At 42.1% G+C, this 144,179-nt stretch overlaps 1 protein-coding gene and 1 long non-coding RNA gene across 12 annotated transcripts; both read right to left on the bottom strand.

The window, feature by feature from the left end:
- Positions 1–24,761: 24,761 nt before the first annotated feature.
- Positions 24,762–33,874, bottom strand: LOC141742834 (uncharacterized). Its single transcript, XR_012586891.1, has 3 exons — positions 33,715–33,874; positions 27,833–27,905; positions 24,762–24,932 (listed from the first exon to the last, which is right to left on the bottom strand). It is a non-coding gene; the product is annotated as an uncharacterized LOC141742834 (long non-coding RNA).
- Positions 33,875–54,735: 20,861 nt separating this feature from the next.
- WT1 (WT1 transcription factor) lies at positions 54,736–125,291 on the bottom strand. Of its 11 annotated transcripts, none has more exons than XM_074586207.1 (10): positions 125,099–125,291; positions 91,608–92,390; positions 85,634–85,756; positions 85,328–85,430; positions 79,866–79,943; positions 70,180–70,282; positions 68,649–68,799; positions 61,906–61,995; positions 60,439–60,531; positions 55,674–57,036 (listed from the first exon to the last, which is right to left on the bottom strand). In XM_074586207.1, exons 2-10 carry the CDS (start codon positions 91,720–91,722, stop codon positions 56,915–56,917), a joined length of 978 nt encoding a protein of 325 aa, XP_074442308.1. In that variant the 5' UTR covers positions 91,723–92,390; positions 125,099–125,291; the 3' UTR covers positions 55,674–56,914. The 11 variants fall into 11 exon arrangements, with proteins under 11 accessions (XP_074442304.1, XP_074442306.1, XP_074442308.1 ...); XM_074586212.1 differs by having other exon boundaries at positions 92,254–92,390; positions 125,099–125,285; XM_074586208.1 differs by lacking the exon at positions 125,099–125,291 and adding an exon at positions 121,769–121,934.
- Between the last annotated feature and the right edge of the window lie 18,888 nt (positions 125,292–144,179).

Here is a 144,179-nt window from a genome sequence, read left to right as displayed (position 1 = left end):
TTAAAAGGCTGAGGAAAGTCCTTTGAGGACATGCTCAAGCAACCAGACATCTAAGGCTGACTTGCAACTCACTCACTTGGAGATCTGCTAAGCAGCAGCGGACACTTAATTACATATTCTGAAGGGAACATAATGTTACCTTAATTGCCTTAACCATATAACAAGTGTGAGCAAAGAAGCCAGTAAGAGCAATACTACTTTTCCCAGACATTGTTGACCCCAGTTGTTGTTGGCCTCTGGGATTCACTTCAGATTAGAGCTGCTAATACACAGAAGAAAGAAAAGGTGGGAAAGAAGAAAAATCAATCCCACGTTCCAAAAGCTCCACACAGAGGCTGTAACTAGAAGTGGATAACTTGGAGCTTCTACAATAGTTATTGACAGTTAATTTCTAGAACAGATGACAAGGAAAACTCTTACTGAGGTCTAGTGAGTGGGCATTATACTACCTGGGAAATGAATCATCATTTACAGAACTCAAGTGCATTTAATAAGGATGAGCTCGTTCTAATAATGCGATCTGACAGGCTGACATTCCCTATTACTGACTTTTGAGGTCACTCAATGAATTTTTACATAGTCCACTAGTATATCGAGTGCTAAACCTCTACCACAAACTGACTTCTACTACTAGTGTACCTGAATTACACCACTGACTATAAGCAATCAAAAACTGTAGAAGAAAATTCAGAAAGTAGATGATGCAAGAGATATTTTTGTGTGAAAGCATCCTACTTCACAATTTTTGTGAAGACAAGGTAGTGTCATAAATTGCCACTGCCCAATTAGGATGCAAGGTTTCCAAATTCTGTTGTATGTGTCACACTTACAACCAGAAACAATCATATAACATTAACAATAGCTAAATATGATTGTCTAGTATTATCTTCATTAATCCATCCATCTGCGGGTTATTCAAGCAGTTCTACTTTCAGAAGGCCTTAAATTAAACATCTAAAGAAGAAAAAAATTGCCATCATGATGACAAGCAAAATAATGCTCCACATTTTAGACTTGAACACGACATTTGAATCCAATCCCAACAGTAGCGCAATTCAAGTATTTGGAAATCCAATTGCACTACAGCTAAGCCTAAATTTTATTGAAGTATCTATCTAAAAGAAGTTAAAAAAATGTTGATGTGTAGCTAGCTGCAGCTCGCTGTAGCATGACACTGCTGCTGAAAGCAAAAAAGTAAACATACATACTTCAATGAATCAATCAAAGCGGAACGGAGGAACCATCCTTCATATGTGTATGGGATGTGTATTACACATATGGGAGAGAAAGTAAACAGAAGGTCTAAAACACTACCAGAGCAAAAACTTGGTTTGGAAGTTTTGTTGGGTAACTTATTCCACAACGTATGGTATTTTTGGCCAAACAGCAACCCAAAACTCAATCTGTCAACTTAAATGTTGTTGTCTCTAGAAACAAAACAATAGGGGGAAAAAGCAGCCAAAAACCTTTAAAAAACAGAATAAACCTTTCTGCAACAAAACAAATAACATCAGCCTTGTATTATTTGTAAATGACACAGCATCAGGTAAACTGTTTCACACTGTTCAAAATTATAAAATCATAGAATTGTCAGGGTTGGAAGGGACCTTAAAGATCACCTAGTTCCAGCCCCCCTGCCGTGGGCAGGGACACCTCCCACTAGATGAGGTTGCTGGCCTTAAAAACTTCCAGGGATGGGGCTTCCACCACCTCTCTGGGCAACCTGTTCCAGTGTCTCACCACCCTCATGGTGAAGAACTTCTTCCTATCATCCAGTCTGAATCGTCCCATCTCTAGTTTTAATCCATTCCCTCTAGTCCTACCATTACCCGACACCCTAGAAAGTCCCTCACCAGCTTTCTTGTAGGCCCCCTTAAGATACTGGTAGGCCACTGTAAGGTCTCCTCGGAGCCTTCTTTTCTCCAGACCAAACAACCCCAACTATCTCAAGTCTGTCCTCATACGAGAGGTGCTCCAGCCCTCTGATCATCCTCGTGGCCCTTCTCTGGACACGTTCCAGCATGTCCATATCTCTCTTGTAGTAGGGGCTCCAGAATCGGACGCAGTACTCCAGGTGGGGTCTCACGACAGTGGGGTAGAGGGGGAGAATCACCTCCCTCGACCTGCTGGCCACGCTTCTCCTGATGCAGCCCAGGATACGATTGGCTTTCTGGGCACTACTTAATTTCACGCTGAATAACCTGACTAAATGTTTCATGTCAAAAACTAATCTTTGCAAAAGATACTATCTGATCTACACCACTTTATTCAAACTTACAATAAAAAAAAAATTATCCTGCCCTGAGACACAGGTTTTTACATTTGAAGTACTTACATGTCATTACTGGGTGAGAACAAAGTAGCTAGATATCTTCTAAATATTGGATGAAAATTAAACAGTGGATTCCACTAATCTGAGTGGAACAGCTGGCACAGATGAGCAAAGTTATCTTAAAATCACTCTTACTCTCCACTTTTACCGTTTGGCACTCACATCACCATCCTCCATATACCATTATCCCAGCTCCAACTCAAAACACTTTCATTCCAGAGAAACAACCTGTAGTTTTATGCAAAGTTAAACAGATATCGTGTATATTTGATAACATACTAGCATCATCAGACAATATCTCCCTAAACTTGGACTACAACAAACGGCCATTAACAAAATACACAAGCCTTCATAAATTCAGCCTGGTTTTGTACAATCTTTTCTGTTTGTGAAGTGCCACAAACAATGGAGTGAGTTTACTCTTTTAAGAAATTTCTACCTTCGCATTGAACCAGAGCAGTTTCCCGATTTTACTTGGTGGATTTCTCCACTTCCGTTCAACTACTCCTTCCTCAAAGTCCCATCTTCCTTACCACCCTAGGACATCAAACACATTAGCATAGGCTTTGCTGTACTGTATAAGTCAGACCAGAAAAATTACCTCAATGCACATCTCCAATAAGCAAAAATCAGTCAAAGAAATCCTGAGGCTGCTGACAAAACCGTATTGGGACAGGCTGGTATCTTCCCTCCACAGACTTGTCCATTCTTGACATTACATCTTTTTGAATATATTTGCGATGTTTTTCTCCCTGGAACTCTTCATCTTGTAGATTTGGGACAGAAGAATTTAGAAGTAACTTGAAAGTATTCTAATAATTTAATACGCAAACTTCACTTAAAGAGCAGGTCAAGCAGCCTTCTTAGGTCCTTGCAAAATACAAAAAACCCCATGTTTTCTTCAACTTCCTTAGAAAACACTAGAGAAATATGGTATTTCTAAATCAAAGCTTTTCTAACGGTCTCACATAAGTTAACTTTGTTTCCAAGCATAGGATAAGATTTGCACTTTTATAAGAAATGGCTTACAGGATGACCCTTGCTTTAACAAGACTCTTCCACATTATAAACACTGTGAGTGTATGACAAAAGCTCTAAAACCTGCATGAGCTGCTTATTGGTAGAACTTAAGATACTCATTATAAATATTACTTAAAGTGAAGGACAGCTTTTCTTGTAATTTACTAACATTTCTACACTTACTGGAGTGCATTTAAGGGACTCATCCTTAAGAACTGAGGATCCTAAATACGCCTAGGACTCTGAACTTTCACATCCTCTTGGCCTGAAATTGTCAAAGTAGTAAAACCCCTTTGAACACTGCAAGAGTCACTCAGTTTGCAAGGTTTCAAGTACAATTTGAGACCCAATCAGCTTTTGCAGATTGTCTCCTGATAAATTACCACCTCTCTCTGAATAGCAAAGGCTGCTAAGCTTGTGAAGTTTATTTTTAACTGATAGTTAACTTTAACGTACAGTTATATTTTAATTTATAGTTATTTAAAATTTAATTACAGTCATGTCACTCAAAGCTTTGTATGGGCTTTCTTTTTTGATGGTAGACATAAATCAGTAAAATAAATTAAGTGCTACTGACTGCTACATAGTTATACGGCAAATTAATGAAATTACTCAGGAATACACAGGTAATATAGGCATAAACAATACTGAATCCAACAAGTGGGGCAAATGCACTATCAAGCCTTTCATGCAGCCATGAGAGAAGCTAGGGGGTATACCATGAAAGACAGCTATCTGCTTATTTTAAGTAGCAGCACACACACAAACCTCAGTTATTAACCCACATCTTAGTAACTCTGCTGCCCTTGCTCGGGCAGTTTTCTCCTAGTTTTTCAAGCAGTTCTTTTGACAGCTTGCCAGGCTTGTTCTATGCTATCTCTTTTTATGACCTATTTTGATAAATTAAAAATCATCATCTTCGTACCTATTGGACAGACGCAGCTCTTGTGCAATGATGAAGATTACCATACTTCAAGCTTGTGTTTTGGAAACAGCATGTTACTGTCTGAGCCCTTCTAGATAGCTTTTACTGTAGCTTACTCTTCCTTTGTGGCTGCCATTCACAGCCCAAATCTGTGTAAAATAACCTTTCTTTACAGGCACTCATTCAACTCCGCAACACTACTATTTACATGGTAAGATAGCCAAACTATATCTTAACCAAGAAGTCTTGAAGTAACCCTGAAAGTAGCAGTATACTGAGATTGTGACTCTAAACAAAATTCCTCCAAGTCTCCACAAGCTATTTGAAAATATACTGAATTTCAAGTGTAATATATTCCTGGAGATGCTGGTTTCTGAATAAAATGTAATGCAGCCATTCTGTCTTCTTGTTGTGACCAAGGATCTCTTTTCTGAAGACCAGGAATATTAACCCCAATGTCCTAACCCAATCTTGAAATGGATATTGCAGCTAATCTCTGACTATGTAAATAGCCTACCCATTTTCAGTTTGATGGGCTATTTATGATATTTTTTTTCCTTCCTAAAAATGTTATATAGCGCTACTGCTCACTGTTAAACAGCTTCTGAGTTTCACTACAGAGGTGCTACATGTCAGGGGTGGATGAAGTGATCCTTTTATATCAATTAGCAATTACTGTAAAGTGCTTTGGGGTGAAATGCCACAAAGGATTAGAACTTCAAGGGAAGAATAAGCAGCAGGAGCACATGAACTCATAAATGGCATAGATCCTATTTTATGTAAATTGCCCTAGTAATAAAGAATGAGCAAAAGGTCAGATAAATACAGAAAGTGACATATAAGCAGAGTAGTCTCCGAATAGAATGTTTTTTCTAGTTTTCTCAGGCACTACTGCGTCTCTAGGCCAATAGCTCCCTCATCTGAGCATCTGTAATATTCAGTAATACAATATTCTTGGGTTTTACTAGCCTATGAGTTAATTTCATTCCAGGCTAACATAGTGTGGGCTCATAAAATCCATCAGGAGAATCAAAACCTTTCCAAAATTTGGTAACAAAATGCCAAACAAAACAAAAAGCCTCTCTTCTCTTCCCAAGAGATGTACACATACTCCCCACACATCTAGTCTCAGGAAGATCACTATTCCTGTAACAATTTTACATAGGATTGATGAATCTAGACAGTATAAAGACAAAAATCTAAACTACTCGTAAAGGACGGAACACATCAATAAAGTAACACAATCAAACATACTTTAGCAGCCTTGCAATTTGAGATATTACAGTTCCATTCTAAAGACTCATTTCTTATTTGTGCATTTCCATATCACAATAAACAATCTTGCATTAGCTTAAAAGATACATTACGGTGCTTTCTCCAAAACATGTAAAAGGAAAACAAGAAAATTAATCACTGGTGAAAGTAATACATTTCTTTTACTACCAATACATCAGATCTACATTTCGTTAAATATCAGCCAAAAGCTGAAGTGAAAAAACTTTCACTGTTTACATCCGGAATTTAAAAGCTATGGAAATGAAGAATCATTTACCTAATACTTTACTAGGGGAAGAAAAAACAAAATATAACTAGCAAGAACACAGCAAGTCACATTTGATTCTAAATTCTTCTTTTAGTAGTGCATTCCATATTCCAAATAAAAGTAAAGTATCCTATATAATTAACAATGTGGCTTTTTAAGCACCAACAGTTCATGTACTAGCTCTTTTAGTTTGTCTTTACCCTTATACAACTTCTCACTTAATACTGAAAAATGACATACGAAGAGCAAATTATGCAGAGTGCTTACTGCAACATTTAAAAAATATCCCCCAAGCATGCAACAAAACGCTTCATTAATAGCATGAAAAAGACTTTTATTATATCTAATTCTTTACTAATATTTTCTGAGATGTAAACACTGCAGTAAACAAAATACCTTAAAAATACCTCAAACTCTGTAAAATAAACCAATTTTCTTTCCATTTCAATTAAAAAAAATGACCCAATGCCATGTATCCCATTTAACATGATTTTCAGACAGTGCATATATACAATTTCTACATCATTAACTCATCTCCCTGTGTTTCCAAATGTCTCACAGTTCTGCTGGGTAAGCATTAGTTCATTCATGGTGTTAAATGCTACCTTTTATATGTCGGATACTTTACTTGTTCAGTTATTTAATGCACAGCTACTGTGGCTGAAAGAAAAAAAAAAACAGCATACAAAAGAGACCTCAAAACTATTTCTCCTGTGGATTGAATTTTACTCTTTTTAGATGGGTAGGTTGAAATTGATACCTAAAAAAATACAATTATCTACTCATTTTTATAATAAAATTTTTATACATATGGTATATGCTATATAATTCAACATGACTATGCAATTGCAATACAGTCTTATAATGTTCTGTATGCACATGATGAAAAAGCAGAAGGAAAAAAAAAAATCACAAATGAAAAAGAGCAACTTCTCACTAAAGCAGAGAACTGCAAGTCAGCAGATAAAAATTTCCCAATTCTGTCACAGACTATGTTACTGCAAATAAAAACTGGTCTTTCTATGCCTTTTCTTCCCTATAAAGCAGGTAATACTTCTCCCTGACCTCACAGAGGTGTTACGATGCTTCATTTTTATAAAGCACTCCTGTCTGCACACACCTGTGTAGATGGGACCATCACTGGATCCAATGATACATGAAACACTGCAGAAGCTTTCTACAGGCAGTAACTCTCATTTAAAAAAAAATAAATCTAGAGACTAGAAATTTCAAACATAGACCTATAATTTTTTATTCAGTGGTTAACATTGACTTGAGCTGAAACTTGTTGAACACCAAAGGAATGTTAAAGAAAGCATTACAACTACATTGGATATTGGAAAACATTTATGCTAAGCACCTATCAAAATTGGAAGTTAGGCATGAAACACCATTCCCTGTCACCAGCGCTGCTGCCCAGCTCTGCCCTCTACACTGTCACCCAGCTTCTCTCTTCTGCAAGTCTACTCAAAACAAATGGCAATATACTTTCCTGAGACAGAAGCCCAGGAAAGCCCTTCTGACAGCCAGTCTGTGGATAGGTTTCAATCACTGTCCTCTTTCACCATTTATTCTTAGGGTTTGAAAGGCTCATGCATTTTACAAGATCCTCAACAAAATGGCCAGACAAATCTCAAAATGAGTCATTTATTAAGAAGATTGATGTATCAAATGAAAGAAAAATAGATTTTAAAAAGTGTTCATAATGTCTCCAGTCTGCATTCCCTGCTCAATTACAGCTGCATCAAAAAAAATTTAGATATTTTACAACACAAAGCTCACACATACACAGAAGGATTTTAACAGATCATCAGCATCACACAGTTTCTCCCACATCTCCCTCTATAGGTCCACCTTAAAACAAATTATTAGAAGTATTTACATTTCTTAGTCTTTGATTTAGATTATATGTGAACAAATGACCTGTATTAAGTTATGAAGTCTTCAGACATGAAGACACACTTGAGGTTGAAAAAGCTTATTTAGCTGAAATTGCTTTTGCTCACTTCCTCAATTTCTGCTTTTGATAAGTGGAGCTGCTGAAATACATGAAAGCAAATGCTGCCCAAAATATCAGTGCATTTTATGAAAAAAGCTGATTTATGATGTGGTTTCTATTAATTTCTGCAACTCTTAATAACAGATCCAACCTTTCAGTTGCATGTTTCCCATTCAATCTTTAGGTGCTCATTAGCATCAGAACACCCCAAATCCTGACTGGTTCCCTAACTGGCTGATTAAGAGTAACGTACATGGCAAACCCAAGCAAAGCAAGAGTTATAGAAGATAAAAATTAAGAAGTTAAAGAAAAATCAACATACCATTTTGCAGGAAAACAATATAAAAAGAAGACAATAATTTTATTTACAGGAATTTTTCTCCATTATCTGAAGGGCAAAGAGACTCTTAAGTTTTCATATCACAGTTAAATAATTGACCTTTTGAATACCAAAAACCTGCATCATGTACCACATAGTTGCTATGGCAATTTTTCAGTTACAATGGACAAAATAAAAAGTGAACCACTAACGTGGTCTCTGTGTTAAATAAACAGCACACCTGTAGACTTGATAATTGGAGTTAGCATAACACATCAGGTAACCAAAAACAGAGCCTGGCATTTCTCAAGTCTGCACAGATACAGATGCTCTTACCTCTACTCCCAGACCCTCTGTTTAATCCTTGTAAATCATTCCTAATAACCTACCCTAGGTGTGATCCCACTACATGCAGCATTTTGCAGCATTAACATTCAAGTGATGCACTGAGATTTGTCTCTCCAAACTAAACCTTGTCCTTTCTGTTACAACATTGCATTCCCCAACTACTGTGCTGTCAAAGGCAGGCCAAAACCTAGTATGTGAGATCACCAGATTGCTTTTGTTACTTCTTGTACAGCATCCTGCCCAAAAGACCTACCACGTTGCCTTTATACAAAATAGCAGTGCATTTCATTACAACTGCACCAAAGGCTGGTTAACAGAAATCACTTAACGCTTGTGGGTGTAATGCTGCTGGTGTCCCATATTCCACACACAAGATCAAGTTAAAGAATGAAAAGGGTACGCAGTAAAAAAGTCCATCCTAAACCGAGAAAGATGCTACCCTGCTACCAGCAAACTCCCTTTTAGTGGTATTGCTCAAGAGTGTTCTGCCTTGTATACTCATAGTTGAATATGTAAACTGATGTATACTTAGAAATATCCCCACTTGTGAGTAGGGATACTAATTTAATGGGATTTCTCAGGGTATTATGGCTTAGTGCAGATATTTGTGCTGGCAATCATAGGCGATAAAGTTCTGGCACAGCAGTTTCCTACTTGTATGTCTAGAAACCATTATACCAGGTGCAGGTAGCAGCCTGCACCAGGCAACCCCCTCTGTCTATTGAGCAAGAAACTGCAGGAGCACTGACAAGGCATAAGTATCCTTGCCATGGCTGACAGTTTTAGGCCAACACCCCAACCATATCACACCAACAATGATTCATTCAGGGAAGAACGACAGCATCGTGCAGGGCTTGCAAGGTTAGGAAGACTCCAAAGTGGGGTAGCTGAAGAAGGAAGTTCCTCAAGAAGTCGGAATTGCAAACAAAGTGGAACTGGGGAGGTGCTGGGACTAGGAAGAGCAGTAGAATTAGCCACGGAGCAGGAGGCAAGACAGGGCTGACATGTTCGTTTTCATAAGCTTAGGCTCATCTTTTAATCTAAGACACACAGGGAAAGCCCATGCAGCAGGAAGAAGTGAAATCCAAAACAACAATAGAAAGAGAGTTGTTTTCATTATTTCAGACCAGTCTAATGATTTTGTTTAAAAATTTATTTACAATATTCAAATATTCAAGACTGGCAGTACTACCCCACTCACACGCAGCATTCCCCTCCTCATGACTGCCCAACTTGTGTAGCTCAGCAGAAAGTCCAGATCACAGAGAACATCAGACTGACTATCTTGCATGGGGCGCTTCACCTAGGAACTCACTGTGAGCCTGAACAGCCTCCACTGATGCTTGCAAAACTAGCAGCACCACTTTACCCAGCAGTCTGTCAGTAAGTTTTGGGGACTGGGCTAAACCCTGATACAATTTGTTAAACAGAAGTTCAACAGCTAAATCATGCTTTAATGAATACATTGATTTAATGTATATACAACATGCCACACAAAATCCTTCATTCCACCTCTTTCTTAGGAAATTACACTATGCCCTCAAGAAACAAAGCTACGGATAGGTACAAAACGTATCATATAACAAGAGAGTTTTATGGTTTGCTTTGCTATTAGCAGAGGGAATTGCTACATCTTCCCTTGTCTGTGCAGGTGGGCTTCAACTTTTGCTAGCTATGCTGATATGATGCTTTGCATAGTCAAGAACCTCACACACAGGAAAGTCTGGTAGAGCATACAACCCATAAAACTTAAGCAAGCAATAGTATATGTCCAAAGTTATCAATGTACACATCACCTACATTGCTCTAAACTAGGCTGGATGCAGCAAAGCAAATGTGCATCCCCTTTTTTTTAGTCTTCCATCCGTTCAATCCATTCTTCCCACCCCACATAAATTCACAAAGCTGTCCTCGGAAGGAGGGTGGCTCGTCTGATTACTGTGGTGCAACTTTGTTCCAGCTTCAGCTTTACTTCTGCCACAGAGTTCTTGTATAACTGCCTAAAATTAACCACTGCACTTCCCCCCGCATCAGTTCTTCAGCAATTATAGCCCCAATTAATTCAACATATTATGCAGTGAACACATAAACCTGCATGAAATCAGTATAGAAAATACTTTCCTTCTTGCAGTGCACATCTCATCTTTTGAATTCTTTCTGCCAAGAACCCACTTAAATGCTTGTATTGCATCCAATAGAGTCTAGATGCTATTGGAATAGCTACTCTGTCAGTTGTTACACATACCAACTATGAAGAGGCAAAGTCCATAGTAATACTGTCTGAAACACCTTCACTTTGGAGCCAGGGAAACCAGCAGAAGCCAGTAGTTCCCCAGACACCTTCACTAAGAGGAGAGGCTGCTCATAGTGTATTAAGTATATATTCTAAACATAACCTGTGTGTGATTACTTCTCTGATCACGGCTTCAGGTCTGCAAGGATCACACAGGTCCCTAGGCTTTGCTTGAACTCTGCTCTTCCTCTGTCCCGACTGGAAAAGTGAGCTGCATCACCCCTCATAGCAGCAGAAAAGGTGAGAGTCCAGAACATTGGGATTCTACTCTGCTTTCACAAGGAAAAAAAAATAATAATAGTATTTTAATACCAGCGTGAAAAACAATGCAGCTAAGAAGAAACGTCTCTGCAAACACCGCCTTTCTTCAGTTATTCTCAGTTCACTTTTCTTTTTTCCCCCTCTACAAGTTAACAAATGAAGAAGTTTTTAAAAGAGTTATTGAAGAACTAGTTGGTACAATACATTGATTGATAGTAGATTTTTCCCTTGAACAGGATTTGCTACCTGAAATTAATTTTCAAATAATAGTTTAGGAAAAAAAGGTCCCAATTTATGCAGTCAGCATAACTGCACACATATTAACATTTTAACCATGTTAACAATGCATAGAAGAGAATCATACTTGTAATCTCCAAAGCAGTTCAGAGATGTGAGGAGAGAAAGAAACACCTTTCAGTCTGCTCCAATCTATCTCCCAGAGAACACCCTAGCAATGTTTTTCAATTACAACATTTTAAAATTATTTAACTGTTTCTTAAATTACCTGCCTACATATAGAAATGCATAACACTGAATAAATGCACACATGGCATTCCTATAGATGTATTTTTTTTTATAAACAGAAGTCTGGCCTCAAAAGCTATTTATTTTTCTAGATATTTTCCCTCAGGATCCCTGTTGTCAGCTATTCCATGTATGATTTTTTCTTCCCCTGTTTCCTAGTCTGGTAAAGTTTGAAGGCAGGGTAACACTAAAAACATTAAAGATTCATTAGGAACATTTTATACATTTTTAAAATCCATCCTTATTTAAAAAAAAAAAAAAAAGAAAGAAAAAAAGAGAAAAAACAGTCTAGTTGATCTAGGGGAAAAGGCAGTGTAGGAATTTAGTCTGCTTTGCCAACGTGGGTACCTGAAGGCATAGAAAGGTATAGGCAGCACTGAGCAGGGACATGGGCCTCAACAGGGCTAGTCAACATGGCGAGACCGGCGTACTAACATGACTGCTCCGCCTGAGGGATCCAAACTGATTTCTTTTAAAGACAGTCAAACTACATCTGTGTGGCACTAAGCCCAGGCCCAATCAAGATGACCTGGTTTCCTTTATTTTGGTTTGCTTGATTACTGTCTGACATTCAGACAACGGCTGTCAGACGTACATTCAGGTTTTCTCTCAACCTGCCGAGACATTTGTCTGTTCCACTAATAATTTGAGGGAGGTCCACTACCTGCTGCATAGATTTCTCATGTTTGTAGCTGATGTTTTGCATCTCATACTTGAAAGTTATTGTTATTTTAAAGCAGGAATTCATTCTTTATTATGATTGTCCCTCTTCCCTCTTTCCCAATATATTGCTTCAGATCCTAAATATCAAGAATATCAAGAAATGGCAATTCTTAGTTTTTAAAAGCTTAAGACAAGAATGACTCAGACTGGTTTGTTGTTGGGTTTGGATATTTGGGTGGTTTGGGTTTTTTTGGTTTTGGGGTGGTTTGGGGTTTTTTGCAGGGGGTGTGGGGATGCGTTTAGTTTGGGGTTTGTTGTTTTGGGTTTTGTTTTGTTTAAGTTCTTGGATGTATATACCTAAATTCTGCATGCCATAGGGACTAACAAGGTAAAGGAAAACTGCCATAGACAACATCTAGTCAGATCTAGGTATTACAGAGCACCCAATTTTTCTTTTTCCTTTTACCAGCTATTCTCAATTCACATTATTAAAAAGGTAAAATTTCAATTTATATAGTAAACATTAAAAATAAGACAAAACACTACCTGAGAAAAATAATGTTAATTTCAGAGAAGACACGGTAACAATTCAGGAGTCTGGGGAATGAGAGACTAGACTGAATCAGGAACATAAGGAATGGAAGAATCCCTCAGAAAATGGGAAAATTGATGGAAGGCCTGGGGTGGAAAGATCTGAGCAGCACATTCTCTTTAAATTATGTATAATATACATAAGGGGGAACTGAGATCTCCCACAGCAATACTCACGTAGGCTGCAAAGACGCATGGAGGATCTTGTTCATCACCTGCTATGACTGCTGAAATGTTGCTACATTTTATGAAGATATATTTTGATGATGGGTAAATTAATTCTATCACATACTGTGTATTAATTGCTCCCAAGGGACAGCCCTCTCCTTATTTATATAAATTCTCCATTCTTCCATAATCCTATCAAAAGGTTACTTGTTCCAAAACCTTCCACCTTACAAATCAATCAAACCAAAAACTGAAACCTTCAAGTTTGCGGCTATGTACCTTTTGTCATAATTCACAGCTGAAAATTTGTCTTACAGATTCATAGAGTAATTTAGGTTGAAAGGGATCTCAAGAAGTTACCTGGTCCAGTCCTCCGCTCAAAGTGTGGTTAATTTCCACATTAAATGAGGTTCCTCGTGGCCTTGTCCAGTCTAATTTTGAGTCTCTCTAAGGACAGAAGTCTCACACATTGTGTTGCATTATGTTCCAGTGAAAAGTCTTCCATCTTTTCAGGCATACTGTTCAGAGAAAATAATTTCTAAAATTCTTTAGGATCCTTCAGAATTTAATAAAACCCTATGCAGTAAGAATAAAAGATTATTTTACACTACTATTGCACTACTTTATCTAGAAATACTTTACAAACTTGGAACTTCTGGGGTTTTTTTTAAATATGTATGTATAACTATATCCACATTCACAGAGTATTAATTTTGAACTTGTGAATATAATATACACATCAGTACCTATTATAGCTATTATTCCACCCTGTTTTCAAAAGATTAAAATTAATCATATCAAGGAATTTTCAAGTAACATAATCATACCTTGTAAAAAACATCATTGTTTGATCCAAGAATCAAGTGAAAGGGAATACTAAACACCTGAAATTTACTCTTCATTTAATTTTCTGAAATTAATTTTGTTTCATTACAGTGGAGAAGTTACTAAGTCTGAATCACAAATATTTAGAATTTTATATATTAAAAATTCAATCATAAAGCTCCACCAAGTGGAAATCCTTAAAACTACACTAAGCAAATTCATGAACAAAAATTCATGTTATAATTATAACCAATACTCACAATTCAAATAATATATAGTGAAGAGCAAAGCTGGCTATCTGTACCTATAACCCATCATTTTTACCAGTGAACACTAATCACATCATTGATTGGGGTGTGGAGGAAAGTAATTCTTAAATCATTAACATACTTAGTTTCCCCTCTGTTTAGATCTGCTCCTTTTAAAACATTAATTTTGCTGTATCCAGCATGGACTATAATGATTTCTAGACACTGATTTGCTACTTCAGAAAAGTCACCCTTCTGACTTGCTGAAATTGCTATGGGCAACCTTAAGTTCCCTTTCTTAATATGCAGCTTTGGTTATTTACACAAATTAAAAGGCATTGCCATTTTAGCTAGCATAAGATTCTCAAACAAATGTAGTTTGTTAAATGGTTTGCTCTTTCTCACTATTGAAATATTCATCATCTGTGTAATTTTAACAACCTGATAAAAACTGTTAAAAGCATAGCTGTGCTGCCCAGTAGGTAGTGCCATTTTTAATGAAACCATAACTATCATAAATAAATAATCAACTCATGAAGTATTGATGGTCTACCTCAACTTCCATAAGAAAATTTGGTTTGGTATGGGACTGCAAAACATGCCACAACTATTCTCATCCAGTGAAAGAAGTAACGGAGAGATATTCTAAGCTAAAGTTTCTTCTCAGAACATTTGAACTTGATTTAACTGCACAGAATAAGTAACGTTTTACACATAGAATTCAGAGGGATCTAAACTCACTTGGTACATTTGGTAACACAATGCCTCTCACACAGTACCACAGAAGCGTGAACAAGTACTTCCCTTTTGAAGTGACTCCTTTCACTCTGTATGGATGCATCATCCCAACATATCTGTGGCGACATTTGATACATGCCAGGGAACTGTTCTTCCAATGCAATGTGGGTCACTGCCTGCATTCAGAGAACACTACAGAAAACGATCAGCATGGTAACTTGATCCTGTTTTATACAGCAGAGAATCCAGGAGAGGCAGCCTAGCTTGTAAAGCCCCAACACCAGCAACCTGGAGCGTGTCTATATTAACATTTAGTTCAGATCACATGTGGGCTTTTGAAGTGGATTTCAGCCACCACTCTTACATGCTGTGCTTGCATTTGCAACATGGAGCAGTCTTGGAGCATATCAATGGCATTTCTTGAAGATGAAACGAAACCAGATGCACTCCAAATGCTAACAGACATCTAGTCTGCAGGACAGGCTAGAGCTAGTTCAAAGTATCTGAAAATGTGTTGCATAGGCATCAGATATTTGGCACCAACTGCTCTAATCTATAGATATGTTTATATCATACCACCATATTTGCTAACATAAACATAGCCTTGATTGCCTCAATCCTGCAGCTCCTGTTTGGTTTTGCATTTCCTTGTTTTTGTTTTGTTTTTCAGCTCTTAGGTTCCCACAATCATACACAGAGAGTCTCAGCCTTCATTTAAAACAGCTGTTGAGAAAAAATTGAAAACTCTTTACAAATCTATTAAGAAATACAAGAACTGCTTTCCAAAATAAGGATGGGTCCAACTGCTTGAGTTTTTGCTATTATTTAAGTATTACAATCATTTCGACACAGTACAAGTGTACTGGAAAGAGGTAGAAAGAAATACCGCTCTCTCACTGTGAAAAGGAAATACTTTCTATACTACCACTCACTAGGCAACACAGGAAACATTAACGACTAGAAGGAAAGATCCTTAAATTTCAAGGACCAGACAGGCAGCTCTTTGAAAGATTTAACTTTTTCTCCATAGAACAGAGTGTTTCTTCTTAGAAGAAATTATAGAGCTGGAAAAATCCTAACGCTTTATCATTACTTAAAAAGGTTAGTAGTAGATGACCCAATTAACTACAGGTTAGGTCAGATTAACATCAACACAAAGCTAAATCATGGCAAGATAATGTATGCAAACAGGACTAAAGGATAGTAGCATAATTAACAATAATTAACATAGTTATGTGGGAAGTAGAGCTTGACAAACTTTTTTTAATATATTACAAAACCAACTGGTACGGTAATTGGGTTAACACTAACCATGGTCTATAACAGATGTGATCGTGTGACATTTTCTTTAAAAGCATGACATTTCTATAGCGACATTTGTCACTATATAAAAATTAGTGAGGTTCACCACAATAACTGAAAACCAGTGAAGAGATATCACAAAAAATATATAAGTGTGTAATCATTTAAGAGGGATGTTTTTAGTGGTTGTATAGAATTTGGGACAGTGCTGCTATCTTTATCAATGACAGGAACAAAAATGGATAAATATAAAATCACTGGTAGCAAACTGTATAACAGAAAACAGTGAATCAAGCAACATCAGTTACATGAGTCAGCTAATCTCACTTAAATTCGAATATAGTCAAATACAAGTTCATGCTTAAGAACAAAAGACGCAGATCATGTTCAAGATGGCCTAAAAAGCAGGAATAATTACATTATTTGGATGCAATGATTAGTAAAAAATAGAAAATAAATTCCTAAAGTAAAACCTTGGTTTATGTGAATAGCAAGAATACTGAGGAGATACAACGAAGAGAGTGAATCAATGCAAAGCACTGAAACTACACCTTGTACGGTGCTGCCCTAACAACTATTTCTAAGTTTCAAAACGTCCAGAAGAAGCTCATAATGAGTTAGCCACTGTGGGAAAGATGACTTCAGCCCGTAAGTCTAAGAAGGCTCTAATCAATGTGCTTTTTCAACAGGCTGTGAGGAAGAGAGTTCGTCAGAAACCAGCAGGTACTTGCACGTGGAAGAGGCTTCTAATAAGCAATGGATCTTTAATCCAGAAACAAAAGACCTCATCAGATGCAGTCACTGAAAGCCAAAGCTAGAAAAACTCAGATGCAAAGAGAAGTATAATTTAACAGCAGCAGTGATTAATTGTTGGAACAATATACCCAGCATTCTCCATCACCAGAAATATTTCTTTCAGAATCAGACTTTCTTTCCAAATATAGCTGCTACAGCTCAAACAGGAATTACAAGTTCCATGATGATTTAATAACCAAAAATGCCTGTTCCAAGTGACACAGGACAAGCCATTTGAACAGAAGGGTCCCGTTGGTATTTAAAAATCCAAGCATCTATGACAACACCCTAGTCAAGAACTGAATTTCTCACTCCTTAAACATACCTTTGTGCTGTAAGCAGTAGCAATACAGCACCTCTGATACATTTCACTAGGCTGATAATTGAAATGCCAGAAAAATATAGTTTATTCATGCTCATTGATGCACTCAAAATAATTTGCAAAGAGCAAAAGCATCAGGCTGAGTGATGAGAATAACGGCTGTGCATCTGTAGTGTTCATACAGGTTTCTGTTATTCTTTTCACTCATTTGAATCAATCGGAATCATTTCTGCTTACCTGCAAGGAATACTTTTTCAAGCATTATACCTTGTTCTGTGGGAACATCCTCTCTTTATTTTGTTTCATGGGAATAGAGTGTTATGATCATGAATTAGCACTACAGTGAAACAATAGCCTTCAAAGAAACTGCAGTCGCTACATTCAAAATAAAAATTCTTCATGGAGTGCTAGGTTTTAAAGCAAGCCTTTGTCACTGCTCTGTCACTTGGTTTCAGCCTAATAAAAGTAATTTCTGACCATTAACAGTTCGTGCAGTTGACTTATGCCAGTAAGTGGAAAAAAAACAACTACTACGCAGAGGCTTACTAGTCAGCCGCATTTCACCAATACTCCTTGAGATGCTATCAACCGCATCACAGTGAAACATTTGTGAAGGCCAAGCTGTTATCACAAAATACACCGTTAGTCACAGTAATGGCTGTTTGGAAGGCAGTATTACTTCTGTGGAATTCCTGAACAGCATTAATGTGCGTAAGCCCTGTGTAATATATGAATTACTATTCTTTACAGCACTTAAAACACCTAATTGCAGAATTCCCAATTTATCTATTCCTCAGTTGTGCTTTTGTTTTGAACTGTTTATCCTAGCAACTATAAGGTGACCTGTACTTGCTGGACACATGGCATCCGACTGCCAGTATTTTCTCTTTAACTGCATTAAGTGAGCCAAAACACAAGTTAAATACTCTTTTTTCCATATAATCAGTTACAGTAACTGCAACAGAAAGTTATGCAACTGTCTCATCATATGTGCCATATCGTCTCTCCTTTACCCTCTCAAACTGTCACCTACGCTATGTTTATCCAGATGGTTTAGGAACATCAGAAGCGTTTCAGGTAAGTGAGGTTGTGGGTTGGACTCCAATTCCACAGCAGCTGTTTTGTTGTTTCATGTAAATTCACAGGTGATTTTTCCAATCAGACAGAATGAAGGGCAGTGGCCGGTTTATTATTACTGTGCTCAAACACTGCAAAAGGTATTGTTGATAGCTTTGCCAACCCCCTGTGGTTTTTGATTTGGCAGAGTTAGGAAATGGCTAAGCATGACGAAACCTCGAGCACTGAGACATGCTGAGCACTTATTAGACATTGTGGAATTAAAATAATATAATAAAAATACCCCCAAAAATGTAACACTATGAAAGTTTAACACAAAGGAACATTTGGAATGAAAAAAAAATAGTCTATAGCGACAAAGGCAGTACCTCACAAACAACTCACCATTTTTTCCACACAATTCAGCTTCTGCAGAAAATACTGATTTTATTTTTTTCCTACCCTACTACATAGTATTTGGACATTTTAAAATAAAACTCTCAAAAATTAAGAAGTGTAGAACATCTAAAAATCACGTTTAAAATCCAACCCAAGTTTCCTAAGTTGGCTTACTTTGCAGACCTATTGTAAACAAAGTCATTGAATCTATGAAAAGAGAAATGACTTTAAGTGTGCTCCAGTTGCACCTACCGAACTGTGTTTAATCTTAGTAGTTGACTACAGGATTCCTGGTTCTGTGCTGCCCTCCTCACAGATGGCTAATCCTGTCTCCTCTGGCCTGTCCCCTTGCCCCATTATTCCATGATATCTGTGTGGAACAACACCCCCTGCCCTGGCAATCGTCTCTAAGAGTTTACAAGAGGGCAAAACCCCTTCGATTCTCTTCCATGGGCCTTGAGGAGACAGGGATAGGCAGCGGTTTCTTAATGCATTTCATTACATTCTTCATTAGACAAGAAAGTAATTCCATGGTTTTAAAATCAAATAATGTATTTCTATATATCTTTCACTTCCTCTCCCACTATCTCACATATAGCCTCTCTCCTCAATAATAAATCTGTCACTAAAAAAAAAAAAATAAAATTGTAGTACGTGAAGGAGAGATTCCTGAACTCACCCCACATAAAGGCAAAATATCCCAAGAAAAACTGACCAGAAGTTTGCTTTTGTCAGATTTACGCAACGTGGTAAATAAATTCTCTTATGCCAGCTACCAGCAAAGGTTGTGATTTTAGCTTATGGATGCAGATCCCAGAAGACAAAAGCAAACAACAACAGCAAACTGAGATTCCTCAGGAGAATAATCTAGTGAATAACTTTACTCCAAGCATGAAACTGTCCCTTCAAGCCTAGATTTCTGAAAGCTTTGTTCATTTCACTTCAGATGTTAGTCTTACCTAAACTATTCCTGATTTAATCTGATGAAAACATGAAACAGGCAAGAAGTTCTCTCTGTATTCCATTCAGTGAATTTTATAGACGTTGCAGTTCAAAAACATCTAAAAGTCCCAAACAACTTGCTGTTTCTACATGCACGAAAGAGTTTAAGGAGCTGCGTACTCTGTATATATGAGGCACGAATGCCATATTGCATACAGCTATCCAGCACACAAGTCACCTACAAACAATGCTACAGACATTTGGCTAAATGTGAAACAAATTTTTCAGGTTTTCTTTATCTGTAAAGTCAAAACTGGTTCATATAACACAGATTTTCTCCAGCAGAAAAAGCTGCATTATTGGAGCACTCTTGGACTCTTGGTTCAAATAAGAGAAGGCTGATGGGAATTCAGGAGCAATCCTGGCTTTTAAATGTCACCCCTGCCAAGAACACATGCATGAACTTGCTGTCCTTCTGCACAAGCCTCAACACAATCTTGTGTGCTTTACACAGGCATGTTTAAGTTTCGCACAAAATTAAGAGCATTTGCTTTCCCAGGAACTTTGAGGCATATGATCTGAAGAAAGCTGTTCATCTGTTTTTTCAGACATAATATCAAAGACAAATATGTATTTTAAGCCTTTCCATCCCCCCCTCAAAACAGCTGCTAATCAGTTTGCACTTTTGAAAGCCATACGGAAACACAAAGGCTACTTACAGAAACATGCAGCATCCATAGAAAGTTAGGGAAATCATTATTGGTGCAAGGAATTCCAGTCACAAAAATACTGGGGTTTGTGTGTTGTTTTTTAAAGCAAAATGTCTGCCATTTCACATTCAAAAGTCAACACTTATTAAAAAAAAAACAAAAACAAACAACAAGTTGATCAGTCTCTGAAGAAACAGAAACAGTATAAACACAATAAAGGATTGAACGTATCTCCTTTACTAACATCTACTTCAGTCTGAGTACATATACTTAGGGCCGACTTTCAAGACCCAATCCAAGTTCTCAAAGTCTGACTTTTTTTTTATTTAAATGTAAAGTGGATCAGGTTCTCAACTGTTTCTTTTATAATACTAGTAAAACCAAAACAGTTAGTTGGAATCACAACCTAAAGTTTTGCTTACCTCTGTAGACGTGTGCCAGGTTATATCTATATCTGTACAGAATTTCATTTCACTTTTCCTTTTTTCTTAAATGCCACTCAACAGCACTCAGATTCCAAACAGACCTTTATCTTTACACTAATAGCTTTCCTTATCAGCAGCAAAATCACTACATCTTCCACACAGTTGATCTGTCACTGTGTTTGGAATAATCCTTTACCCTAACATTTGGTGCTGACTATTAATAAATAAAGAACTAACAGCAAAATAATTACCCTTTCACCTAGGAAAACACTGGTGGCCATCACAGAACGCTCCCTCAGTGACACAGTGTTTTGCCCTGTATAATTGATGCAAATGTGTAACAGAATACTGTTACGTTCTCTGCACTAGCTGTCACTTTCACACACATACTGCCATACTATGGCAGATGCAATAGTCTACTGCAAGGTGGTTGGTTGTTTTGTTTATTAGAAACAACTCTACTTTTAATGTCAAACTATTTCTTTATTGTGACAAGAAAGATAAACTTTTTCAAAAGGCTACAGATACTCGTGGTGTATAAGACTATCTTACATTTCACTTCCAGATAAATTTGAACCTTCCAACAAAAGCCAAAAATATTTATTTCCAGCTTGTATATATAATGTGTATGACTGAAAATTGGCAAATCTTTCTTATCTGTTAGCAGCAAATGCATCATAAATTACAGTGCATAGAAAAAATCAGCATTTCACCTTGCATAAGCATATAATTCATAGAATACTGCAGATGAAGGAGCAGAGATCTCTTTTCTCCACTACCAATAAATTAACCTCCAACTTTGTTTTATACATCTGCCAGCACAGTGGTGAACTGAGGTGTTGCAGGCGCCATTGTGATGGACTAAGGAAATGCTAAGGTCTGTTGCTTTACCTCATCAATCTGGAACCCGAATGGAGCTTTCCCTGAAGGTTGCCTCCAAACACATTCCTGAGGAGCACTGACTGGTGACCAGCGCGGCCGGCTGGAAAAAAAACAAGTTGTGCAGCATAGTAACAGTGTTAACAGCTCTTCACCAAGACATGCTACCTCTTTAAGGAAGACTTTTCACCACTAATGAGTAAGGGGCTGACCCGTCCTTGCAGCAGATAAAATACACTGAAAGCAAGGCTTGGGATATATATATTTTATTTTTTTTTTTTAAATTGACAATGTAGTATCTTCACATGGTAGGTTTTCCCCCCGCCCCTTAAATTAGTGTATATTCCGTCCCGTCCCCCCCCACCTTAGAGTATTGTTCATACACTAATCAAAGTAAATAATCAGATTATACATAGGGTAATGCAACGACTGAAGCTGCTTGCTCACTTTCTTAATACATGCAGTAGAAAATGCCATGAAAGTATATTCCTTTCACAGCATTTAAGGCACCAGACAGAGCTAGGTAGCAGTCATGGATTTTATTCTCAGCCTGTTCAGTGACCCTAGGGAGTACCTTGCTTCAGTTTCTTTTTCCACAGCCTAGAAATGGCAGCACTTGCTTTTCTGTAAAACTGTAAGATTTCTAGTAAGAAAATAAAAGAATGACGTTAAAGAGGACAGTATAAATGTCACTATAAGGATTTTTTTTACCAACAAAAAGATTTAGCTGAGTTCTATCTACAACAGAGGCTAACAACAACAAACATTATTTACAAAGGATAAATTGAACTGTATAAACTGTCACTGAATTATCTAATTGGCATTTTCTCTCTCCCAAATGCACTCCAGATTAAGCATATATTCACAATGGCTCTTAAGTCTTCAAACTATTTATAACTCTCCTAAACATTGAAATAATGTATTTACATCAGGATTAATCATCACTATAATTTAATTAGCATTTGACAAGAATTGATTTGGCAGAACTTTTTCCCTTAAAAATAGGAAATGGCCATAAACCAGGGGAATGGCTATAAACTAAACACACTGTTTTTTCTCTCCATCTGCTTCTGGTAAGATGCATTCTTCAACTGCTAATTCAGTCAAGATCTCAGCTTCATTTATCCAGTTAATTAGAGTCAGATGCTGACAACATCAAGATTATAAATCAAATCTGGGTATGCAGGCAAAAAGAAAGCTGCTGCTAACACCAATGTACATGTTTTGATTTCTTACAGACCTACATATGAAAGAAGAGGATAAACTAGTAGCACACTGGGAGCAGAATTAACATTAGATCCCATAAAAGATGTGCCTAGAAGTTATGTACTAAAGCACTAACTTTGTAAACACTTGGACTCAAAAGCCGGGTCTAGAACCTTATGTTACCGCCAAGCTGCAGAGGAAACCGAAGTTGGGTCTCCTACTTTTAGGGCACTGGCTCCAAGTAGTAGGATTGACATAAGAAGTTGTTTTCCATGTCTTTGGGTTTTGTTTCAAAAGACAGTGGTATTGAGCCTGTATGTTGTGGAGAGCCTGATCACCCAACCACTCACCAGGAGCTTCAGAGCATACCTGTCAGGTCATCCACCTGGGATACAGTCAGTCCTAAATGCCCCAGACAAGTGAAGGAGGGGGAAGTTTGGGGCATGCAGAAATAAGCAATTCTAGTATCTGCAAAACTTCAAAAATCAAATAGAATCTGCAGTCTATACATAACTGGAATAAAGCATTACATGTGCTAGCATTTTTAATATCAGTTTTGTTCTTGAGAACCCATGCATTTACACATTTTTAGAGGGCAACAAGGAGATTTACACGATCCCTTCTAATCTCCTTTTTGTGCATTTTTTTTTCTGTTTACTGTAAGGGATCACATCTGTGTCACCAATAAAGAAAGCCAATCATAATTAATGATGACTTAGAAATTACAGAAGTAGAATATTGTACTAATGTAGCTCCTTCAACTTCCTATGGTAGAATAGCACCCATCTTGTGCTTAGATGGACCAAGAACTCTGAACAGATTGAGAATATGTCACAATACCAAGAAAGCCTCAAAACTAAAAGAAAAAAAATGTTGTAGTATATAATTTTCTCCCTACAACACAGAAAGTAAACAAACCAACCCTTAATTCTAAAGCACAGAAGAAGTTATTTCACAGGGTAAGGAATAGAAACCCCAAGGGTCCTTTTAATGAAACCATATAACAACATTGAGTATCAGTTCTAAAATGATCTATATGCACAAAGCATACACATTTTTTAAGGATATATAGACTCCTGGGTCACTCAGTCCAGCCTCAAACTACCAAAGTGTTTTCCCATATCTTTGATAATACTCCATAAGTAAGACTGTATTCCTTTTCACCCTACTTTAGAAATAGTCAGTTCTACTCAAATTAACTGACCAACTACAATCCATAGGCAACCAAAAGTGATTTTTCAGAAGTTTTTTTCAGGTAGCAGGGGGCTTATTCAGTTACTCCTAAACTTGACAAAAACTCCCCTGCTCATGAAAATCTGCACTATACAATGGCATTCCTCAACTTGCATTCTCAATGTATCCTTTCTCAAGGTCTTGCAACTTTGCCACATTTCAAGTCATACAGTTCGGCCTCGACAATATTAACTTACCACAGCATCAGTGATTTTCATTTTACTAACAGCCGTTCAGCAGAAGTACAGGAACTGGACACCAGTTCTGGGACTCAGCATCAACTTTTTGTCTTGTGAGCATCAAGCCCAGATATTTTAGATACTCATCTAACTACTGAGCAATTCCAAGCGCTGTAATTTACAGGATCAGGAAGATCGCAGCAAAGGGTTATAAGACCATTTAAACTACATGTGGTTAACTCAAAGAGATTACATTGGATACCTGAAGAGAAATAGTAAGTTTATCCAGAGCTAACATGCCTTGAAACAGCCAAAGAAATAAAAAGCAGATTTATACAGGAAATTACAGTTTCTTTCTAAGTGCCCCAATTCCATACTGATACCACGTGGCACTCCTATCCCCTCTTTCTCTGGATTCCTGTTGACAGAAATTAACTGCCTTTACTGAAAGAAACTTTAACAATCTCAGTCAGAAACATCTTGGCAGTAACGATGAAAAACTCACCATTCATTCTGGCAGGTACCACAGCCATCTGTTGTTCACGTGCAGGACTTGAACAGCTCAAGCAAGAGAATGAAAACAGCAGTCAAGGTGAGGAACACAGTCAAGAGCAGTCCAGACAGGCATGATTTCCCTGGGAGGTGGCCACACTGGGTCCGGCACAGCAAGACAATCAAAGACCAGTCTGCCCAAAGGAAAAAACCAATAAAAATGCAATGGACTACAAATCTTGATTTATCAGTAAGCCGATGCCTCCACAGAATCATAGAATCATTTAGGTTGGAAAAGACCCTTAAGATCATTGAGTATTAAAAAATAGTAAGCTTGGAAAGAGTGGACATAAACTCAGATCCTCACGCACCAGTCTTCCTCTCCTGTAAAACTTGTCTCTGAGGACTGTAGAAGGTGGATGTCATCCCACATTGTGAGCTAATAGGGATGTCTTGAACCCTCAGATGAGATGCAGCTTACGAACAGGTCACACAAATAACTGCAAATCTAAATTGAGGCCTGTCATCACCTCAGTCTCCAAGGCAATATGTCACAAAACTATAGAATAATCTGGTGGTGTAAACAGATAGCCTAGACCAGTCCTTAGAATATTGCTTAATTTCACTCCATTGGTTATGCACAGAGCTGAAACAAAGCCTTATACTTAACTCACATTTCTAGGCTCTGGGTTGGAAACAAACACCTCAAACTAGCTCTTGCTTTCAGTTACAAAAGCAAAGCTCACAAATGATTTATCCTCAGCATATTGTTAGCATTAAAGCACAGTGGATGTTTTCATCAATAACTTCAGGTACTGGGGGGTTTTGGTGGTTTTGCTACAGTTTGTGTGATCTACAAGTATCATCAGTAAGGATTTGGTCTGCACAGTATTCTACTAAACACAGTGATTTTCTCAGAGCTGGAGTCTCACTTTAATAAGATACAGGAAAGCTGTCCCACAATTAAAAAAATAAACATGGAGCAAATAGCTTTGTTTTGACCTGACTACATATGTTACACCAGCCAAGATGAGGGAAGAGGAGTAACCCTATTAAAAACTCTTATCTTCGTGCTGCAGCTATTTAATTTGTCTTGGGTATTGTTAGTAAAGTGAATTATCAGATTTATGCAATCTGGGTTTCTATTCTTATTCTTCAATAAGGATTTTTACACATTAAGCCATCAGTTATACTCTAAACCAGAAAACGTTTTCATATAAACACTGCTCAAATATACACATTATCAATCTGGACATGATTTTTGAACCTTTCAGATATACATATTTTACCTTTTTATAAAAGCATCTAAAAAGTTCTACATGTTTACTTCAAAAGCCTCACTCTTCCTTAAATAAAAAAAATCTAATCCCCCATAGTATTTGACAATTCGATCAGACTTCAAGATTTATCTGTTCTTTACATAATCTACATCTCAGTTTTTACCAAAAGTACCAACCTAAACTACGAAACAATATTCATTTCAAGCCAGCAAGTGATCTTATTTCATACACACATTCTCTATTTGGGCCCAAGTCCCCAGAAGGCAAGTATACAATGTGATTTCCTGCAAAGAAAACCTCCAAAATTAGTCAGGCTGAAAAGAAACTCAGATTAGACTTGGCAAAAGCTTCACAGAGACCTAGCCAAATTGGCTGTTTCTGATTTCTAATGACACTTAAAATCATGTTTGAGCCACTCCAGTTTTACAGATCATAATCCAAATGAAGCAAACGCCCGTTTCTTTTCCAGACTGGTTCCCTCCCACAGTACCATGAAACAGCAAGGCAACAACTGATCTGCAATAAACAAGTCCTTATTGAGGTGTTATAAGTATTGCATATAAAATGACACTCTCATATAGATATTCAGCAATGTCACAAGATCCACGAAATAAACCACATTGTAATTATAATTCTCACAAAAAAATCACAAGTGAATAACTTCATGCCTAAAACGTAACAATACTGTTTCAAAAATTATACTTCATGCAAACCAAAATATATTCTCCCTGTAAAAGTGGTCAACTTAAGACATGACTTACGTATATTACAGTTCTCTACAGGAAATAAACCTAAAAACCATGGAAGGGGATGCACAGGAGACACATCAATTTAAAGCAGTGTTTAAAAATGCATGGGGAAAATCGATACATAAGTATGTTCCCCCACAAAGGTGAATAAACTAGATTGTTTTTATGTTCATCAAAATTCCAATCTAGTTACTGTTATTATGTTGCTGATTTAAGCCTAATGAAGACAAGATAAAAATAACTAAAGCCCCACTGAAACCAAGCTGAATTCATAATTCACTGCATTTTTTGTTTATATCAATCTTTTTTAACTTGCAGTACAACAAGGATGTGATAACAGAATACTTTCATATTATTAAATAATTTCACTGGACGAGCACAAAGCATACCAAATCACATTCTAAAACATACTGATAGAACTTGATTAGGAAGGATTAGTTTGCAAAACTTTTGTTACTGCATGTTACTTTTTTGGGGTCGGAAATTGATCCAATTCTGATTTTGCACGTATTTACTCTTTTTACTTATTATTGTACTCTATTCTTTTGTGCTCTTACACTTTGCCTTCTTCTCCTTTAAAATTAAAGCAATCTAATTTGTACTGCCCAGGACAGAGAATAAGAGAAATCATCAAATTCTGGAATTCTAGAATGTGTTGTTTCCATAGTTTGAGACTCTTGCAGGGATCTGAGACAGAGGATGCATGATATATCAACTTCTGCCAATTTAAATTCAGTAGGCTTTCTTTATTTTCTTATACTTTGGTTGCTTTTCCAAGTGAACACAAGAGGGCACAGCGCTTATTCAATCTCAGGCTGTATTTGTATTCAGCGTATGCCAAATTAAAATCACTTCTTCCTAAATGCAAAGCATCCCCTTTGGAAAGCTCGCATGCCAAAATAAGGCAAAAGCGGCTGACTAGAAATCTTACATACAGACAGTTTCAGCGAGTATATGAAAACTAAAACTCTATAAGTGAAATAACATAAGATTATCACATGATAAAGGTAAACAAGGACCTCAAAAAGAAATGTACAAGTTAAATGTACATGTTAAAATACGTACAAGTTAAAATATCTATTTCAGGAAATCTGACGCTGATTCAACCAACATCTGAAGATCCTGAATATAAAGCATCCTGGAAAAGGAAATACGGAATGAATCAGGAAAAGGATCAGACTGATAATAGGAGGGAGCCTAAGTGAGAATATAGGATTATTCCCTCATTACTCCCTAGAGGCCAAGCTTATCAGTCTATTTTTAACACATTGATTAAAAAACGCTGAGGTTGGAAGACTTACCAATTTCTGCAGTCTGCAATAGTAAACCAGGTATTCCACTTAAATATAACATTATGTGCTCCAACATAATGCAAAGCAATTTTTCAAATTTTAACTATAAAAAATAGGTAATAGTAAATAACAGAACAAGACTTTTCTAAGTTAAAAAACCAACCCAACAACCGCGTGGTGCGGGTAAGCAATACCTGCATTCAGAAGCCATGAACAAGCACCAGGAAGCTAATTAAAAGTCAGGTGAGAAACAGGTGAGAAACACCATTCAGAGTTGACTCTTAACCCTGCAGTGTCCACTCACAGCTCAACCTTCTACAAACATTTTCTCCCAATGCAGAAGCAGGCAGGCAAAACACACTAAGTCTTTGGCCATTCCCTCACCCCTCTCCAGTAAAACGCTGCACTAGTCCAAAGCTCTGCCTTCAGCTGTGCAGCACCTCTCTAAACCAGCAAAACACCTTGTTCCTAAAAGCAATACTCTCAGCAGGCAGACTCTACCATTTTACGGAGTTTGCCCGCACACCTCTCACTGTATCAGTTGCATTATTTACAGTATTACGCCTGCCTTCAGAGGAACCAAGCCCATGAATTCACCTGCCCAAAGAATGGTGCTCTTGCAACACACGGTAACGTTATCAGTAAAAGCAAGCAACTTCTACTTTTTGCATATATTGACAATTCATATAAGCAACAAACTCCTGTCTTCTTGGTTTAAAAGCACCTGTCTTCACAGGGAAGGTAAAGCCTAAGGAAATCTGCTGTGAGGTCTGGATGAGAAAGATGCAGTCTGAAAAGCAGCTCACAAGAAACATGCAAATGAAAATAGAGGCTGACAACAACTCTGCAGTGGAAATATCTAAAAATGACTATAGTATACAGGCATGATTAGAGCATAGATTCAATACACATTCCATAGCTTCTAGGATATATCACAAATCCTATAAATCTTTTGGCTATAAGATTTTAAAAGGTTTTTTAAATTGTTGATCTTAGCACATTGTTTTTTCCCAAATAAATACTTTGCTTTTGCTACTAAAATTTTAAAGAGCAGGAATCGGATCAGAAAGACACTCCTGTCATGGAGCTACTACCAATGAGACCTCAGACAGAATGGTTCAGTTTGCGACAGGACTGAAACACGGCAATGCTCAGCAGCAAGATGCTTGGCTGTAGGTGCTCAGACACATCTGAAACTCCACCATCCTCCTAGGTGAGGCTCTTCCTCACATCCCAGAAGCCCATCCTGCACTTCAGATGCCTATGTCATCTAGCTGGATGTAGATAACTGGCTCACTTTGAAAGTAAGCCCAGTGAAAACTGCACTTTTTATCTAACAGTTATCAGAGTGTCGAAAACACAGAAAGAAACCCGAGAGTAAAACCTGCTTGGTGAAAAAAGTTCAAAACACATCCCAGCTTCCACAAAACTGCCCTAACCGCTAGGCTGCAGGCAGTAGCACAGATAATGCATCTCCCACCTCTCCCGTGATGGCACACCACTGAACACACACAGGTTCTGATCACCAAAAACCCGTAATCAGGTTCCTGCCTTACGCACATCTTCTACCTGGCCTTCTTTTATAGCAGGAGAAAACAAGAGTAATTACAGTAAAATAAAGAATGAAAAGAAAACAAAGACTTTTACACAAAGCATGAATGAAAGAAAGAGTCTATGCAGTTCACGGCATGAATATCCCTAGTCATTATCTATCAGTACAAACACAGCCTTGCTGTGTCCTTTACTGAGGACTTTAAGGCCAAATCTTTTTTTAGTGTAACAGACTATTGTACTAGGAAGCCACATTTTAGTTTGCGTTTTTGCTCCTGGGATCTGAATAACACACGCTTTGCTGTGACTGAGATAAGTTACACTAAGCAAGTAACTATGAGTAGCAAAAAATAACATTTTCCTCCTCCTTTCTTAGTATTATTTATATTAGCAAGTGCACTATGTCTGTTTGTCCTCACTATAAAGACATAATGAAAAATAAAATGGTTCTCCAGCTCCAGTAAAAATTATGAAAAGCAGTTGTAATATGTCCAGAATTGAGAGGAAAAAGACAGCAAGCTCAGAAAAAGAGAGCAGAATATAGAGAGAAAGGAGCAAGCATGTCATCACAACAAAAGACTAGACTGCTTCTTCTGATTAAGTTCTCAACAACAGTGTATAATTTTAGGCAAAATTATCTTCAAGATCAAAACCAGTTTCCAAAAATTAGAGGCCAACAAAATGAGGCAAATCTTACCACTTGCTTTTGCCCACTTCAGTAGTATGAAGTAAGTTTGTCATAAAAGCAGAATTAATTTTCAATTCTTTTCAGAAGCAACCATTTCAAAACTAGTAACAGGCTTTAAAAGAAAGCAAAGATCACATCAGTCTACCTTAGTTTCTGGCTCCATTCTCTGAAATGCTATATGTTATCGCGCACATGTTTGTTTTTATCTGTCAGTGTGGTTTATTGTTAGGGAAGTGTAGTATCAGCTGTCTCTTCCCTGCCATCAAAGCTACTTCATTAAAGTTAATAGTGTTTGACTTCCAGAGGATCTTTTACCAAGGTAACACAAAAAGACTTCTGCTCGTCATTATTTTTCCAGCAACAAAGACACCAACTGGATGCAGTATCCCCTTTACCTTAAAAAAAAAAAAAATAATCCATTCTATCAATCCATTGAAAGCATTTAAGAATTCTATTTGTCATTTACTAAATCACTTTAGATGTGAGCAGCCAAAACATTAACTGCATGCCATCAGATGGCAGACCACACTGTATTAATGAATATCGGCCTTGGTTTGCAGAACACTACTGTATAAAGGTTCCTATGCACCTGTGTTAACCTGCACTGCCTCTGTCTAACATTTACCCCTTAACGGTTGGAACTACTGTCATCAACTGACATGAAACATTTAGCAACACCCTGCCTCCAGCCCAGATGAACACATTAAAACAGTCTTAACTAAAGAACATGTAGAGAATATCATACTGATTTCATTAATAACTTCTGCTTGGTTTTAACTTAACAAATTACAAGTTGAAAAGTTTTGATAAAGCTGTATAATTTTAAAAGCTTTTTCTATGCTTCTAAAAAACTTATTCCTTTTTATAATACCGTCACTGACTTCTAGCCTCCTTAGGTTTATATCCCTTTTCATCTCTATTTTCTGCAAGATTCTGTAACTACAGCTGGTTTCAAGAATTTGGGTCTTTCCAAATAACTGGCATTATTAGGGAGTGGGGTGGGTGCAGTAGGAGGGGAAGGGGGGCAGGAAGGGAACTGGCAATACGTTTTATTACTTTTAATCAGAAAACACCAATTCTGTGAATATCTATTATATTAATAAAAATAATAATTTTTAGAACTGCAGGAATATAACCAAACATCAAAGTTTATGCTGAAAAATATTTATATTTAAGAACTGCTTACATAAATAAAATGCTGCTGCTTTAAATAAAAACCTGTTAATTTTCATAAAACCACTTAGACTGAGCATGTGGGTTTTAGTATGATACACATGTATCCTACTAACAGTAAAAATGCAAAGACATGACACAATCATCAGGAACTTGTTTCTGTGTAACACTAGTTATCTTAAAAATAAGAAAGCCCAGTAATCTTTAAAAAGATCAACAGTTTCAGATATGTTAGAACAGTCTGGCCTATTCACAAACATTTGTTAATTCATCAGCTCAAATATAAGAGGACCCAAGTTCAAATCAATTTTACTCTAAGTGTGTGAGATGTGCTATAAAAACCTGTGAAACTGTCAATAACCTGCAGTAAAAGAAAAAATAAAAAGAAGTATTTTGTATAGTATTAAGAAACATCCAATCTCCTGAAAGACATTACAATGAAATATTGTAAAAGAGATTCACCTAATGCTTACAATAGTAAAATTAGTGCTTTATAACAGATAGTTTTTCCATGCACACATCCCTTTAAATATGAGGAAGAATTTTTTGTCAGGCATTTTTACCCAAATAATCTCAATACCATCTTTTCAACATATACAAGTGCATCAAGACTATTCATGGTATCTAGGAATACATAAGATCATTTAACTGCTAAATTGGCATTGCTGATGAATGAGACACTAAGGTAGGTATGTACATCTTCGGGGCATTTTACTAAATTTTTAAAGATAGTTTATTTCTTATGATGTGTTTCATCTTAATAATTATGTACATATAGGTGTATATAAAACTATTTTCTTTATCAGAAAATCACACCAGTTGAAGTGTACAAAACCAAAGTCCATCAAACAATGTTTCATTACGTAAAATCTGAGGTATATTTACTTAATTATGCCCTCCATGGGAAATTACTGAAGGCAACAAGGTTGAAAGTAAACCATCTACGTATATTGCATGAATCTACTATTAAGACTTACAAAAAGAGTCCAAAAGAATATACCTCTAGACTATGTCTAGAAACATGAAGGTGTGTGACAAAGCCCTCGGCAGCTAGCACAAGGGGGAGCAGTTGGGTAATATTCACAAGGCTTGTGACCCGGCTGGGGAAGGGTCAAGATGCAGGCTTACAGAACCTGCTCTCAGGCTGCCCCAGCCTGCTGCAGGCACAGCTGCGTCTCAGAAACTCCCTGACATGCCCTCAAACGAGCACCCACCAGAAAATGAAAGCTCCCTTCACCAAAACCACCCTCTCCACATGCACACGCCAAAACACAGCTTTGGCAATTTCACTGTGCTGTCTGATGCAGTGTTCGGAGCTGTTTTTTAAAAAGCAGAAGAAGTAATTACAGCTGCAATCTGGTGGTTGTTTCTCCTTCAGTGGCAATGCCCAAACGTTTGTGGGGAGGACAGAACTTCTACACAATTATTTCATTTTTGTAATATAGCAGCACTGCAAATCAACTGAATTACAAGACATCAGAAAGCATGGAATTCTCTATATGCTCATTTCAAATATTACAAGAAAATACTAAGTGTCATCTTTTCCTCCATCCTGAGGGAACTAGTAAATTGCAGTGCACATTGAAAGATGCCAAAACAAATTTGTAATTCAGTGGCCCTTGTGAACTTACTGACAAAAGTGATCCTTCTGCAGAAAGCTGGAAGGAGATCCTCAACACAAGTTCATTGCCACAGTTTACTGTGGTGTTCTTCCAGATTAAAACAGCTGTAGTGCTTCCTGTGCTTGCTGTCTGGAAACCACCCTCTCCAATACCCAGGACCGTACACTCTTTAGGACTCAGAATCCTTCTATTTTCACATTTGCAAAACACAAAGTTAAACACAACCACCTTCTGTCTGTGACTAGCCATCTTTGCCGCTACAGCTAAACACTATTTCAAACAAAAGCTTAAAAAAAATAGTTATCAAGATAAGGGAGGTAACCTTTCACATTGAAGTGACAAATGAAAACCAATTTAAAAAAAAAAAAATAAAAATCACCGAACAAATAGATGCGAAGCAGGCAATCAAACAAAGTTCCCTTCTAATGCAGAGCTTCTACCAATAACTGCTTTCTACGTAACAGATATATTGAATAAATTTATACTATTATCATATATAAGCCTTCCTAACAACTCTTAGAAAGAAAATTGTAAAATACCAGACAGAAAAATCCTCCATCCAGCAATTACTCTAACTAGTACTTATTACACTTTTCAGATAACTTTATAAAAGAAACTCACATGCACAAAACCCCACCCAAATTCCACAGAAGCCTGTGAGAACTTCACTGAGTTCATACTGCTCGCTACACCACAAACCATCCATCGGCATTTAGAAAGCCACTAAAATACTAAAGCTTCACACTCAGATAGTATACAATAAATAATTAAAAAAAACCCAAAACACACACCTTTTTAATTCTTACAATCACTTGTATAAGCTGTTTCATAACTTGAAAGGATTATCACCTGAGTCAAACTTTAAAACTCTGAAACACCTGCAAAGCAACTTTTATCTCCCTAGAATTGCTGAAGCTAAGTTTCACCACCTGAGAAAATCGTGATCATCGTTAAAAGAAATGCAAGAAAATCCCTTCAGTGCAGCAGAATCTGAACAGCAGGTCCAATAAATCAACTAGTTAGTTTAATTATAAAGAGCGTATTTATAGTGGAATCACTCCAAAAACATTACAGATAGGCCAATTAGTCACAGTCTTCCCTCAGAATAAAGTGAACGTAAACTGTATTCCTTACTTCTGTAGGTTACATGAAGATTTTCATCTGGAAGAAAAACTTTTCTCATTTAAATCCACATTGTCTTTTTTCTTGCTGCACACTGTTGTTAACCGAAGGAAAGATTTAAGGGTTTTTAACCAAAGTATCTGTTGGAAGTTCCAAGTAAAGCCTTGACAGGGCCCAGCTTGCCAAGAACTGCGCTTTCTACCAGTAAGCAAGGAAATCTATCCAGCTTTTTTTTTTTTTAAAGAAAAAAGATGTTTCCTTTGGAATTTATTTTCTCTTCTAACAATTCTGTGTGCTCACTGCCCAACACAAACACACACCTTTCCCCAAGGACAGGGAAAAGTTCTGGGGACTGTGGTGGTGGCGGCAAGGCGTGGGCAGGCCTCTGGGCAGCCATTTTCCCCTCAGGAGACATCCCCAGGCAAGGAGGCTCAGCCAGCCGGGTGTTCCCAGGCTGTGGCTGTACCTCCACCTGTGGCACGGCTTCCCCATTGCCCACAGGTTGTTTCTCAACATTTTCCTGAGGAAGACCCCACATTTTGTTCAGAAAAACCATCATTCCCCAATGGGTATGGAGCTGGGGCCCAAGGCAGGAGGGGGAGCGCAGGCACCGCTGCCAGAGAGGGCTGAGAAATGGTTGAGGGTAGGGAAAAGGTCTTAACCTTTGAGTCTGCATTTTAAGGAAAAAGGCAGTCTTTTTAGGCCTTGCATTTCACCTCCTTACATCAGGAAAATGCTATAATATGAAGGACTGCCTTTTTATTTTAAAGGATTATTTGTTCTAAATACATGCATTATCAGTGTGATGGACTGACAGATAAATAAAATAAGCGTGTTCCAAACTGTTCATAATACACTTTTATGACACAGTACCCCGTATGTTATACTGCAACACTAGCTGTTTGCTGAAGCCAGTTCATACAATGGTGCTGACATCCCTGATGCGCCTATGAAAAGACAATAGTTTTATCTAGCCTAGGTGATAAAAAGGTAGATAGTCTCCATGCTGTCCCCTGTAGCCATTCGTGTCCCCCACAAGGCCAATCTGTAGTACATGGTTATCTGAGGTCTTCTTCTCTATAAACTATGTTGTATCACAGTGAAGGATTTGTACAATCTAATGAGAAAGCAGAGAGTTTATCAGAGCAAGCCCAGCTTTCATGGAGTCATTAGCCCTGGGCAGGCTATTAAAAGGGCCTCTGGAGTGTAGTCATAAGAAGAGCAATGAATTTCAAAGGTAACTCAGCACAACAAATAGCCGAGCAGGAACAACTTCATGCAACTGCCAAGAAGAACATGGCTGACGCTCAAAAATTCAAAAAAAGCAGAAACATGATAAGAATAGAAAGGATGTTCATTTTCAAGCAGAAGATAAGATATGGATTAAAGTTCATTCTCAGAATAGTGCAGAGAAAGACTTTATGGCTACACTAACACCAAACCAGAAGATTCCTTACCGAGTTATTTAAGTAATAGAATAAATCGAACCAACGTGTGCTGCTGTGGGATGTAAATCCTGGCACGCTTACCCTGCTGTGGATTCTGGCAGCCTTTATTCTAGAGTTGTGGTAGAATTCAGTTTTTACATTCTTTATGTTTCCATCTCTGATTTTATCTACATGGATGTTAAATTTATTCATTTCTTTATGTTCTTTACCTCTGTCATTTGGTTTTTAGCGCTCTCTCAAGAAGAGGAAATAACCACAAAAAGGGTGGTAGCTGCGTAACTAATCTCTTAGGTACAAATGATGTTAACTTCTTTCCTTTTTTCATTACATACATATGATTTCCCCCCATGTCCATCTTGGCCTAACAATCATCATTAGTTGATAAGTTGGAGAAGGAGAGCTTGGGAAGGGAGAGGGGCTGGACAACAGGGGTCAGCTCAAGGAAGGGATTCCTCACTTTCTGTTCAGCATGGCACACCCTACAAAATTAACTGGAGAAGCAGCAAACAAATAGATTGATAAGGCTTGTATCGCCCGCAAAACAAGGCAGAGAAGAAGAACTGGGGACAGTGTTAGTTAGAAAGGGCCAGGTGAAGCTGTACATGGTTTTTAAGCTAAGGAAAGAAAGTTGAAGAAAAATCTACTAGAGATATTTGTGAAACTACGTTAAGTTTCTTATAGACCCGGCAATGGAGCAGACTGCAAATATACATTTAGCCTTCAAAAGTGATCTGGGACACTCCTAAGGTGTATAATGTGAGTATACTGAGTCCATTATTCAAAACAGGAATGAATATGAATGATGCCTCTCTGGTAGGAACCTGGTGCTGCAATTATAACTTGACTGAAGCATTGCTGGTTCACATACTGAGTCTCAGTTTGACCACCATTTTAGCTTCCTTCATGTCCTTGCACAAATAACTTGATCTTGGCAGGTCTCTTTCTTCTGTAACAGATGTGTTAGTAATATTTCCCTTTGTCCATTCTTTGTTGAAGAGGCCAATAAATGCTTGAGAGCAAGGAGAGCCTCTTGCACAAAAGTGCTACAGTAATAAAAATAATTATTTTTGAGTCTTTTCAGACTGTAGATTTTTTATTTACTAAGGAGAAATATCCTGATATTTGGATTGAAAACCAATATATGGTTTGAAGGACTTGATGACATTTCCTGAAATGTTATTAATTATTATTTATGGGGATAAACCAAAATTCACCAGAAGTTCATTAGTCACCTTTTCAGGCTATGAAGATGTATTTGGTTAGTTATATGTGGAAAGGAACAGCAGACTTCTCCGGTGCCCCTCTCGTCCTACTGTTCCTTTTATATTTTAATCCCACTCTCAGCTTCACTTCTTTTTCCATGTTGCCTCTTAGAGTCTGAATAACTTCCCATCTGCCACATGCCAAATCTCCTTTAGATCCTTCCTTAAAACCTACTTCCTTCACATAGCCTACTTATGCTGATATTTTCACCAAGACATCTACATTCATTCCCATCTGAACTATTGTCCCATAAATCATATTTGTCTTGCTTAGATTGTCAGTGCTAAACATAAAGCATGTCCCGGACATTCTAGCAGTCATTCCTAGTCTGCTGCCACATGAATGATAGCAGGGTCTTGTATCAATTTCTGTACATTTCCCAGCAGGACAGAGGAGAAAAAATAATTCAAAGAAGTTCACAACAGCCCTCAAGGCTTGTCTGTATTACACAGCTGGGAACAAACATTTCTTCCTCCTATGAACTACAACTCACAACATTATTAGTTAACCAAAGGTTAAATGTAAGTAACAAATGTTTGTTCCTATTACACCCGACAGTTCCTTACACATACGCAGACATCTCAGTAGATATTTAAACATGCCTTTCTCCTTGGTTCTGGAAGTGAATGTTTCAAATGACACAGTAACTGAACCTGAATAGAAAGCATAATTATTAGTCCTTAACAGTCAATAACAAAATATGAATTGCTGAAAATTTGATGAGAAAGATCTGTGAACAGTTTTGAAAATGAATTTTGTCAGGTCATATTTAGTCAACAGCTCTCTATTTCAATTGTGAAGATTAATGTTTTTTCCATGAAACTAATGCCAAAACTTTGACTCACTGGAAATAAAACATTAGTTTAAAGAGCTACTCATTATCATTTGTTTTACAGTAAAAAATAAATTTCATGAATTAAGATATAAACCATTTTGTCACATAACAGTACGTCGGAGAAGACATGGAAGGTGACCTGTGTACAAATAGTTCATCCATCGTTGCCAAGTTCCCAACTACTGTAACACTTGCACAGTTTACATGGAAAGAGAGAAGCTTCACTTACTCAGACTCTTGACTTAGGTTGGCTTTCCTCTGTAAAATAGAAATTACAATGCATACCTTACAGGAGTATGGTGATGATTGACTGTCATTTTCATTATCCACAGTGTGAGGAACGCTGCCCTGTATGTTAACGCCTGCTGGCCTAATATCGGCACCAGCCTGGATGCACACTCAGTGAGATCTTCTGAGCCATGACACCTGTATGCATGTGAGTAGACACTTCTCATATGCAGAGAAGATCTCAGAAAAAATCCTGGCATAGGGCAAAGAGGTTGTACAGGTTGTAACTACAAAGTAATGAGCATTTCTTGGAAGTACCTCTGTACCTTCAGCACGTATTGCTGCTTATATAAGAGACACCAGCAGTAGATCCCAAGGTCATGTTCTTACCTGCAAAGACTTTATTCCCACAAGACAGCAGCAAAACTCAGTAGGTTCCAAGCAATTCTGGGAAATAATGAATGGAAATGGATGGTGTCCAGCATCTTGCAGGATAAATTCATGTTTGTTTGAAATCAAAATAAAAATCTTACTTTAGCATTGAAAATCTATATTGAAAATCTATAAACATATAAACGAGACAAGAGAAAGATAGATAGGAATGATATTTTTTTTAATATATAATGATATTAACTGTCAGTGCTGGAGTATCAAAAAATCATACCAGGAATTCTTGCAAATTTTTCAAATCCTTAACTTGAAATTCTCCTTTATTTCACAGAAAATGCCATGGACAGCAGTTGTTATGCTGTCATATATTCAGTAGGATATATCTCATTTAAGGTTTTAGTCTCTTTTTCAGTTTGTGACACAGTGTTTTGGTCAGTTTTGCCCTCAGACCAGATTATTTTTGCAGATGTTTTTTCTCTACAAAATATTTAGACTTATTCTTAACTTACTGAGATCTGGAACTGGTATTCTTGGCTTTAGGGATGCTCTAAAATGACAAAGCTGAGAAAGCACTGGCAGATAGTGCCTTTGCAAGTGGGGACAGATGTTTTGCAAAGGCTGAGAAGCTGAGGAATCTGCAGAATTCCTAAACCCCAGCGGGTTTAGTGCTCCTTGCTCTCTCTAAAATATGGATACTTTGATGTGTGTCCCATTTCTTGGATTCACTAGCACTGTGAATTTTTGGATCTTTGCAGACTGTTTAAGTTTTCACTTCTGAATATATATCCTAAACATTTATAAATACTGTATTTTCTGAATAAACTACCAGTGAAAAAGTTGTTAAAGTAAAGTAATTCAGAGCATGTGTAAATAATCTGAAATGTACTTCCTCTGTAAATGCTGACTTCTCCAAAGTTCCTAATGCTGTTCGTGATTTTGGGAACCTTGATTTTGGTTCCACAATATGAAATACTTTGAAAAGGTCGTAAATTTTCAGAGGACAGAGGAGCAGTTTCAGAAAATACATATTCCTTTTAGAAAACAATACATTTTCAAGGTGCCCCCACTTGGCTACTTGAAGACAGAAGCATTCAAAGTTTCTAGTTACCACAGATAAATTGGGCACACATAAACCATTTTGGATTCTTATGCTGTCTGCCTCTTGTTCCATGTCCAAAAGTGCCCAGTTTGCAAACAGGAACCTCATCTTTCTCTACTGCCAGCTTTCCAAGCTCAGTTAGATCGTAATATTTACAAGAGTGACTTTTCATGCTTTTCACACTATCGCAGACAGTAATTGTTCAGGTACATCTGTGAGAGCTCACCACCTTCATTTCAACCTCTCCGGTTCTAATTCAGGAATGCACTTCAGCAAATCCATCATTTCTAAGCCATGTGTAGACTACACACACATTCAACAGTTTTCTGAATGGGAATGTTTTCTTATAGATCAGAGTTGGAACCTACTGAATACTTATTGTCATGCAGCACAAGAAAGAATGATATCCAGTCTTCTCAGGGTTAACTGTTGTAGGAATAAAATTTTAAAAATAAATAAATAAAACCAAAGGAAATACAGTGTTTAGAAATAAAGTTGCTAGATACAAATGAAAGAACACGTTCCTTGAATAAGCAATTTTACATCGCCATTTTTGAAAATCAGGCTAGACTTGAACAGTTGACTAAGAAACAGTAGTTACCCGAATGCAGACATTACAAAACTGGGAGTTAAGAATTAATTTTAAAGAGGCTGCCTCAAGGAGACAGTAAGGTTTTGTTAAATTACATTTAATGTTCTAATACCCTGAGCAGTAGTGAGTGACACTGTTGTTAGGAAACTGGCACTGCTGGACACAGTGCACAGATAAATCCCATCTGTGCTGTGTGTGAAGGAGAGATCTGATGCCTGGCCCATAGAGAGGATGGTTACAATCAAGGAAGATACTGTTTACATTTCAGAAGTTTCAGAAATAACCATCATCATCATCTGATGCCAGCTCCACAGCATATGTAGTGATTCACCTCCTGATTACAGCAAAGATTTTTAGGGTCCATACTTCCATCGCTTTAAAAAGTGCCAATACTCAGATTTCAAAAAGCCAAAGTATTGTGTGCCCATGAGATATTGTACTGAGCACGTTGCTCATTTCTTCTTTCAATAAAATCTCCTGTGTTGAAGCTACACAACATTGCCACAGGATTTCCAGTCTAGTAGTAAAGTTCAGAGCTGTTATCCCAGCAGCCCGTTCTGGCTTGCTACATGACATAGAAAATATTTCTTGTGACTGATTAGCAATAGATTGTTTTTATAACAGTGTGTTTCTGTACACATGCCCTCCTCTAATATCCCTTCCCTGTTCCCAGGACAGACACCAACTCAGTAGTCACAGACTACTATATTACATCAGAGAGCCTCATTAAATCACTGTAGACACAATTATCTTCTGTATCCATCAAACCATGAAAGGTTACCTGAGTTACTAAAAAATTCCAGGCGTGTCTTCCTAATAAACAACAGTATAGTGATTAATTGCCGAAGGAATCTGGTGCTTTAGGATTAGCTTTTATTTGGAAAGTTTAACATACTCGTTCACCAGACAACTGAACTCTCCACTTCTCACTTTCTCAGGTCACCTGCAAGTACTAAAGATTTATGTGAGCAAGAAATATTGTTACTTTTTAACATGGCGATGTTTTTTTAAGCAACATATCTCAGATAGAAATTTAGCCCCATGATGCATACAAAGAAAGAGACTTTGCCTTGAGAGGATTTGGTATGAACTGGGTCACAAAGGCAATTAAAAGTCGTAAACCAGATGTATTATGTCTGTTCTATCCTTTTCATTTGTGTCAACGGGTGAAATCGTAGCATGGTACGCCCTGGTTCATTTTGTCATTCTAAAGCTAGAAATGATGTAAACAAAAAAGCAGCTCTCTTATATTTTTAGTACTGTGAAAGATAGTAATTTTATTCCACTTAAATCAATGATAAATTCAAAGCTGAAAATGCATGTGTATTTTTTGAAGATTATGATGCTATAAAGTGCATTCCATAGTCTGGATTCACTTTAATTGTGATTAATTTGTTTTCTTCTATGTCCTATAGTACCTTTACAGAGGATGAAACATACATAAATAAATCACACCATTATCACTGTGTTTTCATTCACCTGTGGAATCCTTCATAAGAATTACTAGTTCATTTAAAATACACACTTTAACCTTCATGCGGCTGAGCTGGGCTGAATATGCTTTCTGCTTCCATGGAAGATCAGTTTAAACACAGTGAAATAAGTAAATCATGTATGTGGTTGCTCAGTAAGGAGTTACTCAAGTTAATTATATTTCTGTTGGTTTTGGCAAATAACTAATGCTACAATATTTACTTTAATAAGCTGAAGTAAGCTCTGAGCCTCTTTAAAATCACACTCTCCAGAGTGCAAAAACTGTAAACACTACAGAATGAGGATAACACTTGAAAATAGATTCATTACTTATTTGCCAAACGTCCTGCAAACGGGGGAGGATTTGCTCTTCTCAGTAAGGTATCTTTACAGGAAACTGTTGCAATATCCTGGTGGCACTGGGCGTCTGGTGCTATGGCGTTGTTCCTAAATAAACACTGTCTTTGAGAGCCCACCCATCAGAGGAGAGGGAGTAAGAGTCTCTTTGCTCCGATTAGGTACAGATCATGGTGGACATCAGTACCTAGGAAGTGCATAAAACAACTAGTTTACGTGTCCCCTTCTTTGCTCTAGTCCCAAGGAGCCCATGTCCGGCTGTCCAGGAGATCTCCTGAAATGCAGGACGTTGTGGCATAGAGGGGTTACCCCTGTTCCCTCAGGTTTCCTATATTCCCCGTGATGCCAATCCCTGAGGCAGAACTAATCAAAATGGGTAGCGATTTCCATGACTGCACCTCAAAAAGTTCACCTCCATTAACCATCCAGTTCTTTCTCCAAATGCATTGTTTGGGTCATATTTGTGCTCTCATCTTCACCTGTGGGACTTTCAGATTCATGCCTGATACAGTTATCTGCATTTTGTGGGAGGGAAAAAAGGCCATATGTTGTCCCTAAATAGCTTAATTTCCATAGCCAGACAGAAATGTGCCTGTAATTTGCTTTATACTGCCAATACTTTTTGTGAGAGGAAATTGTTGGGGCACTGGAAGTTATTTGTTTTCCACTATATTTTATTAGGTTATTTCCTGTTTTGCTTCCTGTTCCTTTGCTCTGTCTAATTTGGCAGATTGATTTTCTTCTTGCACTTTCCTTCCTCTTCGTTTGTTCTCCCAGTCCTACTCACCATGTACTTGTCCAAATCTTCTGGACATCAGTTGAATCTTAGAAAGTAGAGCTGGCCAAGGATTTCAACATTGAAAATGTGGATAATGCTTTTCAGCTAATTTAAACCTTCAGGCTTGCCATCAGAGTTACGTCCAAATCTAGAAAACAGTCATTTCCTCTGTGCTTTTAATTTTTTTCATATTTATTTTTCCTTTTAATTTATTTTCCTCAAACTTATTCTAGCCCCTGCTTTATCTTGTTCCTGTTCCCACTATAGTCAGAGTTTGACTGGCCCAATTATTCTACTTTCAGGTATTAGCATGCTCCCAAAAATCCAGGCACCTCAGTAGTTTTTCAACGTTTAGACTGGGACTGGTAGAGGGCAAAAGAACTGGGAAATAACACAACATTCCTGATACCACCTGATGAGTGCTGGGCAAAATGGGACATTTGTTTGGTGTTACAAAAGCTTACCTGGTCTAAGACCTTTATTGCTCGATACATTCTCCTTCCTTCTCTGTTAATCTCAGTGAAGTACAATTATGTTAAAAACATTTACTTACAGGTGAGTACAATATTGAACTTTGGCTTCCAGCTCCATCTCTGCTCTGTACTGCATATTTTGTTGTTGTGTTAGGAAGTAAAAATTGCTCACTGCATGATGAAAATTAACCAGGTTTCTCTGAAGGTGAATTTTCTAATCTACTAGCTCACAAATTCCTAGTGAAATGCACTATGCTTCAGGAAACGAGCCCCTCTAAAGTTATGTGCCCCTCTAGACTGAGATAAATTGAAAAACATTAGATGCATCCATACCTTGGGAAAAGAGATCATTAAGTTCAATTCACAGAGAAGCAGCCCCAAGGGATCTTGGGCTTATTCAGGCTAGCCAAAGGCCATAGCCAGCACAGCAAAAGTTCCAAAATTTGACATATTTAAGCTATTAATTTGAATTGCCAAATAGTCTTTAGACATACTGTTACAGAGCCCTGAAGTGGAATTGCTCAGTGGTTAATTTTACTCATCAGCTGCATCAACACATGTTCAAGGAACGTAGAAGTGTTGTATTATTCCTGCAGCAATTTATGATTTCTCTCTTAAGAAAAAACAATTGAATTTTATTTCTTTTAAACTAAAGCATTACTTCTGTCATAACTCTTGTCAAACAAACCTATTACAGAACACTATTGATTCAGTTCAATAGCACACATAACAATTGAAGAAAAGAGACTTACCAAAAAGTTATCATTACAAGACCCAAATGAGGAAAAGTCATTTATTTTAATTATGTATTTTGTAGTAACTGTGCACAAGCCATCAAAACTGGAGAGGGAAACTGCTAACATTGCTTTCCTAATCAGTTTCTAAAATGTTATCTAAGTTTCAGCATTTGTTAGCTAAGCACAAATTTGATAGCATTGAGGGGAAGCAATACACTCAAAAGAGATTACACAGACAAGAATATGCTGATACTAAAGGCAGTGAAAAAATATTTTTTATGCCAAAAAAGAAAAAAACTTGGTGTATGACCTGGAAATTTGAACACTTGAAGAACAAGGGTTCAGCTTTTTTTTATTTTTCTTTTTTGGCACACTCTGTTCACTCCAATTTACTGCTCATGCATTTGGACACAGATTCAACTGTCTCCTGTATCCAAGGATAATGACCTACCGCTCCAGTGATTTAGTAAACCTCAACTCTGTGCAGCCACTCAATCAGTGATGGGCTAATCCCTTAATGGCCATTTGTGTCTTTCCAATGCATCCTAAAGAGTACTGCAACACTCCGATTCTGCTGAACAGAATTATGTGCACTTCTTCCACCCTCGTTATCTTATCAGGTAGCTAATTCCCACAAATGATCATGCAGTTTCAAGTTTAAGATGAAATTGCAATTGAATCGTAAATTTGTCACTCTCCAGACAGCTGCTAAGTCAGTAAAATCTTGATCAAGTGGGGATTAGTCACTGGATTGAACAATTAAGACCTGTGAGTGCATCTGGCCCTCTGTCAGAGACATGTTTATTGATAAAAAAAATAGTTTATGTAGAGGTTTAAAATGTTATTAATTCTTAAGTGGGGCATAATCCTTTATCTAGTATATTGTGACACATAGCTAACTATCCCACTAACGTCTTGTTCTGCTCAATTGACTATTTAAACAGAATTAATCTTTTGAAATAATGATGACTGTGAGCCTTTATAAATTACCAGAGCAGAGTGCAGTGAGAGATGCTGTTTACAAAAATTGTTTGCTTCCGTGGCTTTTTTTTAGTCTGTAAGGGGAAACAGCCTTTCAGATCATCACCTAGTTATGCTTTTATTAAAATGTTAATATACATTAAGCAATGTATTTCCCACACAAGGAAAATATGTTTCCTGAAGAGAACTGACATATACGCACATCTCTCAGCCCTATTTTGAAAAAATGAAGGCACAGTGAGATACTGGAATGCTATTTTGCACTGCTTGTTACATAATGGAAACAAATAAAGGAGATAAGCACTTCCCTCAAGTTTGTGACCCCTATCCAAAGTTTTCCTTAGTAGAGATTTTTTCCCATTGTATCACGTATCCATGTTTTACCACAATCTATTTTTGTTAGTTTATTGTAGGAAACAGTAGATCTCTGAAATGTGAAATGTTACTGTTCCATGGGTGTAAATTTTACACCTTTCATACTTAGAACATGGAGGTAGTTTCTTAACAACAGATATAGGTGGAGAGGTGATCTGGCTACTTCTATAGTTCTTCAGTTATGGAGTTTTCATTGTGTTGAAAACCAGCTGTGAAGAACTCAGCACAGACTAAAAGCCTCATTTCAGGCGTACTACTAAGAGCAGCAATTTTTGTTCATCTTTTTTCTGACTGAGACTTCAACTAGTAAATTAAAAATAAGTGATTTAAGGTATAATTCACTAATGATACCATGAGTGTGTGCAGTCTTGTTACCTGAGAGATTCAGTGCCCGCTAGGTCTGTAGTACGTAATTGTTGACCAAGCTTTTCCAGCACCACCAGTGTCAGTTTTTCTGATTTATCTGGTGTAATGAAAAAAACGAGCATTCCTGAATCTGCAGATAAAAATGTGATTTTCTTGCCTGATGGAAATCTCCATGTTGTACTTGCTTGTTATGAGAGTGATTCACTGGAATTAAATCGGACAAAGGAGAAAATTGAACTTGCATTTTCTGCAGCCCAAATGTTCTCATTCCATAGTGCTGAGTACAAGAAAAGATCTATCCCTTTGCTTTTCTCACAAGATACTGAAATAAAACATTCCGTTTGGGATTTGAGAGAAATATTTTGTTCAACTTGGCATAGCAGTTTTCAGCATTTTATTTCCACAAAAAAGACACAAAGCATTAAATATAAATTCATCCAAATGAAATTGAAATTTGGGACAGATACCTAAGTTTCGCTGCCCATCTGAAAAATCAGTTCATGTTCTTAATTAACTTAGCAATGTGCTTTATACTGCAATGATTCAGAGTTCAAAGCCACATCAATATAATAACAATGCATTAACTCCACACAAGAAACCAAGATGAATTAATGTTATGGAGGAAATTAGTATCTCCTTATAGTGACATAGCAGTGATATTTTTCCTTGTACAGTTACCCTGAGCAGCACCACATGCAATATCATATGCAATAAACAATCATCACAATGTTTAGCTATGTTAAGTGTTCACAGAGCTCAGCTGGAAATAAAAGTATATGTAATTTCAGCACTGCATAATTACATTCTGTATCTTTAAAACACTCTTTATCCACCACTTGTTACCAACTGCGTGGCTGGTGCAGACTCTAAGTAAGTAAAGTGTAGAAATGAAACCAAGTATGGTTGAAAAAGTTCTCAAGGAACAGTTTAGCCAGACAGGTACTTATACCTGTGGTATAAATATTGGCAGGATTTAGCACTGGGATATGGTGGAAAACTTCAAGTCTAAATTAACCATCTTCTGGTTTTTGAGCAGAAAAGCTCAAGAGAGTCCCAGCCATTTCACAGGCATAACATTTCTGCAGCCCATCTCGCACAAGGAGGCCTCAAACTCTGATTTCAATAGCTCGCTCATGCAAGCGAAAATTACACCCTCAACGATACCTTTTGCAGAATCCTCGAGATGCTTAATTCACACCCAACTGCAGGCTACAACAGACAGGAGAGGAAGTTTTAGTCACTGTTTAGTCAAAGGTAACAACTGCCACGGGCAACAGCGTGCAGAGATGGCCAAGTCCTTTGGAACTGCTCCTCCGAGGGACTGCTCCTCGTTTGGGCTGATGGTTGGTTAGGTAGGTGTTTGGGGCTGGGCCCCAAACACCTGCTGAAGCTGGAATGTTTTCATTTGTATTCACTCTGGCAAATTCTCCCTCAGTATCACACCCTATGTTCTTTGTCAAATCACAGCTGAAGGGCCTCTTGCTCAAGGAACGCAGCCCGAATTCTTCTGACAACCAGGTTGGATTAGGGTGATTCACTTCATGAATCAGACAGAACATGCCCTACGCTAGCCATTGCTTTTCCATGCTGCTCAGAAGCATAATTTTGTAAATACTCTAAAATCCTTCTCTCATGCATCACAGTCATTTCATTTTGCCCTTGCCTGTGGCTGATTAATGCAAATCAGATTTCATGCCAGTCAGCTGAAGCAATCTGCACAGTGCACAGAAATCCAGACTTTCCACTAGAAGGCAAAATTGTTTTCACCAGTTACTAATGTTTTCAGAAAAGGTCAGAATTCAAAATGCACTGATATCAAACAGAAGAATTAAAAAATTCAATCACAATAATCTTTGGTTTAAAAGTACAATTGAAAAATCTAGCTGGGTTACTTAGGATTTTTTTTCAGAGTTTATTATATGTCTGAATTAAAACAGTTAAAATGTAAAACAACAACCCTGCCATTAAAGACGGATCTTTGCAAAAAGAGCCAGGAATGTACTAAGCTATTTCCAGAAAATGGCCAAGTTAAACAACACACAATGACAAAATCTCCCCTGACTGAAAACAATGGTATACATTTCATGACTAGTCACTACACTGCTCCTAAAGTGAGTTAATGTTTTGGGCCAGGATTTCAACTGGGTGTCAAGATTAGCTCACCCCTATCTTCTAACATTAAATACTCATTCCATGCAGAGACGGGAAGCTAAAAAAAAGAAAAGAAACAAAAAAAAACCAAAAAACAAAAACAAACCCAACCCTCCTCTAGATTTCTTTGTCACCTGAAATTTTATTCTACTTAAATAATATCCAAATCTTATAGCAATACATGCAGAATTGCATATTGGAGGTACTAGAATCCAGCTGAACCACATGATATACAGAATATAACCCAGTACATTGACCTTCCTGTAGTCTGGACATCAATGTGACAGAACATCCTCTAACTGGATACTCATGTGGAATAACTGGGATACTAAATTTGGAAGAATCAGTGGGTTTTGAACCTAATCCAGCAGTTTTTAGGCAAGTAGAAGTCTTACCCATATTAACTTCAGGAACGTGGGGCTTTTCTAAGTAAGAGTCTAAGATTGCAGATTCAGCAGAGGCTCATACTATCAGAAGTACATCACATTATATTACATTTATTAACAAGGGAGATTAATGTTTTAACTGGCTGGTCTCAAAATTCATAGTCAATTGTGAAATTCAGAGTCTTTAGTGCTTTTGGTTCCCTATAGTACCCAGTTACAATAAATACTCCAGTGCCATTAGAAATTACATTGCGTAAGTCTCTATTAAACAAAAGGTTTCAAGATATAAACCTTTAAAAAGAGCAGTATATGTTTTGCTGAAGCCATTCCCCCAAAATTGGTTTGGGTCAATCAATTTTTTTATATGATTTGGATATCCAGAGTGTGCAAAACTTTTTGTAATCTGATTACATGGAACAAAATAGCACATCAAAGGAAAAAAGGTGAACTCTAGAGGCTCTTCACTAAGAAAAATTCACTTTCTTTTTTTTCTTTGACATTCTTTAATGAAGAATTTTAGCGCTCTCTGAAATGCTCAAGAAAACATTTATTCTCTAGGCAAACATCACCTATCTATCTCTGAGGTTTTAAATGTTGTGGCTTTAAAGCAAGTATCACTGAATAACCACATAACATTACCAAGGTATCAGCTGCTTCATGTTTGTCATTGTGGATATGGAATATTCTCCTGTTAGCTGACTGTCGTTAATTTAGCCCAAGCTCATAACAAAATGTTTGGCTGGATGATCATTGATTGATGTGAAGGGAGCCCGGGGACTTCGGTCCAGCTTCTAGTGGCTGCGTTCTCTGGATGTGCAGCCACAAAGCACGAAAGCCAAAGACTGGGAGGGGAGGAAGAGCAACCTGTTACCTCCTCGCACGGTGCAAGCGTAGGACTCTCCAGTTTGGATCTGAAGTACAACGGTAAAGGCCTGGAGTGAAAAGTACACGGCTACTGCCCTGTCTGTCTGTGTTGTGTAGCTAAAAGCAAGGCTCTGGCACTTGGGGTGGGAATATTTCCCCATCAGTGCACTTATTCATTTTTTGCCTTTCATAGTTAATGATTTGTTAAGGAGACAACAGAAATGTCTTCAGTGTTTGATTCAGCTTTAGAAAAAAAGTGAGATTCTGAAAGACTTAACTATTAGACCTGCGTGTGGTAGATGAGAACTAAAGGGTTAAAAAAACTAATCGTGGGCAGCCATCAAGCAGCAGAGAGTAGCAAACATACTGGACACAAACAGGTGATAAAAGGCGGTAAGAGAGATGACAAAATTAAGAAAATAAAGAACACTGTTATAAAGATTTATAGATCAGCTAAAGCAGAGCAAAATAAATGATAACAAACACTGATAAAAAAGAAATGGGGCATCAGCCATATAAACACGCAGGAAACTTCAATGCTTCTGTATAGTACTATGACACTGCTTTGTTTACACCAGCATTGACCTTTTGCTCCCAAAGAAGTTTATTAACCATCTTGGTCTTTCTTTGTGTTGCTTTACTCATCAAGAGAAAGTTGTACAGGGTTGATTCTGATGAATGGCTTTTTCAGAAAGTCAAGTTATCCTTGACTAGATGCAGATGGCCTAGTAAAAAATGAATGCTGCCAGCAGACATTGTCTTTATCAGTAGTAAAAGTTCAGCAGGGACTAGACTTCCTCATCTCTGGCCAGAGAAACCCAGCCTTCTGTTTCAGCACCGTATCACATATTGTCCTAATGAATTCTTGTAACACACTGCAGCCCAGATAAATATGCTTATATTAATGTTTTTTGGCAGTCTGGGGCATGGTACAGAATTGACACAAGTGTTTGGATCCTGCCTGCAGCAGACACTAGGAATTTATACAGCTTAGAAATATTAGACTGTTGTGAGGTTGTTTGTCCTGTGTGATGACCTTCAGAATCGCAAACTGCAGTTCATCCTCCCAGCCTGGCTTCACAAAGGGGAAGCCCGTAGCAAGCCACGCTGAAGTCCCGTAGCTCAGAGCGGGGTGAGGAAGTAGTTCAGTCACCAGAGGGTTTCATTCATTCCACAACAGTGCAAAAACTAATTAGAGATTTATATTGCAGATGGTCCAGTGGACTTTCACCAGGGCAATACCCAGTGCAGGCAATTCAAATCCTGCTGCCATGTGTCCTTTCCTTTCTTTGATTGGCTATTAATTCTTCCTTCTAATAACAGAAACATGCAGCTCCACACTTCTGATGTAACAAGCAGTGAGTGATTTACAGCTCACCTCTCTTCGGAGCATGAAGCACCGTCCTAGGCAGCCTCAAGGACAGTCAGAGCTTGGCCTTTGAAGAACACTCCAGGCAACCAGATTTTTAGAACTCTCTAATTCTGAGTAGCTACCCAGACCCACTTGGAAAAATGCTGTAATTACAATAACAGCACAATACAGTACTCAGGCTACTGAACTACATTCTGAGCTGTATTACATTATAGTCTTCAGCTCTGACTGCTGCTTTGTAAGTCCTGTAACTTTCTGTTGCAAGTTAGGAAATTCCTCCAGCTGCAGCAGGGGGCTTGCCTGCGTCGCCTTCTCAGAACCGTGGTGAGTAAAGCGAGTAAACCCTCCAGGCTGAGCCGTCTAGTGGCTGAGAGTGAAATAGCTCTCCTGCTCTAAATACAGGCCTTTGTTGGGCTGGAGCGCTTGCCATACAGCAGATAAAAACTTCTTTATTTGCCTTTACAATGTACCTTTACTGTGCAGCTAGACCGATAACTTAACCTAAAAAACTCAGCGACACGGCTAAAAATGTCAGAGACTTTCCTTGGAGGAAACATTAAGCAGATGTGATTATTCTATGAGTAGAGCACATGTACCAGGACATGCCATTTCCCAAGAAACTCTGGGGCAGGATTTTTTCCGGGCAGTGAGGTTACTTTTTTTTTTGTAGTTATGTTTTTCAACATTTCATTCAAATGAATGGGAGTTCTGGGGCATGACTCAGATGAGAATGAGCCATAAAAAGAAACAGCCTGAGAATAAATACAGTTGTATTTCTCTCCTGCGCCTCCATACTAAAGTGTCTCCGTGCCCTGTGTGTTTTTATAATCCCCCTTGCACCAAAGGGGCTTTTTTGATGCCAGGGAAGGGCAACTAGTTTTATATTAGATTTATCTAGTAATTCAAGCCAGGATGACGAGCCAGGTCTTTCCATGACTGCTCAGCTTATTTTTGCAGATTAAGATCTTGGTTCTGCCAGAGTTCATCAGAACATAACTAGCCTGTTTCACATAAAAAAGTGATGCTATTAAATTATATTTATACCTATGGGATAGGCATTCAGGCACCAGGAATAGAAAAGCCCTGCCTGGGACTATACTTTCTCATTCAAGATTTTCAGTGCCTTTAAGCACTTGTCTTTTAAAGCCTTATCTGTGGCTTGCAACCTCTTTGGGGTAGAGTCTTCTTGCTACTCACCTAGCACAAGATCTGCCCACGTTATGCATGTCTTCTAGAACAGATCATCCTCGCTGCTCAGAGCCCTTTGAGGTCTCAAAGCTAACATTTTTAACAGCATAAACTGACATTTCTGTTTGGATTACAATCTATATAGAAAACTGTACTTTATTTATTTGATGCTCTGGCTTACTTTCTGTGGCCATGCTGGCCTTAGTTCCCCCACCGCCATCATTTTAGAACCTTACTGTGCTGGTGGAGCCACATCTGCTCGTCAGTGCAGACATGGCCAAACTGAGCACTTTAAACTAGGCTACATCATGCTGCTATTTGAAGTCGCAGAAGTTCTGCCAGCTTTTTTTATGGGAATCGACACAGGCTGTGCTGACAACAGGAAAGTATGCAAACCTTCGTACAAGCAGAGAAGAGCATAACCTTTGTATATTTTGTCTTTGTCTCATTTGAATCATATTCTAACCAACCCTGTTTTTTCCTGTATTACAAGTAGTCTTTCATGAAAAATGAAAAAAAAAATTTTTTTTTCATTTGTGGTTTTTCTTTTGGTGTCTCTTTCTGTGCTTTGCATTGGTAGCTTGCAAGAAGACAAGCTGCTTGAGTAGAAGTTCTTCAAAAAAATGTTTATCAGCAAGTCTGTCAGGGCATCTCACTAGTGAAGCCAAGGGCAGCGCTTAGGACCAGTGCATGGAGAGCACACCTATTTCTGTCTGACAGGCTCATCTTCCTTTCAAACTGTTCTGGCAGTTTCCCTTCGTCCCTCAAAGGATGCTGCCGACAGCCCTGGTGAGTCTTCCCCAGCCGCCGAGAGCCACTCTGCTCCTCTACTGAGCAAGTGGGGCTCAGAGCACTCTCCGAGGCTATTGGCCCACCACTGTCCTCTGGGTTTATCTCAACTCTACCCCCGGTTTTGTCACTGTATCCTTCAATCCCCTCTCTCCCCATAAAAGTGTCTAGCTGTCTCTTAAACTCACTTTACCATTTGCTTCTTTGACCTCACTTGGCAACTTATCCTTGTGTTTATTATTTGAGGTGGAATAGTTCTGGCTACATTCCTGGTTTTACTCTTAATTGTCTAATTTTTAGAATGGTGTCAGTGGGGTTGGGATTTTGGTTTGGGCTTTTTTTAACTCATCGCTCTTATGACCAGATCTTCTGTTTCATTAGGCTCCTTTGTGTCATCAGGACTTCCAATAACTAAAAGAATCCTAATGATTTTTTTATTGGATCTTCCCAAATACTGCAGCTGGGTTTTCTTGTCCATTAGTGCCTTTCTGAACTGCATACACTGCCTTTAATTACTTTTTTGTTAATTGGAGAGGAGGAAGGAGGGAGGAGGATTTTGCCCAAGCAAGGAAGAGCTCCCCAGCTGAAAAGCTGAGTGATTCTCCCTGCACGTACTTGCCCCAGGGGGACGGCACAAGCAGGACTGAGCAGTAGAACTTCTTCACGTCTTCTGGCAGCACACCTCTGCCTGCTGGTTGCCTTCGTGTACCCACCTCTGAGGTGTGGGCCTGCAAGCACCTTCTCAGAGCCCCTCCATCCACTTCAGAGCCTTGCTGGACTTTTGGACAAGGTGCTGGGAACAGCTCGCTTACCATATTGGATTTGCTGCTGGGTCACATTGATGACGGGAAAAGTCTGTCTGGGGACAGGGAAGGAGGAAGAAACACTGGTTTAAGACATCTACCTGCATCTTCAGGAACTGTTGCCAGTTGCTGTAAGGTTGGTTGGTGGAGCAGTGAAATGACTCCTACTGACATCCTGAAACAGATGGGCCTGGTTGCAGTGGCTTCTAAAATGAACAACTCGTCTAACCCACTACGGAAAGAGAAGCAAAGAGTAACTTCTTTGCAAGTCCCCCCTCCCCTTACAGGAATCAGCACATGTCTGAAGGATGGACGGCCTTCAGAGTGGCTGCCTAAATGCAGCAAGATAACACCTTCGTACCTCCTCTTCGGTCAGCACAGTCCATACCCTTAAAGAATATGACATGCACCAGAAGCAGATCATGTGGTTACAATTCAGGTTACAATTAGCTCTCATGTTTTCCTAAAGCAGAAGGGACACTTTGTTGGATTCACCTACCTTGAAAAAATTGGTGCAAGTGGACCCTTGAGTCCCAGCTGGCACCATCAGAAAGAGAAGAGATCACATTCCCTTTCCTGCCCAAAATGTCTTGCACATCATGAAGTGACAAGAAAAAAGTAGAAGTGTTATCTATATAATTAACATTCTCCATTCTGAGGGGCTATGGGAGCTACAGGAATAGTGTGCCAATCACAGCAAGACATTAACCATCAGCCGAAATAGCATCGGTCACTACTTTCAGTTTAAGAGAGGGCAGAGGCATAAAAGATTTGCTCAATTAATCGTGGGATTGAAAATTTTCCAGAGAGCTAAGGATACTTGTAAGATATAATAGAGTGCAGCCCCCTCATCCTTCATACGGAGGTCAAGCTCACAGAAACTCGGCCTGCTGAGCAGTTTCTGCTTGCCACAAAATGAGGAATTGCACGCTGCAGGAACCAGCATCTGGGGGCTGCTTCTGAGAAATTCATGTAGTAAAGCACTTCAGTAAAGGTGGCTTACCTTGCTGATAGAATCCTGAACACAGGGAAATGAAAGGGAGAGACATAAAATGCCTCTCATGACAAAGACTGTAAAATAACTAGGAATAAAAATAATCTTGTAAACATTTACCATTGTCTTCACTGTACTCGGCGGGCTGGGGGACATAATGATCACCAACCATCAGAGTAGCAATAAGTACTTTCATTGAAAAAGTGGCAACAGCAAAACCAAAAGGACATGCTCTGTCACTCATCAACCCAGGCTTCAGGCTCTGTAGCCATCTACCATTATTATTTGGCACACAATTCACTAGGCAGCAAAAGCATGGCTGTCGTTATTTACAGGTCACTGGAAGTCTGGCCTGTGCTGCAGTGGAGTTTTGGTTGTATTTCACAAAAGAGAGTTTTATTTATGTTTGACTAATGCAGGCACAACTAGAGGCTGATTTTTCTTTTTTTGGCTTTTAGTATAAACACTCGTGGCAGCTCTCTATTTTGGGTGCAGACTGAAAAACAGATTGTTTTGTAGTTGCAGAAGGCTGCTGGGTAAATCAGAGGACGTTGTTATTGCGACTGAACTTTTCTCTCAAGGAAGCAGGAGGAGTTGCTTTATTTTTTAATTCTGTACAGTTTTATGTACACCATTCGCTCCAAATATTTGATGTTTGCCACACTTGTTATGAGTTTCTCCAGAGAGATGCTGTCTTTTGGCAGCAAAAGATAAAGTTGACTGATACAAATGAGTCACAGTACCCCAACAGTAATTAACAGTGATGCAATACCCATGCGAAAAAGAGGACTTGAAGAATTAACTGTTGAGTTTTCTTGACGATGCAGCTGCACTTTAAGAGAGAAAGCTCAACCCATCATAGAACTCCATTGTGTACATTAGTGAAAAAAGCTTGGCAAGATACATTAAAGATTTTTGCTAAAGAGATACAAATATTTTGCAAGGTCAAAGGGCGCTGAGGCAGGCTGTACTTACTTCCAAAGAAAAGTAGGCAGTATGACAAAGAAACAGTAATATTTTTTTATCTTCATTTTCACACTTCATCATCTAAGAAAGACTGTCTTTTTCAACCTGCTGAACTGATTTAAGCCACCCCAACTCTAAGTTAACTTTTACTTAAAAGTCAGTCTGTGACATCCTAATCTAAGAAGTTATCTGTGCTTATGGCTTCAGCGCAGTTCTACAGAAGGCCAGTGCTGCTATTTATACACTGAATTTTCCTCTTCTAAAACGTTCTTATACAAATCTTACAGGTCGAAAGAAAAGGAATAGTTTGGTAAGAAGACGAACGATGGAAGCAACTGTTTTATAGCACAATATGAAACTTGACACTGTTTGCTGCTGCCAGTATGATTCCCAAGTGAGATGGATAAATTGTGGTCAAGACCTGGACAGGTTAACTAGTGGTCATCAGTGCTGGTGGTACCTTTATATACAAAAAAAAAAATGGATACTATTGGACAGGGCATTTGAAATTTAATACCAGACATGAAACAAGACATCTGTTGGACTCTCATTTGTTTCTCTTTGAATGGGCTTTAATTGAAAGCTCAGTGAAAAATGCAGGTTACATTCTTAGTGTTATCAATAGTTTGTAACAGCAACAACATCAGAACAGTGATGCATCTAATATTTATACACTTTCTAATTTTAGATGTCTAAGAGCAATACATTATCAGATATATATATACACACAATTTCAAGCAATTAAAAGTAAATAATAAACCCCTCCTCCCAAAACCCTGAAACAATATATTTCCTTACACTAATAATGTCTTTTTCACATATACTTGACAAAGAGTCTTTTTAAGTTACTTATCTTAAGAGTAATCTATTAATGGAGAACCTGGACCAGCCCCATTAAAAGTTCAGTTTTAAGTTTATACAGCTTGCTAGCCACATAACCAGTGTGGCTTTACATTGTAAACAAATCCCAAATGTCTACAATGATTGGAATTAGTTTTGTGTAAAGGAGATCTATGCATCTCATGATAGAATAAATTTAAAACAATACATTAAAAAGTGAGAGAGAAAAGGAGAGAGTTATTTGACAAACAAAACAGTTTTAGGGGATCAATTATGTGATTATTTAAAAAAACAAGTTAACTTAATGGTAAGATTCTTGTTTTCTGTACAGAGAGGCTCTGGTTCATCTATCTTTAACTGCTCTAGAAATACGTTCTTTAAAAAAAGGTTTGACTTGTGAAATTCAAAAGCAGAGCTTCGAACTTTAAAAGCTTGCCCTGTGGCAGTACAAGTACAAAGTTTACCAAAAGTATCTTCAGTGATTGTTGTGTCTCATTTTGTGAGGATGCTGTACTAGCATTTGGAAACCTCAGCATGTGCACAGATGCAGTAAGCGTAAAGCTTACCTTCAACAGGGAGGAATCACCCTACCCACTGCAGGACTTTAAAAGGTACAACAACGTGTACCTACAAAAGTCCAGGTGAAAATAAAACCAGAAAACTGGAGACACAGATGGAAGGTAAGCATAGCTTATAATGATCTTGAAACTGTGGCAATCTTGCTTACTTTTTTACAGAATTACAAATAAAAATCTTTTGAACTTATTGAATAGGAACTTGTGTAAGTCCAAAGGGAAGACAAGGCTGAGCAGAATCCTACGGTTTAGTTAACTTGTGTCAAATGGGATACGAAGACAGCCGCAGCTTTCTGACAGAGGTGATCGAAGATGGCTGATAAAGTTTGCAGTAGCTCATAATGTCCCATCTGGTTTATTCACTTGTTTGAACTGTCTAAAGGGCCAACTGCAGTTTAGTCATGTTCCTCTGGTGCATGTTGTGGTGACGAACTAATTCATCAGACCTGGCAAATTTTTTTTGACAGCTGGGCCACCGGCAACTGAAAGGCTTTTCACCTGTTAACAAAACACCCTGTTATTAACTGGGCATACAGCTCGCCTGAGACACTGCTATTTGTTTTCTTTCTGCAGGGTTGTGAGGAGCCAGGCAGAGCCCCTGTCGGGAGGAAAGGCATCCCGGGCTGTCCGGAGAGGGTGCGGGAGCGCCCTCAATTCCTGCTCACATCAGCACTCGCTGCTTTCTTACATCGCCCGCAGCTGATGTTTAACAACAGCCTTTTCCGATGACGTAGAACACTTTGCAGTGGTTCACTCCTGAAGACAGGCCCTTACTGAACACCGTGTTGCCATGCCTGTGCTGCTCTCAGCTCTCGAACGAACTAGTTTAAAAGTCACTCTGGCATTCGCACAAGCTTCAGTCACACCTTGGGCTGTGGTGCAGACATACTGTTAGTCACTGTGAAAATTGTCAGTGACTATTTAGAGCTTGACCTCAAGTCAGGGAGAGTTTTTCCAGCCAGTTCAATGAGTTTTGGCTGAAGCTCTTTGAAACTGGTGAGTGTAAGTGCACATGGTAGAAGCAACAGAGTTCAGCATGAAGTCTGCTGAGCCAGACTGAAAGTTTCCCACTACTGTCTAAATAAAGTAGATTCACATCTATGGGAGATCTTAAAGGCTCAAAATACTCAGTATTTTTCTAACATTCCCATAAGCATAATATTCACTAAAAATGACCCCAAGCAAAGCACATTCAATTTTAACAAGAAATGCCATCACCTTTTTACAGTTCAATCTGGTCTCTCGATTTTCTACAATGTTTAAGTGGAATTTCAGGCTGTGTTTCTGATGCCGCTGGAATGCTGATGGAATGCTTTCATTAGCTCAGAGCAGTGCCTGGTGACTCATGTTTCTTTTAGAATTGCATTTCCCTTTTTTTCCCCAAAAATAAATGCACTATTTTAAAGTACGTTCAGCTCTGGTGCTGGGCTTTTCAGTACTGTCTACACACCTCGTACTCTCCAATTCTAGACACGCTGGGGTGGTACAAGCTCACCCAGACATCTCCTCTTCTTTGCCTCACACTTTGTACACTTCACAAACATCTAAATTCAGGCAAAAGGGGATCTGGGATTGGCATAAATGTGTATTTCTGTTTGAAAAATCCCGTACAATATATTTAAGTGGGGTGGTGCTGTGGTTAAAATCTACTTTATCCACTTAACATATATGCTGGCAAAAGCATCAACTCTCTCACATGAGTGCATAAAACAGCATGGGACAAAACTAATCTGGTCAGAGCTACTGATAAAAATCACAGATTGTGATCTCAGCTGAAAATCTCAGCAGCATTAGCAAAACCATCTTGTGAACTGATGCGAGTTATCTTTTACTGGCCAGTTTTTCACAGTTTTGCTGTTTCACAAGCAATTCTGTTTGTCCTCTTGCAACAGGGGGCAGCAATCTCTATTAGTCCTGTGCTGGGCACAAATTACTTTGTACAGCTTCACTGTACAGATATGAGAAATCACATTTCCATTGCTAAAAATGTATATAGAAATATGAAGTTTTCCTTTGATTTTTTTTTTGCTTTCTACAGCAAAGATTGCCATAACAGTAAAATTGCTTGTGGAGACAAAAACCTCTGAATTTGTAGCTTAACAAATAGTTTGGCAGTTGACTTAAAATTAGGATGGAATTAGACAGAAGTCACTTTGCTTCGCTTCATCAAGATTTAACAGGGAGCAAGTTAACTTGAGCTAGGTGTTTTGTTGCAAAATTTAGGGGGAAAGGAAAGAAAGAGGAATGAAGCTACAGGGCAAGATGGAGATGAAAAATCCCCACCCACCACTCAGGATATGTGGATTTTACAGTCAAAGAGCATGACACATCCAAAACCACCGACAGGAGCATCATCCCAGCAGCACACAGCTGGGCTGCAGAGCTCGCACAGGACCTGAGCCAGTGGCAGGCCAGTAGCCCACACAAAGCTCTGTGCTATGAGGTTATCAGTGCTCCAGTGAGGCTGCTCTCGGCAATGAGCACAGTGAGGCCTTGGATCACGTGGAGCAAGGAAGAACTAGAACCGGGAGATGAGTTTCACTAGAGAAAAGAGAGCAAGCTCTTCACTGATTTAGCTAATCTGGGATAAAAAATTGCTGGAGTCGTGAAAGTCTTGAATTGGCAGATCAGTTAGCAATGAAATGGGGAATGTAGTTTATCCTGACTTGCTGACATGTGACAACCACTTGCCATTTTGTCTCTACCAGAATGTTACCTCTTGCCAATTAAGAAAATACCTTTCTTCATGCAAATGCAGACAGACCCAGGCCCTGCAGCTCAGCATGAGACTATGGGGAGAACCCAGGAACGCAGCCATGGCCTTTAGCATTTGCCGATTGCAAGTGCAGAGATGGCCATTACTTGAAGCATTTATTTGGCCGGTACCACAGAAAATGCCATTGTTCTCAGGTGAATTATTTCCTTTATTAAAATATCTCTTTTTTTCTTATATAGTCTTAAATATGTGTTTTTAGGGTCCAGAAGAGAAAAAAGAATCCTTAGCAGGGAGAAAAAGATTTTCAGGCTCCTTGTCCATCTGTACAGAGACTAAATTTAAAAGGTTAACGCCAGTACAGAAAACACTGTGACATCTAATAACACGCCAACGTGCTCGGTAAACAATCACTTGGTAAAAATATTGCATGCATTGTGGAAGGGAACAGAAAATGTCAGTTCATAGGAATAATTCTAAAACTTAAAACTAAAATACAGAGGTTGCCGCAGTTGGTCCTTAATGGTGTTTACATTTACGTGAAGGCAGAGTAGACTAAAATGGCCTCCTATTTTTCCCCCTGTATTTATATGAAATACTACGGTTTCTACAAAAAGGTCCTTGAATATTTGAGTAAGCTTTTACTTTCGTGTCTGTCTGTGTGAGTTTGCAAAAGGCACTCCTTTTATCTTCAGGAGAGATTACAGTACAAGCAGCAACAGCAAGAGCTTTGCCGTGCTATCCTGCATTAGGCTCAACTGACACTTAGGAGAAGCATGAGTAGGCATGAATACTTTAGATTACAGACCTTCGGCTGAAGCTAGAATTAAAATTTCTATCTTGCAGGGTTTTTTCAGTAAAGGCAGTAGATCAACTTGACGTTTGTGGGCTGAGACCATGATGTTCATTTCACAAGAGCTGACAAAATATATTTTGCCCAGCTGAAATTTCTTTAAACATGAAGAAAGAAAACGTAGTTTCCAAAATCACCTAAAGCCCTTTGTGAAAAGTGACTGTGGCACTTGGGGAATGTAGTCACACTGAAAAATCAGCACACTCTGAAATTCCTTCTGTTGTTTTGAATATTTAACTGCTGGTTAAGAGACTTTCTAATCATGTAATTTACAACAACATTGATTTAGACTTAAAAAATAATGAAATATAAATGTGAAGAAAAGTTTACGCACTTGTTTTACCTGTATGAGTCCTGGTATGAGTCTTCAGATGATCAGATCTGGAGAACTTTCTCTGACAGGTTTTACACTGGAAGGGCTTCACACCTGAAAAGACAAAAGTCATCTATTTTTATATACCAACCCTTTTGGAAGGGTGAATCAGCTATTTCTGAATTTTCAAAAGGATTTTTTTGTACTAGTTACTGTAACTGTTCCTCCCAGCTTCATGCCTACACATTACAGAAAGTCCCTTTGCAACCTCCGCTTCCGATGTCTGGGTCTGAAGCATCCAAACAGAACCATCATAAACACCCACTTACACTGTTGGACTAAGGAGGATCTGCAGACTTTCTTAATTCTGGTCCTGTGGCTTGGCACTCTTGGCATCATGTATGAGCAAAGAGGACATAAGGAGAATAGAGGTGCAGAGGTATATTTATATATACTCCCAATAGGCTTAACTTACTTTACACTTCTACTAGTTACTTTACACACTACACGTAAGTCTTGGGGACTGCTTAACACAGATATGCTCTAGCATGCAGTTGCTAAAAATGTATCATCCCTCCACCTTTCAGAGACACTTCCTACATGTCTCAATAACACTGCTTAAGTGGGATCGAACATTTTTAGCAAGAAAAGTAGTAGGCAGAAATCCACCACAGGACAGTAAATAAACCAATTGTCAGGCTGCTCCCTGAGAGACAGGGGACCCAAATGCACTTTCTTGCTGTGACTCAGTCAGAGAAGTACTTGAAGCTCTTTCCCATGTTCCATGCAGAGTGCCCTCGTGGTTCCACTCCCAGACAGGAGGCTGGAGTCATCACTGTCTCCTCTTCTGTGACTTCGGGAAGGGCAGCTGTCTCCCCTGTCAATCTAATCTAGACCTCCAAGAACTCCTGAAATGGGGTGTCTTGACATTTCCAGAAAATGGTGTGTGCACAAAAAACAACATGCTGAATTTAGACTGAACTCACAAGTAGTTTTGGCTGTCTTGGAACATTTCACCCAGTAAATGATTCGCTGAGAAAGATTCACAAGTCTAGTTAGGACGCAGACCCGTTCATGACTGCTGCTGCCCTCTCTGCTGCATGTGAACTGCTATACCCTTCCCAGGCTATTTGTGCAATCCAGCCAGCCAGATCTGTGACGTTTCTCTCCTTGCTGCTCCTAGAATCCTTCTCTAGTCTAGATTCACAAAAGGCTCAAATCCAAGCTTAAGTGTTTTGTTGAACTACGGTCCACTTCTCAACGGACCATACAACACGGTCCGGTACAGATATGGTACAACAATAGTAGTGCTGAAATGCCAATAAAAAAACCAGCTACAATCCTCTCCTAAAGCTGCCTTCAAGAACTGGGTACTACAGGTAGCACGTATAAGCAGACACAACATCAGAAAAGTAGAATTATACTTTATGGATTGCAATTCACATATAAAGATGAACTCTAATGACCAGAGATGTGTGGTCAACAAACCTGTGTGCCGTCTTTGGTGCCGTTTGAGTTGGTCTGAACGAGAAAATCTCCGTTCACAGTCCTTAAAGTCACACTGATAAGGTTTTTCCCCTGCAAAAGACAAACAGTTTATCAGAAAATGCAGCTAAATGAGGGAACACGTCAACCAGAATATGAAACATGTTACACTAAAAGGCTTCTCTCCTGTCCAAAGCAGTCCAGTGGTACACCAGGGCTCATTTGCTATAAAACCATATCACTGCATTGGAATCAGTAGGGAAAGGCTGGCATAATTCTGCTGCATTGACACTGATTTTGTATCTGCTCATTCTAAAAAAAAATAGACCGTTAGGTTAAAGCTACAAAAAATTTCAGATCGCATGAAAATTTTTTATTGTCTTCTCTTGGAAAAGAACAGAAATCTCTTGGTTTATATTTATCAAAAAAACCATATTAAGCCCTTTCCACCTGTTTCAGTAATATATCATTTGTACACGGGAACAACTTGTAGTTTGCTCTAAATTGGATTTGAAGCAAAAACCGAAATCAATGACATCCATGTAGGTGGTAATTTTAACCATACTAATGGATTAAAGGAAAGCAAAGAGCAAAATTCAAGCACAGAAAAATATGTTCTTCCCCAAAACACAAATTATGTTTCTTCCACAAAGCACCGTTAAATAGAATTTCTGGTGTAGGTGCACACCTCCCGCAGGCAAGCCTATGAATTATTGCAAAGCCTCATGTAAATATAAACTCTTCCTCCACCTCCCATACAGTTCAGCAGAAGTCCTCAGGATGGGTTTTCTTGAAATGTGAGATTCTGACTTTTAGAAAAAATGAAATCCCTACAAGCTTCTCAAATGAACATGGTTTTCAACACAAAGGAATTCACCAACCGCATAAACATGCAAAAAGAAATGCAGCAATCGAGGATCTTGAGGAAGGAGGGAAACACTGCTGGCATGTAGCATACCAGAGTTGGTGAAATTTGGCCGCCACAAAAAACCCTAATTTTTATGCTGTTACAGGAGGAGCTGTATGATCTTTCAGATGTGATTTGCATCTCACCTAAGGTCGCTTTGCACAACACTGGAATACTGCAAGAGCCTCAGATATAATTACATTTATACCTACATAAAATCTGTTTACAGTGCCACAGCCCTGCGCAGAGGCCTCAGCACAAGAAGTAATGAAACATCTCTCACTGCAAAGCTGTGAGAATCCTGGGTTTTATCTGGAAGGTGCACACGAGACCAGCTGGGACCTGCTTTGTCTGCGGTGGAAAGCTGAGATGTAAAACAAAGGTCCAGTAGGAAGGACCTAAAGAAAAACATCAGCTGAAGTAGGCGGTGAGTTTGATTTCTCTAAGTATATTTTTAAACACGTATGACTTTCATAGATCTTCATTGCAAGTGTCTGCATTTCTGATTTCATTATGCTGAGGAAATGTATTCTGGTTGCACTGGTATTTTGAGATACCAGTGCAAACAAGTTGAGTTTAAAGCAGAAGCATTCTGATCTAGGTAGCTCTGTATAAGTAGCATATTAAGAAGAGCATTCCAAATTCATACTGGTGTGGCCACAATCAAAATTTACCGAAAGCAACTAAATCTGCAAGAACAAGCTAACTTCCTGTGACAGTCACCCAAAGGAGTTTACTGATTCTCAAACGTAGGTGTGGACAATTTCCATGTCTGCTGTGCTTAATTTATTAGCATCAGGGATTAAAGTTGCCACAGGTGTTTGAAATAGTTCCGTACACTTTGACCGCAAGGACTCCCTGGGGGGTGCCTGCTTTTCAGAAACCACTTACTTCCAAGGAATTCAGCCCTTTGGCAGATTTAAGAGGGGGAATGTCAGCAGAGCAGAATGCAGTGACAGGATGATTGTCTGCTAATTGCAATATAAACGCAGAAGATGGTTAAGGAGGTATTTGAATAAAACAGTATAGCGGGTCTGATGGCATGCACATGAAAGTATTTCTTTAAATACTTTGAAATATAATCTTGATTAAATTAAGGACAAATTTAACCAATGCATATATTAAGGGAATCAATCCAAGATGCTTACACAGAGATATGATGTCACTGCGTAGAAAACAAAAAGCAAACTAACAAAAAGAGGCACAATATTTGGACAGAAATCCTATTTTCCCTTTACTTCCACATCAGCTAGTGCCAAGGAAAATGGCTGCCGACGCCAACTGTCACATACCTGTTTACTCCCATAAGGTTCATCAGAACAGGAGGACAGAAATGTCCCAGATTAGAAAAAGTCTGTTAGTACCTCATTAAATCACTGTACCGAGAGGGGTTAGAGCAGTGTCTAGTTTCCCCAGGCCTATTAAAGTCTCTCCAGTAAAAGGCTAAAGTCTCTTAATGTATGAAAAATACCCCATAATGCTGCCAAGTTCCTAGGTGATCACATACAATTTCAAAACAAAACAGGAGTTGAAGGTGAAGCTTCACCAGTGCTTCCACCTGCGACTTGGAGGCTTTTACATTTCATTACTGGAAGAGGGCACACAAAAGAAAGGCTAAACTTGGTGCATAATGAAATAGCCAAGATGAGAGATGAGAAAGATAGGTAGTAGTTCTTTAATATTTAGGAAAATATTTAGAAAAACTAAAGCTCAACAATCGCAGAACAAGTATGAATCAGCCTTTGCACATATCGCAACAAATGCTTCTAATACAATAAACCTATTTGCTAAAAAATAGTTAACCTAGAGGAAGCACGGGCACATTTTCTCTGAGGCAAATTCATTTGCCCAGATGCAAGGGAAAACAGAAATTCCTACTGCCATAGCAGTTGCACAAAATATTTATAATCTTTGTATTTAATTAAAGAGTGCTGCAAGAGCAAAAGCTCATCGCTAACAAGAAAACATGAGAGGAAGCTATTTTTTGAAACCAGAGCCTGCAAGTCTGAATGAGAATCTGAAGGCTTGTCTACCCTCCCTTCACCAATTTAAACCCCTGTTCTTGTATATCCATATATCCACTTAATCAAATGACCACAACCCCACAATCACAACTTTACCTTGCTAATATATTTCTATTCAATATAATTTGCTTTAGCAATCTTAGATAAAATGTGTGTGTGTTTATTTAGTGGGGGGCCTTTATAAGTAACAAACAGCTCCTGTCATCGTCACACTGGAGTTCAGGTGTGAAATGTCATGACTGTTTTGAAACTAATCTTGTATTTTAATTACATAAGTATTGTTATTTTATGCCATAGAAACAAAAGTGTGAAAGCAGCCCATGCTGGGTGAGGCCAAAGGCCCACCCAGCCCAACAGTCTCCCACCGCGGCGCACAGAAGATGCCTGCAGGAGAGCAGAAGATAGCAAGGGTGCAGCAGTACCTCCCCTGAGCACCCTCCTAGTTCCTAGTATCCAGCAGTTGATGAGTTAGCAACTTTCTAAGCCAAAGGTGGCTTTCTATTTAACACTCATTAGTGGAGTTTCTTTCCATGAATTTGTCCAGTTGTTTCTTGAACCCACGTAAGCTTTCAGCTCCCACAGGATTCTGCAGAATGCTATTCCATGGCTTAAGTATGAAGGCCAGTATTTCAAAGCAACATTGATGAAAGAGTGCTAGCCTAGAAGTCACCACACTGGGGTCTTAAGAGGGGAGCCTGTGCCTGTGCTCAGGCACAATTACACCCATTTATCAATTTATCATCTCTGTACATAGAGGACACAGCTCTGTCTTTCAAAGGCGTTGTAATGATGAACTGCACTAATGACTGTAAAGCATTTAGCAGCACGGTGACATATGTCATAGTAAAAGGAGATTCGCTTTTGTCAAAGCAAAGCAATCATTGTTAGACGATAAGCATGAAAATCATTATTAGACTGCATCCCTTACATCCCCAGCGCCTCAGCAATTCACCACCGAGACCTGAGTCCCCTACCACCTAAAGGACGACCTTCATCATTTACAGATTCTCATACTTCCTTAGAAGCTCATACCTGCAGTTGAGCATATTTAGGCTGAAGAATATCCCTGGCAAACAGGCAGATAATATTTTCTCTAAAAAGATGCTCAGCTTTCCATTAGGATAAATCCAGTTTTTCCAATGTGTGGCACTGAACCCAAAGGGTCTCTGGCAAGAATGCTGATGTTTTTATCATAAATGAAATTTATGGAAGTCTAGACATCAGTCTGTTTCTGCAAAGAAGTCTCTGAAGTCTGCCACAGGATGACAACTCACATTATTTGCTGTACAGTTGAAAAGTTATAAGTATTTTTTTATTTCCTTTCAGAGGCCTTTCTACTGCAGCAAAATACACCAAGATAAGAAAAAAGCTTTTTTGGCTGTACATGTTTCAATAAAGGCATTGTTAACAATGGATAAGCAGTCTTGGAGGGTACAAAATGTCAACATATTTTCAACTAAGGCTATGTTGAAACATTGGTAGAAACTGATTACAGAATCCAACTTTGTGTTTCAGGACCCTGCTTGATTTTGCAATACTGCAACCGGTGAAGAATGGAAGATCTGATGGGCCAGTCCTCTGTAAGTGTCTATTATAGAAAGAAAAGATAATCAAGTGCCAACGTTATTCTGCAAAGATACCATCTGCTGTTGTTATATTAGATATATGTAACAGCTTGTTTTCAAATCACGTGTTCATAATCAAAAACGTTGACCTACCACTACATGAAGAAAGGTGGAAGAGCTTCAAACCCATGAGTGAATCCAGAACCACCTTACAGGAGGACTAGTAACATTTTATGTTGGCTGTAGAGAGATATACTAAACACAACCAAACTATCTTCCACTTGAGCTGATATCTGACAGCTCTCCTGACTTTACACTGGCTCGTCAGGATCCCTCCCCATCAAAACATTGAAGCAGAAGAACAGACACATCCCTTTGTTTAGTAAGAATATTAGATGTCATGTTTTCCAGCGACTTTCTGTTTAATATGCTAATTCCACCAAGCCCAATTTCTGTACCTCGTAGAGAACAACTCCAGCACGGGCTTTTGGAGTTCATTGGGTTACAAACAGAAAGATGGCGAGAGAGCTTATGAGACATAATTATCAACATAAACCAACAGCCTCGCTTGAGTCATACTGTCCCCTTAAGATATCCTCTAACATATAAAAACAAGCAGGTGGAGAAAAGAAAGAAGGTGCACAGAAGTGTGAACTGTAGCTGTCGTAGCTGTTATCAACAAGACGCACACGTTCTTCATAGCAATGATTTTCTTTACCCTGTTCCATTATAGAACAAACCAAAGGAGGGCCATCTATGACCTCAAAGGCAATGGGAGAAGACTCTCTAGGGACGCTAGATGGCCATAGTCCATCCTCTACGTCTTTTGGGGTTTTTGTCACTCTACATGCCTAGATTATAGGTGGTATAACTCTGAAAATGTTCTCCAGATAAGGAAAAAAAAAAAGGATGTAAGCAGAAGTCCTTGTGATGCATCCAGATATAGTATTGCAAAAGCCAAGCAACTAAATGAAATAAAATACAGGACCAGAACAAAAAAATTATGACTGTTAAAATACAGAGTAAATAAATTTAGGAATGAAAGAAATAGTGATTATGAGAAAAATTCAGAACTGTTTAGGCATACTTGAGAAAAATACTGCAATTAATGGACCGCAAAAGATCTCCAAATTTTTTTGTTTCCAATTTATTTACAGAAAATAGAATAGCATTTCTGTAGACCTTAATCTCTAAAGGCTAAATTTCAGTTACAATCTAAATTATCTTGAATGTGTAATCTGAGCAACACTGAAGACGTCTATCTAAATATTTTGTGACTTGCCCATTCAGAAATTAAAAATGCTTCATAATGTTGATTTCTCACCTATAAGTATTTTACACAATTAACCACGTGGCCTCTAAAAGGACAAGTTTGCAACTATTTTTTATGAGATGTCAGACAATCTGCTAGGTCACTGCAGTACGGATAGCCTTCCTGTTGTCTGCTTCATCACTTTGACCTTCTGGCATATTAAGGGCTAACTGAACATCCATATCTACAGATTTTATCCACGGATTTCTAGATTAGCACAGAAGAACTGTCTAAATAAAAATATGATAGGCAATCAAAAAAATGCATAAGGAGCATATCTAAAGGTATATCACAGTTTTGCATTTCCAACAGTATATATCTCCCCTATAGGGGAAATAATTCTGTTTACTCTTTGGCAGCGTGCAACAGGGCATTTGATTTTCCATGAGATGTAACTTACATTGCCTGAACATTTTAGTCTACAAATGACTGGCTTCAGGCTCAATTCCTCATGGAAAGATTCCATAGCAAGGAAGCTCATTTTCCAATCCCTGTCTCCACCCCCAACCAGAAAAGGCGTACACAGGAGGACAAGAGGATGCTAAATGTCAAGGTTCCTCTTGCAGAGGAAACTTCTTAATAGTTAACAAACAGTTCAGATTTGGAGTGAGCTTTGACGCTCCCAAATAAAACTAAAAAAAAAGAAAAAAAGAAGATTCACAGCCATGAATGATGCTCTGTAACAGTAAGAGAGGGAGGGAGATGATCTACTTGCTGTCAGCGCTGCTCTGTGTTTTTCTTCACTAGATTCAGAGTGTCTTCTGCATCCAAAGAGGGATTGCCCAGATGACAGAGCACATACATACTCATCTGACAGATTCTCGCTGCCCCTGACCTGGCAGATCATTTCTTGCACCTTATGCTATTTTAAAATCACCCTGCCCTCTTTGCTGTCCGGTGCTGTAACGTGATTTACACCGATCCATGTTGACACTTACCAGTGTGCTTTCTGCTGTGCATCTGTAAGTGGGACAACTTAAAGTATCGCTTGTTACAGCCGGGGTACGCGCACATGAAGGGACGTTTTTCATTCGTCTCACTTGCTGACCGGACAATAGTTGGAGCTACTCCTGGCACCCGTCGGACATCCTGCAATGACAGAGACTTGCTAATGCAATTGTGTATGTTCTCAAGCTTTTACTGAACATATTCAAAGACAAACAATCAGAGGCACTTCTCCAGGAACAAAGAGATACTTAAATATATTATACTGCAAACAGGCAATTTTATTTCATTCTACATCAATGAAGTACAACCTTAGTATACCTTAATCGGTTCTTTGCAGAGTATTAAAATTATTTGAAGGTGAAATACAGTGAACTCTACTTATTAAGTTCTCTCACCAATATTTATATGCGACATTAAATGGGCCATACTCCGGCTTCACGTATAATCACACAATCTGGAAGAACACTCAATGGCATATAAAATAGTTTTAGGCTTATACCCGTGTAAGAGAGAAGAGCATGAGCCAGAGTAGCGTTTACTCTTTATTTTAAATATTCATGTGAAGTTCAAGGAGAGGGAAATTAATGTATTGCATTAATACAAATTGGTAAAAAACAAAACAAGAAAGTCCGTCTAGGTGGAGCTGGTGAATAGTTCAGCCTTAATGCATTTTGGCCACTGTCACAATGTTCCATCAAAGATGATCTTCTCCTTCTGGGATAATTAACTTCCTTAAAGAATGTCAACTGCTTACTTTTATTCACTCCAGAAAAGCCGGCTCATGAGCCTATTTCTGAGAGCTTGCTGCTGAAAAATGACTTGTTAAACTATACAGAAAAGGAGAAAAGATGCTATCTAAAACCTTGATGTATGTTGACAACATGGAGCAACACAGAAGAGGCAGATACTAGCTAATGACTTTGCCATCAGTTTTAAGAAGGTGTATCTTTTACAGTGGTATTTATTGATGATATGACTGTTTTAGAAAGGGAGGAAATTAACTCCCATGAATGTTAAGTTCCAACTCCCATGAATGTTAAGTTCCTTTCAAATATTCACCGATTACTTAGTCATTAGGAAACAATCACTTATTATATTTTGTTTTAAGGAAGGATGTTTGAATTAGTAAAGTTTCAGAAATCCATAAAAGCAAAAATGTCATCTAACACTTTCTTATATGTAGTTATGAGACGTAGTCCAATGTAACCACAGAAGCTTCACACGGTCAAAGTGATTGGAGCTAGAACTTGGAAACTGGATTGTATATTTTGGACCACCCTGAGAAGCTGGTAAGGCATATTGCCTCGAAATAAACCATTTTAAATGACTGTGTCAGAAAGAAATCTTACATCATACTTCGATGGCTTCAGTGAAGTCTGGACCCTTATGCGAAGCATTTCTCGATAACACAGGGAAACCGCAAATCAAGGATGGGTTTATAAATACCAGTGAAGTAGTAAATGAACATTATAAACGGGCAGCAGTTTTACTTCCCTATGAAGAATGTTCTACTATACTCACTTGTATGCCTCTAAAAACTCCATGGGTGTGTATTCTGTACTGGGCCCCACAGCTGTATAACATGGGAGCGCTGTGGTTCTCATTTTCATATCCTGCTGTATGGCTGTAAATAAAGAGGGGAATAATGGAAACATGAAATATTTTTCAGTACTCAGCTCCACGTGAGAGGTTTCATTTCTTAAGTCGGTGATAACATATGCAGAGTTTGCTTTTATAGCCAGTATATCCAAGTTCAAATGAAATTCACCAAAGGAAGCCTGCTCTGCCTTCGTATGGATCTGCTCCCGCTGGCACAATGCACTGACTCCGTACATACATCTATTAGGATCCATTAAGACAGCCCAGTAAAAAAAAAAAAAAAAAAGTCATGATTTGAACTCTGATGTATTTCCACAAAGATTTTAGGTAAGAGGAAAAAATCCACATAGCAGCATAACTGTGTCATGTGCACATGTACACGTTATTTATCAGTTAAATGTGGGGCTGCCTATTGCTAATATCTTTTGGAATGAGCAAAATGCCTCAAGTTTCACATTAAGGGCAGTGGGTTTTTGTCAGCACCTCATGACTCAGATATTACCAGATACTACCAAGAAAGTGATGACATTTATAAGAATAGCAGTCATGTCCTCATAAACAGAGATTACAAATCAGTGTCCAAACTATTTATCCCACATATCAGCTTGCAGGATGCGCTACAAATTAACCCTTTATAAAAATAAAGTAAAATTTAAAAAGCAGTCTATCCCCACAAGGTATAAATTTTCAAGATCTCTCATGCAGCATCATCACAATAATTTTAAAAATTTGTAACCTTTCTTGTGTTTTGGGGGTGTCACAACCATATGTTTTATCTAATTATATTCTTCACAATCCTGTGTTCTCCTGTCCAGACTGTTAGGAACATTGCTGTGTTTCCCATTTGCAACCTTCTTAATGTCAAAAATTATGTAACTAAATTTTAGGTTTTGTTTTTAAATGAGTATGTTACATCAGTGTGCACATTGCCACATATATTAATATACACCGGCAAGGGTAAGTGTTCATGTTTTACGCTGCGCTAGAAATCAGAAAGCCCAGAACAAATCCCAAGGGCACGGAGCTAGGGACAAAGATGGATACATAGGATGTTATCCCAGTCTTTGCCAAATGCTTGCAATAGCAATTTGAAGGGGTCCCTGAGGCCCAGACTCTCATTTCACTGGTCCTTCCTCTCTCTTCACTCAAAGTTCATGTGCAGAGTAGAATTACAAGGAAGTTTTAAACCTCTTAAGCGATTTGCAGACCAGCCAGTGGAACTGCAACGCGGGAGATGTCTAAACGGTTTGTGAACCTCGCTAAAGAGGAGGGGAGCAGTGTTTGTGAGCAGCTCGTACGGCAGCGTGGGTTGCATTCCTCATTATTCGTCCCCATTGCGGCTTGCGGGATGCCACCTGGCAGACGTGTTCCTTTAGATCCATTCCTTTGCCGCTTCAAATACTAGTTTAAAATCCTGGCTCCACCCAGCTGTTCAAATCAAAGGCTACACCTTTCAGGAAGGTATGTTCTGTTTATTTCAATTTTAAGTGGCAAACTGGTGATCGTAATGAAATAAGTTATAGGGTGGCTGCAAGAAAGTATCTCTGTTCTGTAGTAGTATCGGCAATAATAGGTAAAGGAAGATACCATTATCTGATTTAAATGAATTAAACTCGTCTCTAGACAAGTACCATGTGTAACTAACTAGGGTCTCCTCTCTGCTCAGGGCCCGGATGTGGCCTTTTGTTCCCTAATACAAGTAACAAATTACCTTTTGCTCAATTCAGGTTCCCCACCAGCATTGCGTTTCCCTCTCTATTTAAAGGCAGCAAAAGCACCCAACCCATGGTGATACCCATGCTGACCACAAATTAAACACTGCATTTTAGAATAGAAATCAAATGAGAACTACCATTTATAAGGAATAAGTTCTGCAGTAGAAGCTATTTCTGAACTGTAACGTAGCAGCAAATCAAGGGTAGACGTGAACTTCAGCATTAGTCACCCTGAGTATCCGTGTAACCTCGTATTCACACCCGCACTAGCAACCTTATGCATTACAATAAACAAGAGACACAAAGTTAGATAAGAATTCCCAGGACAGAACTGACAGAAACTTTAGGAGGAGGAAGAGGAATACACAGTAAAAGCTTGTAACCATAAAACACAGCCCAACTTTCCCTCCAAATTCACATGGTTTCCATCTTTCGGTGATAACCTGGTTTTGTAAAGACCAGTCAGTTCTGAAATAATTCCTCCCAGGAATAAGCAGCAGAACAAAGACCCTGTTTGTGCCCTAAGGAATGACTCTACGAATGGCAGGTATCCTCCAGATGATTTCCATCCCAATTTTTACTGCACAGTTGGGAAGCCTTCCTCAACATTCAGGCTTTTTAATATTTCCTCCCATTATTTCTAGTTATACTTCCAATGCAAAGCCTTGAAGATTAAAACCTGTTTTCTGAGACTTTTTGACCCGTAATATACTAAGTAACGAATAGCCATCTACTTAACCAGCTCCCTAGGAGAGACGCTTTAATAATCAGGAACCCTAGTTCCCGTTTTACTTTGGGCACATTTCCATCAACATTGGCTGGTACTCAGCGTGGTCATAGGGATGATGACAGCAAAATGGATCGCGTGAGAGTTCCTGTTCAAAATACTATTTATTCACTATGAAGTGCTATGGAATAATCTGACCTTCAGGGAGACAGAAATGAACAGGTGAATGTTCTTTCCAGTCAGCAGAGAAAGTGGAACACTGAAGGAGGAGTTTTTACCAACCGCCCCTACACTGCTGCTCTCTTGAACGTCAACCTTCACTCTGCACCCATGGTAACCTCATTGTGAAATACTCTTTTTTTTCTTCTTCCAGCCTCTTTACTCAGTGTATCCATGATGTGTGCCACGAAATGGATACCACAGTTTGCACAGTTGGCTTGTTTCATATTGCTGCAATTTATATACTAAAATAAAAGCACCGATAGAAGAACCGATATAAATCTCCTAAATACGTTACTGAAACTCAAACACCTGCTTTATTGCATCCAAGAGATAATGATCAGATGCAATGCTACATACATAAGCAATACAAGTAACTGATTAATTTGTACCTGCAGTACATTAATTAAATGGAAATCTTAAGTGGATAGGAGATTCCTCAACCTTCATCTTTTCTAGTCAGGCCCTCTGTGTTTAAGTAGCCAAAGAGAAAATGCCTGATATGCTTAGGACACTGAATCTATAAGTATACTCATGAAAAATTATCCTGATAGAGTCTCAGGGCACTGGAACAGCCTGCCCAGGGAGGGGGTTGAGTCACCATCCCTAGAGGTGTTTAAGAAACGTCTAGATGTGGCACTTCAGGGCATGCTCTGAAGGGCAGAGATTGTAGGTTGTTTGGTTGGACTCGATGATCTTAAGGGTCCTTTCCAACCATGAAGATTCTGTGATTCTGTGACTAGATAGCAGCCTAGATCTCCACCAAAGCCTTGCAACATGTACACTCTACACCCCAGATCCACTAATAATATGTTATTATTAGACTCATTAGAGATTACAGTGCTCTGTTCAGATGAACAGTGATAATCCAGGGTAGATGAACACTGATACTTTGGGAGAGCCAGGCTTCTGGGACCAGGCCCCCCCCGTTCACTCCCAGCAGGACAGGCTGCTCAGGCAACACCACCGCAAGCTGGAGAACTGCCAACGGAGCCGCCGGCCGCCCTGCTGCGAGCACACGTGGAGCACGACCGAGAGCACGGACACAGCTCCACAGCTCTGCCTGCCCCGCTCCAAGGGCTGAGCAGCCCCCGGGAGAAATTCAGCTAAGGTCAGGGGGGATAAAACAGGGGGTGAAGGGCTGAATTAAGCAAAGAAGGGGGGGAAAAAATCCCCAGTAAGGCCAAGAGCTCTAGTTAGGATCCCGCCTAGATCTGGTCTCTCCAGAAGTCCTAAAAGGAGTCAAAACTAAGCAAGACGCAGACCAACTGGCCCGCCAGGATCCAGCAGAAATTTTTGTTCGAGCAAGGACTGAAGGATTTGGCCTCGCAGCCTAGTTCTGCCTTTACTCGTAAATATACAGCTCCCTTTAACTACAATGGGAACTGCACAAAGGCAGAAATGGACTGTAAATATTTAGAATTCGAGTTAGTTGGTGAAAAAAAGGACTCCGTATATTTTGTTCTCTGGTTCTAGGCAGCCAGAAACAGACCTGGCAACACAGCCATAAAATGTAACTCCAGATAACTGGGAAACAAAGGCTGATACTTACGCAACGTAAAACGCTAAGCAAGCGCTGTGTGTCGTGGAGCATTTAGAAGCGCTTGCATTTACCATTAGCCCAGCAAATCCTTAACACTCGGAGAGTAGCTCTTTTAAAATGATTAATCTCGAAGTTGTACAGATTGTACAAAGATTACTAAAAATGAAGGTTTTACAGATGAGAATGTGTGATGAAAAACAGAGCAGCTTTAGAGAGTTGTATCAATCTAAGTGGTTATAAAAAACCTCATAAAAGATGACATTCTAATCTGAATATTTTAAAAAATAATCAAGCTGCAATTTCTCTCACACACCATTTTTACTTTGTTAAACTGAAATTGTCTGTCTAATGTATAAAGCAGTTACATCTTAATCTGAAGAGTTAAGCTTTTTATTATTATTTCATAAACCAAAAAAGGGAAGCTTTAGGGCATACAGAGGAGAGTTAGAAAATTTCAGATGAAACGTGAATACACATTGATTCATGAGATTCAGACTTGGAAGAATAAAAAAAGCCAGAAAGCAAGATTACATAAAACAGGCACCACATTAAGCCTCAATTTAATTGTGTTTCAATGCAGGAACAGGAATTTTAGGGTTTAGAAACGGAGCCAAAAATGAGGCAAAGTGAGGGTGTGGGCTAGTCCCGTTGATAACAGAACATAAAGGAAGAGAAGTAGAGTTAATTCCCTCTGCTAAAATATTTACCATCCTAGCACCCTGGGAAAAATATGTATGGAGACAGCGAAAGGATTCTGATTAGTTATATAGAAGATCATGTTTCGGCCTGTTTTTTGTCTAATACTATTACGGAGGGTGGAGTATAAAGCTGCATTTTTATCTGTGGTTTCCAAGGCAAAGGAATATTAAAAAAATGTGACTTCACAGCTTACAGCCCTTCTGCCACCTTCAATGAGAAAACCAGCTGGTTGATGAAAGGAAGGCCCTGGATTTTCGGGGGACCCTACTCTCTCTGACTTCAAGCGTCTTTGGTTTGGGTTTTTTTACCATTGACCTGAGTGGAATCAGGATTTCACCCAAGACTGCCCTTCAAAAGGAGACCCTCAGCTATCAGTGGGAAAGGGGAAATTCAGTATCAGAGACAACGGGTCATTGGCCATTTCCAATTCATGTTGATTGCAGAACTGAACCCAAGGAGGGAGCTTTGAACCTCCAAATTTTGCTAGCAATACCACCAAAGCTAAACAGAAAAACCTTTACAATTCACTCCTAGACAAAATAAATTTCCACTGTCTTGTTTTGGATGCAGTTTTATCAGTGTTCTACAGAGATCATACCTAATTTTCCTTCCAGTGAGCCTGAGCAAACAGCAATAAATACAAATTTCTATGGAACGTGATGACTATTTAGCACCCGAGCAAAACTAAAAGGGAAAAAAACCCCTAATTTTGTCTGGTTATATGCTCAGATGACTGTTGGAAATATGGATCCAAACTTTTTACTCAAGCAGGTGAAGAGACAACTACGCAATATTTCTGTTAAGTCTTGCTGTTGGGTATGTGGCTACGCTTCTTGCCCACCGTACCATATCATTTCCTGCTTGGTGTAAGTTATTTCCACATCTCTCTTATTCAGAATTCATCAAAATATCAAGGAGGAGTTTACAGTCATGAGGTCTACCTCTACGACACTACGAAGGGAAGCAGCATTTTCCACACTGGACAAATAAGAAAGCAACACAACAATATTAAGGGCAGAAACTGAAGGGAAAGGTGTCCACTAATGTGGGACATCCATTTTAAGACATCCGGGACCTGAGTTCTCAGGGCGATAAGCAAAGCACCCGCTGACTTTCCCGCAACAGTGTAAATCTGATCTCAGCTGCTCTAAACAAAATACCACAAAAGAGCAACAAACCACCAGCAAACAGTCTGAAGAGATAAAATCCAGTCCCACGGTGATGTTCACTGCCTTAACCATGAAGTTTTCCTTTCAGATGCTGGAAGCTGCTGTTCTGTGTGACAGCTCTCACAGAGAAGCCAGCCCTCCCTCTTGTCTACCCAAAGTTCAGAGGTGACAGACAAGTCCCCGGACAAACAGGCAACACATAAGCAATGCACTAGCTCGCGAGACTCCAAATGTGGACTGTTCTTCCCGAGTTACAAGCACAACTTGAGCTAAGTCTTTGTCACACAGAACCTAAGTGAGAATCTACAACACAGATTCAAGCCACTTGGACTATGTGGTAGCAGTAGTGGGTTGTCATCTTCTCCAGGGACAACAACTTGCAGAGAGAAGCTTATTTGGGGCTGTCAGACTTCGTTTTGGTTTGCCAGCAGATAGAAACATCTAGAACTCAACTTTTAGGACCTACTCCATGTTCTGGAGTAGCCTGGCTGCAGTCTTTTCTGTCTGCTTCCCCGTTTACACCTCTCTCCCCTTCCCCTGCCAGTCTATCATGTTCTTGTCCTCTGCCAGAAGACAACGCCCTGTTCACCACCTGTGTCTCTCTCCACAATTTAGCAATGGCTGGTCAGGAACTCTATTCCACACCTTCTACTGCCCCCCTCTGCTTGACACTCAGGCCATCCCTTCTGCAGTTTCCTAACGCTTACACCTACTGAAAGCACTCAAAGACTAAAACCCACAAAGAAACTTCTTGCCCTCAGTTCCAATAACCAGCATTAAATTATCCAGGGAGGAAAAAACATCCAGGAAAAAAAAGTCTTCTGAGGCTTTAAAGCCATAGGCTGAAGCAGGCTCTGAGCAGATAAAATCATTCGATGGTTCAGATGCCTGGCTCTTGCCTCTGATCGCAGACGAACAGGACTGTTCATAAGCCTGCAACTCAACGGGAATGATTTTCACGACGACTGAAAAGGACACGGCTTTGGCCACCTGACAGTATTCCTTGCCAAATTTCAAACTTTTAATCTGGAGTGAGGGATTCTGGAGCTGATCGGTCAAATACTGGCAAGAATGTAAACAGCTAAAACTAGAATGCTCTCAGATGGACCTCTAGATAACTTAAGCATAGAAGCTGCTCACTAACTCTACCTGAAATGCACGGCAACAGCTTCATTTCATTCCATTAAACTTATGCTGAACACGAACCCCAGAAAACAAGCTACTGAACTGGTCTACTGTCAAGTATAAAGTGTATGACCCATAAGTTTTACATAATTGTAGAGTTCTCTAACTATTTGCAGAACTTACTGGCAATGTTTTCTTCCTTCTTATAATATGCAAAAGTCTTACCGAAGCCAGGAAGAAGTGCTGGGGAGAACTCAGGGCAAGGAGCTAAACAAGGACTGTCATCGTTGGACAGAATCTAGAAGCTCCATATTTCAACAGGAAGACCGATTCCAAAAATTCTTAAATTACAACTACAAGATTGAGAAAAGCATCTGAAATACTAAACGCCTGGGAATCACTTATGAACAGTTCATATATTTTAAAGATGTAAATCTTGGGAAGAATACCTTATGTTCGTGGCAACTGAGATTGGAGGTACTGTGTATTGTAACTCTCAGCCAGAAAAGACAGATAACTATTTTGGCTCATATTACCAGTGATGAGGCTATGTCTAGCACTGATTTTCCACAGATTCTACAATCTTGGCCTATACCAAAACTTTCAGCTTTGTTTTACCATAGATCATTCATCTTGATTTCTTTTTTTCCCCCCCTTTCATGCATCCTAGGTCACATACTTTACACTGCTAACAGTCTGACTCCTGGACAAGTAAGAAGCCATTTATTTTGTTCAGTACTCCTTTAATATTTCTATTGTGTCTTTTTTTTTTTTTTTCTTCGCTGAATTCCCCAAAGAATAACCTCTTCCTTGCTTTAATAACTTGGACCTCAGTCAAGGTTGATGTGTTTCTCCATTTTGCAGGATATTTTCTTCAGAAGAGACAAAACAGTGTCTAATATTGCAATGACTGATCTTTAAAGGGTACAGCTTAAAGAGGAAATCAAAAACACTTTTGGAAAAAAAGTAGGAAATAACCTTTAAAAAGAGAAGATTGGCAGCGAAGACACTGAACTGTACACAATTGTAGGATTTGGGGATCTTCTCAACCACAAGAGAGTTCCTTCACAGATCTCTCTAGGCTCAATTCTCTAGTTCATTCTGATTAGATAGTTTACTACACTACTATCTTCTCCCTCTAATCTTCAAACACCATTTGTGAATGAGCTAGGAGCAGACCCATAGTATTTTTTTTCCTTTATCACACTACAGCACTGTACACAAAGTCCATCTTGAACAAGGTTTTCACATTTTAGGACAACCACACGAAAGCATAGTCCTATGCAGTCTTTTCTAGATTCCCCCGTTGTTCACTTGAGGCTGTTCGCACACGCTTGGACAGTGAGGACATCTCAAAGCAAGCTGACGATACCTACCAAGGTAGTTGTGATATGTAGTTTTCATGGCCAATCATCTACTCAAGAGCAGAGCAGGCAATCTTTGGCTTTGGCTTGGCTAAGACCAAAAGGTGGCTCTTTTGCTCATGGTAGTGATCGTAGATGAAGCAAGGTGAAGTTGTGGCGGTCCACCAACCCAGCGGGTCTTGCTCCTACCTCATGCCCCCCTGGGTGCCTCAGAGGACAACCCACCCGCAGCAGGACCACCGGAGGCAGCGGGCACCGGCACCCAGAGCTTCGCACCGCCTCGCTCGCTCCTTCTCCTCTTCCTCCCCCGCCATCCCGCCCTCACCCCCGGGCCGGCCCCGGCAGGGCGGGAGCCCGGCCGCCGGCAGGGGGAGGCCCGGCGGAGGAGGTGCTCGCCCGGACCGGGGGCCGGGACCGCTGTAGTGTCCCCCCCCCGCCGCGGTCGCCACCCCGGCGGGGCCCCGCGGCGCCTCGGGGCCTTCCTGCCCGCCCAGCGGCAGGAAGCCCCGCGGGGGAGGCGGGCCGGAGCCTCTTCCCGGCAGGTGGGAGGGCGACAATGGCCGGGAGGAAGGAAGCCGGGAGGCGGCAGGGCCGGGACACAGGACGTAGGGCCTGGCGAAGGGAGGGAAAGGGAAGAGGGATGGTAGGAAGGGGCGACAGCTCGAGGAGGAGAGTGCGGAGGGGACGCAGCTGCCCCCCCGGCACCGGGACGGAGACCGGGACCGGGACGGGGACGGGGACCGGGACGGGGACCGGGACGGGGCAGAGCGGGGCGGCTGCAGCCCGCCCCCGGCGAGCTTCGCCTTTTAAATCCCTGCTGCTTAACTTAATAAACCTGAACCAGCCAGCACCCTCACACTTAATTTACCTTATTAAAGGTATTTTTATAAACACGGTAAGCTTTAACCGGACGATGAGCCACTGTCGGACCAAAGCAGTTGTTTTTCGTGGTAGTGACCGGATTCGAGTTGTCAAACCCAACGGAAAGGTACTTCGGTAACACGGCTACGTGAGGGCAAAAGATTGGAAAAGAATAAAGCGCCTTACCCCTTCAGCGTGGATCCCAAGTTCATTTGATTCCATGTCATGCATTCAAGCTGTGAGGTCATTTGGTATAAATTGTCGCTGTTGTGAAAATACATAAAATTAGAGCTAAAATTACTGCGATCAAATTAAAATCGATACGTCAAGACAGCAACATTTTCTTTGTTATTGTTTTTAAATATATAACAGTAGAAAGTGAATTTATTTTATATAATCCATTTTATCGATGTATTATGATTAAAAAAAAAAACAGAGGGAAAGGAAATAAATGAAAAGAACGGGTGTGGGTTGAAAAGCCTCTTTTAATCTGCAAGCCTGTCAATTTGCAAATAGCTGGAAGCGGAGACATGAAACTTTTTTCCTTACAGAAAAGTAATATCCGATATTGACGCTTTGAAACGAATGAAACGAATATCGGCAGCCTGGCGGGCTAAAGAAGGGGGTTATTTGTTTGGAAAAAAAAAAAGAAAAAAAAAAGGCAAATCTGTTAACTGTTTTAAGCGGGAGTGTGAGAGACCACGTGGCTAATGGAGCGAAGCGGCTATCGCGACTCGTGATGGATGTTGCTGCATAGAGGGGGCTTGACAAGCGGGAGAAAAATGGAGTGGCTGAGCGATAAACGAAGCTCCGCCGCCGGAATACGCTCTTTCCCCGACGCTGCACCGCCCAAACCAGCACGGACGAAGTTTCCCGACCATCTCTTTCCAGTTTAAAGTGGCAAACGCGGGGAGCGAGCGCGGCCGCCGGTAAACGGCGGCGGGCGGAGTTGCCGGGGGGGGGGGCGGCGGGGCGAGTCGCTCCGCGGGGCTTAAGCCCCGCGGAGCGACTCGCCCCGCCGCCCCCCCCCCGCCAGCGAAAGGAACTCGCCCCGGGGGGGGAAACGAAGCGGGAGCCCCCAGGCCTTTCAGACGAACTCTGTGATTGATGCCGCTCACAATAAACGCAAGGCTCCCTGTTGATTAATTACACCTAAATTCGCTGGACTTACGCGGCGAATTTATATCATCCTCTTATTAGAAGAGAGGTCGGGTTTTTTTCCTTTTTTTTTTTTTTTTTTCCTTCGTCGCAGGTAGAAGCGACCTAAAAAAGTCAGATTCCAGTGGGAAGCTTTTGCATATAAAAACAAATTAAGTGACTTCAATCTCGAAGTATGTGTAATATCATTTGTCAGTATCACTGGACACTATTATTCATTAGTGTGTCTGAAGTGCTATTATGCTACTACAATGTCCTGCATATCAGCTCAGGAATTGTTAAACTCTCCTGCAGTTTCCCCATTTGCAATAGCAGTCCGTGCTGGTCTGTGCCAACTACGTTTTGCAATTCCACGAATTCTTCCTGTAATGCTGCTGTAATTAATTCCTCCAGGACCCTGATTTTTATTAGAAGTGCCCGCCCGATGCATTTACAGCAGGAGATTTCCCTTTAACTTTCTTTCGCTTGACAGTTCATTTATAAGAGCCTCCCCCACAATATCCACTTTTCCCCCTCCTTTGCTTTTTCATAAAGCAATACACTTATTCATCTTGTCACTAGCTCGCAGCCACTGTACTGCCTGCCGCCTTTGGGTGACAGTGTCCACAACAAACCGCTCCGAAACCAGCCCGGTGTCCGGCGGCGAGGTCTTCGCCTCCCCGTCTAAAGCTCCCTCCCGTCCTCCCCGATATACCGCCGCCCTTCGCTCCCGCCTTTGCGGCTCCGACAGCAGCTTAACGGCGGAGCCCGAGCTGGCTTCAGCCTTTGGAGGGAGCCTGGGGTGGCTCTCGGGCAGGCTGGCCGGCCTGTGAAGCCCTCGGAGGAAGAGGGCGACAGAAACTCCGCTCTTTCTGCCGGACACCGCTCTGCCGCAGCCGGTCCCTCTGGCTCGGGGCGGCCCCAGCAGAGACCCGCAGCCTTCGCCCCCCCCCCGCCCTCCCGCTGCGGTTGCGGTGGGGCAGGAGCCGGGGTAACGAGTGACGAGGGGAGCAGGCGGCCGGGTCGGCCCCCGACGCCAGCCCGGCTCGGCTCCTGGCTCCAGCCCGGGCTCCGACCCCACGCCATCCCGCCTCCGACCCCGCGCAAGGCTGCAGAGGGGGGGCTGTGTGATCTCTGCTGCCGGCAGTGGCCAAGGGGAGAAATTTATTTTCTCCGGGGATGCTGAGCCCACGACGCTGCGAGGTTTACACCTCGAAAAACCCGGGATTGCCCAAACTTTGGCTAAATCGTGTGAAAGCGGCCCCGGGGCGGGAGGCGGGTGGGCACCGCGGGCTCCGAGCCCCGGCAAGCCCGGAGGCAGGAACGGCCGCGCCGGTCGCCGTTTGCCCGGGGGCCACCGGGCATCGACGCAGGGTTAAACACCTCGCATCTGACGTGTGACAGAGAACAGGACATCCCTAACTCCATTTACGCCTCGCCATGGTTTATTATTGAGAGTACCGTGAGGTGATCTCATGGAATTAACAGCTCCTCTCAAAATCTCGGCATTGGACAAGGTCTGAATGATAGAAGGAAAGCGGGGTCTCCGGGGATATGCTTGCACTGATTCCAATCTGAATCCTTGGCCCTCCGAACGGCCACGAAGAAGACACTAAAAATAACTTATTTTCATTACGGAGGTACTTTTAAAGAGAAAGGAGAGGAAAGAGGGGGGGGAACATTTCTACAACAGGGATTAATGTAAGTTGGAGTGGAATAAAAGGAAGTCAACGCTGAGCAAAAAGGGAACTTAAAAGGAAACCAGTAGTAGATCATATAGAGTTTGTTTTGGCCTGCATTGCAGTATTACCGAGTTCTTGACCTCTGCACAGAAAGAGCTATAATCTGAACCGAGACTCCTCCACTTTTAAAGTCTTTGTAAGTGTGACTCACAGTAAATTTTCAACATCGAGCATGTTTACTACATTAAACAGCGCGAGGTAGAAAAGTTCACATCACCATTTTAATGGACCCACAAATGCTAGTCATCTAATGCACACTTGCAATCTGTGCGGGTTTGTCATCCATGTCCAGCCATCAACAACAGGCGCAGCGCTCCTTGGCAGGGGAGCGGGCTGCGCTATAAACAGAGAGCAAGTAGTTACCGAGGCGAGAGATTTTAGAGATACTTTTGCTTCCACTGTAAGAATTACGATCTTTTAACCATTTCTTTCAAGCTGTTGCCTTCCCAACCGCTTTTGCCGGTGTGAGGAGCGACAGACGCCACGAACCCCGCCAGGCCGGGGGTGAGCACCGTCCCCTGCGCGCTCGCTGCGCGCAGCGCTCACTGGGCGCGCAGGGAGGCGCGCAGCACGCAGGGGCACGGCCACAGGCAGCCTCATCGCCCCATCCCTGCCCGTCCCGGCGCTCCAGTTGTCAAAAAAGAGCTGGCAAACTTGACCTGAACTGCGAAAAGCAAAGTAAATCTTCGCGAAGGAGGTATGGAATAAACGTGGTCTTAAAAAAAACCACCTTAATATAATAATAAAGGTTCTGCGAGATCAGTATGAATATTGCCTAAGGCAGTGCTGTCGGTTTTCAGGCCGTTGGAAATGTGGCTAATGAGTCACGCCCGTTTTTGCACGGTAACTAGTCACCCACTTTCTTGACAACACTTTCTAGGAAGAACAGTTGTGTCGCAGGAAAACCGTGTGGTTTGTTTTGTTTTTTTTTTCCAGATGCTTTTGAACACGTGCGGGAGGGACGAGGGGAGGCCGTACCGAGCTCACCCACCTGCTGGGGCTTGGATGCTGGCACAGGCTTTGCACAACTAGATCTGCCCTCCACAAGCTCTGCCCTGACTCACCCCACACACACACACCAGTATTGGCTTGTGTGAGGTTTAAGGGCTTAAATCCTTATCCTACCGAAGTAAGCAGTAAAATTCCCGGGGGGGCAGAGTAGGATCAAGGCTAAGATGGGGAAGGAATCGGCCCCGTAGCGCAGCGCTGCCCAGGTCCGTGTCCCGGAGCGCTGGGCGGGAGGTGGCGGCGTTAGGGCGATGCCAGGCTGAGCCCACCCCCTTCCCGACGCTTCCTCGGGAGCGGCACATGGAGGAGAGAGCTCCCGCACAAGCAGCGGGTTTCCTATCGGGATCACACCTCCCAGGACCGGCCTCGCTCCACTAAACGTACAAACAGGGGGGGAGCGCCCGCGGTGCTAGTGCCGCCGCCGCCGGGAGCCCCGACACCGGAGCCGGGCAGGGGACGGCGAGGGCGAACCCGGAGGCCCGGGGTGGGGGGTGGGCGGGGAGAGCGGCGGCTGCCCCGCGGCGTCTCGGGGCTGCCCTGTCCAAGCCTCCCTACGACCGTATTTATAGATTTCCCTGCGAGGCGAGCAATCTCTGTCACTTGAGCGCAGGAGTTCGCCCCGCCAATTATTCTGCAAGCTAATCTCTCTGGATAGGCTTCTTTCCTTCCTTCATTACCTCATTCCCTCCTTCCCTTGACGTCAGCTCACGTTCATTAGCGAAGTGGCTTCTGGAAGTGACAGAATTTTGTTGTCCCACGTCCAGTGTTGATTAATCAGAGATGATATAACCGGCCTACAAGAGGAGCCACTCGCGGCTTCCTTCGCCGAGGCATATTGTTTTGTGTGCGAGAGTTACTTAGCAACTCCAAGATACGGGACTGGCTCCAAGTTCACAAAAAGTTGAAGAATAAATTTTGGGGAACTTCTTTGCTCGCTAAACACGTTGTAAAACCGGGAGAGACACGCCCAGCCCCAATGCCAGACCGACGAAAACGGGAAGCCGCGCTCGCAACGGACCCGTCCGTTGGCAAAGAGAGTTCGTGCTTGCAGCAAAGCTCCAGGAGCACCTTTCTCCTAGCAAGGAAATCCGATAGGTTTATTGCCCCGTTTTCATAACCTCCCTGCAGGCCAGTCCCCGTCGCTCCTGGGAGCCACGGGAAGGGCTCTTGGGCTGCAAGACGAAGCCCCTGGCCGGAGCTGAGTTTTAATTGCCTGCCCGCTCCCCGTAACCGCGCTCGCTGAGCGCACCTGGGCAAATCCCAAACCCTTCGCACCAGCGGGCTCCGTCCGGGACAGGCGGGTCCCAAGCAGGCCCGGCAGCCCGCTTCCTGGAGGCGGCCCGCACCTGCCGCCGGAGCGCGGCTCCCCCCAGCCGGCAGCGCAGCGACAGAGCCCCGCCGGGGGGACTCGGCCAGCGCCGAGCGGCCCCGCCACCCTCCGCCACTCCCGAGGAGGCCGGGAAAGCTCCGAGACACGGCGGGGCCCGGGGCGGAGGGCGCGGCGGCTTTTTTGGTTTTGTTGGGCTTTTTGGTTTTGTTTTTTGTGTTTGTTTTGGGTTGGGTTTTTTGCTTGGTTGGTTGGTTTTTGTGTTTTGGTTTTTGTTTGTTTGTTTGTTTAACGTGTGAATCTTGTTTTTCTTTAGAGAAAGGAAAAAAAAAATCGGTTTCCCCGCAGAAAAGAAAACGCTGTTGGAACGGCGTGCGGGGGAGAGGCCAGGTCCGAGCAACAACCCGCGCAAAGCCGCCTGCCGGCGGAGGTACCTGTTGTAGGGGTTCCGGAGGAGCAGGGCCTGGCTGCCCGTGCAGCTGTCGGTGGGGGTGTGACAGCCGTACACCGGGGGAGGCACCGAGTACTGCTGGTCTCCTGCGGAGAAAACCACAAAGAGTTACGCCCTGCGGCGACCGTCCGTGTGTGTCCCCCGCCCTGGGCTGCAGCGGGGGCTGCCCCTTCCTCCAGCGTCTGGGCAGCTCTAGCTCTGTGCCTGGGAGTGGGGGGGCACAGCGGCGCGACACCGGGTTGCCAGCGGCCTTTGAGAGGGGTCCCCGCGGCCGGGAGGCTGAAATTACCTAGCGAGGGCTGCTGGCTGATGGGGTCCTCGTGTTTGAAGGAGTGGTTTGTAAACTGGGCGGCGTGGTGAGACGGCGTGTGGCCGTAGCTCGGGGTCCCGTCGAAGGCCACGGTGCTGTAACCTGCCGAAGAGACCGCAGCGGGGTTAAGAGGAGCCTCGAACCCCCTCGGCCACCAGCTCCCCGCGAAGCCCCCCCTGGGCGGGTGTCGAGCGAGAGGAGCCCACGGACGCCGGCTCCCATCGCCCCGCACCCAGGGCGCCGCCACCCGCTGCCGAAACGCTTCGCTGTTATAGATTCCCCCACACCAACCCGGTGCTGCTGCCCACGGTGGGGAAAAAGACACGGCAAGGCTGTGCCCCTTCATTCCCCGTCCCACCTTGCCCCCCCCGCCCCCCCATCACACGCTCTTGGCGAGGCTGCGGGCGCAGGGCGGTGCGGTGGGACCCCCGCGGGACCCCCCCCGCCCGGGCAGAGGCGAGCCGGGCAGCCCGCTCCGAGGGGCGGAAAGTCGGAAGTCTCGTTCGTGTTTAAAGAGAACAGATCGGCTTCGGCAATAAAAAGGATGTTTTCATTAATTGTTGCTCTTATTAAAGAGGAAGATTCCCATCTGCTCAGTGTACTCCTCTGCCGTTTCCAATTTAGAAGTTACCCTTTAATCTTTCTTTTTTTCTTTTCTTTTTTTTTTTTAAGAACAGCTTTCTGAAGTGTCTGCAATAAAGAGGCAGAATGTTTCATGCAAAAATAAAACTCCTCCTTTCAGCGAAAATTGCTCTCCAAAATAATAAACAGCCTATTTTGTTTCCTACACCGAGCAGATTCAGATGGAAAGAGACCACCTCTGCTGACCCCGGGCCGACACGAAATCGTAAATCAGGTGCTTGGATACCAACTTTCATTAATGACTTGGAGCTGGCTAAACAACTTCAGCTAAAAAAGTAATTACAAAGTAATATTATCTCAGAGGCTTCTCGGCTCATCAGCATTTACCCCGAGAACCAAGCTCCTCCGAGAGTCACTCTTCCAAAAAAACAAAACAAAACAAAACAAAAAGTCCGAGGCGGGCTGGGAAAAGAAACCAAATCTCTCTCTGAACCCGCTTATTCAGCACGGGCATCCTCCACGGCCCCGTCTGGATGTGGCATGTGGCCGGAGGGTGATTTTGTTACTCGAGAGAGAGCACTCGGGACTGCGCGACTGTTTTCAGGCTCCTCTCTAAGTTTCTTTCGGTGCCGGGTGCTCGGCGCTGTGCAGGTCTCCTCTTCACCACCGCCGATCGATGATCACAGGGGGTTTCAGAGAGAATAAAATGCAGAGGCAACAAGAGATCCAGTTGATGCTTCTCCATTTTATTTTCTCTGCAGGCAGCCTGGATCCAGCGACATGACAGGACTTAATTAACTTGTGGGGTTGCGCGGGAGAAATGGAGCAATGGGGAGGGGAAAAAATCCAGAACTTTGAAACCTCCGCCTTTGCGATGATTTTAAGCCGGCCCTGAGACTGCAGGGCTGGGATGGAAGTGGGACTGGCTTGTCCCCTGCCAAATCTCTCTCACATCCCCCTCGCCCTCGGAGCAGAGCTCCTTTCGCAGCGATGCGAGCAGCGTTGACAGGCCGGTACCTTACGGGCTCCCATCCCACAGCTGTTTCTCGCTCCTTATCTCCTCCCTTAGCCCTCGGGGTAGAGGCTCAACCTTCAACTCCCTTTTCCCCATTTCCCTCTGCCTCTTTTTTAACTTTCAGAAAACACTGACACTTTCTACGTTACTTTTGGCCCGGCGCAGACTTTCGGTGACCTTCAAAACTCCGCTCGGAGCAGAACGAGGTTTTGGCCACATTTTCCGGTGTTGCCTGACCCAAAGCTTCAGGAATGTGATAAGAAAGTTGAGTTCTGAACCGAGCTGCCGATAGTGAGGTCTCTTTAATTAGGGCGTTATCAGAGCCAAGCCTGATTAAAATGTGCTGAAAATAATTGAAAGTTGTACATCTGCTGCATAACGGGGCCCGCTGGAGGCATCCAGTTGTTGGAGGAGCCCAGCTGGATGAAAGAGGAGAAGGAGAAGAGGAAAACTGGGCAGAGGTTTCAAAGCCTTAGTTCCCTAACCCCCACCCCATCCCAGACTTGGCAGTAATGTCACCGCAGAGCCAAGGTAGCATCTTTCCCACGGTCGGAGGAACCAGCTAAAAAAAAAAAAAAAAAGAGTTCAACCTTGAGGAGAGCCAAAGCAAGAACATTTTATCCACCCACCAATAAAAAAAAAATAAAAAAAAAGAAAGAAAACACCCTTTGCCGAATTCCTCCTTGCCGAAGGAGCTCTCTGCGTGTCGCCAAAAATAGTCGTGGCAAAGCCCCAGTGCTGCCCGCGCGAGGATACAGCCCCGAGCTGAAGGGACACCCCCGCGGGCGGAGGGACCGTCCCCGCGGCGAGGCCGCTCGGCCTGCGGAGCACGGGAGGGAGCCGGGACACGGCCCCTGCTCCCGGGGACGGAGCCTTCCTCCAGGCTCTCGCAGGGCCTCGATCCACCCCAGCGGGGCCGGGGCGGCGCAGAGATGCGCCGGTTCCCCCGGCGCCCACAGGTGCGTGTGTGTGTGTAGGGCTTGGGGTGCCGCAGACCGAGCAAAGCCCGGTGCAGGCCCCCGTGTTTTGGTGCGTTAAAGGCTCCGTTTCTCTTCGGGGCGGTTAAACTCAGACGACAGGACGGCGCAGGGTCGCAGCTATTTTGTCCCTCGCCCACCTAGGGCCGAGTTTATTTCACTCGCCCTCCCCTCCACCTTCTCCTCTGTATTTCTGCCCAGCGATTACAAAACCTCTCCGATGTCTAAAATCCTTACAGATGTCTTAAAAAAAAAAAAATCCCCTGCCCGGCGTGCTTTATGCAGGCCGCTCGCCGCCGGTCGGAGCCCGAGGCCCCCGCGGGGCGCGCAGTGGCCCCGGGGCCTCGCCGCTGGCCCTGCGCGGCCGAGCCTCCCCCCGAGCTCCAGGGATGCTGCCCGTCTTTCCCAGCCGGGCTCGGTTTCCGACGTTAGAGCCCGGCTCTGGGCGGACAGCGGGGGCCGGGGGCCGAAGGCAGCGGAGCGGTGGCACCGGGACCGCGAGCCGGCACTGCCCGGCGGCCTCCCCGCCGCCGCCATCGCCTCTCCTCAATGCAAAGGTCGCCCCGGGCCACCTCGCCGGCCTTGGGCCACCCCTCGGCGGCCAGCACAGAGAGCGCCCGCCCGGCCTCGGCCTCCGCTCTGGCCTCCCGCCCTGCCTCCCTTTGCCAGCCTCCAGAAAGCCGGGGACACCCCGGCTCCTCCCGGGGCGGTCGCCCCCAGCCCCTCCCTGCGGGTACGTGGTTGCCCCCCTGGCGCACAGCTAGCCCCAGCTGCGGGCTGGGTGCGGGCGAACCCGAGCCAAAAGCGGCGGGACCCCGGCGAGTCGGCCCCGCTCCGGCCGGGCCGCGCACCCTCCGCCGCTCCCGGTCCTCCCTCCCTCGAGTCTCGGGGCCGCGACGGCCCGAGCTCCCCCTCGGCCAGACTCCCGCGGCGCCGGGTGTGCGGGGTAAGCGCTCAACAACACGGGGCCAGCTGAAGGAGGGGGGAACAAGACCCGAAAGGGCTCGGGCAAGCTCTCTGCACGCTCGCCCCCTCTCCTTTCTTCCTCGCGTTTGCACCAGCAGATGTTTACGCTGCAGCCACTGGAAGAAAAACGATTAGACGATGATCCCGGTGGCGCACGCAGGGGCTGCCCCGTCGCCCGGCCGTGCAGCAGCCCACGGGAATTTCTCAGGGCGGTGCAAACACCGGGGGCCGCAGCGAGATACAGCGCAGCCGGCCCCGGCCACGCAGATGCTGAAAAGAAACTACGAGGCGCTCCCGTTTGCATACCCCGGCCTTGGGGGCATTCAGCGCTCCCCACGTTAATTCGACAAGGGGCTTGAAAACACTAAGGTGCGGACTAAGGTTCGGGTTCAGGAGGAGGTCTGGAGGTACGTTTCCCCCTTACCCCCAAGATTTGTAGAGGGAATTTGTCTCGGGGCACCGGCCCCATCTCCATTCCAGCATTTGCGCCGTCCCCGGCCCGAACAAACCTTTGCGAGGCGAGGGGCTGCTCCAGCCCGGGGTGTGTGGGCGGGAGGAGGTGGGGGGGGGGGCTCCATCCCCCGTGGCAGAGCCGCCCGCCGCAGCCCGCTGCCCCCCGGGGGGCTGGAGGGCAAGCAACTCGTGGCTCCTAAAAATCCGCGGAGGGCCGTGGCTGCCGCACAGGGAGGGAAAGGAGTCAGGGAAGGGCTGGCTCGCCGAACCCTGCGCGGCTGCTGCGCCGAGAAAGGCTGGGCTCGGTGTTTACATCAAGCGCGGCCCGGCGAGGCTCAGCGGGCGCCCTGCGGGGGCCGGCCCCCCACCCCGAGCCCGGGGCGCCCGGCAGCGCTGCCCTTACCCTGGTTGCGAATCGCTTGCTGGCTCTCCAAGCAGTTGGGCAGGTAGGGCCCATTGGGGAACATCCTAGCCTGGCCGGAGGGCGGCTGGCTGGGCGGCGGGGCGCCGAAGGGCCCGTAGCGGCAAGCGCCGGCCGTGCCGGTGAACTGGCCGGAGAAGTGGACGGTGAAGGCGCTCAGGTATTGCTCCTCGTGGGGGTCCGACCCGTTCCAGCTCGGCTCCTGCTTGATGAAGGAGTGGGGCCCCAGCGAGCCGTAGGAGGCCCCCGGAGGGAAGTCCAGGACGGGAGCCCACTGCGCCGCGCTGCTCACCGGCATGGTGCAGTTGCTGTTGCCCGGCAGGGAGGGCACGGAGGGAAGCAGCGCGTTGAGGTCTCGGACATCGGAGCCCATCTGCTCGCAGACCTTCTGCCTGCCGCCGGGCAGCCAGTCTCCCCCCGGGCCGCACTTGTTCCAAGACACCTGGCCCCTGCCCGCCAAGCCGGAGGCCGGCTCCGGCTGCAGGCACCAGGCCGGCGAGCTCAGCCCTTTGGGGGAAGTTTGCTCCGCCACGCAGCTCCCCGGGTCCAGCCCTGCGGGAGCCGGCAACAGCGACAGGGAAAGGTTGTTCTCCAGGATCGCCTCCGGGCTCGCACCCGCTCGCAGCGCAGGGGCAGGGCTGGGGGGAGCGTGTGGCTGGGCGTCTGTCTCGGCGGTGCGTGTGTCCCTCTGTCCGTGCTCGGGGGGCACGGCCGCCTCGCACGCCTCACCTCGGATGCCTGCTCACCCTCAACTTTGCAAAGCTCAAATAGAGGCGCTTGCAGGGGAGGAGGAGTCAGCCACGCCGATCCTCCATTCACACAACCTCCGCCGAGGGGCTGCCCACAGCCCGCTCGGCTGAACCCAGCCGGACCAGACACGCGGGGGAAGGGGGGGGGGGGGGGGCGAGGGGAGCCGGGGATGGAGGGGGAGAGGTTACTGTGGGAGAATATATCTCCCCTACACATCACTCCCACCCTTCTTCTGGTGCAAGTGCCACTAAATCTCACCCTAACGTCCCTTCGCTTTTAGGAGAGACTTGCGAGACTGTTAGAGGGATCCAGGTGGCCAGTAAGTACGTGCTGGATGACTTCCCCCGCCAGCTCCCTGCGTGTCCGTGGGCACTCCCGAGGGCGGCGGGGTCGCGGGCCCTGGGGACGGCGCGGAGAAGCCTCCGCCCTTGCAGGAGCCGGGGGAAGTGACCCAGCCCGGGGCGGGCGGACCCCGTCCCTGCGAGGGGAAAGCGTCTTTCCAGGTGCCTCTCCCGCTAAGGGAGGAACCCGCGTCTCCCTGAGCTCCTGCGGGGTCCGGGCCGCCTGCCCGGGTCCCCGCCCCCGCGCAGCGGGCGCTCCCTGTCCTCAGGGAACTGGCCGTGCCAAGGTACCGAGGGCTCCGCCGGCGAGGGGAGGGGAGGCCGCCCTTTGCAACGGGACCGGGGCCGGCGTGGGACCGGTCCCAGCCCCGTCCCTGCGACCTGCCCGTGTGTGAGAGGGAAGGAAGCGGCTGGGCGGGCGGGGGAGGATCGCAGCGCTATGAGTCACCTGCTTTTGGGAGATTCACCTGGCACTGCACCTGGGGAGCCCCGGACTCTCTCTTCCCTCCCCAGCCTTCTGGACAGCAGCTCCTCAGCGCGCATCCCGCGGGAGAGCCCCCCATGGCATTTCATACGTTATCCCCGGACGGTCCTTCCAGGCGACACGGAGGGTTGCGGGTCGGCCCTGGCAGCGAAGGATGCCACGATTTCTGCGGTGCGGGACCGGCAGGAAGCCCCGTGGCGGGCGGCAGAGCACCGCGGGACGTGGCGGGACCCGGGGCAAAGGCGACCCCCGCCGCATCCCCCGCGGGAGACGCTCTCACCAAACGCAAGAAGAAGGATCCTGCCGTCTTCCTTCAAAACTACTAATTAACAACCACCGGGGGTGGGGGGGAGTGGGGGTGGGTTGCTTCTACGAGCACGCGTGGGACGGGTCCTGGGAGCTGCGCCCCGGCGCAGAGTACGCGGGGGAAGCACCGCGACCCGCGGGACCTTGCGCATCTTCCCCGGCCGCTGTTAAAACGGCGGCACCGACACGGCCTCTGTAGCCATCGCTCTGCGCACACCCCGCACCGCACGAACCCGCACCCTCCCCGGCCGCCTCACCCTCCCTCCGCGGCTAAAATGATAAAGAAAACGCCATGAACGGTTACCTGCCGCTGGAAAGAGCCAGCCCGTTGCCTTCCCGGTGACAATTTACACGTGGGTATTTCCTTTCCCCTGCGGCATTAAAGGTTACGGCAAGCATCACCAATCTTGAAACGCTGTTTTACAATTCAAAGAGTAAATGCTACAACAAAATAAATTAAAACAGCTCGTTATTACAGTAACCAAGTATAATTTCATTTTCTTTCTAAATTCTTTAACCAAACCCATCGGGTTTTATTATTAGTGAAATTACTTTAATTTTCACAAGCTATCTTTAGAGAATACCCTTTTAAAATCCCTCTTTTGATGCTTAAATCTATTTATTACGGAAATCTACGTGTAACGTAAGAGCGAAAGATTTGTTTATTATCTTTGCCGATATTAAAGATCGCCTAGGTTCACAGGATCTGCCGTTTCTGATGAGCACACACAAAACCACTCTCAGACGGCATTTGTGAACGCAGCCCATGCCCGTGAGGGAGGGAGTGCGCTGCCCCTTCTGACACCTCCCGTCTCCGAGGCGTGCTCCCCGGCTCCGACCGCACCGGGGCTCTCCGCACACACCAGTCGCCCCCCGCCCCTCTACCCGCAGGGGCCTTGTGGGGAGATGCGGATTCGGGAGCGGGGCTGCTGCTGGGTTTGCTCACTTCTGTGGTGGACCGACACCTGAGGTTGGTCCCTTTCACCTCCGGCTCTAAAATCGGCAACGTACATACAGAAATAGAAGTCTTCGGCCAGCCTAAGCGGGGTATTTTATTTCCTGTTAAAACTAGACCTCTCTTGGTACAAACAGAAAAAGCCTTTCCGCAGCGGACTACTTTTCGAACTAGTGCGGGTTTAGTTTTGCTTTTTTCTTTTCGTGAAATAACATGGCTTGATAAATCTTCTTGAAAGGGAAAGATGTTTTCTTGATCCCCTAGGTCTGCGTTATTCCACCTGGAAGGAAGGACTGCCGAAGCCCGTCCAGCTCTTCGCCTCTCTCGCGCTCTTGCCCGCGGTGAAACAAGAAGATCCCTTGGCCATCACCGCATCCTCCCTCCCCGCGGCTGCCGTCAGCGCCTGCGGCGAGGCTGGGAAAGCCGTGCTCGGCCGGGGGGGCTCCGGGGCCGCCGGCTCAGCCCCGCGCAGCGCCCTGCACCGGCACCTGCGCCCCCCCGGGCCGCCTCAACCCGTGCGGGACCCGGCGCAAAAAGGGCGGGGATGTCCCGGGAGAAACCCTCAGCAGTGCAGCCCGAGGAGGAGGACGAGGGAAGCCCGGACCCTTCTACCCACGGACGGGCTGGGGACTTTTTGGAAACGGTCAACGCCACTTTCCGCAGCCGTTCCCCTACAGCCAGCACCAGGGAGACATAAAAATCTCCTGCCCCGCACTTTTCCAGTCGGGGCCGGGAGCGCTGGCAACAGCTCCCCTCAGGAAAGCCCCGGCATGCCGAGACGAGCTGCTCCCCCCGTATAGGGGACGGTTGCTCGCCTCTTCCCCGGCATCCCGACCACGATTCCAGTCGCACTCTGGCGTAAACCACCCCATGCCCCGCAAACCGGGCGCCCGTGTCTGGGCCTCGCTGCCCAGCTGAAAGCAATGGCCGGAGAGATGGCAGTTCAGAGACAGCATCTCCTTTGCCGGTGTCCAGACCCAGACGATCCGGAACATTTTGCCCTCTGCCTTCCAAACACGGCCCGTTCCAAATCTCTGCCAGGCAGCAATCAGGCTTTATTGTTTTGCCCGCTATTCCGTAGCTATGGTAATTCCTGATAATGCTCAATCTTCGATTGTTCTCGAAGGCATACTCTACAAGATCAAACAACAGATATTTCCTGGACGAGGATTATTCTACTGAGAGTCCCACTCGATCCCGGGCAAAACGGGCTCGGGAACCTGCTCCGACCTGAGCAGTGCAGAAGCACCTCCCCAGCCGGCGTTTCCCCGTTCCGCTTTCTCCCCTGCCATGCTAACCAATTAATGGGCCGGTAATTCTTACTACACTTTACTAAACTCCATAAACGATCTCCTCGCGGCTCGGAGGTGGGGGAGACTGATTTAAACAGAGATAAATTCCCAGCCCTCCCAATCCTGCTCAAGCCGCTCACAGCGCGCAGGGAGATCTGTCTCCTTTCACTCAGGGAGCTGATCAGAGTTTGATTATTTAAGTGCCAAGAGCAGCAGAAACAAAGCTGCGAAGCGTCTCCAGGAGCGCAGGGCGCCGAGGGGCAGGAACTCATCACGGCGGGCCCGATCCTGCATTCCTCCCCGCCTCCCCCAGCACGGCGGGCACCGCGGCAGCCGGCAGCCCCCGGCAAGGCGGGACCGGCCTTCCCTGCCTGGGCTGGCGGGGGCACTGACATGCTTTCGAGCTGGGGAGAGGACGTTTCGTTTATCCTTTAAGGGGGTAAAAAAGCCCTTTCTGATGGCACAAGGAGGGAAAGGTGCGCGCCCCCTCCCCGTCTCTCCGCTGAGCGGAGCAGGGCTCAGCCCCTCGCCGTCCGGGGACCCGCACACCTCCCCCCTCCCCGGCTCCTTCCCCCAACACCCGGGGCAGCGCGGCCCGGGGCTCCGCCAGCCGAACGCTCCCCGCTCCGAGAGCTCCCCCCGGCCGATGCGCGCCGCTGCGGGCCCCACCGGCATCGGGGAGGGGAGCAGCGGCGGCGGGGGGAGCCGCCGTCCCCCGGGCCGCCTCCCCAGCGCCTCGACCGCCGTGCCCGGCCGGTGGGGGCTCAGGCCATTATTTTACCGTAAATCTTTGAAACGCTGGAACTAATTACGGAGAGGATATGTCTCAATTTGTTCCGCATTAGTGCCGCGCCGGGACGCAGGCACCGAGCAGGGGAAATTGATGAGCCCAGCCCAGCCCCGCGGCACCCCGCCGGGACCGCCGCCCGGCCCTGACCCCGCGTTCAACCCGCCGAACGGCCCCGCTCCGCCTCCTCCCGCACCTGCGGGCCCCGCCGCGCCGCCTCGGCCGCCCCCGGGCCGCTCACACCCCCCGCCCCGCACCCCTGCGGTGCCCGGTGCGGTGCCGGAGGGGTGCGAGGTGGGGCTGAAGCCGAGGACGAGGTACTACGGGGTCTCTGCTAAATTTATTAGCGCACCGCTAAGGCGAGGCGCAGCATAAATCACGGAGCTGTATAGGGCCATAAAGTATCCCCGTGCATCCTGCCCTCGCCGGGGTTCTGGTGAATAGGAGTTCATAGGCAGCTGGGTATCAGTAACATCTTTCAGATCCGGCATATGTGACATTTTAAAAGTCTTAGATATACAATGGGATATACTTACGGAGCAGTTAAAACTATTATATAGGATTTTTATAGGTATTTGGTACTTACGTACAAAAGAAATTGGGGGGAAAAAAACCTCTTAGGTAATACGCTCAGTTCTTAGCATTATCTCTAATGGTTTTGAAAGCAATAAAATTATTATTTTGGGAGAGGAAAATAAAAAAAATATCCTAACACTTGGTACATTATAAAGGCATATACGGTAATGGACAGCTAAGGAATTTCTCCCTGGTTGTAGAATGCAGACCCTGCTATAAAGGCATACTGAATTCTAAATGTAATGATATAGAAACAAATCAGTAACAGTACCTGTCATGGACACAAACCTGAAGAATTCTTTGAGCCACCTGAAACATCATCTTTGAGTATGGGTACACATCAGAAATGTAAACCAAACATTCATACAGTTAAAAGTGTTAGGAAAGCGCCAATTGAAGCAGACCTGCTGTCCCCAGACACACACTGCAGTATTTCTGGTACCTCACAGGTAAGGAAAGGTAGTTTGTAACTGATGCCACCGGCAGCCTCAGGTCTCACTAACTGTTGGGTATCACAGGACAGGGACAGAAGATGAATTGTCTTATACCTGTTTCTCCAGTAGACTGGCTATGAACGTGTTTTCCTAAACACTAACCATCCATGCCTGTTTCTTTCAACTTCGTTCTCAAACAAACACACTTTAACAACACAAGCAAAGTCCAAATCTCACTTTGTCCTTGCAAAGCCTTTTGGCAGCCCTGTGCAAAGATACTCTCTTGCCCAGTCCTCCTCAGTGGGAAACCAGTGGGGCTGCAGTGAGGCTGGTCTGTCTGTCTTCAGCTGAGGATCTAAACCCTTTTCACGGGATTTTGTTCTCATCCTACGCACTTCAGAGGAATTCATGCATGTAAGCACCTGATGAAGGGTATTTTAGAGCAAGAGTGGTCCCACTGAAATCAGTGCTGAAGGAATTTAGTCCACCAGGGTCTAACACCTCACACCACGCTGTGAGGAAAAACAAGCTTATCCTCTTTGCCTCAAGGATGTTCAGGGAGTGCAAAAGACAAGCAGTGAAGACAATATGTCTAGAGCCTAAAGCAGATGAGGAACAAATGTTTTTGGGTTCTGTTCAATGCCTTCTGCATGCTCTGGAGAAATAGAAGAGGTGACAGTAGTTTTGCCAGAACACTGGGAGGCTCCAGCAGCATTTGTGGAGTGCTCTGAGACCTTGGGTAAGCGAAGAAACGCACATGGTTGTTGCGTTATGCAGCACAGCTCCGTGTAGTCTGCCAGGGATGTGACCTGTGAGGGGGTGGCAGGGCTGGAGCTGGAGAACTATTGCAACACGGCGAGTCCCTGCTCCCAGCCCCATTACCACAGCATACGCCAACGTCTCCTTCCCAGCCTGGGGAGAGATTCCACTGCCCTCAGCCCCCTGGTACAGCCCTTTAGCTTCGTTAGTATCTGAGCATACCTAGTCCTTCATTTAACTGCACATGCATAAAGGTATGTGTCTCTTCTCTCTCTGGACTATATGTACTGATACGTGTGGATTGCAGCAATACACAAAAGGCAAACAAGCTCATTTTTCTCATCTAGTTGGCTGGAAGCAACAGGCAGCAAAAACGTAGCTCCAACCAAAACAAGAGCTTTCCCAATTCTTTATTCTGAGGCTTCCCACCTAATATATTTTTTTCTTCAAACACAAAGCTTTACAGCCAGTCTCTCCCTTGTGTGTATTGTGTGTTCCTGCATGGGATATCTGCTCTTGCTGCGAGGGTGAACGGTCATCTGAAAACTCCATGGTTTCAGGGCCTCAGCCCAGGAGAGATCTGCTGCAGGCAGTGTCAGAAGCCCTGGTGTCCTCCACAGAATGGAGTACAACCTAACTGGGCTGTGCTGGTGCCTGTGCGGTTCTCACCAGCGTGTCACTGCAGGACTCGGCTGTTTTCACATTTGTGACTGTCATTGTTCAGCAGCAGCCTCTGCTGAGCCCACTGCGACCAACAGACTTGTCTCGCAAAGATCCTGCTGAGAGTGAGATACGCCGGGAGAGTTAGAGGTGCAGCTCTCAGGGAGAGGCGGGGCAAGAGAGGAGAGGAGGGAGGGAGCCCATGTGTTGAACTTGCCTTAGAAGTCAAATTTCTTCTTCATGAGACACAGGAGATGCCTTTCCCTTCAGATTTTATGTACGTTTGATTCTGCTAAATTTGCCTGAGTATTGCTACGACACAGGAATTAAAAGCATTGAGACTTTGCTGTAGCCATTGAGTCATGGACTCTTATACTGAGCAAATCTACCACTTGTTTTTCCTTCCTATTACACGAAAGCAGAGTTCCCTAAAGTACAGGTCAGAACTAAGACCTACTTTTGTGATGCCTTGACAAACCTTTCTTGAAATACTTAATGTTAGTTGAAAAGAAAGAAGAAAAACAAGGCACAAAGAAAGGCTGTCAACTTGTTCTTTATGTTTTTTTAAATAAAACAATGAAAGGAACAACTAAACAAGTGTGATTCCTTTCTCTAGATTGCACTATCATAGATTAATAGCTCTATGAACAGATTTGCAAGTAGCACCATCATGCTAATCAAGATATTAAAAAAGTTTATGAGCAGTTGCTTTGAAAAAACAAGATAAAGCCTATGGAAATCTGATACTGGTCAATGGTGCATTTATTCAAAACATAATACTGACTTCAAGTCTCCATAAATCCTTTGCAAATGAAACTTCCATTGTGATCACTGTTCCAGATCTAAATGATTTATATTTTTTCTTTGGTAGACATTAGCTATATCTCAGAATGTACAACTTAGGCGCCTATTGATACAGAGTTAATCACGCCCCCATGAGATAATAAATATTAAATTCAAATAAGAAGATAATTCAAAGAAGGTGTATCCTTATAAGAAGATGGGGGTTTTTTATTTATTAGTAGATTAACTTACATGAAAAAACTCACATTTCTGTGTGATTTGTTTCAAAATTCAGGGCTTCCACAGTTCCAACCAGTTAGCTCTTGGGAGCAGGGCAGACGTCGGATTGTGTGCAGTTTCCAAACTGAGTTCTTAGCAATATTTATCGCATTGCTTCACCCTGAGCAGCAGCCGCCTTTGCAATTTCTATGCACATTTGAGAAAATGGGTTCTACTGCTTTGAGCAGCTGCTAGAAAACAAGGAATATACTGAAAGCCTGAGCAGAAGGGACCCACCAGCAAAACAGCCTGGCAGACCATTTTCCTAACTCCATGACCTGAGCTTCCCAATTAGTAGAAGCGTGGTGGTCTTCACCACCTCTGGGTTTCTGGGTTTTTGCATGCTTCCCTCCTAATTGTTTAAATCCGAGTGGATTCTCAATTATCAATGTACTCTCAAAACCTCCGGGTAGAAGTCAAAATAAGTTCAGCAAATTGGTTGTATAAAAGCTAAAAACACACTTAATTTTTCATCAGATAAACTTCTCTCAGAGGAACTACATGAGTCAGCTTTAGCCAGACACCAGATCTATAATGAAATAATTCTATGTATGGGTAACATGAACACCTTGTAATAACTACATGTGCTTTATCATGGAATGAAAGTTCTTGAATAATTTTTTTTATTTTACTAGTCTCTGTTTAAGCACCAAAATAACCCTCTCCGGCCAAATAAGCATTTCAGAGTATTTCACACTTGCAATATGCTCCACTCTAACATTATCTATCGATAATATCCATCCAGATATTGTAAAGGTTTGGGCCCAGATTTATGAGGACATACGCAAAGGCATATGCAATTGCCACCTAATGCATCTTCAGAGATCATGTGTTTTTGGATAGCTGAATCCAACCTTGCAGTCTCCCGCACTTAGCATCAAAGAAACAGGATCAATCCATAACCACAGTAAACACATTTGCAGGTACAAGCTTGGAGGAGGCAGGTTTTCTTCAAAAACTGGAATATTCTTTTGTAATCCTAACCAAAAGAGAAGCCATAGGCCGGTCAGCACACAGGGGATGCTCTGGGCTGCCCAGCAAATGCAAGGAATCCAAAGAACCTCAAGCACAGTTAAAAGATGGGAAGCACTATCCACTCCTGGATGCCAAGTTATTAGGTGACCGCAGAGCTATGCTTTGTGGAGCACTGCAAGGTTCTGAATAGTCTTGTACAACTTTTCCCAAATCACAGAAGTCCCCTGGGAAACCTCAGTAATCAAACAAGATCTCGTGGTCAGGAAGCTTTTCTTCATCCAGCCAATTTTATTTCCCCTTCATCATTCCATCTATTACTCATTACATCCTCCTGCCAAACTCGACATAATTCTTCTCTCTCTCTCATGCTTACATATAGACCATTATGTCCCTTCATCCCAGCTTTTCCTTCCCCTTATTCAGGCTGCACGTATTTAGTCCTTTTCATTTTTCCTGCTGTCCTCCTCTCAGCTCCCTCCAACAGCATCTCTCCAGAATAGAAGCCCTCTGAGCTGAACTAAATATTCTGCAAACAATTACATTTGGCAGTGTCTAAATGCAAGGACACACAAACCAATGACTAAAATTACCTTGAACAACTGAGTGAGAGTCTAAAGCCATAAAATTGTCAAATCGGAATAGGGAACTTTGGATGACACTGCAAGATCAACTTCACAGGAAGCCCCCAAGTAATGATGTCTTAAAAAAATTCCTTGGTCTGCTTTATGGTCCTCGTCTCAAGGAATGTGTCATTCAGTACATATTTGCAGTGATTTTTATGCAGAAAATATTCTATAACCATTCTGTCACTGCGACATTAGGAAGATACTGGTAAGGGCATATTATCCTTACAAACTTATAATATATTCTCAAGACACAATTGTTGTTCTAAGATACCGAGGTTCATGTAAAGGCAACTTTTTACCCAATTAAATAACTTATTGTTGAGCAACTCATGCTTAAAACATTAGAACATCACTGTGTTACACAGTTACAATAGTTTGCTTCTGTCATCATATCCTGCTTCAAAGAAACAGCTTCCACAGCCTTTCACTGACAGAAACATGCAGTTCTTATCCAGAAACAAGGCAAGGTCATTCCTCAAGACAAAGTATACTACCAGTTATACTTCATCTACATAACTTACAATTGTCTAAGCTCAGGTTGAAAGAGTTCAACTCTAGTCATCTCAAGGTGGCGAACATGGTAATTTATCTCTTAAAAATCTGGGAGCACTATATATTTGACATGGGGTTTACATCCAGTTAGGGAAGACAGTGATCTAGATACTCATCATCATATCTCGGTACTCTCATTTTCCCATCAGCTTTACGACTAGACATTGATAATGGTGTATGTTTGTGTAAGGTGCCAAAACTGATGGAGCTGAGCTACATTATCACTCCCTGAACTTAGAGTCTGATTTTCCTTTTAGAGCAGAAGAGACAGGTAAACTCACCGGAACTTCAGAGCACTCAGGAAAGGGCCAAGGGACAGGTACTGGTACCGCGACATGCAATGCAGCATATTAAATGACCTGCGTGCAACACTCAGGTAAGCACTAACTTTATTTTAATCCATGGAAAAATTTCAGGTTTAGAGTAAGCCCTGATGCTTTTTCTGGGCCCTTGCCCAAAGCATGTGCTAGTACCACTCTAGGAGAACAGTCCATTCGGGGTCACCAAAACTTTCACCGTGCCTAGGAGAAGGGCAGTGGATGCAGAATTAAGACAATTACAGTGTGACCTGCAGGAGCTCTCAGTGCCTGAGCAAGAAACATCTGGCCATCTTTCAAAATGGAAAGGGCAACTGGCAGATTTAAAGGATCGTGAATACACCATAGGAATGAGACATCTAAGTGAAGCACCTGCATCTACTTGCTAAGCCTGCACCTCCGTGTAGCAGAAATGGCACATAATGTGTGTCCCAAACCAAGCCCAAATATTTGTACTAGAACTACATCCTTATAGGATGGTTTCTGCCTTTACGTAACACTACTCTTTGCATCTACCTCCAATTTCCGTGCTTTTTCTCCTCCCCTCAAATTTGCTCTTGTTATAAAAGAGAAGGATGCACTCCATTTCGGTCTTTCTTAGGTAACCGAAAGGAACTACATAACACAGAACATTTGCAGATTATTTTCATGCCGAAGACACAAAGTTCCTCTGATTACCTGGCGTGCATTTACCAGGGGAAAGGAAAAGCCCTCCTCCCCTCTCCCCTGCCTTTAACACTGGCTGCTGCAACGTGTGGCTCTGCCTCACCTCATGCACTCCTGGACTCTCGTCCGTTCTCTGACTTTTCCCACTGGGAACTGGGGTCACGTTCTTTGTTCATTATAGCCAGAAAAAAATAGGTGGCACGAGGTATGCAAGGTATCAGGCCCTATGACTGCAGACAAATCTCTAAGTGTTCATGTGGATTATGTTGGAAGCATATTCCTAGAGATACTGTTCATGTTTATAAAGTCTTTTGGGGTGAGTGTTGCTCAATGGAAAAGCAGCATAGAAATTTAACAAAAGCCATGCTGCAAAATGTAAAAACAAAACAAAAAAGTAATTCTCCCACAGGAACTGAAAGGCATTTCATACATGTCCAATGAGACATTAAAAATAATTATGTGGAAGAGTAATAGCTCCCTTGGTTGTTTTAATATATTTTTGTCTACAAACAAGAAACGTTCTCTAAACTGCTGCCTTGGCTTGGCTTGAAAGGTCTCTCAAACAAAAGCCCTTCAAGTGACCCTTAGATTATTAAAGCTCAGTAACAATGAATGTGGATCTCAGTTCAAACAAAGACTGTAAAAGTAAAAAGACAGCAGTTTCGGTCTTGGAAATGAGTATGCCTCAATAAACTGGAAACACACAGAACGTATTTTTGATCAATAGTCATACTTTCTCTGAACAAACCCCAAAAATTTTGTCTGAAGTTTTCAACATTGTTTTTCTCTCAAATAATAACTGCAAATAGCCTCACTTGTAGTACAAATTGAAAGGTTGGATGCTGCGTCTAAATTTAAACTTCCCAGAGTTCATTCAGAGAGCAATTCAGATCACCAAGGGTTTTTTTTTTTTCATTCTATTCTTAATGATTTTTCCTCCAAAAGTTGCTAAATGTCATTAATATCATCAGAAACGTTTGTGGTGAACAAAACTTGCCAGCAATGCCAAATTACAAAGCTTAAACTCTCTGATCTGTGCCTCCCATGAGAAAGATGCAAAGGTTGAGATGTTCAATGACAGACATTAATGTCAGATGCCAAGGCAGGAAAAGCAAACATAGGAGTGGGGAGAGATATATAGGCCCCATAGAATATCTTGTTTTGGAAGTCATATGTCATTTAAATGGCCTTTATAACTGAAGAAGTTAATTAAGAATATACTTTTGTGTAGTTTGCTGGCAGAATGTACACTGCTGCCAGTTGATAGAGTCAGTTTTGCACTTGTGTACTTGAGGCACAACTTTTTGGTATCCGCTTCATTGCTGTGAGCACGAACGACTATGCACAGGAATTCCTCTAGGCATAGGTCATAAAGGAAGTTGCCAAAGCAAGTGGACCCTACAAGATGTCAAAATGACCACAGTTCCTCCAGCTCCTTTTTGTCTACCAGACCTGCTCTTGCAGCCAGTAGAAGAACTGAAGTAGGGACTGTAGCTATAGCTGGGAGAAGGGGGCAATCCCCGTAAAGGACAGGGGTCCTCTATCCTTTCCACCTAGCTCACCAGGCAGCTCACCAGCCCCTCACCAGTTGCTGTGGCTTTCCACGTGTGCCCTGGTCTTTCTTCCCCTCCTGCCCCTTGCCTGTAGAAGCCACAGCCCAGGTCTCTCATCTCTGTGGCATACCCTTCAAATTTGTATCATGAGCTCCATTCACTATTATCAACGGAGCGGCATCAAGCAGACACAAGTGTTTGGCCATTTCTTAGCTGAGCTAGACCATGTCATACTAAAACTCTCTTAGATATTTTCATTATGGAAGTTCACCCGACTGGGAGTATCAATAGAGCTGAAGAGGTGGATAAAAATGCAACACATTTTCCCCAAACAGGCACCCTCTCTACATTAACACAGGCAAACAACAGATGTGTAGAGATGTTTCCTCTCATTTGCTGTGGCCAACTGACCTTATCTCTCTTTTGCCAAATTTCTGAGTAGAAAGCTCAAATGAGCTTAATATTTGCAATGGAGTTAGTACAGACAAAAATGTGCATCTGCTTTAACAGCTTGGAAGCCATAGCATCACTTCTCTACACGGGGATGCTTAATGACTGGAACTGGATTAGCATCCTTGCTGACCAAAGCTTTTTATTAAACCTACTTTATTCAGAGCAGTAAATTAGCTACCTTTGTGTTATGCCTGATTCCTGCCCAGGGGGTGAGGGAGATGTTTGTTCTGCATAACCATGGCAACAAAGTTGGCAATTAGCATCAAGTTTGGCTGTTCCTGCGAACAGGAATTACCCTGTGAACTCTATTTACCAGATGCCAAGCAGCCAGCAGTGTGATAATGATGCATTTAATGCCGTGATGCATTGAATACCATCAAGACTAGAATTGAATACAGTAATAATAAAAGACACTATAACCTGCCAATCTACCTCTTTCTCACTCTCTCCCATGTTTCATGACATTTGTATTTTTTCTTAGATTTAGTGAGCATCTCTCTTTCCTGCCTTAACTATCATGTCTGTGCTCTCGCATTGCAAAGACTAACACACCAGAGCTCACCTGTAGCACGGAGTGATCACACAGTTCACTGAAAAGCTAGCTTCTCATAGTATAACATTAAGGACAACAAAAAAAGCTTTTATAAATACATAAACAAAAAGAGAGCCAGGGAGAATCTCCATCCCTTACTGGATGAGGGGGGCAAAGTTGCAACCAAGGACGAGGAGAAGGCTGAGGTACTTAATGCCTTCTTTGCCTCTGTCTTCAATAGTCAGACCAGCTATCTCCAGGGTGTTCAGCCTCCTGAGCTGGAAGATAAGGATGGAGAGCAGAACAGCCCACCCATAATCCAGGAGGAAGTAGTCAATGATCTGCTTCTGCACCTAGACGCACATAAGTCTATGGGGCTGGATGGGATTCACCCAAGAGTACTCAGGGAGCTGGCGGGAGAGCTCACCAAGCCTCTCTCCATCACTTAGCAACAATCCTGGTCAGCAGGGCAGGTGCCAGATGACTGGAAGGCGGCTAATGTGACGCCCATCTACAAGAAGGGTCGGAAGGAGGATCTGGGAAACTCCAGGCCTGTCAGCCTGACCTCGGTACCAGGAAAGATCATGGAGAGGACCATCTTGAGTGAGCTCTCACGGCAAGTGCAGGGCAGCCAAGGGATCAGGGCCAGACAGCATGGGTTTAGGAAAGGGAGGTCCTGCTTAACCAACCTGATCTCTTTCTATGACCATGTGACCCGCCTTCTGCATGCGGGGAAGGCTGTGGACGTTGTCTATCTGGACTTTGGTAAGGCCTTTGGCACCGTCCCCCACAGCATTCTCCTGGAGAAGCTGGCGAATCATGGCATAGACAAGTGTACTCTTTTCTGGGTAAAAAACTGGCTGGATGGCCATGCCCAGAGAGTTGTGATTAAGGGGGTGAAATCCTCTTGGCGGCCCGTCACCAGTGGTGTCCCTCAGGGCTCAGTTTTGGGGCTGGTTTTGTTTAATATCTTTATTGATGATCTGGATGAGGGGATTGAGTGCACCCTCAGTAAGTTTGCAGATGACACCCAACTAGGTGGGATGTTGATCTGCTTGAGGGTAGGAAGGCTCTACAGAGGGACCTGGACAGGCTGGATCGATGGGCCAAGGCCAACTGTATGAGGTTTAATAAGGCCAAGTGCCGGGTCCTGCATTTTGGTCACAACAACCCCAAGCAGCGCTACAGGCTTGGGGAAGAGTGGCTGGAAATCTGCCCAGCAGAAAAGGACCTGGGGGTGCTGGTGGACGGCCAGCTTAACAGGAGCCAGCAGTGTGCCCAGGCGGCCAAGAAGGCCAACAGCATTCTGACTTGTATCAGGAATAGTGTGGCCAGCAGGAGCAGGGAATTGATCGTGCCTCTGTACTGGGCACTGATGAGGTGTCACCTCGAGTACTGCGTTCAGTTCTGGGCCCCTCTGTACAAGAGGGACATTGAGCTGCTGGAGCGTGTCCAGAGGAGAGCTACCAGGCTGGTGAGGGGTCTGGAGACCAGGTCATATGAGGAGAGGCTGAGGGAGTTGGGCATGTTTAGCTTGGAGAAGAGGAGGCTGAGAGGAGACCTCATTGCCCTCTACAACTACCTGAAAGGAGGCTGGAGAGAGGTGGGTGTTGGCCTCTTCTCCCAGGTGAATAATGACAGGACCAGAGGAAATGGTGTGAAGCTGTGGCAGGGGGGGTTTAGATTAGATATTAGGAAGAATTACTTTATTGAAAGAGTGGTCAGGCACTGGAACAGCCTGCCCAGGGAGGGGGTTGAGTCACCATCCCTAGAGGTGTTCAAGAAACATCTAGATGTGGCACTTCAGGGCATGCTCTAGTGGCAGAGATTGTAGGTTGTTTGGTTTGACTCGATGATCTCAAAGGTCCTTTCCAACCATGAAGATTCTATGGTTCTATGATTCTATATTCCACACCATGCATTAAATGAAATACAGGACAAAAATTAATAGGTATATGCAGGAGGAAGATGTTTATGAATGAGATCTGGAAATGAAGACAGGTGAAACGAAGGCATATCATTTACTGGATAGATAAGTTTATAATGTCATTATTGATGTTCTTCAAAGCACTGATTTACTTTTTATGAGGATTCATAATCCTTAAATACAGGAATCTCGTCTCTGTTCTGTGTTTATACAGTGCTTAGAAGAGCATGGCACTGGTCTGCCACCAGGGTTCCTAGGTGCTTCAGCAGTGCAAATAAAGAATAGCAGCAGATGAAAAGTGATTATTAGAAAATGTTAATTCTTAACAGCTTAGCTTAACATCTGCTGCTAAGAAACTAGGACCTGGGCTTCCGCACAATTCTTCTCAGAGTTACTGATCACTTTTGCCAGTTGCATCTTTTTTATAGTCCGTAGAACACTTCTTAGTCTAAAGTTAGATAGATGGTGATAGTGTTGATGGCCTCTTGTAGTTATCTTTTTATTATTATTCTATGATTCTATGACTCTTTCTATATAACAGTATAGTAATAGTAATTAGCTCCTTTGTCTGAAAAGAAACCCTAATCACGTTGTGTCTCTGCAAACACCAAGATCACATAATGACCTGCAGTGCATTACAAAATGCTGGTCATAATTATAGAATGAGTTAGGAAAAGGAAGATGAATTTGAGAGGAACTGTGTCTAGTGAACGAAATATTTATGATTTTAAGAGTCACTTTTTTTTTTTTTCACAAGGATGGACAATCAATTAATGTTGATGGCTGCTATGCTCACAAAGAGGAAAACTAACTGCCATTATCATTAAATATGACATGGCAATACATCCCAGAAGACTCCATCCTGGTATTCATTTCTATCTGTCAACAAAAAAGCCCAAAAAAGCCCAAACAAAAGCCCTGTTCAAGAAAAAGGCAAACTAGGACTTGTAATTTCAAAAGGCTATGGTTTATTAATACTTAAGGCATACTTAATCATTTTTGATCTTTTGTATTAAGTAAAGCTACCTAACACCTGAACACCTGAAACCATGCTAAGGTGAGGAGAAAAACACTTTTGGACCAATATGATAACCTTTTAAGAAGTCAGCAAAGTCTCAAAGATGCCATGTATTTCTCCCACGAAGACAGCAACATTTGGTTGATGCATCAAATGCAGAAGGACAGAAGAGGGATATCAAAGGAACTGCATCATGATAGCAAAAATTCTGTGGAGCCAACATAAACTAGGCAGGACTGGCTGTGCCATACTTCGCTTGTAAACTACGTAAAGAAATAAATCCACTGCTATTTTTTAAAAACAAAATAGGCATAAACTGACAGAAGAGTACTAACACACTTAAAATATCATTTCATACACATATATAGTTTAATCCAAGCAGTTAACAAGTCATGGAAAACAAAGCAAAAATATTTTATCACGGTGAAGCAAAGCATTTGAAGGCAGGTTCCCTTAGGAAACAAGGCTTATATGATTGCACTGCCTGTCCATTCGTCTCTCAAATAACTTCTCAACCTCAGACCTGTTTCAGCCAAATTCTGTAGAGACATGACATTTCCAGCAACGCTATGTGTGCACAAACTTCAAGAAACTGGCAGCTCAATAGAAACAAAAGGACCTAAACCAGTGCCCCCACTAAACAAGCAGTGCTGTGTGAGCTCAGCAGTTATTTGCGCAGTTTGGCTCCCCCCTGGCCAGTTACTCATAGAAGTAACTACAATATGTGCTACGATTGCCCAGCTGTTATCTGGGGAGAAGTAAGGGAAGTGAAGGTAGTGGGAGGGGAGGGATTCACGGGGGACGTGTAGGGAGCAGGGGTTGAGGGATGGGCAAAGAGCTCCAAGGCAAGGATTCAAATCCAGGCAGCCAGGATTCATTAGTTCCACTGTCATAGAATAACTTGGTTCTCAGTTTTTCAGTTCATCTGAAAAACTAGTAAAAGGAGTTATTTGCACAGCTCAGTTGATATTGGTCTTGAAAAACCTATATTTACTGGCATTTCAGGTCCTGCTTCCAACCATGGAGGCTTGTGCAGGGAGAAGGTTTGACCTGTCCTCAGCAAGCTGAACTGAACTTTTACATCGACAGGGGAAGGAAAAGATGCATAATGACATTGACCTGGAAGTGCAACAAACATCAGGTTGCTTTAAATACTCCAGAGAAGAGCTTGCATCCTTCCAAAGGGGGATATTTTCTGCTTCTTTTCATCTGCACCATTGTGCCCTATAAACCAACCTTTTGCTCTGCTTGGGAATAGTAGAATGTGTGAGTAAGGACAGAGTTTACTAACGGTTGAATTAGCTGGGATTGATTTAACCATTTAGGCCTTTACTTGTGCTTAGGGAAATGTGATGAACTTTGAAGAAGTTGTTTGATGCCATTTTTTCTAAGCAGGATGTAAACTGATTCTCTTTAACTTCCTACAAAGGATCCCATAAAAAGTTGTCCTGTGACATACACAAAAGGAGGCCAGAAAAAAAAGGCCCAGTTGACAAAACGCACTCCAGACAGATGTATTTGTGAGCTATATATCAATTCCTTGCTCTGTCAAGAACTGACTAGATGATATAAAAGTGCCCAGGTCACTCTAAAATACATAGTCTTACAATAAAAATTTCAGTCTTCTCATTCTCAGTTTTAAATTCTTCCAGTGTGACACCTGTGACACCAGCTCCATTGCTATGGTACCCTCCATTCCTGAATGTCATTAAGCAACACCAAAAAAATCACCCGAATCAGCTTCAGTTTTGCTCTTGATAGAGCAGAGCCTGCCGTTACCAGGGGGCTTGTCAACGGCAGAAGCAGAATTATCACCAAAGAAGTGAGTTTTAGTGTCTATCAGATCAGTAGTTGTCACTTAAAATTCCAGTTCTTATTTCTAACAAAACCATCCCTAACGGAGCGGTATAAACCTTTGGAAAGCCTTTTCCGTTTCCAATTTTGTTTAAGTGCAGAGATGTCACTCCTCCATGGTTTGCTCCCAATACCAGTAGCAGCTGAGGTTCCCAAAGAGCCAAGTTCAATATCCATGGGAAGGAGAAGTTTGGACTGTTCTTCAGTGTCTTGCTAGCTACAGGTAGGACTAGTAGCACTTGGCGATAAACCTTCTTGACAAAAAAGTTCCCATCCCAGTGGTTGCTCTAAACTGTCTGGAGGTACCTGCTACGGCTTGTCCTGAAGATCTGTCTCCAATTTACCCACGTGGCTTCCACTGGGCCTCTGTGGGTTTCTTCTTCATTGCAATTGAGATTTGGGAGCAGAAGAGAATGAAAGACTGGTATGTGCCCAGGTCTCACTCTGGGAAAACATAGCCAGAGAAAAAGGGTCTTGATTGTTCAGTTCAGATGTAACATGTGGCACCTTCACAGAAAGAAAAGCAACAGAATTTGCCCACACAGCAGTTTTAGTAGGTGGTGTCATCATTTGGGTTGCAGCATTCTGCAGAGGTAAGAAAGGTAAGATGCAGGAGCCAGAAAGGACCATGCAAACTCACTGGTGGAACAGACCTGTTCTTCTCACAGTACAGCCAAAAGTCTTTGCTGAAGACACAGCAGAGATGTTTCAGGAGCTTTGAGGGAGGCAAAGATGTTTTGGGGGAAGTTAAAGATGGTTGTGGGAGACAGCTGCACTCACTCTCCTGCCATCATCTCCTGTCCAGGGTATGTCAGATGTATTTCTTCTCTGTTCTCTAGGTGCTACCTAATGGGTTACCATAAGGACAAAATTATAAAAAATAAGGTGGTCATGCTGGTAAGGAGTGAGATTTCACACCAGAGAATCCACAGCTGCTTTTTTGGTAGTCAAAGCTAGATGCAACTCTTTCCCATTGCTGGCCTTTCATCTGGACACACACATTCACAGAATCACAGAATCTTCATGGTTGGAAAGGACCCTTAAAATCATCAAGTCCAAACAAACAACCTACAATCTCTGCCACTAGAGCATGCCCTGAAGTGCCACATCTAGACGTTTCTTAAACACCTCTAGGGATGGTGACTCAACCCCCTCCCTGGGCAGGCTGTTCCAGTGCCTGACCACTCTTTCAGTAAAGTAATTCTTCCTAATATCTAATCTAAACCTCCCCTGCCACGGCTTCACACCATTTCCTCTGGTCCTGTCATTATTCACCTGGGAGAAGAGGCCAACACCCACCTCTCTCCAGCCTCCTTTCAGGTAGTTGTAGAGGGCAATGAGGTCTCCCCTCAGCCTCCTCTTCTCCAAGCTAAACATGCCCAGCTCCCTCAGCCTCTTCTCATATGACCTGGTCTCCAGACCCCTCACCAGCCTGGTAGCTCTCCTCTGGACACGCTCCAGCAGCTCAATGTCCCTCTTGTACAGAGGGGCCCAGAACTGAACACAGCACTCGAGGTGAGGCCTCACCAGTGCCCAGTACAGAGGCACGATCACTTCCCTGCTCCTGCTGGCCATGCTATTCCTGATACAAGTCAGAATGCTGTTGGCCTTCTTGGCCACCTGGGCACACTGCTGGCTCCTGTTAAGCTGGCCATCCACCAGCACCCCCAGGTCCTTTTCTGCTGGGCAGATTTCCAGCCACTCTTCCCCAAGCCTGTAGCGCTGCTTGGGGTTGTTGTGACCAAAATGCAGGACCCGGCACTTGGCCTTATTAAACCTCATACAGTTGGCCTTGGCCCATCGATCCAGCCTGTCCACGTCCCTCTGTAGAGCCTTCCTGCCCTCAAGCAGATCAACATCCCACCTAGTTTGGTGTCGTCTGCAAACTTACTGAGGGTGCACTCAATCCCCTCATCCAGATCATCGATAAAGATATTAAACAAAACCAGCCCCAAAACTGAGCCCTGGGGGACACCACTGGTGACGGGCCGCCAAGAGGATTTCACCCCATTAATCAGAACTCTCTGGGCATGGCCATCCAGCCAGTTTTTTACCCAGAAAAGAGTACACTTGTCTATGCCATGATTCGCCAGCTTCTCCAGGAGAATGCTGTGGGGGACGGTGCCAAAGGCCTTACCAAAGTCCAGATAGACAACGTCCACAGCCTTCCCCGCATGCAGAAGGCGGGTCACGTGGTCATAGAAAGAGATCAGGTTGGTTAAGCAGGACCTCCCCTTCCTAAACCCATGCTGGCTGGCTCTGATCTCTTGGCCGCCCTGCACTTGCCGTGAGAGCTCACTCAAGATGGTCCTCTCCATGATCTTTCCTGGTACCGAGGTCAGGCTGACAGGCCTGGAGTTTCCCAGATCCTCCTTCCGACCCTTCTTGTAGATGGGCGTCACATTAGCCACCTTCCAGTCATCTGGCACCTGCCCTGCTGACCAGGATTGTTGGTAAATGATGGAGAGAGGCTTGGTGAGCTCTCCTGCCAGCTCCCTGAGTACTCTTGGGTGAATCCCATCCAGCCCCATAGACTTATGTGCATCTAGGTGCAGAAACAGATCATTGACTACTTCCTCCTGGATTACGGGTGGGCTGTTCTGCTCTCCATCCTTATCTTCCAGCTCATTCACAGAGCTATAACTTGTACCTGCAGAAGCTGTATGCCCAAGAAAGCCTAGACCATTTTCTGTTGGCTCCATTCATCTGGAATTTGTGTTCTTACATTTTCTATAGTCCAGATAGGGACTCTGACAGAGGTAAACAACTCCACAGCCAGCAAATCAATCCAGAGCATATTAGTGTCTCATATATCATTGTCTCATATAACGAACCACTGACTTCCCACACTTCCAAAACAGATCCAAGAAGAGACACTAGCTACAAGAATGCCCCATATAAGCTAAAGAATCCCTTGCTTAGAAAGCAAGGAGGATTACACAGGCGTGCACTTCAGCAGCAGACGTACCTCTGTTCGGCAGTGCCTAGGGCTGTAGAAAAGAAAAAGGGGAGATCACAAAGCAGGCACGCATTCATAGAATCATAGAATCATTTAGGTTGGAAAAGACCCTTGGGATCATCGAGTCCAACCATCAACTGCACTCTACAAAGTTGTCCCCTACACCATATCCCTTAACACCACATCTAAATGAGTCTTAAACACATCCAGGGATGGTGACTCCACCACCTCCCTGGGCAGCCTATTCCAGTGTCTGACCACTCTTTCTGTGAAGAATTTTTTCCTAACGTCCAGTCTAAACCTACCCTGTTGCAGCTTGAACCCATTCCCTTTTGTTCTATCACTAATTACCTGTGAGAAGAGACCAGCACCAACCTCTCCACAATGTCCTTTCAAGTAGTTGTAGAGAGTGATGAGGTCTCCCCTCAGCCTCCTCTTCCTCAAACTAAACAGTCCCAGCTCCTTCAATCGCTCCTCGTAAGATTTATTCTGCAGGCCCTTCACCAGCTTCATTGCCCTCCTCTGCACTCGCTCCAGCACCTCAATATCTCTCTCTTATTGAGGTGCCCAGAAGTGGACACAATGCTCAAGGTGTGGCCTCACCAGTGCTGAGTACAGGGGGACAATCACCTCCCTCCTTCTGCTGGTCACACTATTTCTAATACAAGCCAGGATGGCATTGGCCCTCTTGGCCACCTGGGCACACTGCTGTCTCCTGTTCAGCCGCTTGTCAATTAGAACCCCCAGGTCCTTTTCTGCCAGGCAGCTCTCCAGCCACACTGCCCCAAGCCTGTAGCGATGCATGGGGTTGGTGTGGCCCAAGTGCAGGACCCGGCACTTGGCCTTGTTGAAGCTCATACCGTTAGCATTGGCCCATTGGTCCCATCTATCCAAGTCTCTCTGTAGAGCCTCCCTATCCTCATGCAGATCAACACTCCCGCTTAGCTTCGTGTCATCTGCAAACTTGCTGATGATACACTCTATGTCCTTATCATGGTCATCAATAAAGATGTTAAACAGAAATGGTCCCAACACCGAGCCCTGAGGAAGACCACTTGTGACCGGCCGCCAGCTGGATTTAACTCCATTGACCACCACTCTTTGGGACCGCCCACCCAGCCAGTGCTTGATCCAGCAGATCATATGCTCATCCAGGCCACGAGCTGCCAGTTTTCCCATGAGAATTCTATGAGGGACAGTGTGAAATGCTTTTCAAAAGTCTAGGTAGACAATGTGCACAGCCTTTCCCTCATGCAATAATCGGGTCATCTTGTCATAGAAGGAAATCAGGTTCGTCAGGCAGGATCTGCCTTTCATAAACCCATGCTGACTAGGCCTGATCCCCTGCTTGTCCATTATACCACTTGTAATGGCACTCAAGATGATCTGCTCCATGACCTTCCCTGCTACTGAGGTCAGACTGACAGGCCTATAGTTTTCTGGATCCTCCTTTCTGCCTTTTTTGTAGATGGGCGCTACATTTGCTACTCTCCAGTCCATTGGGACCTCCCCAGTTAGCCATGACTTGAGGTAAATAACGGAAAGTGGCTTGGCGAGCATGTCTGCCAACTCTTTCAGCACTTTTGGATGTGGCCCAAATTTCATTCATTTCAAACACTACCTTATTTTCGCTGAACAAGGCTTGCAGGAATTGTAACTCAGACATGCATTTAATGTTTACCTTCTCTCAGCAGATGACAAAGAGAGCCCGATTTTTGCTGTGCTTCACAAAGCAGAGAGCTGCCACAGCTCTCTGCACAGCATCCGCAACCAGAGATTCCCAAGAACTAACCTGGTTCTGACACAAATCCTTCCAGGAGTCTGGTACTGGCCTTCACTACCTTGTTTTTTCTACTGATTCAAATTAGGATGTGAGTGACAGTGCTGGGGCTAGCGTAATCCACAGCACAGATCATCCTGCAGCTCTCTGGATCATCTGTGGTAGCATCAGGTAACTTCTTTAGAAACTAAGCTTTAATTGAACTCGAGTGACTAATACTTTCAAACCAGAAACTTCCCTGTGGGTTTAAAAAAATTAATTATGTTCCACCCCCAAATTTTCATAGTGCTACTCATTGAAAATACACAGCTGCACTGGTGAAGCTGTCAGTGAAAGGAAGCTAGAGGTTTTGGCAGCTGCACAGAGGGGAAGAGGTGAGGCCCTGGACTCATGAGAAGGCGTTGGAGACAGTTTAGGTTTGGAGATCTCTGGAGTCTGCTGACATTTTTGGCGGTCTGAAGAAAACTCATTTCATCCCCACCCTTTTGTGAACAAAGCAGAGGTGACTAGGTTACAGGGCAGTAGGTCCTAGTCCCAGCTCCTTCAGTGACATATCGTATGACCATAGTCAAACAGGGTTCCTACCTCCATCTGTAGAAAGGAGGAGGTGCACTTTCTAAGGTGAACATCAAGATCCGGGACAGTTTGGGAGGAGAGTTCTTAGTTCTATGAAACAGACGTGTTTGAACCCAAAAGCACTCAAGGCACGTGCTGATGTTCCCAGCATCGATTTTAGTACAGGAACTTTGCACACACAATTCTGAGATAGAAATCTTCTCAGGAAAGTTGATGTTCACCATGCAAGTCACTCTGAAGGAGCTACTTTGAGCAAAAGAACAGTGTTCCTGGTATCTCTTTTCCTCTGCATGCCACAGAAATATGTTCTCTCTCTTTGAAGAAAGGTTCACCTTTTTCTACATTTATACAGCCCCCATCACTGGTGAAGGAGCCAGCACTGTGGCTCCAAGGCACTGTCACAGAATTAAACAGTAACAGAAATAAGAATTCTCTGGGGAATTTCTTTTCAACCTATATTTTAGTCACTTAAAATGTAAAAGAGAAAAATAAAACCCACAAGACATACCAATATCCTCTAAATAAATTCCTGGGGTTGTGAAATACCATAGGAAAAAACCAAACAGATCACCACCTTCAAAACAAGGCTGTCTCGAAAAAAAGGGACTTTCCCATGCAAGAGATGCCATTTCATTACAGTGGGTGAAAAGTGCTATATAAGAATTGACTAGTATTAATTCTTACTGCTGTTGTTTGAGCTGCCTACACTACACATCAGAAAAACATCTCCTTCCCAGCCGTGCAGTACAGCAAGATACTTTTGACATAGAAAAGCCAGCTTTCAAAGCACGACTTTACAGAAAGAGTTTCAATACCAAAGTTGCACAGCATTATATTGTCACTGACATTAGTATCAGCCTTGCAGACTGTTGCAGTTGATATGACTATTTTATTCCTGAATTATGCTCACTTTTAAACTATGTGAACAATGTATATTCACAGAGTTTCCCATATTCAGAGCTCATCTCCCACCACTGCCTGGGGGGATGTTCTGCACTTCACATTGCAGTACGCAATAATACAAGTATTGCAAGATATTGTATAATCCAAATAAAGTAATGAGACAAAATAAAGACACATTATTGAGAGGAAGAGATTCATGGCATCTCGAAGAGATACCAATGGCTAAACCAGCGAATGGCTCTCACAAAGTAGTGGTTATGGAAGTGGGGAGGAGTTGTCTGCACAAACCCTCCAGAGGGAGGACAATTCCACATTTCACAAACCCGAGCTACCAACTGCTCAGTAGTACAGGGGTGACAACGTACCTCTCACAACTGTAGGTCCATCTAGGAAAAAGTATTTTTTTCTAGGAGCTCGCCTTTACAGCTTCTGCAGTAGAGAAAAATCTTACTAACACCAGTTCTGGAGTACTCTGCCTTACCCACACTGCGCAGGTGTAGATGAACTGGTGATATCTAAGGTGCTGTTAATCGGGGCCTGCTGCTCCAGCAGATACAAAAGAAAAACAGTACGTGTGCTCTCACTGACACTTTGAAATCCCCTCTTTCCTGCTCTGTAGAACTGGCCCCTCAAGCTCTCCTTGATGTGGTAATGTAATAGCAGACCAAAACGAAACGTGCAGCTTTCAGCAGTGTACATCAATGAGGGAACCAAAGTAGGTTTATCAAAGAAAAACGTGACTCTGACCCATCCTTGGAAACAAATCAAAGAGTATCTAATGGCAGCAGTAGGTCTGCAAGAAGAAAACAAAGCCAAACTAGTTTAAAATAGATCCAAACAAGAATACATGGGATTTTTTGTTGTGGTCATTGCCAGCCAGATTATGATTGGTTACAAATGTTAAGGGCCCTTGAGTTGCTTGAGTCCTTAATCTATCAAATTGATCATCAGTATGTGCCAAGCGATGACCTCAGTCAAAAGCCATAAATCATTGCTCAGGAACCAAGCCTGCAATCTCCCTCAAGTACTGCTTCTCTCAGCACTTGTGAATGGGGAAGGCAGGCTGCCCAGGACTGCGGGTTAGCTGCTTTACATGGAGGAAGACAAAAGAGCTCTCAGCTTTGAGTACCAAAGCTGGCATAGAGCATACAAAGAAAAAATGCCAGTGTGTGCTTTGCATGTGGGTTAAGAGCTGAAAGATCTTCCTTACAGTGTGGTCCCAGTAAGATTTAAAGCAGCATGTGAGGAGTTAAAGCCAACCCTCTCATTGTTAATTCTCTTCAGGGCATCCAAGCCACCCCTCAGTTACTACACTTTGTAAAGAATGCCTACGCCACATGCTGTTTACCAAACGCTATTGAAAATTCCCATTCTCTGTTCAGAAGTAGAGGAATCACTAGCTATATCCTATTTGGCATATGTACCAAAGATGAAGAAGCCTATTTTTAACTATGAAAGTTCATTTTAATGTAAATAAAGCAGGTGTTCACCTAATAAGCATTTTTCAGTAGAAACTGAATGATAAACATGACCTTAAAAAACTGTTACTATGAGGATTTTGAGGAGCCAAGAGAACATAGGGGGAGAAAAGGCACATTTCAAGTAGTAGAGAACAAAACAAGTGTGGCCACATTTTTCACCACTTGTCACTTTACAGCTCTGTGTTTCGTGTGGTAGGACATCTTTCATGAAGCCTTCCACCACCTCCATTCCAGTGACTGTTAGTCTTGTTTTTCTAACATTTATATGTTTGTATATATATAATAATAATAACAATAATATTATTATTTAAATAACACTAAGCAACAGAATTACAAGCAACAGTAAAAACATACACCAGGGCATAAGTTCATTGTTCACGTGTGCACTTCCTAATCTGCCAGTCTTGCGTCTCCTTATCAAAAGCTCAACTGAAGAGTCTGTTTCTGGCATGCCTCCACCAAAAATCTTGGGAACTGCCTGGGAACTCACTGCAGCTAAAGCCACTGCTCCATTTATGGGTACTTTGGTAGAGCCAATGTTCAGGTTTTTGAATTGAGAAGCCACACCTACGGTATTGAATCTTAAAGAATGCCCCAATGACACACTTCAAACGAGTGGTTTTGGGAGATCCAAATGATCTCAGAAACCATTGTCATATGAGGAACAAGCTTTTAGCAAATGCCTGTCAATACTACTTTTGATTCTGTTTTATTTTTTTGTATGGGAACAATGCAGGTTTTTTTGTAAGCAGAAAAAAAAAAATCATTGAGGTGCTGTACAGTTAAATACAGGTATTTCCAAGGTGGTTTGTAGCTAAAGACTGTATCTACATTAATAATAACCTGCAAAAAGTCTTCATCTTGCAAGCTTTTTGCACATCCCAAATTGGGTTGTAACAATTACAGAAGACGTCAGTCATATTATTCATTCCAATTTAAATATAAGAGTGAGCCCTTTTAGGAACGGACTGTATTTTAGCAATGAAATCTTACCTCTCGCAGTCCAAAGAATTATCTGAAATGACAATTCATCAGAATTAAAAGTATTGGCAAAGTAAGTATTTTTGGGTTTTGTAGTTTGCTTACAATTTTATTTTTAAATGCTTTTGGCAGTGAACTTAATTTTTAATATTCCATTACATTTATGCCAAAAACATTTGCCTTTCACATGGTATAAATGTTTTATAATCATTCAAAAAAAAAAAAGGCACAAAACGGGACAAAAGAAACATTGGTATGAACATGTAAAATTACCAGAATGGGGGAAAGTAAAAAGGGCTGCATGCCACTGCATGTCCCATTTCTTAATCCCAGTAAATACATCTTTCTGAAGTGCCGTCTGACATACTGAGATATGCTTTGATATGATGATTGATAATGACAACTGTATATACTAAAACTACTTTTAGGAAGCTTAAAGTTATTCAAGAATCGGTAGTGTAATCCTCTGCAGCAGTTCTGCAGGCTCAACCGCAAAGCCTCTCGTAGGGACATTCAGCAATACAGTCCCACCTCCCCCAGGGAACCAGAATTTTATTTTTACTTCCCATTTTCTCCACCTCACCTGCAGCTCTGTGACCTTCCCCAGACGGCAAACCACATCACGTAACTGTACATGGGCCAGTGATGGTGGTAGCCATGCTTTGGTCATGTGGCAGGTGTTTAGGAAAGAGGACAATAAGAGTACTTGTCCAGTACTAAAAAAATCCATGCATTTGGCAGTCTCATCCACACCCCAGGCACCCAGAGAACAGGCAACAAACAACATCGATTATTTTCATAGACCATTTACAGAGTAAAAAAAAGTTGAGAATCACCACCCTCCAGATTACTGTGTAGCACTTTGGGTGGTCTTTCCTCTTGTATCCCTGCGAAGAACTTAGTACACACCTTGTTCCAGTATGTTGCGCACTTCAAATTCTATATAACCATAGGTTTGGGGTGTTCTTTTTTTTTTTTTTTTTTTTAAACAACTGGCAACCTATGGGTAAGGAAGAGCTTTTGTTTTACTTTTAAGTTTTATTCCTTATGGCTTTGCTTTTTCTCCTAAAATTCAAGCTTCTGTACATTAAGAGTAAATGGCTGGAGGGATTTAAAATGATGAGGATAGATTTTCTCCTTTCCGTTTCAGTTTCAAGAACCCCCAAGGAATAAAACCCTACACAGTGGGGATGAAGTGACATGGTAGGATGCTCCCTCTCACAAACCACAGGAGGACAGAACTGCTCGGTACCCGCTCTGCCCCTCATACCATGAGGTCCTCGTTCCAGTAAGGCTGGGGAATTTTGCCACTGGGGCAGATCTAATCGTGACTGCACCCACCTGCTGCAAAAGGCATCGTGACTGGAGAAAACTTTTTACCACCATGCTCTTTTCCGTACACGTGCCCCACCAGCTCTTTTCCAAACTCGTGTGCCTCCTGACATTGAGGAAACTGAGAAGTGCAGTCCTGCTGTGTGCGGGAATCATTGCATAAAATAATCTAGTTCCCCAAAATTTACAGTGGGCCATCAGTCAGCAACATGCTGGACATCCACTGGCTGTAGAAAGCCTGGGTTTTGACCTGACATAAAAGGCAATTTTAAATATACAACTGCCAATGCAACGTGGTGTCTTTTTTGGCAGAGAAGATAAAAATAGTGAAGAAACAACAGCTCTGTTCTTTTTACGAAAGCCTGGCAGTTTTCCAGTAGAGACTTAAGTACTTTTTGTACTTTGGGGGAAAAAATGATGGGATGTGGTCCAAGACTGGTCATACGAACCTGAGAAATATGGAATAAGAGGCTGGGCTGAAGCAGCCAAAGTGGTACCACCAGCTGCAGCCCCATTAATTAACGCTCTGCGGTATGTAGCTGGAAGAATGACCCTGATACTTGTTGAATACAAGCAGATAACTTTTACAGAGCAGCTATGCTTTTCTTACTGAGGTATATTTATCCAAGAAGTACCTTGCACATTTCCCCCCATCTCACAGGGCAGTAAATTAGTTCTAATTGCAGAGGTATGTAGTAAAAGCTGTGCTCGGCCTTCTGCAGCATTTGAAGATTTATTTTACAGTTTTAGGTTTTCTCTGGATGCCTAAAATTGGGGGGGAGAGGAACATGAGAGAAAATGCAGGTTTTATGGATCTATAAAATTACCTTACTTCAGATAAATAAGTGTTTCTACGCAACTTAAACAATGTAACTGAAAACTACAGTTCTGCAGCTGACAGTGCAGTGCGCTAGAATACAGATTTCTTTCTTTGTTTGCAGTTCTTCTTTTAATTTGGAAAGAATGACAACTTTATCTGCTTGAAGGGGAAAATATGACAGCTACAATAAACCATTTTAACATACCCTAACTCTAGTTTTATGCATAATTTCAAATAAAGTACTGATAGCAGATACAGAGGAAAATTCTACAGCTCCATTGACAACACTGACTCGTGCAAACAGTAGCAACTGCCTGAACGTGAGCTAAGAGAGTCACTGGGTGCAATCCCAAAGCGGAAAGAGCCCCAGGATTCTGGATCCTTATTCTGTGCCAAATATCAGCTGGATGCAGCCTTTAGTCACTGTGCGACATTCAGTTGTGCTCTAAATCCTCTTTTACAAACGTTCATTTTCTCCGTCCCTTTGATCTGCTCTACCTTGCTGATCGCCTGCACAAGTGAACCTCCACACTAACATCAATGAGGGAACATCAGCTACCCACGTCAGCTACTCGCTCCTTTCAGAGCCAGGTTGTTCTGCTAGTTGTAAACTTGACAAACAGCCTGCGGATTTTATCTTGAATCAAAGCTATTGTGCTGGTCCAAGAAAACAATGTTTATATCAGGCAGAATACTGTGCAGATGGTGGACACTTAATATGTATTTCATTTAGCAATGGGCTGCCTGTTTCTGTTGAGGGATCTAACATACAGAGGAAATACCGTTTTCTTGTTTCTCAGTGAGTGCCATAAAGGAATCATTTCCTCTGACCAAAAACCAGCGCATACATGCATGACAACAAGATATGTTGTCTTGCAAATGAAATAAACAAACAAACAAAAAAGTAGTCACCTAACTCAAGGCCAAACAAAAGAAGAAAAGACAGGAAAAGGTTTTTGGACTGGCTGGTTCTTCCAGGAATGCAGCTGTGCATTCCAGCAGGCAGCAAGAATGTGGGTTTTTCCATTTACGCTGATCACAAGCTTTGCTACATCCTGGGCAAAAGCGTTCATCCCCCATGTATATGGCTCAACTAGATACCGTTTCACAAAATAACACTACTTTGTATGAAAGAACGGAAATTAAACAAAGATTCTTTAAAAGTCTTCTAATGACAGCCAGCATCATAGGACAGAAAAATAAAACAGGTAAGTGTTAGGAACACGCATTTCCGTTTCTGGCTGTGCAAGCCTGCATATACTGGGTGTAGCTGACATGCAACACGATCCCATTTCAGGATCTCTTCAACCCCTACCACAGCCCAATGGAACGGAATCCGGTAATTTTGTCAAGTGATAGAAATTACCACATGCAGTTATGTTTCCTGTAGTTCTTTATACTGATTTAATATGATCCGTAACGATCAGCCCAAAAGTCTCCTTGAGTCCTTATATTTCTGTATGTTTTTCTGTCTCTCCAAAGACTCATGAAGAATTGGCTTTTCTAGTGCTCCCACCTTCGGCTGAAACCTGCTTGTGCTGATGCCAATGTGAACAAAGAGATGCCAGGGAACTTCTGAGGAAAACTCCCCCTGAGCTGCTACCCACTGTGATTGTTAGAGATACAACTAATCCTATAGCTAGTAACTAACCCAGTGCAAAAGATTCTTGAAACTCATTCGTACTGCCAAACAGCACAAAGCTTAAATAGCACCTCTATCTTCCTCAGGTGTGCTGCATTAAAAACAGATCCTCCCATGACCTTCCAAGACAGCATTGTAGAAAAAGAAGCCAAAAATAAAAAAAAAAAAAAAAAAAGAACTTTTGTAGTAGCCAGTTTGTAATGACATGACAAAAACAACCAGCGAGATAAGAAGATTCACATGACAACGCGCTGCCTTTCCTTCCTCTTTCTGATCTTCAAAATGGGTGGTTTGCTGATTCCAAAAGCAAGTTGACCATTTATGAAAACGCCCAATCCATTACCTACCTCCAATGGCATTTAGTACAAATCTGGCCAGCTTCATGTCTTCACCATATTTTCCACCAATGTTCAAACGTGGAAACAGGCAGAAATTGCAATGAATGTTGTGACAGGACTGTCACTTACTGATACTCGCTTAACGCCCTACCTCCACTCAGAGCAAGTACCTACCCGCTGCACCAGTAGATGGCTCCTAACTCCCTTTAGCAAGACGCATTTTAAAGTTAGGGCTCTGTCACCTCTCAGAGAAGTGTTTCACCTTTTTAATGTTTACAAAAGTCTCTTGGGATTTGGTCTGGCTCTCATTTTCAAGGGGAGTTGGAAAAAGCACTAGAAGAGCTTAAAAATAACAAACAATGAGAAAGAATAGGATATAAAAATAAAATTTATTACCTCCAAATCTGCCCCATTCTCTTTTTTACCTTTCAATAATGGTTACATGTGTCTTCTGCACATTTAAGTATCAGAAAAACATATAAACCATTTTTATTGCATACAGCAAAAATTTATCTATGTATTTCAGCTTAGATCTGCAAGAATCCACTTAAATTTTAGAAGTGGAGCAAGAAAACAAAGACAGTCAGTTTTATTCCATGCACAGCAATTACTCCAGCTGTCAGCACAAGTCACTTTTATTGCCAAAGCAAAAGTGTGAAGCATCAAGTGGATCCCACAAAAACAATACGAGTTTACTTAAAAAGACCACACCTTCTGTTCTACAGTCCCTCGACACTGTTAGGCACAACTACCAGCAAATTACCAAGCAGAATTAAAAGGAATGAAAATGCCATGCATTCAAGGGAGAAATCTAATTATTTCCTTTGCACCGAGGAGAACCAAAGTCAGTACTGAGTTTCAAAAACATTTACAGATCTTCTGCAACTCTCCCACGCTTTGCTGTGCAGAGTGAAACCTTGCCGCTAGTGGAATCAACAGGAGTTTTGCTATCAACTTCAGGGGAGGCCAGAACAGTACCCTTTTTATTATCTAAGCCCACAAGCACAAGTTTTACCCCTTTGTGATTTGTTTTCAACAATAAAAAGGGGTGTTCAGCACTTACTGTAAGGCGATGAGTTTTTCAACTAACTACCGGTTATGCTAAATACTATTCAAACTGTCATCTCTCTCAGCATGAAGGTATGCATATTTCTGGAAATGCCACACTTTAGGTAATTCCTGAGCATAAAAATGGCAACATGAATTTAATCCTGACAACTCTGAAAGTTTCATTTTCTTTAAAACAAAACACAAAGATAAAATCTAAAATCAAACTCTAAAGTGGGTGGTAAAAGGCGTTATTAAAAACTCTCTTCTGGATTCTGCTCTAGGTCACACTGATGTAAATACTGTATATTTCTACAGCTTCTCTTGGCTTCCTCAGCATTTACACCTGAAAGGTAATAAATCCTAAAACTACAATATGAAATTTGTGTGAACAGTTTGATTAGTACTTGCTGCAAAAATGTAGATCACATGTGATGTACAAAAACAGATTATAGAAAGAAAAAAGCAAAGCTCTAATTAAATTAGATGTCATCCAAACCCAGGATGAACACTTATAGCTCATCTACCATAGAAGCCATTGTATGTGAAATGGGGTAATGTATAAACAAAGTGCTTTATCTGGGGTATGACTGGAAGCTCCAAGATTGTAACGTCCTTTAAGATAACATTCCAAACCTATCCTTTTAAGTTTTCAGCCAAGAATTTGTTTTTAGAATTTCTTTGCTCTTGGCAAAAGGAAACTGTACTTCGGGCTAAGTTTTCCCTCTCATTCAATGCCGCTACCACTCCCCCATTTTTTGCCAAAGAAACGATACAAATGTTCTGAAAACCAAAACTACGGGGAACTGGCTATAGCTGCTTTTTGTCGCTGTTTCTTTCTTTATCATATTTACCATGAGATATCATAAGACAGCTCAGAAAAACACAAATAACAGTATTGTTTTATCTACAACTGGATCTCGCCCTGCAGTTCCCACTCGGGTATCCCAGACACCGTGAGCTAATCTGAGAGAAGCTAACACTTGTGCAGAAACGGTCTGGTTCCTCCCCTGGGTGACAGACACAGCTGAGACCCCTTCTGCACGGACAAGTAGGCTCAGGATTTAGTATTAGCATAACTCTGTTGCTGCAATACTTCTTCAAAACACAGTACTCACTTGCCCACATGAGTAACAGATTTAATTTACTTTTCTACTCACAGATTGTGGGCTGTTTTGTCACGCAGAGCAGTGCTTGACGCAATTTTAGGAATCCTAAGGGCTTAAATCACTACCGTCTCCCCAAACTGTCTATAGGCCACTAGGAACACCTCTAGTTCCCAATAAACCCCCTCACTTCAACATGCACTATGTCATGAGGTCATTTATTGAGCATGACCATTAATAAAACCACAGAAGGGAGATTTTAGGGAGTGTCCGCTCCCTTCTCTACCAGCTGCAGGCATTTTCTAATCACTTTATGCTGCCACAGCACTATACTGAGATTCAGCTGTATTTCTCAGGGGAAGAAAAAGCTGCTGCGTGGTAAATATAAAGTTAATATTGAGCAGCTTTGAAAAATCTCAGTCTAAAATAATTACAACTAACATCACTCTTAATTGCACTTTGTAAATGGAAAAAGATGTTGCAACATTTTGTCCTTTTTTTTCCTGATAGCCACACCTACATATGACACTAAAGTAAATACTATATATCACTACAGAGGGTAAATCCTCATTTCACTTTGTTGAGCAATACCAGAGCAATGCTACATCACTGCAAAAAAACCCTTTTCTTGTTTAATTTTGAATTTAAGCACTCACAGTTTGCAAAATCGAAGCTCTTTTACAGATGTACTACAGGCTGTACAGAAGTGTTCTCTAAAAAAGCAAGCAGATAACTGAATGATACGAAAAGTTCTGCAGCAAGTTTTTGCTGTGTGGAGATTAGGACAGAGTATGTGTGCAAGCGTGTGTGATTGTTTGTGTAAGCCTCATGCTGTTGCTCGTAGTCTCCTGATTGATGAAGCCTAGTTCGTGCTCTGCTGAGAGTCAGCATTTGTTTTTTCAGAAAGAAATGCTGTATTTTGTCTCCTGTCTTTGGGATACTCGGGGGGAAAAACCCTTCAGTGCAGTAGGAACAATTCTTTTTTCATCTTCATCCCTGAAAACCACCCAGAATTTTAGGAGACGAACAAAGGCCTTCCTTAAACAAAAAAAAAAATCCCCCTCAAACAAGGAAAAGGCAAGGAACCTATTACCCACCCGAGACTGAGTGTTAAACAGAATTTTACCTTTATACCCCCAACAAATGAAAACCCAGACAAAGGGAGAGCTTGCCACAGAGTACTTACTCTGAGAGAGGCTGGGGCGGCAAGGAGACACAGAGACAGGTTCATGACCGACTGGATTCCTCCCCTGCTCCAGTTAATTCAGAGAAGTGTTCAAATTCGCAGCCTTTCCTGAGTCTTCCACCGCCAGATTTACAGCTTATGCAGATGCTGCTTTAGAGGCTGTGCTTATTATACTCTTCATGTTGCCATTCCAGCGTAGGCATGTTTTAAACATTCCCTTCCCCTGTCAAAAGGCTGAATTCTGATCTTTTACTCAGTCTCTGAATTCAAAGGCCTTTCTCTAGGCTTAACTAATTTCACCTGGTATCCACAGTGATATCGGGAACTCAGGAATTTAAGCACTTGCAAGTCAAAAACTTGAATGTCTTTAAAAACAGTTAACTAAATTACAATGTGCTTGTGAAATTTTACACTCCAAAATCATAATAAATTGCTACCTTAGAAGAACCATCCAGTCTAAGTTGAAATTTCCATGGCAAAAATCATGCAAGGCTTTTCCTGAGCACGTGGAAAGGTAATGCTTACAAAGCAATGATTATTGATGGTACCTGCATAATGTGTATCCTATTACACAATTTGGATTTAAAAATACTAAGGAAAAAGAACTATACCAACAAAGACTGATGATGTGTGCAAATAGCAATAACGTCTAAGGAGAAGGGCTAGAATCAAAGAATGAACTGTTTTTCTTCTGGAGCTACTAATTAGCACAACCAAGGCCAGACAATTTCCTGAAAATAAATATATAAGTGTTCTTTTCACTGTTTTCCCCTTTTGTTTTTTGACTGGTGTTTGTGAAAAACTCACAGTGCTCAGCACACAAGTGTTTGGTCTACAGCTCAGTGCTAGAGAGACAAAGACACAGCATTCTGTGGCATTCACAGAACACCCTGGGCCAATGACTTTTTTGTGCTTTATAGCCATTTATAAATGGATTTTTAAAAACAAACCAACCCGTCTATTTTGGAAAGCTGAACTAATGGCCTTGCTTTGGGTAAGTTTCCACTATATGATCAATTATAAAATGACAGTAGAGGTTTATTGGGCAGGTGAACGCAGCAGTAGTGAAAATTGAACAAATTTATCTGAAGAAATGTCTACTGAGTGGCTGTTTTTACATACCGAACATTTCAACTCACATCCCAGTAATATTCTGGTCTTCGCAACATCACAGGATGGTTGAGGTTGGAAGGGACCTCTGGAGGTCATCTGATTTCCCCCCCCAATCAAGCAGGCTGATCTACAGCCAGTTAGCCAGGACTGACCATCTCCCTAAATTGAGGCTGACCTTTAAATTACAGCCCCCCAAGAGGGCTCTATTATTAAACTCAGAATTCCCAGAAATGTGGGAATTACAGAAAGATGGCCTTTATGCTGATTTCTTTGTATCTGTGTTGAACAGCTTTTTGGAAGTACTGAGCAGACGGCCGTATCAGCAGAGCTTTCATTTCTATCAGTGATCTCTGTCAGATTTTCCTTATGGATTATATGAGAATTTGGATTATTTGTTTTTCACCAAATACTATTTCACATTGGTAACATACAGGGAGAGAAAAGAAAAAATGGATGTAGACAGATACAAGGGATTTCTAACTTTTTTTCAAAGTTGTATATTTTAACAACGTCTTACTCCAATCTGCTACTTAAAAATCTCTGCATCCTCATTGGCTAAAGGTTTAAAATATTTTTTGAAACATTAAAAAATCAGAATGTTTATGTAAACTGTTTCTCCCTGGCTGTAATTCTATCTCCTAACATCCATTATTCCACAAACGTATATTAGAATAACTCCTTTACTACCTCCTCATCATTTCTACAGGAGAATATAAAACTTTTTAAACCAAGGTGTACAGGGTCAACTTAATCTTGCAAATAATCTTTTCAGTGTGTAAGAGATTCTCCAGCATCTTTATCTCTCGAGCTTAAAAGAGTTATCCAAGTTAAAAGGCAAGATTACAGTTATCAGACCAGTATTTCAGTTTTAAGAGATGGACTATTGATCAAGACAGAGAGAAAGCTGACCTGAGTAAGTACCACATGAAAGATTTCCAGTTCAATCAATAATAAACCAAAGTGTTATTTCAGTGAAGAGGTTTTACTGAGCATTTAATCACACTGTGCATTACATAGAAATTATAGAAAAGCTATATGCAAAAAGCTGATTTTTAAGAAATGCATACAATTTTCTCTTCATATCACACGAAAGGATCAGAATTTATTTTAGCTACCATGATAAAACATTAACAAACTAGTCATCTCAAATACACTATTCAGGGCTTGGAAAAGGGACTTTGATACAAAACTAAACAGAAAGACTCATATGGGAATATATTAGTATAGGGTTTAAGGTATTTTCACTTGGCTCCAAGTCAAAGTAATCTGTAAGTGATAAATCATTTGTATACGTGTGTAATTCTTTTATATGGAAGTTAGTACTTCTTCTGATATTACATTTACTTGCTGCTTTACTTGTCCTACACTTACCTGTTTGACTGTTAAATGGTTTTACCCTTCATGCTTAGCCTAACTGTACGCAATCAGAAACAGTGTAAGAATATGCATCCTGATGCCATTGCCTATGCTAGTATGAACCCATTCGCACTTGTACAAGAGGGACGATAATGAATTTTAGGCTTTCAAAATGCAGGGAAGAGGCGTGATCCCCCGACCTGTCACAGGTGCGCTGCCAGCACAAAACCTGGCACAGTGATAAATCAAGCACAGTAAGTATTCAGAAATAAGCGACATACAGCTCTCCAACAACACTGTCCATTTCTCACCGAGATAATCACCTATCGTATATTTTCTTACAGCTGTCCTTGGACGGATATGTGAAGAGGCGGAAAGGAGCACAGCAGGTCTGCAAAGCAAACACGGGCACAGAGAGGCAATTTAAACTACAGCAACATTTTTAGCCCCCTTGGCAGCAACAATGGCTCCACCTTGCATCTCGGAAGACATAAACCCACAAATGTACTTAGGTTAGTAGCTGGTTTTTGGGAGTCTCGAAAGCTCTGGGGGAGTGGTTCTGTCATCTACTTGGTGGAATTGCAGGTTTTATGTATCATCAACAAGCACCCTTTAGCAGAACTGCATTACTGCCTCCTGGTCTGAAGAAAATCGATCAGTTACAGAAGTTTCACTCTGTGGTTTAATAGGTACCAGTCACCTGGGCAGCTGCTTTTCCTTTTCACCCTATGTACAGAATTTTCACCATGGTAGGAAGAATATTCTGTTCTCCTGGGACTCAGAGATCATAACTACACCTCCTGTGGAAATTATATGGGTTCTCGTTTTGTTAGCGTCTTCTAAAGTAAAAGTTGTTTTGACAGAAATTATCCGTTTGCTTGAAAGCAACCAGAGGAACTGCCAATTATAAGAGACTGTAACAGGGTACTTAACTAAAAAGATGCGATTTCACACCAATCTGACCATGTTCTGAACTCACTTTAAGAGTATAGTATTGCAGAGAAAGGATTTTGTATCATCACAGCAAGGGCCGATGGCACTTATGCCAATTCTGAAAATCTCTCCACTGATAAACAGCTCCACTTATTTTTAAAGCTGTGTTACTTATGTCTCAGTGGAACTGGCCCAAAATTCCATAAATATACTTCAAGCTATTTTTTTTTGTTTTTATTTCACAGGAATTTTCTTTCAGGGTGCATCTTTTGTTTCCACAGAAATAGCACTAATTGCTTGTGTAGTCCCAGCATTTTCTAGGGAGACTAAAGGGAGCCGTTATCTCCCATGCCATGTTTCTGTGCTTCTGCTGGGGGTACTGGATGTGGTGTGCTACAGGCCAAATATCTTTCTAAATTAAGCTCATAATCTCTCTGTTTTAGGTAGTATTGTTTAGTAAATATTAACATGAATAACTCATCTGCAGTGATCATGTATGGCTGCTTCTGCTGTACTCTACTGTTTGTAAATAAACTCTGAAAGGACGTCTAAACAGTTTATAGTCTGGAGCTGTGCAAGTGTTGAGGAAAACACTTCAAAATGTGCTTTAAGAGAATCTACACCCTTTATTCTTAGCCCAAATACACCGGGGGTGGTGGTGGGTGCTGGTGTGGTGCAATACATCGCATTCCCAAACATTTAATTTGAGCCTTAATTGTGCAATCCTTTGAAAAACACATACAGAGGTTGATCCTTTGAAGCTAACTCAGTTAAGTCCTTGATGGATAAAGATCATCCATCTAAGAATAATTTGGATTTTAAAAGATGTTGAAGTCATATGTATGAATGGCTTCCTGGGTTTCAATTAAAAGACAACTTCTCAAGATGTTTGAGGAACCTTCTAAATGAATAGGCCAAATCCTTACACATAATGTAATAACTGCTACTGTGATTAATTCAGAAACACCATAGGCACCATCTTGTGAACTCCAGAGTTGTCACAAGAGAAAAAAATACTGCATCTAAGAAATAATTTTGTGCAATGTATAACTCTGCAACCTGAAGTCTCAAATACTTCTCTTTAAATATTGCTTTATTGTCACTAGCACCACATATGAAGATATGGCTTATGAATTATTCTTATATCTGTGAGTAGTCCTGTTGGCTTCTATATTCAGACAAATCATAAGAAAAAGTCCCTTTAAGATAAAACCACGACTCTGAATGTAGCACTACCATTCTAGCTTTATGGCCCATGATAAACTACTTTCTCCAAGGCAATATTTGCCATTTGTAGATCAGCCAGTACCTTTCTTGATAATAATTCATCAAAGCTCTAACTTAGGTACACTGTACCTTTCCTTTACACACACAGTGTGTTTATTTTTAATCTACCCAAATTCATAGGGAGGGATCGAAAATTTACTTCTTTTTTTTTAATCTGCAGTAAACTAAACACAGATGTCTCCGAAAGCATGAGGCTGATGAGAAATCACAGGTTTTGTATTTGGAGAAATCTACATATAAGTAGAGGCATCCTTTTTCGAATGTGCTCGTAGATTTACAGCTTTGAAACCATGTACTTTGACTTGGGTTTCCCTCTCTCCCACCCTGCACCCTGACAAATCATCCTTGCCTTCTATGACTGATAATCCCAGTTGGCTGCAATGACACCTACTGGATGTCAGAACTGATGAACTGCAGACCCTGCTGCTGCTGAGTTTAGCTCGCATCACTGCCAATGTAATGTTCAATACCACAGTCCTCTCTCAGGCAGAACTCCCGCCCACTGCAACTCTCTTCCTGACTATCTGGATCTCAGTTACCCTTATGAAGCAATTTCCTGCCTCTTTCAGGCTCATTTCTCAACTCCCAGGTAACAAATTTTCAACCTGATTACAACTGGGCTAGTTTGGTCCAGACTCTTTTAAAGCAGTTGCATAATCTGAGCCGCTCCGCTGCAGCTGTTGTTGTACAAAAGTTATTTATAAACTGTAGACAAAATTCTTAGATATTTACAAAAGCTACTATGCAAAATAGCAAGATATACTGTGGCACACTGTGATTATTGTTTTCACTACGACCTTTCTGTTTGTTCAGGCCTCACTGTGAGAAACCCACAGCTGCATTTTGGATTTGACTGGGAAAGAATTTAAAACTTTAAAGTTCTGATAACAAATTCAACATCGCTAAGTTAATGTCATCATTAATTTAATTCATAAATATTGTATCTTCTTAAAATGGAAACCGATGACGTGACTAGTAACATCAGGATTTTTTGAAATAGGTTTGGGGGAAAAGCTTACATTACTGTTGTGTACAATCCATCACTTTTGCTTGCCCATTTGGCATCATATAGTCAGAAAAAGGAGGAAACAGAAAGTTTCCAGAATATAGTATTCGCAAGAACGTTAGCCAGCCTTCTCCACTGCTGCAAGCAGACATAGCCAAATTAGGTGGAATTAAATTGGCAATGGGATCAAGATTAATCTAATCTTTGCTTAGATTACGTCTGTTTTTACAGATATTGCACTAGGGAAAAAGGTGGGGCACAACGTCATATCATGGAGGACCAGTGGAGGCCCAATGGTATTCCAGGCTCTAGAATGGAATTTTTTGGAATTACTTGAGGTCACTAGGTTTGGAAAGACTCTTGAGCCATGTGTGGTGGTCAGGGACTCCTTGGCTGAGGAAACAGAAGAAAACACTGACATGAACCTGAGCCTCTCTTGTGAATTCTTCCTTTCAATGGTAAAATAAATGAACATGTATCCAAATTAGAAATACATTACCTAAGTTTATTAGGAGCTTAATCGTCCAGTAAAAGACAGAGAATCTTGGATGAACTTCTCTGCAACTCCAGTTCTAGCATTCAGCAGAGGAAATAAAAACATAATACACTAATGAAACACTAACTTAGAATCACCCACCCACCAGCTGAGTAAAATATTCCTTTTCAAGGCTCTTGAAAAAAGAAACACAGAAAAAGAAACGTACTCTTGTTGGAAAAGGTAAGTTCTGACCACTAATATAAACTGTGAAGCCTGCCTAGAATCAAGTGAGATTCTAAAAGAAGAGGAATTCAGCTGTTCTAATGATATATATAAATAACAGATGTTTATTATAGGCCACCCAAGCATGATGTGTTGTGACAGCTAAGAAAAACAGAAAAAAAAATTCAGACAAAAAAGAAGCTAGAACTATAACCATTTACAGTCTGTGAAAGAAAACCGTACAGAATACTGTCAACTAATATTATCAAAAAGGTTAAGACATAAATAAATATAGAGATATGTACACTACAAACATCCTTATAGCAGCCCATTACACAGGTATTTCAGCTATCTCCACATCACATCAAGCACGATAAAACAATGACATGGAGGAACCTGTCTATCGTAGAATCATAGAATGGTTTGGGTTGGAAGAGACTTTAAAGATCATCTAGTTCCAACCCCCCTGCCATGGGCAGGGGCACCTCCCACTAGACCAGGTTACTCAAAGCCCCATCCAGCCTGGCCTTGAACACCTCCAGGGATGAGGCATCCACAACTTCCCTGGGCAACCTGTGCCAGTGTCTCACCACCCTCACAGTAAAGAATTTCTTCTTAATATCTAATCTAAATAGCCCATCTTTCAGTTTCAAACTTACCCCTCATCCTTGCGCTACATGGCCTTGTAAAAAGGCCCTCCTCCATCTTTCCTATAGGCTCCCTTTATGTACTGGAAGGGGCTATATGGTCTCCCTGGAACGTTCTCTTCTCCAGGATGAACAAACACCACTCTCTCAGCCTGTCTGCATAGGACTGGTGCTACAGCCCTCTGATCATCTTTGTGGCCCTCCTCTGGACTCACTCCAACAGCTCCATGTCCTTCTTATGCTGGGGGCCCCAGAGCTGGACACAGCACTCCAGGTGGGGTCTCACGAGAGTGGAGAAGAGGGGCAGAATCACCTCCCTCAACCTGCTGGCCACGTTTCTTGTGATGCAGCCCAGCATAAAGTTGGCCTTCTGAGCTGCACACTGGCGGCTCATGTTGAGCTTCTCAACAGCCAACACCCCCAAGTCCTTCTCCTCAGGGCTGCTCTCAATCCATTCTCTGCCCAGCCTGTATTTGTGCTTGGGATTGCCCTGATTGCACTTGGCCTTGTTGAAATTCATGAGGTTCGCATGGACCCCCCTCTCAAGCCTGTCCAGGTCCATCTGGATGGCATCCCTTCCCTCCAGTGTGTTGACTGCAACACATAGCTTGGTGTTGTCTGCAAAACTGATGAGGGTGCACTCAATCTCACTGTCCACGTCACCAACAAAGATGTTAAACAGTGCCGGTCCCAATACCGGCCCCTGAGAAACACCACTTGTCACTGTTCTCCACTTGGAAATCAAGCCGTTGACTGCAACTCTTTGAGTGCGATCATCCGGCCAATTCCTTATCCACCAAGTGGTCCATCCATAAATCCATGTGTCTCCAATTTAGAGTCAAGGATATGGTGTGGGACAGTGTCAAACTTGCACAAGTCCAGGCAGATGATGTCAGTTGCTCTTCCCTAATCCACAAATGTTGTAACCCCATTGTAGAAGGCCACCAAATCTGTAAGACATAGTTTGCCTTTAGTAAAGCCATGCTGGCTGTCACTGATCACCTCCTTATTTCCCATGTGCCTTATCATAGTTTCCAGGAGGACCTACTCCATGATCTTGCCAGGCACAGAGGTGAGACTGACCAGCCTGTAGTTCCCTGGGTCTTCCTTTTTTCCCTTTTTAAAAACGGGGGTTACATTTCCCCTTTTCCAGTCAACAGGCACTTCACTGGACCACCATGACCTCTCAAATATGATGCATAGTGGCTTAGCAACTTCACCCACTAGTTCCCTCAGGACCTGGGGATGCACCTCATCAGATCCCATAGATTTGTGCAGCTTCAGATTCCTTAGATGGTTTCAAACATGGCCTTCTGCTAGTGGCCAGTTCTTCATTCTGCCAGTCCCTGCCTTTGCCTTCTGTGACTTGGGCAGTGTGGCTTAGAGCACTTACCAGTGAAGACTGAGGCAAAAAAGTCATTCAGCCTTCTCCATATCCCAGGTAACCAGGTCTCCCATTTCCTTCCAGAAAAGGCCCACATTTTCCCTAGTCTTCCTTTTACCACTGATGTACCTGTAGAAGCTTTTCTTGTTGCCCTTGACATCCCTGACGAGATTTAATATTATCAGTGCTTTAACTTGCCTAACCTGAGCCCTGGCTGCTCAGACACTTTCTCTGTATTCCTCTCAGGCTACCTGTCCTTGCGTCCACCCTGACGTATACACTCTGCTCGGGGAAAACAAGCTCTGGACTCAACAGTACCTGTGATCTTTAATGTTAAGGTTTTTTTCAAAACCATCTGCCACTCAGGATACTTGAAAATATTTCCAGAGTTCCTCTCACATCATTTGTCAAAGAGCTTTTCAACATCTAAACTCCAGAAAGGTAGCCCCAGCCAATGGCTTGACCTAAAAACTCAAAAGAACAGTGCAAAATAAACAAACCATGACCAGACAGGGACAAGGTATGCATGAGAGGAAGACTAGTTTTCTAACTGAATTCCTTGGCATTTTAATCAAATCCTATGTATGATAAATTAGCAATGTCAAGCTGACACCTCTGTAAATAAGCTCTTCAAAAAGCATTAGAGACACATAAATAAGTAATGATGAATCAACTCTTTTTTGTTTGGTCTGAAATCAACATAGAACAACTAGCAAACTCAAGTGCTTGAAGTGATAGAATTAGAAGCTCCAGGCTGCACCAACCTCCTCCTTCCTCTGCATTTCTGAAATGTTTATCTGCAAAGCAGTGATTTGGACAGGTCATCTGCAAAGAGCCACCCCCATGGACAGTACCTGAACAGCCCCAGCAGTATGCCACCTTGCAGCACAATACATTTGGTGGGTTACCTCTGCGCTCCTGCTCGGAGGTAACTACTTCAAAGCAGTAGACAATGTTTAGCCTTATCTTTAACCTTTCAAACACTGAAGGACAAATTTTTCTCTCCTCTCTCTTAACTATCCCATCAGGAACTGCCCATTTGTTTACAGCATTTGCACTCACCATGTCCTTTGAGCAATCTAGTCTGAGACCTCTCTTCAGCTTGACAAATAGCCTGAACCCAAACCTAGTTTAAGAGACCAAAGGTGAACTGAGATCCCTACTTACCTCCTTTTGATCTAAGGCTTTCAGTGCCTGGCTCATAACTAGTCCCCTGGCTGTATGCCTCTTGCTGGTCAGAGAGGAGGAAGGAAGCTGTTTCAACTGCCAGTGCTGGCCATAAGAGACAGGACACTTCTAGAAGTCAAAGGAAGCAGTTTCGTTCCTCACTGGATGCAAAACTCCATGTCTCTTTCAAGAAAATCTTCTATCCATCCCCTTAGAGCTGGCCAGTCCTTACCTTGGTGCTTAATGTGTATGTGTTGTACCAAGACGCCTGGAGGCATTGAGCAGTAAAAGTAGTACTCAAGCAGTTGAAATTATCTCCATAAATAGACCAGAAGCCAAGGAAGGGGATCCATCACAAATAGTATTTACTATAAACTCAGCAGAGCTGACACAAGTCAAGTGAAAACAAAAAATGAGATATGGTGACAATAGTCTCTAAGTTTCATTTTTCATCAATTTTTCATTTTTCATCAATTCAGACAAGTCTCAAGAGGCTTCTCAAACAAATGGGGACTGGGATGTTATATCCAGTCACACCACAATGAAAGAATGATGCCGATTCGGGTATCACAAAGTGGCAGTGCCTTGATTCAGAGTCACTGATCACCATAGAAGTTAAGGTTTTCTTTTGTTTTCTGGTAAAAAAAAACTTACTGGGGCATAAATTCGAAGCAGCCATTATCATTACCTAACCTGAACTCCCACATAACACAGACCATTACATTACACCAAGCTATCCCTGAATTACTCTCAAATATTCTGGACATCAAGCACAAAAAAAGTGTTAGCACGTAGTAACTGTTTACAATGGATTCCCATTTTTGGTAAACAACAGCAAGACTCAATACCATAGTTTTCAGTCCAAGGAACAATTGACAAATATTTGAGAAAGCTTTGTCATCTCTCTACCATTTTACAGATATGGAAACCAAAACTCAAAGGCATCAAAGTTAGGCTCAGAGAAATTAATCTGTAACTAAAAGCAAGCAAAATTTACATGCACTAATAAAAGTCTGCAAAATAGGGTTTAAATGAGATCTGAGTGCTATGCAGGCTTGCTCCATGGGACTTCATTTTACCAAAGTCACTACAGAGTCAATATAAAATAAAGAATTTCTGAGTCCCAGCACCCTTATTTCTTTTATAGAGGGAAGCTGCTTCTTATTTTTATTTACATTAATTTGATTTGTACTCTTGTAGAGGAACAGCACAGTGGTGGGAAAGCAAATGGTATATTTTTTCACAGAAGAAACTAATGAAGTTATAGAAAGCAAATGTTCTGTTCTATGGAAGGCTTCATATGCCTGTCTAATCCAGACATATTTCTGAGGTTAAATGATGCAAAGATAAAAAGCTGACTTTGTGAACAAAGGTAAATGGCAACCCAGATGCTCTCATTCATATTCTGAAGTTATTGCCATCAGCTCTGTGACCAACACATTTCACAGCTTGTGAATTTGTAACAATCATAAATTAAGGCAGTAAGCGAGGACCAAGTATAGTCCTATAAACATTTGAAAGGGTTTGCTTTATTTATGTTCCAGTTGGGGACCATACCAGCACTCTAAAATTTATAAAGTATTGGAACCCAGTAGAATTCAGTCCTCAGATAATTCATTTTGTATTTCTGATGGCCTGGATTATAACTATGTATTTGCACTGCATCACAAGTTCACATACGATGTAAAGAACGATGGTTTATTATTTGCCCTTCTTCCAAGCAGAACTAGGGCCACCAGGTGCAAAAAACCGTGCAAACTTAACATAAAACAAGACCATGTGTCCAAGGAAGTGGAATAACTCTTCCTTTTCAGAGGCTTCCTTTAGCCTTCTTGGCTATCACATGAAAGCAAAGTAATAAAAAAGAATCTGGAAAAAAAGTGCCTAAAGTTACTGAATTTCGTTCTGAAGGCATAACCAATTATACATAATACCTAAATGCTAAATCAATAAACAGATTCCCTTCTAAAGGAGTTTGTCCTTCTAGGTGAGATGTTCCCACAAGACATGGGAAGAAGAACCTTGTAATGTTGCTCCATAAACGTTATTCCCTAACACCTATTTTGTGTACTAAGTAATATGCAACACCCTTGACTTTCCAGAATCCAGCATTTGCACTTATCCTACACTCACTTCATAGAACGTTTTTTCTAGGAAAGGTTATATTTAATGATGTTAAACTGCATTGAAAATATTTGTGACATCTGTCAAATTCATTTAAAAAAATTCATTAGGGTCAGTGTAACTGCAATAAATACAAAATTGATAGCAAGGGGTTTCTTTTAAGGTTACATTAAAATAACATTTGGGATCTGTCTGAATCTGACAAAATCCAGGGAACCAGCTACAGCCACAATTTTTCCTTAATTTCTTTGCGCCTAGATGAAAAAGGCGCTAAACAATCCATATTTTTTACTCACAGGGCTCCATGTGCTGGAGTAGAGGAAGAGGTCTCAGAATAAAACTCAAGATTCTCAGCCAAGCGGTTCAGTTTCGTTTGGCTTACAGCTCTTCTTGGGCAAGTTATTAACTATTTCAATCCCTTTTTGTAAATTCTGGAAAACTAGATTTAAATTCTTCCCACAGCTGTTGTGAGGCAGAGTTGTCACCCATTAATGGTGTAAAATGCTCTGAGCCTTCTTCTTGGGAGGTGATAGACCATGGCAAAATGGTATGGTTCTCTCTACTGCCTGAGTGATGACTGGTGCATGCTGAAACAAAGTATTAAATGTAACCCTCACTTTCCTGATTTCACTCCTTTTTTCCCTTTCTTCGTTTCCTATTTTCCCTTCATGACACTATGTCTTCGAAATATACCTTCTCTTGGTTCAGAGAAAAGGACACGACAAAATTTGAGCCTCTGCACTGCAACAATTAGGATCACTGGAAAATTATGTTTTCCCTCCAGTGGATTTCTGTATGCTCAGTTCAAAATATAAAAAGCCAGAGCCAAATAAATCACATTAAATCTGGGATAGTTTTGAAAATTGCCAAATCAATTACCTAATCTCTATGCACAGTTTTAATTTGGAATGTATGTGCCAAGTACTGCTCATAGCTCAATATTTTGAAAACAACATGCCAGTGACTTCAAGGACATATGACTGCATGCTATATCTCTTAGCTAAATTGAAAACAGACAGACAGGTAAAATCCTTTTTTCCAAATTTACATCTGAATCTTTTACCAGTTATACAGAAGAAGCCATTCTCACAAGGCTTTTAAGGACATCTAAAAACTGCATTTTTGTTACTTAGATCCGAGTGACAAGAAAGATGAATCATGTCTCAGAATTTATTCAGTATTGCTAATTAAACTCATTCCTCGAGGCCTGGGAAGCACTAAACCACTGGAGTGTAACAGTGAAAATTAGTGATTTGAATAGAAGAATCATGAACTTTGGAAAAGAAAACATTACCCATCCGTGGAGCTCACAAAATAGCCCCTTACAGAAACTAAATAAGATTAATGAAGGTGAAGTCAAGAAAAACAACAGCTTATAGAAGTCCTCGTGTCTTATTTTCAAAAGAGCACAAATAAAATAGACTCAGTGCCACTAAAAACCTTTACATGCACATATACATTTAACATAAAAAAGAGCGAAGCAAGTTTTAGAGACCTCACCTTACAATATTGTACCGGAAAAAAATAATTCTTCACTAAAAATTATTTAAAACAAAATTTAAAGTGAAATTACCCTTCGCGTATTTCCAAGTATTTGGGTCCAAATTCTGTTCCTTCAAATTTTGTCATGCTTACTTAAAACTGTTAACCTAGATTCTACAGTGCTACCAGTAACGTTTACGCTCAGTGAAAGAACTGTGTTCTTCCCAAGTTCCTGATGAAGAGCCTGGAGACTGGCACATCCAGAACACAGCCCTTGAGGGCTCTGCTCCTCCGCTTTTCAACAAATGAAGCACAGATATGACAATAAAGATAGCATCATCTGTCAGGATAATGTCAAGGCATGAGTGGCTATGGCATCTGGAAATCCATGCTAAAGATAGCAAAGAGGAAGCCTTAAAAATGAGAAGTCTTTGCTGAAATGTTGGATTTAATTCAAGGGTTATTCTACTGGTAGGAATATCACAGGAGCCACTAGATGGTGGCTCCTTAAAAGGCAAGCTGCTGACAATCAGTGGGGTCAGGTGTATCTCACCTGCACACAAGACCAGGACTTCTGGTAACAGCAGCTAAGCTTGGACCTCAGTGGGACCAGGGACCTGCAAAGCAATAGCTGCCACAGATGCCCCTCTCAAATTGCCATGACTCCCAGCCTGCTGTCTGACGTTCACAATCTGGCACTTGCCTCTGGCATTTGTGGCCGGACTTTCCAGGGCAATGACCTTCTAGGGCAACACTGGAATTACAAAATATCCGGCTCCTCCTGTAAGCTGGCCATGGGAGATTTTGATTACTTACTGTGGTGCCATGCTGTGACCCCTGGTGTCACTCCCAAGTCATGCGGGAACATTCACGCAAATGCAAATCCCACAGATGTCAGAAAGCAGCTATGAGGAATGCGGAACAATCACTGTTGAGTATGGAATTGAACCACTATAACTGTAACAGTGGGGTTATAGATGCCCTCTGCTTCACCAAAGAATGAATACATAAATGCATACATAAATGACTGTAGCACAGACACATCTAATATAAACCACATTCCAGGATGTTGTAACTTGCCTGTAAACATCTGCTTCAATGAAGATTGGGATATAAAACCCCGGTCTTCTACTGTGTTCCTTTAAAAAAAGTGGGGGGGAAGAACTATGTGATTTTTTAGAGTAATAAACAGACATCCTAGGCAATTTCATACAGTTGGTTGGATTATTCTGGATTTTATAATGCTATTTTGGGGCTACAGTGTGTTCTGAGATCCAGTCCATCTAGCAAGCGCTTGCAGCTTGTCTAACATTTCCAAGAGTGGAGACGCAACAGCAAACAGAGTGCTCATAACCTACCCTCAGAGCAAACTGCAACTTTGCCAACCTGCTATTGACCAAGGGTTGTAGCTGGTTATAGGTGTCACTGTCTTGGACAAACCGATCTAATTTGTGATTGAGCCATGCTCTGATAAATTTTGTGATGCTTCTTACAGGACTTTTTCAGATCTGGAGTCCTCAATAACAGCAGAGCTTCCCACCAGTTACCAGCTGTTCTGCATATATGGGCATCTAGTCTTTTCACTGTAGCATATATGAATCTATACACTCCGAAGCCTTTTACTACAACTCATCTCTAAGAACAAAAGAAAACTCTTTTTAAAAAAAAAAAAAAAAAGTATCCAGCTTACCAACAGGGCTCAGCTTTTAGACATAAAACCACATTGATATACGAAACCACAATACAAAACCCATCACCTTCATGACAAGAATATTGTAGCAATAAAAGTGCACCAGCTCTTGAAATCCTGCACTGTTTGGTGATCTGCTCCACTGAGGTTCTGCAGAGATCCATTACCTCTAGAGGCTGTGGTCTGGACCAAGCACCAAAACACAGAAATGTGATCTCTGTCAGCCTTCACACGACACTTAGAAAACTAACACATGCTGCAACATGACTGCTTTTGTCCAAAATCATCAGGTGACTGAACATGCACAGCCATATAATTACTCTTTAAGCAGATAGTTTTCTTGGTGATTTGGAAAAGTGGGAGAACCCCACTCCATCAATACACACTAAGCAACTGACACAAAATCCAGCCAAATGTTACCAGGAGTTTAAACCAGCTATTTCCATTAAAGCTCTCTTTGAGTGCAGAATTCTTAGTTGTTAAGAGCACCCCTTCCTATGGTGTTTACATTCAAAGCTATTCTCCAATGCAAAATACCTCTGACCAGTGGTTTTCCAGTGAAAAGTGCTCACTTTCCAGAATGCTAGGTTAATATCATGAATATGATATTTGAAAGGAAAACATCAATTGGAACTAAACTTCTGAAACTGTCCAGTAGTATTCCTAAATATCTAGCGTTGCTACAAACAATACCAACTTCAGTAGCAGCAAGTAAGCAAAGCTTTCCTTGAACGTGAATAGTCAAAGCTACACATAATTACTGTAGTATTGCATACTTGTCAGTAGAGTGAGTAATTTCTGTTTGCTCACTTTGTCCCTTTGCAATTGTTGTACACTGGACAACTAACTGAAGAGGCATCTATACTACTTATGCTCACTAAAGATGCCAGAGCTTTAAATTAAAGGCCAACTTGGGCTTCTTTTTAAATACGGAGCTTTAACATTCAAATGTCAGATCTGAACCTTGTATTAACCAACTTATAAAACCTGCCACATGGCAAAAGTGACAATGCTTCTTCCCTTATTTCTGCACTGCGTCCTGTCCCACCATAACTTTTCAAATGAAAAGTGTTTTTATAATATGTTACTTTTCAGTATTGCATAGAATAATCAGCAAACAAATCTACTTAAATCAGAGGAACATAAAATTCACAAATAGTGTGAGACACGGTCTTAGGAATGCACGTGAGACTGCGTCAGCATTGTATTATCCAGCATGAATAACTAACCTGCACATTTCTTGTGGAATGCTGAATGTTAATCAACCTGCCCCTTCTCTGAGCTGAAGGTAAGGCAGACATTCTTAGGTGGACAATTAACACAAGTAAAATGAGTTGACCCTAGCATCGATTTCTCTTCATCAAGTAAGATTCTAAGACTGGATCACATGCAGACATCTACACTAAACAGACATTAATTTTATCCTCAGTAAATAAACACGCAGCATTTTTTTCTCTAGGATCCACGTTCATACTTCTATTCATTGAAATTCATGTGTAGCCTTATTAAAGCTTGGCTAGACAGCTATTATAGTCCTTAATTATATTAATTTCAGGATGTGCTTTTTAGAAGTGTTTTAGAAAAGTAGAGCAAATTTCTTTATTTTGAGGTTTCTGGGAGCTTTGTCATTTGGAATTCTTCACAGGTGATGCAAGAAATGAAATGCTGTAAAATCCAGCAGAGCTGTAAAACATTACAGGGTTATAAGTTCCGATCAGTTCCCACTCTTGCAAACATGCAGCAGGAAGGAGTACTGAGAAGGAATTACAGAGAGGTTAATTAAAGAATTAACAGTATAAAATACTGTCTGATCAGAGGTATCACATTCAAACAGTTACCTAAAACTGTTGCTTTTTCAGTAAGTTTAGACCTTGCTGTGACAACATGGCAGTAGACAGAAGCTTGCACTCAGCTGTAAATGTGAAAGCATAAACTTTTTGACAGTGTCAAGTTCCTGCGGTTCCCTGACGATATTTTTTCAGACAAGGACAACAGGAAATAAACTTAAAAACAACAAAAGAATAACATGAAGGGTACTACCTATGACTAACTTATGGAAGCATGATACAGCTCTTAGCAAATTGAGATTTATCACAAAAGTTGACTCTACAGAAAAGAAACAAAAAAGTGATAATTATACATTATTTATTTGAAATACATAGCTCATAATTACATACTGTAACTTTTTTTTAAAAAAGATAAATTACAAAAACTAGCAGTGCATTTAAATGGTTAAGAAGTTTCTGAACTGCTCTCTTTCCTAAGAAAAGATGTTCTCAGGTTGCAGCTACCCTGAAGGAAGAGCTTTCCAGCATTTGAGTACTTTTAAAGAAAGCATTTCTAACCCAGCAGCACATTAGTATGTCCTTGAGGACAGAGCAAGACAAATATATATCACGTATCACTGCGCTCTTAGAATTAAATGGCAAGGGAGAATAACAATGGTAATGTAACTCCTAGGGAGAGGGATTCTTCAGAAAAGGAAAGCTGCACTGTTTTAGAGATACCTCTGCTCTCATATAAGACTTTTATACAATAGTAGCATGCTGCGCTGCTGGTACCTTAGAGAGGGATATATCCTTCAAAACTTTTCTTCAAGACAGCTTATGGGACCTCTTCTCACAAAGAGGGTCAGAGCCACAGACAAATGATTAGATGTATGAAAAGATTTCTTGATGAGGAGAGACAGTCACGATGAGGACCATACAGCTTAGAGAATTACTGAGTAAGAGGGTATTCAGCACATGCGTATTAAAGACACAGAGAAAACTCTGTATTCAGTCTGTATTATAACTGACTTTTAATGGAACCAAAGTGTAACAGCACATAATTAACTGGCTTTAATAAGCTTGGAAAAAGAATTTAAAACATTGTAAAGACATGCTTCCCACTCATTTTGGAACAGATATTTTGCAATACTTCTCACAGAACATCTTCCACTCTTTAATAAAATTATAATTGAAAGCACTATAAAAATGGTGTGATTGCATGGATCAGCTACAGATACTTTACCATTATGATTTGGTGATCAATGACAGATTATAAAAACATTCCATGTTTTATTAGAGAAGGAAATTACATTCACACTTCATGGCATGTCAAACAGTGGCTGAGAAGAGACAAGGAAGAACCTTTCCACTCCTTTTCCCCTGCCTTCCCTGGACAACTTGTTCTGACAGCCTGTTCCGGAGTTCCATCCATCATCCTCCAAATCATCCCCCAACAGCCACGATCGGACACAGCATACCAAACTACACGACACATTATGACACACTCCTCTGTGACCATGCTAACGCACTTGCAAAACTGCATGCATTTACAGAACACATTAATAAAGTTTTCTTTAGAGACTTCCTCTTCAAATTCAAGATTACACACACTGTTTACAGTGTAGATGGTCACCAGAATGGAATTTAACTATCTTAGCCATTTGAAAAATATTGCCATATCTTGGATATTTAACAAGGTTTCCACAGATTTTATATGGGTCAAAGGGAGGGAAGGTGCTTCTAAGATACTTTTAAGATAACACTTCCATTCCACTTAGAATGAAAACTGCCTTTTTGACACCTAAAGCGTCCGAGTTCTTAATCTGCTTTTCTTCAGGTATAGAATCCACTAAGTGATGAACAACTTCTCAAACAGGGTTATGTGCTCTTTATACTTTATGCACGTGGCCCCAGATTCTCTCAGCTACTTTGAATGTTTCTGACGTGCAAATCGTGGTGGTCCCTTGACTGGAAGAACTTGAGTACAGAGCTGAGAGGTAAAGGCAAAGCATGTTGAACTCTCATGACTCATCTGTGGATTTGGGGACATTATTCTGGCACCTGAGGGAGTTGTTAGAGAATTTGGTGAATTTTTTTCGGGATGCTTTGAGCACCTAGAACAAAAGCCCTGCAATTTCAGGTAAGTTCCATTCTTCTGAGATTCATTAAAAAAAATTAAAATCCAGAACTTCCTATCTTGCCTGCTCTAACAGCAACATTTTCTCTAAGGTCATCACCAGATGAAAAGAAAGTTTTGTTTACCTTTCAGTCTACTCAGACAAGACAGATTTTGTTTTGGGAAGATGTTTGGTTTGTGATGTAAAGTGCTCATTGAAAGATGTTTATGTTTTCTCTGTATGTAAGGTTTTCCGGAGTCTTTGGTGGTGTCATAAGATGTATTTCATAGCATGCTCATACAAAAG

The sequence above is a fragment of the Larus michahellis genome, chromosome 4 (assembly GCF_964199755.1).
Source record: "Larus michahellis chromosome 4, bLarMic1.1, whole genome shotgun sequence".
NCBI lineage: Eukaryota > Metazoa > Chordata > Aves > Charadriiformes > Laridae > Larus > Larus michahellis.
This window is presented reverse-complemented; position numbering and strand designations above follow the sequence as displayed.

Coding starts and splice junctions, on each gene's coding strand:
- WT1 (XM_074586201.1), bottom strand. CDS start 90,441: ATGGGCTCCGATGTCCGAGACCTCAACGCGCTGCTTCCCTCCGTGCCC. Junction 85,757..90,050: donor GCAAGCGATTCGCAACCAGG/GTAAGGGCAGCG, acceptor TCTCTTCGGCAG/GTTACAGCACCGTGGCCTTC. Junction 57,037..60,438: donor GACTCATACAGGTAAAACAA/GTGCGTAAACTT, acceptor TTTTGTTAACAG/GTGAAAAGCCTTTCAGTTGC.